The 144,179-nt window shown below is 42.9% G+C and overlaps 1 protein-coding gene and 1 non-coding gene across 3 annotated transcripts; one reads left to right on the forward strand and one right to left on the reverse strand.

Annotated features, from left to right (window-relative positions):
- Positions 1-3,682: 3,682 nt before the first annotated feature.
- On the reverse strand, positions 3,683-3,789 carry LOC122788474. The gene has a single exon (XR_006362679.1). It is a non-coding gene; the product is annotated as a U6 spliceosomal RNA (small nuclear RNA).
- A 518-nt stretch (positions 3,790-4,307) lies between these two features.
- POLE4 (DNA polymerase epsilon 4, accessory subunit) lies at positions 4,308-82,590 on the forward strand. 2 transcript variants are annotated; one of them, XM_044090693.1, is made up of 4 exons: positions 4,309-4,854; positions 27,842-27,926; positions 48,495-48,536; positions 82,426-82,590. In XM_044090693.1, exons 1-4 carry the CDS (start codon positions 4,636-4,638, stop codon positions 82,437-82,439), a joined length of 360 nt encoding a protein of 119 aa, XP_043946628.1. In that variant the 5' UTR covers positions 4,309-4,635; the 3' UTR covers positions 82,440-82,590. The 2 variants fall into 2 exon arrangements, with proteins under 2 accessions (XP_043946629.1, XP_043946628.1); XM_044090694.1 differs by lacking the exon at positions 48,495-48,536 and having other exon boundaries at positions 4,308-4,854.
- The last annotated feature ends 61,589 nt before the right edge of the window (positions 82,591-144,179 follow it).

The following is a 144,179-nucleotide window of genomic DNA, read 5'->3' on the forward strand; positions in this document are numbered from 1 at the left end:
GATATCCCCCGACTGCCTCCAGAGGAAGACAATTGGGCCTCCTTTCAGGAATGCTGCAAGGGTTTGTCAGAGAACAAATATCTGAAACCCTGGTTCTGTGGGCCACTTCTGCCACATGGACGGTGTCTTCCATTAAATTTCCCTCCTCTTCCCCTGGGGGAACTCCCTCCATGTGTGTCCTGAAAAGGCCCTTGGGACTTCTTGAACCACATTTTCCCACTGCTTCTCTGATTTCTAGAGAGTGGTTGTTGTGGAGTAGGAAAATGTACGCCCACAGCAGAAAGGGTCTTTCTATCTTTCTCACACCTGGATAATGTGTCTTTAACTTTAGGGAAATAAGAAATATCTGTCAAAAAGTGCACTGATGAATGAAGACTTGAATGGCTCCACAAAGTCACACATGTGCAGCCAGATGTGTCTCCTAATGGCAAAGCCAGAACCCACTGCTCTGGTTGTCCCTTTGGCTGCATGAGCAATGAGTCTCATGGACGAGTTTGATACAGACTGTAAGGTAGCCAACTGGGAAGCAACTCTTTCTTGGACCTCCACAGAGATGGCTCCTGACAGGGTATCTGATAACTCCTTGATTAGATTTCTTTGCAGTCTGGTAAAGTGTTTCAAAAAACTTCAAGAACCTTAGTGCAAAGGTCAATGATGCATAGATTTGCTTCCCAAATCTATCCATCAACCAAGACTCTCTGTTAGGTGGATGGATAGAGGAACCCTCTTCAGCTAGTTCCTTTTTAGTTGCAGCTGCTATGACCATGGCATCAACATCTAAACCATTAGACCATAATTGCTTATGTGGGGCAGTTAAAATTTTATCAGGTCTCCTGGGGATAGGCTCGACTGTGTCAGAGGCCTTCCATGCCTGCTGAGAGTTCAACTCAATGAGCTCATCAGCGGTCAGGGTCCCCCAAGAGGTAGATGGGTGAGTGCCAAAAGCCTGCAGGTACATGGACTCCTTGCAAGAAGGATTTTGGGACTTCCAATCACCTCTTTGCTTCAGAATCTCCAGGATGTCTCCAAAGAAGACATCATCTGGGAGTGACCTTGGGGAACTTTCCCCTTCATCGAAGTCAGTGTCATCTGCGATTGATTCCTCTGGGGAATCCAAGTGCTTCCTCTTGCACTTTTCCTTCATAGGGACCTCCTCAGTGGGATGATCTGGGGGGGTATCAGAAGAAGAGGGAATTCCTTTTTGGGAATCCTGCAGTTTCAACACCCACTGACCCAGTGGAGGCACAGGTTGAATATCTGGATGGGAGGAAGGCACGGATATCTGCTCTGAGGTGAAAGGCACTGACCGACAGGCTGCTGTAGTCAAGATTCTCTCCATAGCCTCAAAAGCTGGCCCACCCAAAGAGGGAAGGGAGCCCAGAACTGAGAAAGAGTGCCTCAGAACTGTGGTCACTCCTGTCTCTGAGGATGCACCTCCCGAGATGAACTGATCCGTGCCGAGGTCCTAAGGTGCAAAGAAGGCTATGACAAAACAGGGGTCAACTCTGGCACCTTGGAGCTGAAAGGAGAGATACGGCTATGAGAGATCTCCAGTTCTGACTGAACCGAAGAGCTCATAGTAAGAGACAGCTCTGTAGATAAGGATATCTTTGGTTCTGATATGGTTGTTGCCAGGCAGCTCAGAGCCGAGAGCTCTGAAGCATCAGTAGAAGTCAGTGGAGAAAGTGTAAGCATTGTATAGGAAGACTCAGATCCTAGACCCATAGCATTTGGGGCTGAAGTGGACCCTGTCAATCCTCTCGCTCAGAGAATCTTATTCACCAGTCTCTCCATGTCTTCCTCGGTCAGGCTTTTAGTGGAACACAAGGAGTGACAGATGGTAATTTGGGCCTTTCCAGGAACAGTGAAGCCAACCTTTCTAGAAAGGGATCAAAACAAGAGGAGTAGGATGTCCAAGGTAGAGTAATCATGGAAAAATCCTCAGGTTGTTTGCTAGGGGCTGATGCGGTAGGCACTGGGGGAGATTCCTGCACCAATATCTTCTGTGCCAACGAGACATCATTTTTCTGTACCATAATCTCTGGGGCCAAGGACTGTTTCGGACCCAATCGACTCAACTCCGTGGAGTCCTTTGGAACCGAGGACTGAGGTAAAACATCTGTCAGTTCCATGGAAACTGGAGAAACCAAAGACTTAGGCTTCTTGGAAGTCAGCACAGATGGGGATGTAGGCACCAATGAACACCTCTTTTTTGCATTTTCCAAATTTCTGGAGGAAGAAGATGCAGTGGAAGAAGACACATCAGTTTTGCTTTTAAATGACTGTGATGCAGATATAGCCTCACTGAAAAACAGATTGTAAAAGCCCTTTAAGGATTAACTTGTTCTTCCTATCAACTAAGGCCCTGTGATTGAATGAGTGACAGATGGAGCAGTCCTCCTGGAGATGGAGGGGCCCCAAACAGTATACATACAATAAATGTGCATTGGAAAAAGGGATTTTATGTCCACATTTCTGGCATCTCTTAAAGCCAGAAGGGGCTTTAGTTTTATCAGCCATATCTACAATTAAAACCTGGTACAAAGCAGGTATAGACACACACACACACACGGAAGAAGCCTCATACAACAGAAACAATGGGTCTATATTATATGTTCAAAGTCTGAAAACTTCGAATCTCATATGACTGACTCCGTATGAGCGAAGATTTCAAACATTGAACATGAAATATAAACAAAACTACCTGAATGTTCTATGCAGGGGGGGGGATCCCCTGTACCTCCCACCCCCCCCCGTTACTTAAATATACCAACTCTGAGATCGCACTACATTGACGTGAAGGGAAATATTCCCTATGGTGATCTCCGTTGAAACGTTCAATGTTTGAAAACTTCGCTCATATGATGTCGATCATATGAGATTCGAAGTTTTCATACTTCTAACTTATAATATAGACCTGAAACAACTAAGTCTTAAAACAATTTTTTTTAAATAGTAAAAAAGGCTCAAAGAAAACACTGTCAGCAATGGTAGTCTAGACTACATGAGTGTAAACAGATATCAAATACCGTGAAAGGAAAAACAAGGAAGAAGGAATATAAAATACACTGAAGTGTACAGAAATAGTAAGGGCATATAGACAATTAATTATTTTACAGAAAGAACTGTAATAAAAAGTAGAAGTAAAGTTCAAAATACAAAAACTGCCACTTAGCTCAAGAGCAATGGAGAACCATAACCGACACAAAAAGCTGCAAATGAGGTAACTGGGAGAGGAGCATTATGGGTAAGGGTTAAGCTTGACAGTTTTTGATGATCACAAGGGGTAGTAATAGCTAAATCGGTTCTGATGCTTGGAAATGAACTCATATGGTAAGGATAAAATGAAAATTGACATCAGATCAAAGGATACATTTTAAAACTGTGAGTTATGAGCAGCATACTACCTGAACTAACAGAAAACAAAGGTGGTCAGGGTTAAGGATGTAGTTTAAGCTAGCAAAAAATGGCATGGACATCATGTATAAATGGGTTATTGGAGTAGCAGTAATCCAGCATACTACATATTTATTTATTTATTTTGACATTTGCAAACCGGATATGTCCGAATGAGCATATGCCCTTTTTCAGCGGAGGCCCGGGAAGCAAAGCACCATACAGAACACATTATTAAAGAAGTAATAAGTTAACAATACAAAGTACAGATAACTGTACGAATGTGGAAAATATGGAACGCTTCACGAATTTGCGTGTCATCCTTGCGCAGGGGCCATGCTAATCTTCTCTGTATCGTTCCAATTTTAGTATATGTGCTGCCGAAGCAAGCACAAAATTTAATAGGAAAAGCCCTGTATATAAAACCAACATTTTTTGTAGTTATTTTACTTGCAGTGACCCCCCCCCCCCCATATCATTTTTTTTGTTAGTATTCCTTCTTACATAGTATACAACATATATAACAGAAATACAATGTTTAAATGAATTAAGGACTGCTGCTGTAAGAGGAAAATACAAATAAATCACCGCGGTGCAAACACGCAATGCATTATGGTTGTAGGCGTGCGAAAGGAAAATTAATTTTGGATTGTGCTATTATTCTTGACTTGTGCTTGCCTAAAGGATATACTGGTTTTAATATCTAGTAAAAGAAATGTGTAATCTGGAAACTAATAACGGTACAGTGACGCAAAAATGCATAACTGTAAACTAACTGGGAATATATATTATACATAGCTGCATCATGCACTGCGGATTGGCCAGTCTTCTAAAATATAGAGGGGAGGGGCACGTGAGTCTGTTTTTACACCAAGAATCAGGACTGAAAATCGAAATGAGGAAAAGTAATTTATCTGAAAGTGAAGCCCTTAAAGTTGTTATATGCCTTTCTCAATTTTCTTCTCATAGGTGCTAAGGAGCAGTAGACAGTATTAACCGTCAGTGTTTACTGTATTCATCAATGTACCCGTTTTTAAAATGTTTAAAACATTACGGTTTAAGAAGCTGGGAGAGCAGACACGATGCCCTCATTCATGAAGCAGTATAGTGGGCGGGAATTGCTGCCGCGTGTTGAAAACATGACAAGTTACGTAAGTGGCGGTTCTCGGCGCCTTTAGTTACTGTACAGTGAATTAGGCCCGTTTTGGCCGCTACCGTCCTGGCGGAGCTAGCGGGGTCATGGAACCAGAGCTGGAACGTAAAGCAGAAGTAGAAGAAACCCGTGATCCGGAACACGAAGACGGGACAGCTGATGAAATACCACAACCTGCCCTGTTATCGGCAGGTCATCAGCGAGCGGTTAAACTGCCCCTGACGCGGGTAAAAGCTCTTATGAAGGCCGACCCGGATGTCTCGTTGGCAAGCCAGGAGTCAGTATTTATCATCGCTAAAGCAACAGTAAGGATGTACCGTAACAGTGTAAATTACACACTTTTGTTATGCCATACGCACAGCCACTGTGCTTTCCCATCACGTTAGTATAATAACGCTAGGAAGATCCTTCATGAATACATAAATGTTAATTACTGCATTGATTGTCAGGCATGCTCAACAGGCATCAGTGCTTAGTTTACAAATGCCTAGGGGGCGGAGTCGAGCGTTGTGGTCAGAGCCCTAAAAGATGGTAACGTTTGACGGAAGTACAGAATTGGATGACAGAAACAAAGATAGTTTTACTGCACTATTCAACAAAACTGTCAGCTACCTCTCAATCTGTGGTTTTCTGGCAAATCCCTGAGGATTGAAGTCACGAAATAATGACAAGACACTTGAATTTCAGACTTCATATTCTTCAGAAAAGCGTGTTAATAACAAAAACCTATTATTCTAGCAACTTTCTAAGTTTGTAAGAGCAACACTTAAAATCTGAACGCTTTGGCCCATCGCCCCCAAATTATTTTAGGCTTTGTCCAGCTTTCTTTTGCTAAGTTGTTGAGAACTATGAAGTCTATCAGAAACTGTTAAGCTGAAGAGCTTGACTTGGTTGTCTTATAGTAAAGTATCCAGTCTGTTGCTGCCAGTGAATCAACCCATCTGTCTTTATGGGTGCAACTCCCTTGAGCCCTTCTGTGTCTGAAATGTTTCCCATCTCACATCTGTGCCTTGTAACCTGAAACTTTCCTTGTGACCTGTTAAGCTTTTCATAGTATTTCTTTCTTCTATATCTGTACATCACAGAAGGTGCATATTGTGCAGTTTAAGTGGCTTGGGGTGTTTTTCCCTTTCCTCCCTTTTAGGTGCCCTGTTGTTTGCATACTTTACAGTCCAAGGTTTTGTTTAGGTTTTGGGTAGATTTTTCACTGGAAATAGTTTGTATTTCTGACTAATGTGACGTTTCTGAATATTTGATGTACTAAACCATTGCTTTTAACAACCTGGCTTGCTGCTGAAAAGGGTTTGATGACCAGCATACCTACCTGGTCATCAAATGTCAATAGTTCACCATTGAAGTGTAGTGCTACATCTTTGGTGCTGTAATCTCTTTCGTTGTATAATTATTATATGCTCCATGAGATCCTTCATGCTGCTCATTCTAAATTTTATAACTTGCTCTCTTAGTGTCTCACTGCCTGGACTTGTGATAACACCATCCTACTGAAGTACCTATTAAACAGGGACAATCTGTGGTCTCTTTACTCCAATTGGTACTGCAGCCGTATGAACCTATATTGGATGGGAAATAGGAAATTCACTCCGGGGATCACCTCTGTGGCTCTGCTCGACAGGGGCAAAGGAAAATAATTTTCTTGGGTGGTGAAAGCCAGGGTACCTTTTTTGGCTAGGCTTGTGTAGGCCCTAGGACTGATAGCCTAGTACCTACCTATGAACCTAGTTATTGTTAGGCATAGCTATCAAGAAATTTCACCTTTCAGAATTTCATTCCTTCAGCATATGTTTGTAGAACATGAGCATTTTTACCTCTGAAGGCCCATTTGGGTAGAGCCTATTTAGAGTGGCTAGTTTTGGGATAAAATTTCTGCTTAGCAGTTCATCTGACAGTATAAAAATGAATAACAGTAATGTATAGGTATCATTTGTAAGGCTGAAGCTGTGGAGATTATAGTAAAGTATTCTATCTGTTGCTGCCAATGACTCAACAAGTAGATAGGGATTGGAATAAGCATCCCTCATTGGTCGTTTTGAATATTTTAAAAGTTTTCTCTCTCAATATTTTAGCTTCCGGTATCTAGGCCCTGCATTTGAGCAGGTTTCTGCTTGTACCAAGCTGAACTGAGGTGGGCTACCAGCCACAACTCTGAGCTGAGATACCAGATGACTAGAAGCTTCTGAGCTTCCAAAAAACATAAGTTGCCTGTTTTTTTTTTTTTTTTGCTTATTTATACTATTTACTGCATTTTATTTCCTGCTGCCGACTTTTATACTCTTACTTATAAACTGTGTAATAAACTACACTGTTGTATTGCAATTGTCTGCATTACTGTGCGTGTTATTTCTTTGTTCACAGTTTACAAAGCTTTTTGTGCTGTTTTCACTGTTTAAGTATTTACTGATATTTTTCACTGTTTTGAAGTATCTGTTCTGCTTGTTCTGGTTTTCCGCCAAGCAGTGTTTAAATAACTGATCTGTTAGCTGTTTAAAACATTCTTTAGAGCATCTTTGCTGATTTTCTGCTATTTAAACCAGTTTTTAGTGTCTCACTGCTATTTTTTTTTTTTTTTGCTGTGTTAAACATTCTGTATTGTTTCCCGCTGAAACTAGGGTAGATAGTAGCTGTAGAATAGTCCAGTTACAGACTTACTGCATCTGGGTTTGATGGTAGTGGTTGTTTGTTTTGAGCATGTTTTCCAGGCTATCTTGGATTGGAAGGGGCCATTCTGCACTTTAGTGAGAGGAATTGTGTTGATTGGACCCTGTCTGGTAAACGGAGGCCGGTTTAGGGCTTGGAATAAGCATCCTCATTGGTCCTTTTTACTCTTTTTAAAAGTTCTTTTTTCGTTCAAGTTTTTAGTTTCTGGTATTTAGGCCTTGCATTTGAGCAGGTTTCTTCTTGTTGCGCAGCACCACATACTACCGCGTATGTTGTGCACAAAACCCGGACAGTTAAATTTAACAGTTTTTCCCTTAGATACTGCTGTAACACACTAGTGTAGCCCTTATCCTTAGTGCTTTCCCGGTCAAAGAAATGCTGCTGCTAAGCTGTAACCTATTAACCACCTGCAAAAAAATAACTAAATAAAACCCCAGGCAGAAATATCCAACCACTGAGCTCCTCCATGAATGTCAACAGTCTTCAACCTAGCATTATGGACAGTTGGACTACCCTTGTTTCTCCTGCCAACCTTGTTGACTTGGGTCTCTTGAGGCAGTGTAGCAATTGCCTCATGTACACCGACAATCTTCTGCTAATAACTCACTCAGAGGTGTATCTACTCTAAGAATCTTGAATGCATGCTCTCTCGCACTCAAAACAGTAACACGGAAGAGGTTGTCACCTCACCCTCCACTACATATGCATATAGTACCATTACTCATACTCACAGTACGCATCAAACACAAAAATCTATATATTCGGAGGGTCTTTCAAAAAAATTATCTAAACACTAGAGATCGCCAAAACACAAGACTGCTACAACTAACACAGTCCCCACAGCACCCATGACACATAACACCAGTGTCTCCCCCAGAAAGCCCATAAGGTGAAACACTCAACAACAAAATTTTCTTGTCATTGGAGATTCAGTAGTGAGAAGCACAGATGTCCCACTCACCAGGTTGGGCAAGGAGAAAGTCATTGTCAGCTGTCTGTCCAGTGCCAGTATTCATCAGATCATGCATGCACTCAGGTCTCTCAGTAACAGGTACCATTATGACTTTGTCATAGTTCATGTTGGTGTGAACGACCTCAGATGTACCTCACTGGACTATAAGAAGAGAGGCATGGTTGAGTATGTGTCCCATGCAGGTATGTCCCTAGCCTTGAGCAGCATACTACCCTCACCTAGAATGATGCCGCAGCATAAACAACAAAATTATTGATTTCAATAATTGGCTTAGTGTTTGGTGCCATTCAGAGGGGAACCAGTTCCTGTCAGCCTGGAAATCCATGGTGGACAAACCTCGCTAATTTGCCAGAGATGGTTTGCACCTGGCACTTGTAGGCTTTTGGCTGCTGGCAAAGACTCTTGCCTCCCCATAGTGCCTTTTTAGGCAAGGTCTCAAACATTATTACTGACGTGAAATTAGCCAATCAGAATAAAATAAGGGCCATGCTGCTAAATAAACCAAAAACTGTACTTCCTGAAAGCACTTTCACTAGAAGATGTAGATGTTTGTGCAGTCACAGAAACCTGGTTCAAGTCTTCAGAGAGTACCCCAGCCTTACAAGGCTACAATGCCTTCTACACCTTTAGACTGGAAAATCAATGCGTGAAAACCAAATTAGGCGGTGCTTCTATCTATATTAGAGATAAAATCACCTCCCATCTAGTTAGATTGGACATCTCCATGGCGTTACTCCAAGTCCAGGTTACCGTGGGTAAGACCCCCATTCAAGTCATAGCCAGTTATAGAGCCCCCTCAGTGGGTCACAGTGCCCATGAAACCTACTTGACCAAACTGGAGACAATCCATATTTTACAAAACACTCTGGATATGGGGGATTTCAATTATCCCACCATTAACTGGGGAACCTACGCTAGCCCCAACTCGCTAGTGCAAAAGTTCCTAGACTTTTTGTTAGTTCAAATGTCCTGGAACAAATTGTTCATACCCTGACAAGAGGAACAAACATTCTACAGCTGGTCCTCATTAACATGTCAGACAGATGCACTGTCGCAGCTCTCAGAAACTCATTAGTTAAATCTGACCACAAAACGCTCACCTTCAAGCTGGCACTAGCACCATAACTCACAAAGGCTGAAATCGGACTAAAAAACTTCACCAAGGCAAACTATACCCTAGTAGGCAAAGATATAAATGCATTCCAAGCCCCACCCAAAGCTGGAAGTGGTAACTACACAGAAGCTTACACTAAAGCCCTGTACAGTCACTTGCATAAGTGTGTAAACTTGGCCATACCAGAAAGAATCAAAGCTAGAGTCCCAGGTAAAAACAAGCTGCCATGGTGGACATCCAGCGTCAACAAACTTTACAATAAATGCAAAATGTTGCTGTTCAAGAAAACAAAGGTAAAGCCCCAACAATGGACAAGTACCCTCCTCAGCCTCAACGGGCAAATAAGACAACTTGTTAAATCCTCTAAGGGTTCCTTTGAGAGAAACGTAGCAAGTACAGCCAAGGATAACCATAAGGCCTTTTACAGCTAAGTACGTAGCCTAAAAGGTAGGACCCCAGCGTGTGCAGAACTAATGACCAATGGAATCCTGCACACTGACCCCACAGAGATAACAAACCTGTTAGCAGATAGGTTTGGTGAAAATTTCACTCCCCTATCCCCTCCTAACTTATAAACCTTCCCCCTAACCCCCCCACCCTACATATCTGAAGAGCAGGTCCTCAGTCTTCTCCGAGGCAAAACCCACAGCCTCTATGGGACCAGACAACATCCCAGGCTGTCTTCTATACAGGTTAAAACATGAATTAACATCAGCATTAAGTACCTTTTTCAATCATAGCCTAATCACAGGCTTTGTTCCTACGGAATGGAGAACAGCAACAGTTATTCCCCTCCACAAAGGTGGGTTAGCAACAGACTCTGGGAATTACAGACCTATAAGCCCGCATCTTTCAGGCCATGGAACGTGTCATTATGGACCTCGTAAATAAAGACATAGGCAACCTCCAAACCCTGGATTCTAGCCAATTCGGCCTCATCAAGGGCGGATCCTGACTGTTAAAACTGGTGGACTTGAAAATGTGACCAGGGCAAATGTGTGCACACAGCATACCTCGACTTGGCAAAGGCTTAAAACACTCCCACATTCAGGCATTACTGATAAACGTATCAAACTGAATATAAATCCCTTCATTGTAAGATGGATTGCTAACTGGCTCACAAACCAGTCACACACCATCAAAGTGGGTTGACACCACATCAACCAGCAGACCTGTTACCAGTGGGATGCCACAGGGGTCAGTGCTGGGCCCCCTACGGTTTGGTATATACTTCTCAGAAGTTCATGTCAAAACTAAGGGGTTGTTGCTGACCAAGTTTGCAAATGACTGCAAACTAGGTGCAATCACTGAATCCCCAAGTGATGTCAGTGTACTCCAGGGGGGTCTCACACAGATCAGCGACTGGTATATTAGTGACGGTCTCGGACTGGATGCAAAAAATGCATCATCATTCCTTTTGGCACAAATAGTGTTCCGTCACACTATCAAATCAACAGCAATACCTTAAGTACCAAAGAAGTGGGAAAGGACCTGGGATCACAAGTTGACTGCAACCTTAATGTCGACCACCATGTGTCTACTGTAGTATGGAAGGCTTTCTGTGTAGCACACTTGATTGGTAAAGGCATCACCTTGAGAGCTAAAGAGGTTACAACCCCTGTATACTCGGCACTAATCCAGCCCATAATTGAGTATACGCCCTGTTCGGCATTTACCGTGCAAAGCACCTGCAGCAACTGGAGAGATCTCAAAGGTTTATAACAAAAAAGATCAAGGGGGGTCCACCATGTGCCTTACACAGGCAGACTAAAGGCCCTGCCACTATACTCTGTGTCAGACAGACTTCTTAGGGGAAACTTATGCGTGGCCTACACAACAATCCAAGACCCAAACCTAATGAACTTGCTGCATATCAGTAAATCAAACGGGACTAGGGCTACCTGTTACAGAAACTTAAATATGGCCTCCAACTTAGGACATGCTGGAGGGACAAATTCTCTCCCAGCAACTGCCATGTCTTTGGAACAGGCTACCAATTCATGTGAAAGAGAGCACCTCTTTGACAGTGTTCAAGAGAAACCTGGACGAGTGGATGGGGCACTATAAATTCTTACTGGGAATAGCACCCACAACCCTCCTGGACATAGGTAGTCATCACTAAATGCAGTCTTGGGTATTGACTAGCATTTTCATGGTATTACATTGGGATGAAACGTCTAGGCTTAAAATTACCTCTGGGTCGATGGTCTAGTAATCTCCTATGATCCTAGGAAATGGGGATAGAATAACATCTTAACGAAGTGTTTGCATACTTATCAGATATTGCATGTAATCAGACATTCAGAAACATGTCAAAATTAATATTTAATCATGAGAGCTCCAGTATCCTCTAAAAAGACAGACTCTACCACATCTACTGAAAGCCATCACAGGAGATCTTTATATGAAAGGTTTTAATTGCGCTGTTATTAATATATGGGGTGTATGGGTTCGAATGCCATTTTCTAGCTGCAAGAATTTAAGAAGTTTTTTTGCTATTTGGTGCTTATTCATTTTGGATGACTTGGCCTGAATAAGTGTCTCATGGAGGCTAAAGCTTATTCTATGTGTTTTTGTATACTTTAAAATGCTGCAAACATTCAGGTGTTACATGGTGTCAGTACTGATGAAATGTTTCTGTAGAAATTAAGAAATGTATTTATTTCAAGAGTTTGTCATGGAGTGTGATTCTCAGTGGAAAAATACCATGACTGCAAGTACTAGGGTTTTCTTTTTCACTGTAATGAAGCTTACCTGAAAACTGGAAGCTTTGGCTTTAGAAATGCATTTTATTCTTCACTGCGAGCAGATTAGCCAGGGAGCCTGACAAGCCGGAGTGCGTCATGTTTCTTTGTCACTGATGAAGAAGGCCCAAAGGTGTTTGTTACTTTTGTAGGAGAGAGGGAAGACAAAATAACTGAAGTTTGGGAAAGTTTGTAAATTATTGTGCTTTTATAAAGAACTTTTCATTTAGATGTTTGTTACTGTGGTAGAAAAAAATCATAGACTGAGTTTGGTGAGTTGTATGATGTAAAAGACAGAATAGTTTGTGGGCTAAAAATTATCAAAAGGGGGTTGGCTTTTAAGGGAAAAGGACCAAACCATATCAGATATTGATGATTGCTTGTAAGTGTTGAGACTTGAGACTTGCTTCCTTGGAGAAGCCTGGACTTGTTTTGGGGAGACTGTCCAAGTCTGTTTATGTGTGAATGTGGTGTTTTTTCATAGATTTTCATTACCTTTTGAACCATGGCATATGGTATCACTTATAGTGTGATGCATTATCACCGCTATTAAGTATAAATTGTGTTTTTTAATAAAAGCCGTGTTAGTTGCCTTTTTCCTACACTTATGTCACAGCTTTTTTTATTAGCCCTTGACAAACTTTATCCCTCAGTAATGTCAATTTAGGGATAGTTTGGAAATATGTCCATATACCCATAGATGCATCTCTGTTCATGAGTGGGAGTGAATCCATTAAAGTTAGTGCCTGGATGAATCCACAATCAATAAGGTGATGTCACTGAGTGACACAGTTCAAGTATGTGTGCAAATTCTTAATAAACAAACAACAGCAACAATCTGAAAAGCTTTAAACTTTCTATTAAGGAACACCTCCCACTGTTTATTCTGAATTTTATGCCAGACCAAAGTAAAGAGGACTGAAAGTGAATGAAAGTGTTTGCCACAGGTGAATTAATCTACAAAAGCAGGTATTGATTTGTCTGAATCTTAAGTGTGTGTAGTATTTGTTTTCTTGTGTATAGTGTAACATGTGCATGTATTTTTTAAGGGTAGGCTCAAAGTGCTATTCTGATGGTTATAAGATTTGGCATGTGGTGGAGGCTTACTGTGATACGGTCCAATCACCTGTTTTATAGAGGAAGTTTGTTTGAAAAACCTGTGGTATAGACCAAAGTTAATTAGTTGTTTTAATCAAGGATGTTGAAGTAAGATGTAGTACAAATCAAGTAAAAAGACACAAAAGAAAAAAAAAATATTTGAGAATGTATTGCAATTGGAGATAAGACAAAAGGGTATAAGGTACACAGAAAATATCCTGCAATTGTATGTCAGTTGTCATAAGTCATGATTTTAACACGAAAGATAGCATTGTACTGAGTTTAGTTAGTTATGTAGTCTGTGCTGCAAATGAATAGTTTTCAGAGGTGTGTACAGGGAAAGGCACATGTTTTGAAAATAATTTGTATGATTTTGATTATAATCATAATACCAAGTTGCATGTTACTTTTGAAGTGAAATGTTGGTGCTGTGATATTTGAAAATGTATTTGAATCTGTGTGACCTGAGTGGATGTTAGATTGTTGACAAGAAATTCTGAGAACTGATAAATGAAATGTAGAATTCATATCAAACTAGACACAGATGTAGAATATAGCATGTTTGAAGGTACATATAAAGCATTGAGGTTTTTAGGCATTAGAGAAACTTCTGTGCATATGGTTAACATGTTGAAGGTATCAAGTAAATGCATTTGGATCAAAAGCTGTTGAAGCAAATAAGAAAAATAAGTGCCAAACCCTGTTTAAGATCCTAACACTTAACTTGGTTATCTTTATATATTGGGCTATTTGGTTTGTGAGATGCAAAGAGTGATAAAATGAATTTGCAGTGTAAAAAGCAAATGGTGCATTTGGATGGCAATAGGCATGTAGTTCCAGAGACCTCTCAGTTTATGTGCAGAGCCATTGCAGTGGTAGCCTTTGTGACAGTGTTGATTTACTGTTGAAAAGCAAAGACACAGTTTATTGATCAGTTCATTTTTTAAATGTATTTGCCTTTGTTTACTAGGATAGGCTAACTGAGCCTCAAAAGGCCATTTTTGTTGGTGGCTCTGGTTGAAGAGATCCACATGTAGTAGTGAACTACAAAATATGTGCAAAAAATCAGTGGCTTTTATTGTTATTGATATCCGAATACAGTAGTACACTAACTGTAATATATTAAGGGGGTTGACTAAACACATAGGGATGTGTAACAGTAAGAAGAAATACTGACCAGTTGCACACATTTAACAAATACAAACTATTCATGCATGCATATTTACATCCACTTTTTTGATTGCATTGCCTACATGTGCAATTATTTCCTTGTGTTCTACCGGAATAACAGATATAAGTATGTTGGTGATAAGAGCAGGGTAATATGAAGAGAAAGAGATGTATTAAGAACACTTCTTACAGAATGAGAATCCTTGTCACTAGTTTGTGCGAAAGATAAGATAATTTTAGTATTGTTATTATTATTATGACAGTATATAACAGTTACTTTTCCACCCTGGAAGGTATGCTTCAGCACTGTGTGCTTATACATTTCCTTGTTTCTGTTATGTGACTATTTTTGTAGGCATGTTAGTACCGGCTTCAGATGTAGAGTTTGAAAGTTGTTGTTGTGTCTTTCGGCTTTTCCCGGTTAGGGGTCCCACAGCGGAACTCCGGTCCGCTAATGATTGGCAGTTGATTTTTACGTGCTGAGTTACCAGCCCTGACGCACAACCTTCAATGAAGGTACGCCCCTTCACGCATGCCTCCACACAGAAGACGCTCTAACTGAGAATTGAACGGGACAACGTCTTACTGTGAGGCGACAACGCTACCACAGCACCACCACCGCAGTTTATAGAGTTTGAAAGTTAAGGTATTTTAAGTTGTAGAGCCCTCATTGTCATGATGTGATTTGGCTTCTTGAAGTAAATGCTGTTGTTGGGATCTTAAAGGTCTAGAAGGGCTACATGTTTGGACCAATGTTTGCATTGCAAGTTATTTGTTAGGTATAATGCAATGTATTGTGATCAAGTTTGAGTTCAGTTAAATAAGTTTATTTTGAAGGTCTTGCCAGTTTATCTTGTGTAATGCCTGATGTGCTTACCCTCATCAGCAGAGTCTGAAAGAGTTACCCATTGCTTGAAGTGGTCTTGTTAGTACCAGATAATATTTTTTTCAGCACTAGCAGCTAATGGGTTATGACAAATAAAGTTAGATGTAGAAAGCTCTAAATTTTTTTACCGTTGCACTCTGTTATGAAGGTGCAGATTCTTTAAACTTAATTTGATATTTCATTGGCACTGGTATTACTCCAAAGAAATGTTGAACAAGCAGTTAAAGGCTTGAAAGTTGTTACTGAAGATATATTAGTATAAAGTCTGCCATGAGTGTGACAATACAGCTGTTGAGTGAAATACACCATTAAGAAGGTGCAAGTTTTTTAACCTTCCGTTTGATATTTTATCGGCACCAGTCCTGCTGCAAAGAGTTGTTGCAGATGGTTGAAGGCTTGAAAGTTGTAGTGTGTGGAGTGCTGTAATTACTCTCTGAAAGTGTGGGGAAAAAAGATATGCTTGTCAAGCTCTTCCCTAGTTCGAGACCCAGTCGTAACAAACTTTTGTTAAGCACCCCTAAATGCTGTTACAGATATTCCAAGGTCTGTTAAACTCAGGTGTTGCGCTAGGAACTAAAAATAGACAGTGCCGGCTGGCAAAGAACTATGGTAGAAGAATTATAGCAGAAGGTAAAATAGCTTTTAAAAACTGTTAGAACTTCACTCTGTCACATTTATAAAAAATGTGGTAGAACGAAATCTCTAATAGCTTTTAAAGCTGGTAGTGCTACAGAGGAATACTCGACTTCTGCCTGCTGACCACATCCTCCAATTATTCACGATGAATGCCCCTGATTTTACTTCATGTTTTTTCTCATGCCTCTTACATAAAATTTTTGATTTTTCTGTTTAATCCCCAAGGATTACAGCCTGTCAGTAATGCCAGACAGATTTAAAAATGTTTTTTATTCTGAAAATTCATATTGAAGCAAAACCTGTTGTTCTGTTAACCTTTTAAGTTATTAGAACAATGTATGTAAAAAACTGTGCTGATTTTGGATCAATCGTACTATCCATTGTATTTATTTGGATTTGTACAGAATACTTAATCAGAGACGTTGAGTGGCATGCTACTCTCTGTCTGACAGCACTCGCTAAGTGCTTTATCACCTTACAAAGCCAGTAAAACAATTAGTTTTGTTATACTTTCTGTCTGCCTGTGTGTCCCTCTTCCCCTTTCTTTCTATAGTTGGGAATACGTGGAGCAGATAGTCAGTGACAGTGGCGAATGGGTAACACATTTGTCTTTGGTGCTGAAATATCAGAATGCTGTGGGCTGTATTGTCACACCAGGTACATGGATTCATTTCAAAATTGCCACTGCAGTGCAGTATAAGGGGAGAGGGTGCTGCACTCCTGAGTGTGACGTCCTTAGATGAGGTGCGAGGTCATATCTGCTTGTGTTTAACAAAAAAGAGTAGGGGTTGCTTTATTTATACATCTTAATACTCTACACATTTCTACATTGTTTGCACACTCATATTCGCAATATTAGTACACCGTTTCACATTAGTATTTACACTTTTCATATTTATCAGAATCACATTGTCATCACATTAACAATTATTCTTAAATCTTTTTTTATCCTACCCTCTATCCTTTCTTCAACTTTTTTTTATTTCAGCTAATGCATCTTCTTTTTCTCTCTTTTTATTGTACAATAATCATTATAGCTTCTTTTCCACAATACCCATATTGCAACAAACAATATTTTGCCCTGTTTGTCAGTTTCACATTTCCTTCCTTTCTCATCCTTTCCATATAATACTGTATCCATGTTTATATTTCTGAACCCTTTTCATTTATACTTTTGTAAAACTTTTTACAAAACATTTCATTGTTTTTACATTTTATAAAGCAAAGTTTCATTGTTTCTTCCTCATTAAATTCATCAAATGTGCTTTGCTCTATTATTTTGTTTCATATTATCTTTTACTGTTAATTTGTTTAGCAAAATTCTCCACAGAAAATCTCCCACCTCCTAAGACCTGCCATACCGTTTCCTTCCTATTTTGTACTGCATCTTCCTGTAATTCTGGGTAATATTATTCCATGAGCATATTGTACAATTGCTTTCTATCTCAATCAGGTTTGGTAAATTTAACTTCCATAACTTAGCATTATTTTCATTATTCCTACCCTTCTGTCTTCTCTTCCTTGTTACTACCTTTTGTCCCACCTTCATTTTTGTCATACTTTTTCATATTTCATGGATAATATTTTCCTAATATTTGTTTTTGTCTGTTTCCTTTATACTCCTTGTTACTCAAAACAACTGCATCGATGCAAAGTATACTACAGTTTTTTTTATTCAAACCACCTTCTTTTTTTTATTGTAGATCATCGTTCTTTTAGTTTGGTTCAGTTTCGATTCCCAAATAAAATTGAAAAGTACCTCTTAAGAGTTCTTTCTCCTCCTTAGCTGGAAGCACATACACCCACCTTAAACTTTGCTAGTTTGTAATTAAGTAACTTGTATACCCTTATTCTTATAAGTTAAAACTCTTCCACCAAATCTAACTTTCTAAATTCTTCCATTACTTCTTTCCATTGTCCTTGTATGCGTTCATAGTCTCCAAATTTAACTCCCAATACACTTCTTTCTTTTCAGGTAAAATATTATATTAAGGTCAATTTGTTTAACTGCGGTACAGCTTTTTAAATAACTTTCCAGTCCTTGCCACAGTTTCACTAGTCCGGAAGTAGCCTGCCTATAACAAACCCGTAAATATTATGTTACTTTCTCTGTCTCCAATCTTGTTTCTGCCATGCTGCATGTATGCATTATTGTATTCATCACAAGTACAAAACGCACGTTTAAAGCATGTCATTATTTAATAACTCCTTTATTAACTATTATTTTTCTTCTCATCCATCCATTTGCCATAACATTCTCCCAGGATTTTTCACTTCTTTTCTTCCAATTCCACATGCCTGAACATCTTCTACGTTGCCTCATGGCTCACTCTGTCAAATTCTTTTGATACTTTACATTACTGTTTTACCGCTTGTTTTCTTTCAAAGTCATATCTACCACCTCTTTTGCCATTGCTAACATTTCTTTCATATCTCTGCTTCATGTACCAAAATTCCATCCCCTTTAATTTTGTCCAATATTTTCTGCATTATGTTCATAAAAAGTTGTAATCTGCATTTCAGGTGTTATTAGCCTCCCACTTTTTATATGCCTTATTTCTTTTTTCCTTATAATCACCTGCAGTGTATCACCTGCAGTTTTTATACCTTTCTCCAACCACTCGTTCAATATTTTAATGAACACACTCCTTTTTTAACTTCCGTCCATTCCTTTGTAATGTGCATAGCTCCCTTACAGTTTCCTAAAATTCTTCCAGAATTGTTTTTTTACAATTTCAGATCTCGGTTCTGCCTCCTATTTATTTTTCATATATTCAACTTACAAATCATTCAACCTCCTTCATAATTTCTTCCTGTTTATATTTTATATTGTCTTGTTTGTCAGGTGTTGTATTTATCTTATTTTCTTTCAACTTCATTGCCAAAAACATTGACGTTTCCTAATTTTTTTCTTTTAAAAAGAATTATTGTCTACGCATCATTGCCTTTATTTTTCTATTTATCTTTTTCATACTTTCTCATAATTTCATCATACTCAATCTTAGCTCTCTACATTCTGTTCCTAACTTCTAAAAAAGCTTTTCTTTGTACACTACCCACCAGTATATCCAATTTTCATAATGAACTGTTAGTCATGTATTCTATCTAGGATTTTCTAGATTCTTCCTTTTGCTAACCTTACAAACTAATGCTGTTATTTTTCCTTCCTTTATTTTCTCTGTCATCTCCTGTTATAACCCGTATTTCTGTGTGATCTGAAAATTCAGTCATTCCGCCCCCGCATCACTTATATCATATCGTTAGAACATATTACATGTTTTATTTCAGTTTTTAAAATTTCTTTTCTGTATGTTCAATCCCTATTCTCAGCCTCCCACATTTTATTAACTTGTTCTCTAAATCTTTCATTCCTTCTGGTTAGAGGTAGTCTCCCACCAGAATTATTGACATATTCACCATTGTATACTTATTTTCTTAAACATTTCCTTTCAGACATTTGTGGATGCAGGTATCGCTCTGATACATCTTTCCTTTCTTATTGTATCACATATTACAACCCTTCTAGATACTAATTAATTTTTTGCCAACATGGCTCACTAGATGTAGTCTTCAACATTTAGAGGTAATCTTTTAAAACTTTTTTATTTATCATTTTTTGTATAAAAAGGGTGATCACATGCATCAAGATGTATATGAACACTGTATATTTTACGCCTTTAAATATGGCCATTGATAGTCCTCCTCCTGTACTGTTTTCTTCATTTTCTCTTTCATCTCTTAACAAAGGACAGTCAAGCCAGAAGTGTCCAATCATTATATTTTCTCTGTACTGGTTTACAGTTCCTGCTTGTATGCCTGCTTTCATTACAGTATTGCACCAAATGTGTTTTTCCCACACAAACACATAAAAAAGCTTTAGGTTGTCCCCAGTATCTAATGGTGCCCATTTCCTGTTTAACATTATTATGACTGTACATGCTGTATTTTTCGTTCACTTACATAAGAGTTACCCACATTTCTCACCCACCTGTCCAAACTTATCTTTCATTATGCGCTTTCTTATCATCGTGTATTTTATCACAAACAGGTAAAGTTCGGAACTTATTCTTCTACATCTGATGTTCTGAAGTGTACACTTAATTTTCTTTTTAATTACATACAGGATATTTCCATGGTGACATATTGTTTTTTACTCTGCTTCATTACTAAAATGTTCTGCTTACAAATGCCACTTTACGGAAGTCTTTGTTACCTTAGCAAATTAAACCTTGTGTCTCTAAAATAAAAATCTAGTGGCAAAATAATATTAACCATAATGTCATACCTGTTAATGGCTTCACTATTTTAATTTAAGATTTTTAGTACTGATTGTTTTCTCTGTTCATTCTGTACTTCAGTGTTCCTTTGCAGGCCTGCTCTTCTCCCTGCTCTTCTCCCTCCATGGTTTTGCCAGTCTGACTCTCAATTTCAGCAGAGCTCTTTGCAATTCTCCTTTCAGTATTTGCTTACTTTTTCTCACTTCACCCTGTTGTAGGTGTATGTCCTTAAAACAAACTTCATCACCAGCTGAATATGCATCCAAATTTATATCGGCAATTGTTTTTCTCTCCCAGCTTCTTAACCAACATTTTCAGAAATTTCTTGTTCCTACAGCTTTCTTTCTTCTGTGTTATTTCATTCAGCCTCATCTCCATCCTTTGATTCTTCCTCCTGGATTAAATCCATTACGACTTGTGTTTTAAGTCCTTTACTAATAACACTGGTTACAACTGCCTCTACTAGCTCTTTCCTTTCCCCCCTCTCCTACCTGATTTATTCAGACAGCCTTCCTAATGCTGTATCCACAACTGGATCTAGCCGCTCCTCCTCTTTTACCCATGGATGTCTCTGAGCTGGGGTCGATGTTGATCCTAAGGGCATTTTGGAGGGCAATGCCGGCAACTGCTTCTGCTTTTTGGGGGGGGATTATGACCTACCCTTATTTCCCTTGCATTCGGAGCATGTGTGAAGGCTTCCATCCTCATTGGACTACATACACCCCCCCCCAGGAGTGTTTCCAACAACCCCCCCCCCCCGAATGAGCATGGCTCAGATGCCCAAGCTCTTAATCAAAACCTGCTCTCCTGAGCCATAGTTAGAGTTCTATTTCTCTATGCCATGGTACTGGCCTTGCCTGTGCCATCTTTGTCAGGCTGCAAAATAAACAGACCTTTTGTAAATCCAGACAACTTCACCAGGTAAGTGTAAACATAAAACTAGAGCCACTGGAACCTAGGCAGTAGGGGTGCACAATAGAATTTAATTTGAAGTGACACAAATAGCACAGTTAAAAGCACGCGAGTTAAAACTTTTGCCCATTGCTCAGGGGTCATTGTTAAAACAAAGAGTGACTATTGTTTCAATAATAGTGTAAAATGACATGATTAAACAATTAAAGCAATTCATACACAGTTAGGCTTTTCTTTCAATATAGGTTTTAAAGGAGCAAAGCCATTAAAGCCTGGTGTGATATGGGCTTTCAGATGTATCCATCTTAATTCTGCCAACTCTGTTTTTAATAGTATGTCTTCTCAGCTCATATTTTCAATACATGTTTCTAACATAACAAATTTAAAATTGTGTTTTTTTACCTTTGTCAAATTTATGTTTTAAAAAGTGCATTTGTGGGTGTCTTTTGCTGTATTCAGATATGTGACTCCAAGCGTTACCTTCTCTTCCCCTAAAGCTCATTTGACTGAGACCAAACGGCTGACACTGCACTTCCCCTAAAACTCACTTCGCTGATAATTACTACTGGCAGTGTGTAGAACACTGTAAGGCTAGTAAAAGGAATATGTCCTTTTCCCATATAGTTGGGGGTGTGTGGGGGCTCAGCCCCCCCCCCCACCTAGTTTGGTTTTACTGAACAATATAAAAGCAAAATCAGAGAATATAAAAAATATGGGTTGCTGCATTTGCAGTCTCTTAAACCTGCGGCTGTTCCCCCTGTTTTGGCTGCTTTGCTGGATGCTTTCTTCAAGACTTCTCTGCCCCCTGCTCCCAAGAAGCCTGACATGTTTTATAGTGTGCTTGAGGATTGTTCTTTCTGTATAAATGTCCTGCTGCTGACCCCTCTGTAATGTCTGTGACCTCTGATAAGCCATCTCAGTTGCTTCCTTTCCCAAGTTATTGCCTTCTGACAAGGACAGCAGAACTATGGACAGGCTGGGTAAGAAGGTTGACACTTCTGCTACACTAGCTTTTAGAGATATTAATTATTAGACCCATATGTCTAGGCTTGTGTTGGATCTTCTTTCTCAGGCCTGTCGACGTATTTCTGATTTTCCAGACACTGATGGTAAAACATATGTTCCTTCCTTGCTGGGGACTTCTTCTTAAGTGTTTCGTCATTCTATTAAATGTCGTTATGATGCAGCAGATGCCTCTTCTAGGGCTGCTGTTTTTGGTTCAGTAATGAGGAGGTATTCTTGGTTTATGCTTCATTACTGATGATATTAAAGCTGAGTTGATGGATGCTCCTCTGGATTCTAAACTTTTGTTTGGGGAAGCTGCTGCTGGTTTGTTTGTCTCTTCAGGATAAGGGTAAGGCCTTACAGGAGCTTAAACATGTGTTTGTTTCTCCTATTCCTAAATTTCAGACAGATTACCCCGCTAAGTCTGCCTTTGTTATTAAGCAATCTCATCCTTCTACTAAAGGTAGGAAGAGTGGCAAACGGTCTCCTCCTTGTAAGTCTACTCAGTTTTTAGGGACTGAGAAGCCTTCCTTTGCAGACAAACTAGGTGCTGTGTGACTATCCATGTCTTCCCAGCCACATTCCTCTTTCTCTTCGCCTTTCTCTTCCTGTTTGGCTTCAGATCACTCAAAATTCTTGGGTTCTGTCTATCTTTTGTCAGGGGTACTTAATGGTGTGGAAATCCTTTCCCCTTTTTATGGTCATTCCTCAGCCTCCTCAGGAACACCTTTCCTTTTCCCCAGAGGTTCTTCAAAATTAATTCTTCTGCCAGACTCTGGGTACTATTCAAGAGGTGCCCCAGAAAAGAGGGCACTTGGAGAGCTATTTGAGACCTCTCTCATCTAAACACTTTTCTAAACGTGCCTTCATTTTGGATGTTGTCCCTTTAGGATCTGTTTCCTCTCTTACTCCCTCAGGCCTGTATGGTGTCTCTGGATCACCTGTATGGTGTCTCTGGATCTCAAGGATGGTTATCTCCATATTCCGATCCATCCTCATTTCAGGAAGCTTCTGCATTTCTTTGTTGCTTCCTGGCATTTTCAGTTCTCTGCTTTGCCCTTTGGCCTTTCTACTGCTCTATGGGTGTTCCTCAAATGCCTTGCTTCTGTGATTGCTTTTTGCAGGCTTCAAGGGATCCAGATATTTCCCTGCTTAGATGACCTGTTGATTGAGGCATCCTCTCCAGAGAGCCTTTTGCAAAATCTTCATTTTGCCATTTCCCTTTTTCAGATCTTGGGGTTCACTATAAATTTCAAAAGGTTTTCTCTCAGGATCGTGTTTTTCTGGGTTGCAGGATTCAGACAGTTCCAGTGCTTGCATCCCTGCCCCCTCCAATGGCCTTAATTCTCCTTTCTTTCACTGACTTCCATTACCATCAGGGAGTTTGAGAGCTCTGGGTTTCATGGCATCCACCATTCTGATGCTCCCTATGGCCAAATTTCACATGAGAAAGTTTCAGTAGTTTCTGAAGTCAGTGTTTTTCCAGCATGCACATCCTCTAGACTTTCTCGTTCCTTTTCTTTCTTGTCTCAGACTGGAACTTCACTGTTGGATTCAGCAATTGTATCTGAATCTAGGAATTCCTTTTCACCCCCCTCAGGAATTGTTCACAGACACTTCAGACGTGGAATGGGGGGGGCAACATTTGGATCCCCAAAGGTACAGGGAATGTAGTTGCCTCATCAGTAGGAGGGGTACATCACTGCCAAAGAGATGAGCGCTCTTCTGCTGGCTCTTCAGGCCTTTCATCCTCTCTTCTCGCCAGGGCCTCTCAAGGTTTTCACAGATAATATCACAGTGATGTGGTATGTCAACAAACAGGGAGGAATGAGATCTTAATTGCTGGTTGGCACTTCTGGTATAGGATCTTGCTGTTAAGTATCTTGCTGTTAAGTATCAAGTGACTCTTCAGGCAGTTTATATCCCTTCCGGTCAAAACATTGTGGTAGACACTCTGAACAGGTCCTTAACTCAGTCCCACGAAAGGATGCTTCATAGGGACGTGTTTCTGGACATTATTCACCAGTGGGATACTCCTCAGTCGGGTCTTTTTGCCTCACCTCTGAACAGACAGCTTCCTCTATTTTGTGCCAGAGTCCCAGTTCCTTTGGTATGGAAGGTGAACACCCTCTCATTTTCTTGGAAAGGGATGTTTCTTTATGCATTCCCTCCCCTTCCTCTCATTCCGAAAGCCCTGTTCAGAATACAACAGGATGCTCCCAGAATCTTGTTGGTAGCTCCCTTTTGGCCGCAATAGCACTAGTTCCCTCTGCTTCTGCATCTAGTCAAGGGCAGTCATCACAAGTTAACTCACACGGTGGATCTGATCACACAAGACAAGGGATCTGTCATCCCCACCTGCCCATACTTCAACTGACACTGTGGGTGATAGAATTTTGATTCCTCATAGACACCTGTTTTCAGAGGACGTGCTGCAAGTCCTGCAGGAGGCCAGGAAACCCACTACTAGGAAACCCTACTTATCCAAATGAAGAGGTTTTCTATTTGGTGTCTCTCTCGCAACCTGGACCCACTTACTATGGATGATCCTTTGGTTCTGTCTTATTTGTGTAAGTTGCTAAATGCTGATTTGACCTGTTCTTCTATTAAGGCCCACTTATCAGCTATCTCGGCTTGCTTGCCTTTTTCCTTCTCTAGCTTCTAGATTTGAGGTGAAACCATTTTTTAAAGGTGTCCTTATTAAATATTAGACCACCCAGGAAGCCTGTTCCTCCTGCTTAGGATATGAACTTTTTTGGAGAAGTTGACTTTGGCTCCTTTCAAGCCTGCTGCTGCAGGCTCCTTGCATCATTGATCCTGGAAGACTTCTTTTGTGTGCTCTTACGTCTGCCAGATGGGTGTCTGAGTTGCAGGCCCTTATGGCTTGTCCTCCTGATCTTTCATGAGGACAGCGTGTCCTTCCACACTAACCCTTCTTTTATGCCTAAGGTGGTTAGTGAGTTTTCACTTAACCAGTCTATTAATCTTCTTACGTCTGCAAAATGACAGTGAGAGGGTGCTGCATAATTTCGACACGCACAGGCAACTTAGAGTTTGTTTGTATAGGACTCGGGATATTAGAAAATCTTGTCGGTTATTTGTTTATTTTCATTCTAGATCTCTGGGACTTGTATCCAAGCAAACTATTTCTCCTTGGATTTCTAAGGCTATTTCGTTTTGTTACACTTTTCATGGCAAGAGCCTTCCGTCTTCAGTTAAAGCTCATTCTACTAGAGCTGTGGCTTCTTCTGGTGCTTTTTTCAAGGGCTTAGATACTAACTCTATTCTTGAAGCAGCTACCTGGACTTCTGTGCATACCTTTCCCAAGCACTACAAGGTAGATGGTATCTGTAGAGCTAGGGCTGGTTTGGCTAGTGCCATTCCTTGTGGCTTTCTAAAGGAATTTTCTGCTTCTTCCCCTCCCCAGTGTCCTCGTGACCTTTGGCACTCTCCCATATGGTAATGAGTATTGCATCGGTGAATGTAAGGCCATAATACAGTTGTGTCAAATCTTACCATAATGCTAGATGTCCTTGCCTTCACTGCTGCAGTATTTGCTTGCTCCCTCCATCCACCTAGTCCCTTGCCTTCCTGGGTGTACAGATTACCTCTTGGGTTCCTGGGACTGCTGTTCTTACTGGGGAAATCAGTTCTTTTTATGGTAGGTCTGAATGTCACCTTTATGCCTTATGCTATGCAAGGAGTGTTTGGATGATGTTCTGCATCCCTTTAAATAAGCAACAGGTAGTCCTTGGTAGAGTGGCTAGACATTTGGGCTTCCACGGCAGGGCATCCCCACATGGCAGTGAGTACTGCAGCAGTGAAGGCAAGGACATTTACAGTTATGGTAAGATTTTGCACAAGTGTACGTTCTGATGACGAGGCATTAACATTTCTCAGTCAGTTGTTTAGATCACCCAGGCTCATATTGCAGTCGTCTGAGCATGAGAATGCTAGTATTCTGTTGCAAATACTTGTCAAATCATATTCAAGTAAGATCCTGTCACTGGCGTGCATAGTTTTAGTTGGTGGTCTGATCTCATAGCAACCTAAAAGAGCGAGACTGACTTTACTGTGTCTGTCAGTGACTCCTACTTCTCTGAGGTGCAGTTATCCTAAGATATGGGGGGGATATAGCAGAGACAGTATTTCATGTGCTGTTGCTTTTGTTTGTATTCTGCACAGACTAAAGTACATGTTTTCTAGTACTAAACCTCAGTGAATGTAAACAAATGTTTTTGAGTTTTGTCACCTGAGCTTTGGCATTTTAAGAAGATTTTTGTGAAGCTGATGTTAACTGATATTTCATCCTAGTATTGAAGACCCAGTTGGTTTGTTGAGCAAACTAGGCGTGAATACGTTTTATTTCAGAAGAAGCATGTGCTTTATATGTGTAGATTATTATTCCAAGTTTCCCGAGATAATCAGCATGATAGACTTAACTAATGAAAGTGTGATCGGGAGACAGGAATTCTGATGTTTCCATGGTTAACAATCGTCCAAAATAGAAAATTCATAAATTCTTGAAGACAAAAGTTCCAGCATGCCATAGGAAGCCCATTTGATTGTGATTAATAGGAGTAGTGGAGAGAAATACCCTAACAGTGAAGGATTTCAAGAAAAAAGGAATAGCAAAACTGTGATTGCCATCTTACAGTTTTGGAATACAGGAATAGTTGCAGTGATTGTCTGTCAGCATCTCATTTGTTGGGCAGAAGGTTGAACAGAAGATTTACTTGGCAACATCAATAATGTCCAGAAATAAGTGCAGAGTAAAGAGGATGTTGGAGAGAAATCAAGAAAAGTCAGAAACTTTATGGTGATAGAAAGCGGAAGATCTACACCCTGAAGTTGAACTAATAAAACGGCCAAACCAAGATCCTTTATCTTACATGAAAAAGATGCTTGAGAGTTGCAGATATTTTCATAAGGTAGATGCACTGAAATTCAAGAAAAAAGAAAGGCCTGAATGGTCTGGACCAGCACTGTCGCAAGAAGGAGATAGTCAGAACACTGTGATAGTCAAGTTGCAGATAGAGGCTTTTCGTGTTGTATTTCCAGGAACAGTGATTGAGGTAACCTGCCTGTATAATACACATTAATAAAAAAGAAAAATAAAGCAAAGTGGGAGAGGCCGAGAGATAAAGTATATAATGACATGGAAGAGGCAGTCATGTGAACATAATAGGGTAAAGATAAATGCTGAGGAGGAGACAGCAGAGAATGAGAAAAGGAGACCTAGTGAGGTGGACAGATGAAACTAGTGAGGGGCAGACAAGACAGGACAGCAGGAGGTAAGGAAGTGGCTGAGAAGGGCTGTGTTAGCATGAGGAGAAAGAGAAATGACTTCTGTAAGGAAGGATAGACTTTTGTCTTTGTCCTTAAATCACCACTAAATCCACATTGCTACTATTTTTTCTGAAGAATTGTTGTGTTAGTAACTAAACATTTAGTTTTGTTTGTGAGCCTTTTAATTTAATATCGTGCAGTGTGCTTGCCACATTAAGTAGATGATTTACAGTATTCCAGAGCAGCCATTTTTGTTTGACTGTTTCATGCTGGAGCTGCGTACACCCAAATTATTTGGCTGGAATGCTAATATTTTATTAAATGAATATTTCATTCTGGAGTAGTATTTCATATCCATATGGTTGACAAATTGCTACACATTTATTGCTTAGTTTGTCTTAAATGCTTTAGTCTTCTGTTTTTATCACCATGGTTCTTCTGAAGCTCGGCAATTTTTTGATACAATCTTCCATTAGTTCCTTACATTTTTTTACCTTTTTCCTCCTTTGTAGGAGCTGTTTGTTGAAACAATAGCAAAGGATGCCTTTGTGTATGCCCAGCAAAACAAAAGGAAAACTCTTCAGAGGAAGGATTTGGGTAAGAGTTGCATTCCATTGCAAGTTGTAGTGCACTGTGGTGATGAATATTGTGATGTGAATATGCATTTAAAGTTGTGTTGTGTGTATTTGCAATGTTTTTGAAGAATGTACCATAGGCCCAGAAAAATTCTACTTCGCTGCAGTAACCAAGCTTCTGATTTGCCACTTTAAATGTTTTTAGATTCCCTTGCACACCTAGATACCTGTGTATGGTTTGCTAGACCATTTGCTTCAACCCCATTCTTGATTACTCACAAATCATTTCTTAGTAATACATTATCCCTACTCTTGGTTTGCCTGCATCATCTTTGCTCATTGTCTGTATGTAGTCATTGCCCATTATCTGTGGTGGTTTCTTTTCTTTTTCAAACGCCTTTGTTAAATGATCACTGAAGACATAGGCAGACGTACAGTAATATAAAAGAAAACAGACTGTATTAATATGTTACAAGTTACATATAATATACATCACATATGTTCTTTTTTTAACTATCAGTCCAACTTTACATAAATTACTACATTTCTGCCTTCCCTTAAACCTCACTCCTCCTCCTGAGCATTGTTCTGTATGTATTGTTCCCATAATTTTCTGTCTGTTATTTTCAAAAGATCCCACTTCCAGTTCTTTTATCTCTTTTACAATATTCAGTACTACAAATACAGTTGGTTTAGACTTAGATTTCCGTTTTCAAGTTTCCGTTTTCAAGTAATTGTTTTTTTTTTGGCGGCTACCAGAATTAAACTTAAGGCCTTACTGTGTCTACGAAATGCAGCTCCTGTGTCCTAGCTGAAAATAATCATTTCCTTTGTTACACCCATTTGCTTACCCAATATTTCTGACAAAGAGCGCTCTTTAGGAATTTTTTTTTTAAATCTGCCAGCTCATTCCACTCCCAAAACATATGCTCCCAGTTACTGCTTTCTTCTGCATCATATTTCCAACACTTGCCTGATGAAAACTTCTTTGGAGTCTGTTTAGGGTATAAACATACCAATGCAAATAACTTCCAAGGAGAAAATACTAAACCTTTTAGACTTTATTGCATACTTGGGAGCCATACATGTGTCCTCTCACCATTTCCATATAAATTCCTTATCCAGTCTCTCATCCCAATATTTTCTAACCTCCTCTGATTGATTCTTACAGTTATTGTCCAATATTTTATATGCCTTATTAATATCCATTTTTTAACAGCAGATTCTTTTCTAGATTCAGTTAAAAACTCTACCAAAGCAAGTCCTTAATTTAGGATTCACCTATCCATTTCTCTGTCTGTAGTTCGATATCAGTCCCTGGTAGGGAAGGCTCTCTCTGTTTTGCAGTCCATATATTGTCTTCTTGGCCTCCTCCCATTCTACTACATTTCCTTCTCTAGTTATGTGTCCCCAATGCCTTGCTTCCTGTGTCTGTTTTCTCAAGTAAATTTCATCCCCTTGTTCCATGTTCTCTGTACCTCTACTTGCAGTCTTCCTTATTGGCAAAATCCCCTTTCAGCATTCTCATGTTGACTTAGTTCTTGGAGCACTTTCTACTATATGAATATAATATTCTGTATGGCTGTTGTTATCCTCCTTAAGGATCTGCATCCAATGTCTCACTCTCTCTCCTTATTTCTTGACCCCTCCCCTTCATCATCCCTTTCCACTTAGAATTGTAAATTTCTGCTTGTATTATGCATATAAGCTTTAATTGTGTACCTCTAAAATATCCCTTAATATCAGTGAATCCTACACTACCTTGCTCTGTTGGAAGGATCAACGTATACCACTTGACTTTTGCCCTCTTTCCTTCCTTGATAAATTTATTCAACTCTGTTAGTTATTGTCCGCAACTACTTCTCTGGTTGATATATAAAACTATAGTAGAAGCTGGAACATACAGAGTTAACTTGCAAAACTTCAAGAAAATAAGTTGAAATTAAATGTGCTTTACAATGTGCTATAAAAGTAGTTTCAGTGCAGCAAGCAGACACAATGTCTAGAGCTAGAAGTTTTTCTGTTGTCTTGAAACAGAACTAATTACTAGGTTTAAAATGTAAAAGTGTTTAATTGTTTTAAAACTTCCAGTTCTAGGCAAACATCTGAGAGATATGTATTTTAACACAGAAATGTTAAATTTTGTTAAGTTTCTTTTAGCCTGGGAATTGAAGGCAGGTGACAGAGTGATGTCATCTGAGCCAGCCCAGCAGTAATGTTGATTATTAATTTAAGAACTCTCTCAAAGAAAGACATTGCATTTTGTATCTTGTATTGGATCTAGAAACATCCACTCGTCATCAGCACTACATTTGCCTTGCTCTGTAAATAAGTTATTTAGGGCATAGTTTCGTTTAGAGATAGGAATATAGTAAACATTAGTTTACATGTTTTCTGTATTTATTTGAGACTGTCATGCAGTGTTGTTTTAAAATATTTCCTGTGATTCTGAACTCTGTAGTTACTGTGGTGTTTGAGTATTGTCTTGTTCTTTTATTATTAAATATATTTAAATATTTTAATTGTGGCTGGTTTGTTTAGAGATATTTAAGCTCTTAGCGTACTTGCATATGTATTTGGTGACACTGTACAGGCCACTCCTAAATAGTCTTGAAAGTCTTGGTCACACTTAGCATTTGGATAATAGTAACATTACACAGTAGGACTGGACACCCTTTGGTAAGGGTCTTATAGTAGCTGATAAGTAAGAGTGACTGGTGGCAGCTGGTACAACCTTATACTCTGGGCAGAAGGGGGCATAGCTCATAATCCTGTGCCAGGCTTTCCCAGGTGTGTGTGTTTGTATATCTGTCATATCTGCTTGTGTGTGTGTGTGTGTGTGTGTCATCTACTTGGGCAGGGACATGAAGCACTGGTTGGACAGAGAGGGTGCTGGAGGACTTAGCTTGGCCCCTCGGCTGAGATCTTAACCCTGTAGCTGTGCCAGTGGGGAGTCTTTTATTTGGGGCTCGGGAGAAACCAGCCCCAGACTGACTGCGATCTCTGTGTGCTCTTAAGGGAAATTGTACTTTACTGTGTGTGTACTTGTCATCCTTCCGATATGTATGTCCCTCACTGGTGCTAGTGGTGAGGATTGAGGCTCCTTGATTACTGGGCCTGTGTAGGGGTGTCACACTGCCATCGTAATCCTCCTCTATTGCCAGTAGCCCCTTACTACCACAACTTTACCATTATTATATTTTTCCCCTCTTCTGTCACTATTGGAGGCCCTCTAGCAATTAGTATAAGTGCTCCCTTTTTCATTTGTCCATGATATTTTGCTGAATATCTGTTCTGAAATTCTTTCTTTAGCAAGTCCATATGCTCATTTCTTTTCATGTGTCTCCTGCAACATTGCTATTTGCATTCTGCATTTCTTAATATGGTTCAGTATTATCTTTTTGTCTTTACCTGTAAAGCCATTTAATTTCCAAAATAATATGGATAGCATAGCCATTATGGTAAGAAGTTATTGTTTCAGCTTCCCACCTACTATATGTAACAGCTTTTTTTGAATGTGTATTTTCAACTTTTGGTTGCATCCACACACTGTTTGGCAAGTTGATCTTTTATACAGTTGTTTCTTATCTCCATTTGACCCTATGTCACATTTTTCAAGACTTTTTTTTTAATGAGAACCCTCAAAAATTAAATACATTTTCAGAACACCTTGTAACATATTAACTTATATCATACAAAACTATATACATCTTCAAAAAAAATGGAAGTTTAACCCTCTTGACGGGAACAATTGCCTGAGATCGACAGCTGCACCCACAGACATTACCTGTCCTAAAGTTAAGGTTATCCTTGCTAAGATGGATGTTACAGGCTGTGCTCTCACTTACACTGATTGCTGTCTGTTCTTTTCTTGTATCTAGTCCCCTCTCAGATGTGAAAAATAGCTGGTATACTTTCAGAAAATATTAACTTTAAGCCTTAAAGTGCACTGGCTATCTTTAAATAAAACTAAATTATATACTGTTCTATTAAATTCACTGATGCATTAAGGCTGTAAGGGAAGCTGCTGTCTCTTAACTCACTTCCAGTCATTTCAGACTTTATTTTTACTGAACTGCTTGCCCTTGTGCTTTTAAATTTTGCATTTATTTAAGCAAACAATGCTCAGAACTCTCAGGATTAATTGATTGAACCTGCAGACAGCTTATTTCCATGGAAATGTAAGAACAGAACGTACAACCACCTTCAGCTGCTGACTTCTTAACCCACTGAACATTTGATAAAAGGGAAAAAGCAAGCTAACATAATTTTATTTACAAGCAACTTAGCTTTATTTTTCAAGCCTGTTTACTTACAGAAAGTACTAGTTTTTAGATTAAGCCAAGGGCAGTAATCCAGACATTCACTTTTGCAAAAGTAAGAGAACACATCTCAACTCTGTAAATAATATAATCAATTCACTTTTACACCCCATCGCATATCCCAACAGTCCAAGATTACAGCTTATTAACTTAAACCTGCTTTCGTCTAGTGTTTCTTCTCCTTCTACATTGTCATACCTTTAACTCTTAAAAGTAAAAAAAGTTCTTGATTGCTTTCATATCTTTATCAAGTACAAGAACTATTAAAAAGACTAACCCTCAACCCCACATTTAAGATATCTGAGTAAATGCTTCATAAATTTGTTTTACTGTGTAATACAAATACACAGTTTCTATCATATTTTTTTGCAAATACTGTTAAGAAGAAAAAGTTTTTTCATAGTTAGTTTTTTCCTTTTAGTGTCCTAAACATTAATGCTATAAATTTGGTTATATGCTTTACAGTCCACCCAAAAGTTTAACAAAGTTAACAAAAGTCCAGTCTTTCTCGGTCACCATTTCTTTTAAAGCCATATTTCACAAATGTGATTGATGCTTTATAATCTCAACATTTATTCACTAATTTCAGAGTTGCTAGTCTTTTTCCTGCTCATCTCCATCTCCCAGCACTAAGTTCTGGTTCAAGTCCAATTTATTCCCGATTCTTCTAGTTAACTGTTGTGCTTTTTTCTGTGTCTCAAGAGTTTTCAATTGGAACATTGATAAAGACTTCACTGGTAAGTCAGTCTCTGAGGTTTATTGTTTGAAGAATGAGAAGCGGAGTCCCCTTCTGTTTTGCGGTTTACTTGTTGTTGGATAAACTTTTATATGTCCTCCTTAACCTGTTCTGCATCAAAAAATGTTTCTCATCCTCTAGGAAAAAAATATTCTGAAGTCAGCTGGATACAGCAGCTTGAATCTCACACCTGCCTCTGGGATACATTTGCTTCTCTTCTGCCTGGTATACAATGAGTAATCCATTTTCCAGAAACATTTTACTGTCCCAAGTTTTTAATTCTCTGCTGTTCTGACATAGTTTTGTCATGATCCGCTCTTTCTGCTTGTATGATTGCATCTTTACTAATGCAAGTCTTGGATTCTTTCTCATTGCCAGGTTTGCAGCATGCACGTAATGTGCCCTTTCAATTAACAAATCATGCTGTGGAATACCAGTCCAGGTGCTTATCTGTGCGTTGATACAATTATTAAAGTCTGCTTCTTCCGGCTTCTCTGGTACAGCAGAAAATCTCAGGTTTTCTCTACTTGCTCTGTCTTCTAACTACCATTTTTTGAAACTTCTCTTTTGAGAAGTCTCATACTCAGCCAGACTTTTTTTATTTCATCCTCTGATATTTGCAGTTTTATTCATCTGAATAGCTAGTTGAAACGTCTATTCTTTTCCAGCCTTTTGTTTTTTGAATTGATGTACTCCTTCAGTGTTTCATTTATTTTAATCTGATATGAGTGCATTTGACTTTTTTCCTCTAAATTGCTAGAAGCTATCTATTGTACCAAAGCCAGAGCTTGAACTGCTTTTTGCCAAACAGTTGCAGGAGTCTTCCCAGTCAGAGTTTTGTCTTCACCTTTTTCTAGTTTATTTTCTTTCAGGTTCTCTAAATTTCTTCTTTGGTGGCATCCAGGCAGTGTACTTACTAGCCAGTAACTGAATTTTACTCAGGTTGGCAGAATTACTAGCCCTTATTTCTCACTGGTGCAGCGGTTAGCGTTGTCGCTTCACAGCAAGAGGTTCTCCCGTTCGATTCTCAGCTGGAGCGCCTTATGTGTGGACTCTGCATGTCCTCTCCATGGTCGAGTGACACATAAAGACATGCAGGTAGGTGCGTGCTTGAATGGGTGTACCTTCTTTGAAGGTTGGGCTGGCAACTCGGCAATGTAAAAATTCACTGCCAATCATTAGCGGACCGGAGTTCTGCTGTGGCGACCCCTAACCAAGAAAAGCCGAAAGACATTACTTTTTTTTTAGACACTGGGAGAACTGTAATTTAAGCTGTTGATTGGTGTGCAGCCATCTTGGAAGTTCCATCTGTGATGATTTCTTGTTTACTTTGTGGTATTTTTTGGTTTTGGGTTGCTGGGGGAGGGGCTTTGGGTGATTTTTTTTTTTCACTTTGCTGTAGTAATTGAATCCTGCCTTCTGAGCATATTCAAATTTTAGAGAAAGTGAGACTAAGCTCTTGCCAGTTTATTGAGTTTTAGGGGATAATAATTTATAACCTTGTCAGTCATTTTTTAATTCTACTGTCAAGCTTTCTGGTAATAGTTTCCTTCTGCTGGTTTTGAATTTCAGAGTTTGATCAGACCAAATAAAAGTATGGACAGTTTCAGAAAAAACGTGCTTTTTGTTGGGGGGGGGGGCAAGTCTTTGATGCGCACTGATGACCACAGAATGGGCCTTGTTGTTGTTAAACAGTAACTTTGCTGTCAAACCAATGCCACACGTTATTGAAGTTGGAATAAAGAGCATAAACTATCAATACAAATGAAAGTTGTTTTATAGTTTTAACACATTATGCTGCAGGGAGTTGAACCACATACGTTTAGGGCTGTGGTATTAATTAAAAGTCAGAAGGTGATTGGTGCATTGTTTGAATCTTAAAAGTTCAGTCAAAATTACTTTTGAGACTGGATTTCCAAGATGACTGTACACTGTAATTTCAGCTCTTTCAGTATGAAAAACAGAAACAGAGCAATAAGGGCCAATAACTGTGCCAATTTTAGTAAAAATCAGTTACTGAATGGGAGTCCTAAGTGAAGAACCTGCTCTCGCAGTGTTTTCAGTTGAATCTAGAACAGAAGTAGGGCATATAAAATATTCCACAGTAGCTATATGAATCGGTCAGAGGAGATTAGAAAAGTTTGGAAGATATACTGGGTAAACAATTCACAAGGAAACAATGGGAGGACATAGGTATGGCTCCCAAGTATGCAGCATTGTCTAGAAGATTTAAAATGTTTGCTTGGAAGTGTTTGCTTAGGTATTTTTATTCCCCAAGAAGACTCCTTGGATAGACTGTAAATGTTGGAGGTGTGATAGGGAAGCAAGGTGTAACTGGGAATGTATGATTTTCATGTTTCACTATTGCAATCCTGACTTATGGGATTTCCAGCCATGGAAGCCTTGGCTGGCCCGATTACCAGAGACTTTTTTCTGTCCTCCAGGAGCAGTGGATGCCCCATCCGACATCACTACATTTGGGTGTAAAGGGAGTTGGTTGGCACCATGACCTCAGTTCTTTCTTGCCGTTGGAGCTCAAAGCGGAGTAACAATCAGTGCATCAGTTGGTCCACAGAAAATTAATAATTGTCTCCGCTGTGGCAAACAGATACCACACCGGGATCTTCACTCCTTCTGTGTGACTTGTTTGGAGCTGGAACATGACATCTCTAACTGTCGATTTTTGTGCTCGCTTTAATAACAGAACCAGTAAATGTACGGTCAAGATTCTAGATAGGTATATTGATGAGTCATCAGGCTATCTGCATACTGTGGTGTCGGCCGGTCAAGCTGAACGAGATCTCCCTAGGTGGAGAAAGGAAAAGCGCTTCAGGTTTAGGATCTCAGATGACGTTCGCTCAGTCTGCCAGTGCTCCTAGGCTTGTTATCACCAAAGAAGGTGAGGCACTTTTGCAGCCCCCTTCCATGGCCGAAGTGGTGGCACAGTCCTCTGTCGAGACCTATTCATAGTCCGATATACCTCCCTGTCTGTCGGCTTTCTTTCAAGCCAATGGACTCAGTTCATCGCTCGTGTCTGGGTCTGCTATGCGGGTTTCAGCTACCGACAAAAAGTTCTTCGCGTTGTCAAGACATTTCTTTGGCTTTTTGCTCACCGGAGTTTCTGTCCAGGGGCAGAGGTCGGCCTTGGACCAAGACCAAAGGCTCCTGTCCTGTCTCTGCCTAGGCCTAACAGCTTCCACTCCCAGGCCTACCAACAAGACCTTGTGAGGCTGGTTGAAGATTTAATCTCCCTGGTTAGATCCAGATGCCTTCCTTCTCCTGAGTCTTCACCGGGTAAAAGAAAATGAGACACGACTCCAGAAGAATTTTCTAATGCTCTAATTCTTTGGACTTAGATGATGACTGTGACGAGGAGTAATACACCTTTGAAGAGGCTATTTCAGTTGCCTCCAGTGGGGAATTCTGATTGAGAGGACAACCTTGCATCAGCTTCCCGAAGGATATTTCTATTGGGGAAACCTTACATACACTGAGGGAACACTTAGATTGCAGGTAGTCTTGAGCTTCCCACTTTAAGAAAAGGAGTAAGCAATTTCTCATTCTTCCTGAGCACATCTTCCTTGCCATTGTCCCTGTATTTAGAGGTGGTAGATGAGGTCTTCCAGGATTCCGCCTTGAAACCAGGTTCTCTGCACCCTACTCTTAAAAAATCTGACAGAATTTGCAGGGTTTTAGATACTCATAAACATCTCTTTAAATATCCTGTAGCAGTCCCTGAAGTTGTGACTCCAGGCCCCAAGGGCGCAAAAACTAGCTCCTCCAAAAATCCCTTGCCTACTGACAAGGAAAGTGGGGACCTTGACAGATATGGTAAGAAATTCTACACATCTACTGCCCTCGTCATGAGGGCCTTGAACGGTCTGTTTCATGTGGTTTTCTACCAAGAAACTATTCTTGAGCAGATAAAACAGAAATTGATGGAAATTGAAAACAAGGCCATTCTAAGGAGTTATTAGATCTTTGCAATTCCTATTCTCGGGTAGCTAAACACACTTTGAACTGTAGCAATGATGTCATGGAAGCCTTCAGTAGGTCAGCAGCCATGGGTTTCGTTATCAGAAGACATGCTTGACTGAGGGAGCAGTCCCTCCCAAACCACGTCAAGTCTAGTCTCCTTGACATCCCATTAGACAAAGATTTTTTTATTTTGTCCCAAGGCTGAAGCTGCTGTTAAGAAAATGGAGGATAAGACCAAGTCTGTGTAGATCGTCAAGGACTTTATTCAAGTTCAACCTCCTCGTTTCAGCAGAAATTACTTTATCAAGTGTTAGTCCTTTCCAGCTCAGTCTAAGTCTAGACAAAGAAAACACTGTAGGAAAAGGAGCCTAAGACAGCATCCACAACCCAAACAATGGCAAACTCCAGTTGACAAGGGAGCTTTCATCCACAGGCCCCTAGCAGGGAGCAACCGCTGACTCAGGCGTAGTACTCCCTGCCCTCTCTCCTTACCGTCCAAGGCTAGTGGGGGAGGCTATCACTGTTTCACAGGAACTAGACTCTCATTACCAGGGAGCAGTGGATGCTAAACATCATTTCAAAAGATTACAAACTCAAGTTTAAACAACACTTGTTTTACTTAGACCTGCCAGATAGTTGTCCAAACCAGAAATCCAAGGCATTAACCTAGATAGAGATTGTGTGCTCAAGACTCCGTGGAGCCTATACCAGAACTCTTACCAGGAAGAGGTTTTTATTTCAGACTCTTCCTTGTACCCAGAAAGGAAGATACCTGGTGGCCAATTCTGGACGGGTCAAAGCTCAACCAATTCTTACAGGTTCCAAAATTCAAAATGCTAACTCTTCAAAAACTTCTGTCCATGGTTTCATCCATTGTCTTCATGGTTACCCTAGACCTAGAAGATATCTACCTACATATTTCCATAAAAGAATCGCAAAGAAGCTTCTTGCACTTCAGAGCAGGTAACAGACACTGTCAGTTCTGTGCTTTGCCCTTTGGCTTGTCTACTGCTCCCAGGGTCTTCATAAATTGCCTAGCACCAGTGATAGCCTTCTGCAGGACAAAGAGAAATCTGGATTTACCCCTACTTGGATGATTGCCTCATTCAGGCAACAAACCTGTAAAAACTCAGAACAGACTTGCTTTTCACCCAAAATCTTCTAACCTCAGCGGGGTTCAACATCAGTGGACAAAAATGTCATACAGACCCCACAAACAAGATTGTGTTCCTAGGGGCCCTTCTGGACAGCAGTTCCTAGGGGCCCTTCTGGACTCTGCTGTCCAGAAAGCCTTTTTACTCCTGGACAAAGTCGCCTTCCTGACACTGTATTTCAAGACAATCTTGGTCAGGGATTTCCTCATAGGCAGGGAGTATCTCACGGCCTTAGGTTACATGGCCTTTTGCATCCTTATAACTTCTCTGGACAAGTTTCACATGAGAAAATTTCAGTGGTACCTCACGAATGTGTGGTGCCAACATGCACAGCCTCTCACCTTCAAAATAAAACTGCTTCCTTGCCACAGGAAGGAGTTTGCCTGGTGGGCCCAGGCATGTTCCCTCAGTCTAGGTCTCCCCTTCAGGTTCACTCCTCAGGAACAAACTCTGACAACAGATGTGCCAGAAATAGCATGTAGAACCCACTTTGAACAGCTTCCAGACCCTAGGCAGATGGGCCTCCAAGTTCAGATACAAACACACAAATCTAAAGTTGTGATTATCCATTCATTTTTCTAAATCACATTTGAATACAGTTAGAGAAGCATTTTGCTTTATGTGGAGTGGAAGACTGTCCAATAGAAGTGATAATTCTGTGTGATACAATCCCGGCACACCAATACGTACTATTTATCTATTTATTTTGCAAAAGAGATTGATCTCCCCTGAGTGTGTGTTTATGACACCACTGGACTTACGAATCTGTAATAGTTCTAACACAACAAGGTGCGTTGAAGCTGTGTACGCAGAGCAGAGGCTATCTCTCAGTAGCCTGCATGATACTAAGAAGAGGGACAAGACTTTGAGATGGTCTGCATATTTGTTATGGTTTAGGTCCTTCGAGCAAACATTGTGCTCATTTCATTTGTAACAGCTGTTTGGACAGATGCATGCTGAAAGGGGTATTCTGAATGACTGGCCTAATAAGTGCCAAGTACAATGGAACAGTTGTATTCCTGGATCTGGACACAGTCCTTTTAGATATAAGCAGCGCATTGAAAAAGGATTTTACAACAGAAATTTCTGTGCATACGTATTTGAGGATGTAGATATGTCTCAGTTTATGGAGGGATAATTGAAGTCTCCTAGGAAACTTTTAACTGATATAGTTATAACCACACAGAAGTAAGTTTTGAAAGTATGTCCCTGTTGTTTCTGCCATTTACAGAAAGGTGCCTTGCCACACAATGTATGGTTTTCAGATGTTGAACTAAATGCATTTTTGGGGGTCCACATGTCTACCTTCCCACATGGCTTACATGCCGCTTCTCAAAAATTGAGAAGTAAGGGAAGGGAATATCATATATTAGTTAGGAGAATTTTTTTTTTGCTGACAAATATAAACTTGAAAGAGGGGACAGAGCCCTCTCCTAGGAAGTCAGACATACAGTGATGAGCTTGGGACTGCTGAATGTCTTCCCATTTCTCCTGTTGTATGCAACATGCATATCTGCTGGTACTCCCCCCCCCCCCCCAAGCTTCTGCTAGAGGGCATCCTAGTGATGACAAAAAACAGCACTGTCAGCTTGAGGCCTGGCAGCTAACACTCAGTCACCTGCTAGATCTACCCTAGAGCTTGCTTCTGCAGTTAGTTGTACAGAATAATATTTAAAAAAATTATACTGATGTTTATCAGACTTCACAAGACTTCATTACAGACATGCAGGATTGAACCATGAGGCCTGCTGTGTCAAGGGAGGATACATTATATAGAAGTTATCAGTTTGTGTATAAGACTTCTTAAAATGTCTCATATGTATATTTAAAGAGCAATGAGCATTTTTTGTTTATGTTGAATACTTTTTTATCCTGAATTTTTTTTTCTGGTCACTGCATATTGCATTTTTGCACATCTTGATAAATCATGCTGATTGGTTTGAATCCATGAAGCAGTACAGTTGTTTTCCACAGATTTTGTTATTTCTGCAGTAAGTTTAGCATTAATTGACTACTGAAATTACTGCTGTGTTTCTGATTGAGAACAAGAATTACCATTAGTTAAAGTGGACAATCATGAGGCCTGAGATAACCACAGTGAATGCCTTTATGTATGAAACTTTTGAACATGTTTGTGGATGCCAGCTAGTATAGGTGTATGGCTTTTTAACAGACTGGTATTCATATGTTTTTTTATTATTTTTTTTTTTATATTTGTCTTTATTTTGGTAGTTGCCTGGTACCCCTTTTGAAAAAAAAATAGGAGGAGAAGTTTGAGGGCTTTAGGAACCACCTAACAGTGTATAGTGTAATAGGAGCTTTTGGATGTATATAATAATTTTGGTACCTAAAATGGTATTTGTTGGTGCAGTTGAGCTGGCAGGAGTTGTGAGGAGGAGGGGAGAGCATTGCTGTTAAATAAAGGTGCTGCTTTTTTTCTGTAGGTATAAGTCAGAAGGCTTATTTGATGTTAGATACATTTGGTATTAGAAACATAAAAATTGAAAAATTTGGGTCAGATTCTAGACTGTTTTGGATGCAGATCCTGCCTTTGTTTTTGGCAGCTGTACAACAGCTTTTCTTTTAAATTACTGTAAGGAAATTGAATATGTTTTTGAACAAACAAATTAGAGTAAGGGTGTGTTTAAACAGAATATTTGTTGAGTATGGAAAAAGTGGTATATATTGCTGTTACCGTGCAGTGATGCCAGATGTGTTGGGTCCTCTCTGCCCTTCCCAGAGAAAAATCTGTATCCATTGCTTATTGTGTTAAAGACTAAACATGAAATTAGATGTGATAATATAGTATTGAGTAAGGTAGGTAGAAGTGGGATGGTATTTTGGTTGTGGGAGCACATTTTGCTTCAGGTTTAATTATTTTTCACAGTTATTGTGACTTTAATTCGAGCATTCTATTTCCAGTGACTTGTCTTGCCATGGAAGTGTAGCCTTTTCTGCCCAAAACATCAGTGTTGCAGCCTCTTCTAGGTCTTCTGTTGCACAAGGTAGTTAATAAAAATCATTGTCTGTTTTTTCGGCTATCAGTACTTCCCTCTTGAGAGCTCTGCCTTCTTTTAGAATGCTCCCTGTCTGCCTCAGTGTGAGTGGATATCATTCTCACTTTTGTTTCTGTGTGTTGCTCCCCTTGTGTTGCTCCCCCACTGTAAAGGGCACGTCAGAACAAAAGTTATCAGTTTTACTTTTTTCTTGGTTTAAAATATTTTTGTTTTTAGAGACCACCTGCACTTGTATTTTTTGATGTACAACAACAGAAATAGGCTCAGACCTCTGTACTCTCCTCTTTAACTCATTTTTTGTTCTGAAGGTTCAAGTGCCTTTCTTTTTCTATTTTTTTCATCTCTGCTTTTGTGTTAACACAAGATGTTAAGTTGTCAGTCTCGCCTTCATTCTTGCTGGATGGGTTCGGAGCCGATCCTCGGCTCCGACTCGGCACTTACTTTAGCTTGAGAACTCCTTTTACCAGCTCGAGGCAACCCTATATCCCATGATGCAAGGCAGAACTACCTCATATCTCGTTTGCCGCTTAGCGAAAGAGGTCTCCTTTGCCAGCTGAGGTAAGTAATTTTTTTGTCAAAAGAGAAAAAAGCTTAGTTAGGGATTTATTTCCCCCTTGTTTCCACTTTCATACTGTGTAGTGTGTTTATAGCCCACCCTATTCCCTTATAGTTCAAAACTTTTAAATTTCTTTGGTAATTGTATAAAAGTTTAGTTAGGCCTAGACCCCATTGGTTAATCCCTACCTGTGTGTCTGTGTGTTAGGGGATTAATTGTGTGTGTTTGTTGGGGTTTGTGTGTGACTTCTTCCTTAGAATTATATCAAAGGAAGGCAAGGTCTCAGGCTTCAAGAAGTGTGACTCGTGCTGTCAGAAAATGTCTCTGACAGACGGTCACACTTCTTGTGTTTACTGCCTGGGGCCTTTGCACCTGCAGGACTCCTGTGCTTTGTGTCACTCTTTTAGCCAGAGAGTCCTGCAGGAACGGAGGAATAAGCTGATCCTCCGTGGCTTACTTAAGCCAGAAGGTTCTCCCTCTAAAACAGGATCTGGTAAACCTTCTAAGCCACCGAAGGTTCAGGCTACAGTATCCAAGCCTCCTCCGGTGGCTCCGGCTCCGTCGGAGCCGAGATCGGCTCCGGCTGGAACCGATCTATCTGCTTCCAAAGTAGTGGGTTCGGCACCGATTGGTTCCGACACCCGGTCTACTGTGGCCTTGTCTGCTCCGGCTGGAGCCGACACCTTATCCTGCATCGGAGCCGAAAAACCTTCGGCTCCATCTGGAATTCAGGGGACTTCGGCTCCGATGACTTCGTCCCGAAAGAGATCTCGGTCCCCTTCGTTGCAGAGTATCCACTCGGCTCCGGGGTCTCCTCTTTTGTCGGAGCGGAGCCGTCGGAGCCGATCTTCGAAATCTTCCAGGCTGTCTGACCACGACTTAGAGAGGGTGGTAAGCAGGCTGTTGAAGTCGCAGGCACTGGCCCAAATGCTCCATAGCCCGTCTCAGCAGACTTCGGCTATTGTTTCACCCCTTGAATTTCCTCCTCCGACTCCACACCAGAGTTCGGAGCCGGAGCTTCTCGGGACAGCGACTGTTTCGGCGCCGGAGCCGATACATCCTTCGGCTCCGTCGTCCTCGGCTCCGATCTCCTCCTTGAGACCTTCCTTGGAGGGATCCGGTCGTCGGGTTTCCCTTGTCGGCTCCGAGGGGGCTAGTGGCATCGAACCCTTGTCCGACCCCGCTCTCCCTCTCGGGGCTTCGGCTTTGGTAAGCTCGGCACCGACATTGGCCTCGGAGCCTTCCCTCTCAGTGGAGCCGGGAATTCCTGTATCCTCGGATCGGGGATATTCCGGCCTCCCGGGGAGGGGAGCCTTTGAGGTGATGAGGAGTGTCCTGGCTACTGAGCCAGGTCAACGGTCCATCCTTCTAGCTCCTCCCTCTTCGGTGCCTGTAGACACCTCTTGCCAGCCTCTTGCTCTCAGGCCCAGGGATCCATCGCCCAGGTTTCCCCATTGGGAATTTCCTCCTCTTCGAAGTTTCTCCTGATCCGGCAGGTGAACCCCCTCGGAAGAGGACGTGTAAGAGGAAACACACAGACTCCCCCGAGTCTACTACATCTGATACCGACTTAGATGAGTCGGAGGGTTCCCCACGATCCCCTCTGAGGATGTCTCCTTTTCAGACATCCTTGAGCTCCTCAAACAGAGGGGGAATTGGCCATCCATTGATCCCTCCGAGGATGAGTCGGTATACCTGGAGGCTTTTGGATCCCGACCCTCCACCTCCTGGGTGTCTCCGCCTTTCGACCCACTTATGCAGGTAGTGGCTCGGAAGGCGTGGGCGGCTCCAGATTCTGTGGAACCTGTCCCCAGGAGACCATCCAAGTTTATCACGGCCCCCACGGACAAACAGTTTCTTTCCAAGGGCGTCTCTGTGGATGCTATGGTGGTGGCGGCGGCCACTAAGAAGGAACTGGCGGATCCTTCAGTACCTGTCCATCCTCCTAACAAGGATTCTAGGACCATGGACAGGTATGGAAAGCGGATGTTTTCTTCAGCGACCTTTGCTATGCGTTCGCTGAACTACCTTTGTCACTTCACCAGGCTTCAAAGAGATATTCTCAAGGAACTGGGTGAAGTGGTCCAGGATCCTTCTGCTGCTGGGGCTCAAGAAAAGATTGCCTCACAGCTAGCAACCCTGAATTCCCTATCCAACTCCTCCATGCGGCTCATATCCCATGCGGCCAATGGAGCGAGCAGGGCCGCAGGCACAGGAGTTGCTCTTAGACGCCAAGCCTGGATGCGGCTTTGTAATTTTGCGGACCCCTTTAAGGCGTCCTTCACTAACACCCCCTTTGATGGTTCGGCTTTGTTCGGACCTCAGGTGAAGGATACCTTGACCAGGTGTGAGCAGGACGGTAAAACTCTTTCTGCCGTTGGAGTCCATTTTCCACCCTTCTAGACCATATCCCAAGGGTCAGAAGGGAGGAAGATGTGGTTCCGCAAAGCCCAAGGAGCTACACCGGACACACGTGGTCAGTTTACCCCCAGAGGCAGAGGGGGTAACAATAATAGACGCCGCCCTAGAGGCAGGGGGTTCCTCAGAACCAGGGCAACAGGGAGTCTCTTCCTGAGAAGCCCTTTCAGCATCCCTGAGGTGTTGCCCGACTGTCCACCCTTGGGAGGCAGTCGGGGGAAGGATTTCGCTGTACCCAGTAGCCTGGCATTCCCTCACACAAGATATGTGGGTACAGTCGATCATATCCGAGGGTTACAAAATCCCCTTCGAAAGGTATCCCGTACCTCAACAATCCCTTCCAGACATCTCACCCGGTCAAAGGGATTTGGCAGAACAGGAGGTTTCAAAGCTCCTAGGAAAAAGAGCCGTCCAGATTGTGCCGGCAGACCAAGTAGGATCCGGCGTCTACTCGAGATTCTTTTTGGTCCCCAAAAGGATGGGAGATTGGAGACCAATATTAGACCTGAGCAGTCTAAACAGATTTGTCAAGAAGGCAAGATTCCGGATGGTCACGCTTCAGTCCATTCTGCCCTTTCTGGGCAAGGACAACTGGATGTGCTCTATAGACCTTCAGGACGCGTACTATCACATAAAGATTCACAGGCGCTCCAGAAGGTTTCTCCGCTTTCGGCTAGGGACCAGTCATTACCAATTCAGAGCCCTGCCCTTTGGCCTCACTTCAGCCCCAGAGTGTTTACCAAATGCATGGCAGTGGTCACAGCTCATCTGAGACGTCTAGGATTCCAGGTGTTTCCTTATTTGGACGACTGGCTCCTCTCCGCCACCACCAGGTGTCAGCATCTTCAGACCAGAGACTACACTCTGCAGCTTTGCAGGAGTTTGGGAATTTCAGTAAATTTCGAAAAATCTTCTCTGCTGCCTTGCCAATCTATCACCTTTATAGGCGCAGAATTAAACACCGTCAAAATGTTAGCCAGACTAACAGATCAAAGAATTCTGGACATCCAAAAATTCGTTCGGATTCTATTGCAGAGCAGCAAGGTCAAAGCCAGATTTATACTGAAGGTTCTAGGTCTTATGGCTGCGGCCATTGTTCTTCTACCACTGGCTCGCTTCCACATGCGTCTTCTGCAGTGGATGCTATTCACTCAGTGGTCGTACCACAGTCTCCCGATGAGGCACGAAATCTTAGTCACACAGTCGTGCAGAACTCATCTGTATTGGTGGATATCTTCCCCTCTTCTTCATCAGGGCCGACCCTTTGTTCCCCCTCCTCCAGTTGCCACAGTCACTACGGATGCCTCTCTGATTGGGTGGGGGGGGCATTATCAGGGCAGGATGGTCCACGGGACGTGGCAACCCATAGAATACCATCTGCACATAAATGTCCTGGAGATGAGAGCGGTGCTTTTAACGTTGCAGGCCCTCAACGACTTTCTTCCCACAGGGACTATTGCAGTACAAACGGACAACATGTCCGTGGTCTGGTACATCAACAAGCAGGGCGGGACCAGGTCCTATCCGTTATGTCGAGAAGCTCTCAGACTTTGGCAATGGGCAATCTCCTCTCATCGGTTTCTGATAGCAACGCACATCCCCGGCAGGTCCAACCTCTTGGCGGACAGGCTGAGCAGATCCATTCTGATGCCTCACGAGTGGTCTCTCAATCAATCTGTAGTGGATCAGATTTTTCTGAAGTGGGGCACTCCTTGTTGCGATCTTTTTGCTACACCTCAAAACAACAAGTGCCCCGATTTTTTCACCCTCTTTCCCCTTCCAGGCCAACCCCTGAGAGACTCTCTAACCCAGGATTGGCCCCGGGGACTTCTGTACGCTTTTCCTCCTTTTCCCTTGATTCCACAAATCATTCAGAAAGCCACCATTTTGAGGGCCAAGTTGATTCTCATTGCCCCTTATTGGCCTCGACAAATTTGGTTTCCGTCTCTGCATCGTCACCTTCTGGTGCAGCCCTGGCATCTGGACCCAGTTCCGGATCTCTTGATCCACCAGTCGGGTCAGCAGCACTGGGCCATTCATTCTCTCAACCTCACTGCTTGGTTGCTCCACTTCCTTCCCTAGCCAGGCTACCGATGATCTCTGACTCAGTCAGAGACATCTTAGTGTCTTCTTTAAAGTCGTCCACTAGGACTGTTTATGCTAGCAAGTGGCGACGTTTTTCTATTTGGGCAAATTCCAGGAATATTGATCCCTTTACTGCTCCTGTACATTCTGTTTTAGATTTCCTGGCGGAGGTTTTTCATTCAGGATCCTCGTCATCTACAGTTAAAGTACAAATGGCTGCTATTTCCAAGTATCATGTTGGCTTGCATGACAATAACATTATGTCTCATAGATTATGCAAGGCCTTTCTGAGAGGAGTTTTTCTCCTAAAGCCGCCTATAAAGCATCCTCCTCCGCAATGGGATCTAAACTTAATGTTGGCATCCTTGATGCTACCTCCCTTCGAACCGTCTGCTTCATGTTCTTTGAAGTTATTGACCTGGAAAACTATATTCTTACTGGCTGTCACTTCAGCAAGAAGGGTTTCCGAGAGTCAAGCTCTCTGCATTCGTTCCCCTTACTTGGATTTTCATAAGGACAGGGTATCATTAAGAACGAACCCGTCCTTTCTCCCCAAAGTTGTGTCTCAAACCAATATTAACCAATCTATAGATCTACCAGTCTTTTTCCCAAACTATTCCGACAGAGCTGAACAGAAGCTTCATTTTTTGGATGTCCATCGTCAGCTCAGGTACTATTTGCATAGAACTAAACAATTCAGGAAATCGGACCAATTATTTTGTCTCCTATGCAGAAAACAGGATAGGTCTTCCAGTTTCTAAAGTGACCTTATCCAGATGGTTGACGTCCACCATTTCCTATGTGTACTCTCTCAGAGGCAAGCAGCTACCTTCTAAACCAAAAGCACACTCAACCAGGAGTCTATCCACTTCTGCAGCCTTTTAGGATAGACTACCCATTGATACCATTTGTGCAGCAGCTACTTGGGCCACGCCTCATACCTTTGTCTCTCATTACAAGTTGGACTTGGCCTCCAGAGATAGGGCCAGTTTTGGTTCCACAGTTCTCAAGAGTCTGTTCCATTGAGCCACCCGGGATACAGGTGCTAGGGATGCGGTCCCATCCAGCAAGAATGAAGGCGAGATTGACAACTTAACATTTAGAAGTTATGTACCTACCATAACGTTCCATGTTAGTTGTCTTCTCGCCTTCTTTCTTCCCTCCCTCCTTCCCCCTGGCCTGGACAGATCTTGAAGAGTTCCTATCAGGTTGTTTTCCTCCTGAGCCTTCATATGAGGACTCTTATTATGAACTTGTTTTCCTAATTATGTTAGGTTAGTCCTTAGCAGGGTAGGTTAGCTACCAAACGAGATCTGAGGTAGTTCCGCCTTGCATCATGGGATATAGGGTTGCCTCGAGCTGGTAAAAGGAGTTCTCAAGCTAAAGCAAGTGCCGAGTCGGAGCCGAGGATCGGCTCCAAACCCATCCAGCAAGAAAGAAGGCGAGAGAAGACAACTAACATGGAACGTTATGGTAGGTACATAACTTCTAATTTCTTTGTATCCTTGCCTCATGAAGTGACTTTTACTTCAGTGTTTTCTGTCGGTTCATCCTCCTGTTTTATTGGCCAGTTTTGAGGGCAATGCCAATACCGGTAGAAAAAAATGTTGAGCCACAAAGGATACTTTTTTTTTTTTTTTGCTGTTGCTGCTTGCAGATGATCAGCTCCTGTCTCTTCATTGGGCTTATTCATTCCCCAAGGTGAGAGATGGCTGCTAGAGGTCATCATTTAGACAGCCATTGGCAGTGTTTGGCTTTTCACTTGCTGGCTGTATCCTACTGCACATAGTTGGTCAAGCGATGGCAAAGGTCATGCAGTGGCTTGACAAATGGAGGCAATTCCCTAGAATCCCCCCTCCCCTAGAAGCATGAGCAGTGGCTTTTTCCTGGTCTCCACCAGGGCATTCACACTAACTCTGTTTACCCCACCAATTGTGAGCAACCTGCCCTCCTTGAGAGGTGAGCAGTTCACTCCCCTTCCAGTTCTGGGGCCACTAATCAAGCAACAGTCATTGGTTCAGAGTATGGGCTGCATTCCTCTGAGTCAAGATGCCAGGCATGCAACAAGGGATACACTCTTTGCTTGTAGTGTTATCACTACTTGGAATGCATGTGACTTTAGCTGATATTCAAGACCTCTTGTAATGCCTGTATATTAGGGACCTTCTGAAATGGCAGTATATCTGTATTCTTCATTTAAAGTAGTCCTTTTCATTGAATATATCAGGCACATTTTGTTGAATATCTGCTTTAGATTGCTTATTTCTGCTTTATGAAGTGATGCACAAAAGATTCAAACTTTGAACTATTTTTTGTTTTAACAGATCTTGCAATAGAAGCCATGGATGAGTTTGCTTTTCTGGAAGGTTAGTAGCCTGTGTTTTGAAAATTGTTGTAGGAGAATACTAAAGTGTCTTTTATGACAACTGAGAGATGGTCACTGAACATTTAACTGGAGTTTGACTTTTCATTGAAGATTTTGTAAGCACTACGTGATTATTCAAAGCATATAACCTCATTGAAGTTTGTTGACCTTGGAGTTGCTTGAGAGTGTGATGGCTGGGTGAAGTTAATGCAGTTCTTTTGGTTAGAGCAAACCAAATGATTGATAGATGGTCAGTGATTAAACCAATCATATCCAATTTTTATGTAATCAATTCTTTAATTCTGTATGTCATTTGTTAACAGATATGTGGGCATATAAAACTGTTCATTTCCATTTATAGGAAGGTAGTTGTTACTTGAATTAAGCATCATAGTCAGTGTTTTTTTTTTTTTTTGGCTTTGGCATCCTTTTCTCCTTTACACTGTAGTGTAAACATACATTAGTTCAGAGAAATTTGCTAGCTTATAGGTTTGTAGCAAAGTACTAGGTTAGCTGACTTCATGGGACATTTTATGTCTAGCCATTTTCCCTTTTGGTGCTTGAGTTAACATGTCCTAATTGGTATTAGATTGGCCTTGCCCATCCCATGGTCAGTTAATTATATATTACCCCAAATGAGAATAGCTGGGATCATACCTTAGATAATTTTAGGTGACCCATGAGTGGGATAAAGCATTTAGGAGCTGCCTCTGTCTATTAGTACTACAAGGGGTGTCCTGGGATAAATTTTCTGTTTCCCTTACATAGATCTAAGTTGTGTTTGAATTTGGACAGGGATGAACTTTGTTTAATGTGGATGGTAGTCTGTTCCAGAGCAGTGGTAACTCTGTGAGATATACCTGTCCGTAAAATGTGTGCTGTTGATGTTGCAGAAGAGGTTTAGATTCCCAGACCAGGCCTTGCATCACAGAACAGAGTTCTTCTGTTGGCCATTTAACTATTTCCTATAAATTGTTTTAAGCCTATTGTAAACATATTTACCTTCTGCTTTGTGGTGCTACATATGTAGTGCACTATTATGTATTGTTTTGTCTATGCAGATTAGATCATAGGAAAGCATTATTTCAAAGCTCAGAAGATTCATTGTTGATGTGTTAGCTATATTCAGCAGTATTAACTGACTGATTACAGGTCATCCACGTGTTCTTTAGTACCAAATAGGTAATCTCTGCATTTAATTTTAAATGGATAGGCCTGCTGTACCCACAGATCCCCTTTTTTGAATGTTGATTTCAGAAGTCTAAAGAAATTATAGGGTCAGGCAGTATATGTATGAGACCTGTGTGATTCAAATCTTGTCCTCAGCCATATAGCTTAGTGCCTTGGATACTAGCCTGTATTAGTAGTCTTAATTGATGGTTTCCTATTCCCTTCTTCTCTTGTGCCCTTTAAAATGGTCTCCCATTTTATTCCCGTCTTGTGCATTTTCAGCAGCTGCCCATTATTGACCCTTTAAAATGGTCTCCCATTTTATTCCCGTCTTGTGCACCTTCAGCAGCTGCCCATTATTGTACACCAGTACATTGATTTCTGTTATCCCCAACAGTGGTGGTCAAAGCTGGCCAGTTGTAGCTTAGTGGTTTAGCATATAATTGTGCTGTAGGCGGTACCAGACATGTAATTTTATTTCTGGACTGTGCCAAGTAAACCCTGCAAAGGTTTTATGCACATTAACTGAATATTCTAGAGCTTGCAGGCTGATCTGCCCTTTTCTCTAGGTTGAATTTTGTTTTTGGAGGACTTGCAGAAATGCAGTCTCAGAATTAATAAGTGTGGGCAGATGTGCTACTTTTGATTAACCACTCTGGGTACATTGATTGCAGCTATTATTGTGTGCAGTCTCTTGACCACTTACAGACGGTGCAAGCTGGCACTTACTTTCACTTATCATGAAGTTATTTGCTTTTTGATGTTAATAAGAGGGGACATGGATTCTTCCAACTGACATTTCATTATGGGAGTTACGAGTGAGATTTGATGGCCTAATGAATTTAATTTTTGTGCTCACCAGTCTTAACTCCTCTGTCAGTCATAATTGTTCCTGAATTGGGGCTTTTCTTACAGATCCAGTGGTTATTCTGAGGACATATTTGGTTTTGTGTGTCCAGTGGTAATCATATGTAGCACTTGTCAGGAAACCTGCTTTGAACCCACATAAAGTCTCTATCTAAAGATGTTGAGGAGACTGTGGAATGTTTTTTTTTAGATTCATCTGTTTGGGAGCCCATATATGTATTTACTGCCAAGTCTGGAGGAAGGGAGGGAAATCCTACAAAATAAATGTTTCATGCCTTTACTTTGAAGTACAGCAAGAATATCCTTTCTAAATAATGTTCTTTAACATAAAGGACTATAAAGCAACAAGTGGAGTATTAGTTCCAGAAGAAAAAGGCAGCACCAACATTGGTTTAACTCAAATTAATGGGATAGACCCATTCCAAGAGCATCAACCTGTGAAAACCTGGCCCATCATAGTTTATTCCTCTACCCCAACCAAAGCACCCAAGAAGAAGGGTTCTGCCTCTTTATACCTCAGTGATTCAGTTCAGGATCTCCAAGACTTTTTGCATAACTCAGCTAGCTTCTGCAAGGCACTTTGATAGAATTTGTTACCAGCAGTTCCATGCACCATTTCAAGTACCTCAAAAGAACTAGACCTCTCTGCCACATACCCTAATAAAATAGCTACTGGATAACAAGTTGTTGAACAGGTGCTATTGCAAGAGCAAGGAAAAAAAATGTTCTGTAGTATAATAGCATTAGAGATATTGTAATTCTTAAAGATACTTAAGGCCGACTTTGCTGTATAAAATCAGGTTTATTTTGCTGTAGAAATTGCCAGGACTTCCGTCAACCCCAGCAACAGCAAAATAAATCTACCTGTCAATGTTGCCCCAGACCAAACCCACATGGAAGCCTCAAGTGGACTTGTTAAACTCCACAAATCTTGGATCCCACTCTGACCCTTTGATTGAGAAACTATCTTCTTAATTCCTGCTGTTTAAGTATAGCCCTATATACAGTTACTGATGGCCAGTTCTTCTATCTAATGTATTAATTTACCATTTCTAATATTTTTGGGCCGAGTTGCTGTCTTGTCCATAATTCTCTGTATTTTACCCACATTTGTGGAATAATCCACACTTCCATACTCAATTTTACATCATCCCCCCTTTCTGTTTTTTTTTTGACTTGTAATGATTGGATGTAAGACCTTGATGATCCATTGGCATTCCTGTTATCTGGCCCAGCATTTTAAGCCACTGAGTACTGAAAGGGTTGGAGAGAGAGTACCCATTGGCTTGCCATCAGTTTAAGTCATTGTCATAGGCCATGATCGCTTATCAGTTTGAAATGTCTGTCTAATAAATAGTTTAAGAAGTAGAAGGCCCGCTCTGCTGTTAAACCCTTTGTCTGTGTTGCTGCTTATTTTTTATTTTTCTGCTCGTCCGTCACACAGGGTGCGCCATGCCTTGAATAACCTGGGGCAGCAGTGCCCTGGACTTCCTGTGATGTGTCTGTGTAAAAGGTAAATTCCCTACATCACACAGGGTGCGCCATGTCTTGAATAACCTGGGGCAGCAGTGCCCTGGACTTCCTGTGATGTGTCTGTGTAAAAGGTAAATTCCCTACATCACACAGGGTGCGTCATGCCTTGAATAACCTGAGGCAGCAGTGCCCTGGACTTGCCTGTGATGTGTCTTTGTAAAAGGTAAATTTCCTAGTAATGTCAGAAGTTGTTAATACTGGTTCAGAACAAATATCCTTTTTTTGCTCATTAAATGCACTGTCTACCTCAGGGGATCACTGCACCTTAATGAGAGCTTTTTACTTTTGTGAGATCTGTCAAAGGACAGGCAATAGTTGTAAAATTTAAATATTAATTTTCTGTAGTAGTCGGGTAGTCCAAGAAAAGCCTTCACCTGTATTTCACTGGAGGGTATGAGACAGTTATTTTCTGGCCTCTAGTTTTCAGTATGCTGTCTTACCACTGTACTTCCTGTAAGTTAGCCCAGGTAGCCCAAGACGGTTTCCACCATGCCTAATTTGCTTTTTCTTTGCATTCACATCCAGTAGTGACTATCTTGTACATTCTAACTCTAACACAGGCTGTACTTTGGTGAGTGAGTCTGCTGGTCCTCTGGATGGATGACCATATTAACCAGGTATACAGCAACATATTAGGAGTACGGCTTTAATATTTTTATCCATTATTCTGTGAAAGGTGGCTGTGCCTCCATATAAACCAGATGATAGCACCATGTACTTGAAAGACCTTCTGGGGTTACGGGTCTATATTAAATCAGCGAACGCTTAAAAAAAAAAAGCGAACACTGATTTATCAACCCCATGCAAGTGAAAGCTTACAATCCCGAACACTTAAAACAGCGTTTTTATTCCCAGGGGGAAAAAAATCATTGTTCCAAAAAAGAAAAAAAAACTTTTAAAACATTGCATAAAGTGGGGGGGCTTCATCCCTACATCCCCCGACGTGGGGGGCTGTGCCCCCCACACCCCCTCTACTTACATATATCAACTCCAAGATTGCACTACAGTGATGAAGACAGCAAAATAACAAAGGCGGCCAAGTGATTTCTTTCACAGGGCTACACAGGGTACTTACTACTTTAGTGAAAGGAGAAATTGATATCTGACAAATCCCCATTTCTTATGTCTTCTGTTAATGCATCTGACCTTTCCTAAATTCACTGTTAACTCTTACTGTTTCTGTGATGGTGCTGCATTTCAAGGTCTTAGTCTAACTTTTATTCCAGGGTTGTCACTATATTATGCTCTACCAGTTTACTTCTCCCGGATACGTATGAAAATGGATATTTTTTTTCTTGGTAAAAAAGTCTATTTCCTGCATCAGTACTTTTGGCAAGGATCTGGTGAGAGAAGAAGCAAAGGATTATTGTATCCCAAAGAGTAAAGCTGTGCTGAGACCAGCGTTAGTAGTAGCCAGGCAGTAGCCATTCATGTGACTCCCCTCTTTTCATCATTCATGACAAGCTGATTCTTTATTTTTCAGTAAGTACTGCTTGATTTCTTTCTAACTTCAGAATATCTGCCTAAGTATTTCATCCTTAAATTTTCAGGGTCTATGTATTAGTTTCCCCTCAAGTGTTTGGCAGTGCTCTGTACAGACTCGGACACCTTGAGTGACACTTTTCCTGTAAAAGGAATATATCAGGAAACCGCTCCAGTACTTAGTAGTAATAATGACATCCCTTCTGGCATGTCTAAAGGTCAGTTCCCTGTGCTTTCTCCTATTAACCTGGTGAACTTAGGCATTCTGTGGCAGTGTAGCAGCTGCCTCATGTACACAGACAACCCTCTCCTCTTACCTCACAACACTCATACTTGTGAGAGATGCACTTGTATATCCAAATTGGAAGCCATGCACTCTCAAGCCAAGACCGGAATAGCTGGTCAAGAGGAGAAGGTCAACACCTGCATCACACCACATGCAACACACAGCCCTCCAGAACACCCACCATCACAGCTCTCACACAAAAACGCAAACCACACACCCACCTTCATGGAGGCTCTCAATAGAAATCTACCCAAACAGCAGAGACCTCCAAGGCAGAAATGCACTTCACCACCACAACACAGCACAAACCGCAAGACACATAGCTCACCTACACAGTGTGCCCAAACCGCAAGACACATAGCTCACCTACACAGTGTGCCCCTCAACCTAAGCCCCCAAGACAAAATAACTTGCCCAATACACTAATCATAAGTGACTATATAGTGAGGCACACTGATGTCCCACTCACTAGGTTGAATAAGGAGAAGGTAACAGTCAGCTGTCTATCAGATGCCAGAATCTGACACACAACACACGCACTCAGGTCACTCCACAAGTACAAGTATGACTCACTGTCCATGTGGGTGTGAATGACCTGAGATGCACCTCCCTGGACTACGTGAAAAGAGAAATTGAGGAACTCTTGGATTATGTGGCCCAGGCGGGTTTGACCCTAGCCCTGAGCAGCATCCTACCGTCACCCAGAATAATACTGCAGTACAAGCAGAAAATGATTGACTTCAACAATTGGTTGTTTTTGGTGTCATTCTAAGGGGATCCAGTATCTGTCTGCTTGGGATGGCATGACTGACGGACCTCAGTGCTTTGCCAGACATGGCCTGCATCTGTCAACCCTGGGTTTCCGGATACTGGCTAAGGCTCTTGCCACCCCTATAGTGCCTATTTTAGGTGATGTTCCAAAGACCAGATTACCGCCATAACGGCTATAAATAAATGCAATTTGTGGGTCATGCTGCTCAACGCTAGAAGTCTAAATCTCAAGATGCACTTGCTCGAAACACTCCTCAAAATGGAGAACATCGACATTTGTGCTGTAACAGAGACCAGGCTATAACTCATTCCACACCTTTCGGCCCCAAAACATGGACTGAAACTCCAAAGGTGGTGGTGTCTCCATATTTATAAAGGATGTGCACACCATAAAGGATGTGCACACCTCCAGACTAGTAGCCCAGCATAACGCATCTGAGATACTACAGGTACAACTAACACTGGGTAAGACAACGATTCAGGTTGTAGCCTGCTAGGTCCCCAACCATGTCCCAAGACTCTCACTCCATGTTCGTAAGCACTCTGGAAACTATTAGGTCCATCCCAACACACTCATACTAGGTGACTTCAACTACCCCTCCATTAAATGGGAAAACTACTCGTGCACCAATACACTGGCCCAACGCTTCCTGAAATTCATAAATTCCAATGCCCTGGACCAGCTCATTCTTACCCCCACTAGAGGAAGCAACATCTTTGACCTGGCTATTACTAACATAGGCAACCGTTGCTCTACACCAATAGTCAATTCCTCCCTGTTAGATCCGACCATGGAAATCCACATCTCACCCACACCCCCCCCCCCAAAGGTAACCACCATGAAAAACTTCTCCAAAGCTGATTTTCGGCTCCTGAAAACAGAGGTGGCTAACTTCACGGCACCCATGTCAATGGAAAATAGATGCATGACTGCCGAATCATACACCAATGCACTGTACGAACACATACATAAATGCATGGAACTTGCCATACCCAACAGAACCAAGACGCTCTCCTCTAAAAAACGGAAGCCAGTCTGGTGGTTCCCTGCCATTAATAAACTCTACAACAGAAGGAAGAAACTGTTGCAGAAAAAGGTGAAGTCCCAAGACTGGAAAAACTCCCTTATTAGCCTCAACAAAAAGTTGAGATCCCTCATCAAAACCTCTAAAGCCAGCTATGAAGGCAGAATTGAGGCGGACACTAAAAGCAACCACAAAGCCTTCTGTAGTTATATCAGAAATCTCCACGGCAATACCCAGGTTTGCTCTGAGTTACTGCACAATGGTACCTCCTGTACTGAGCCAGTAGATATTGCCAACATACTGGCCAACAGATTCAATGCCAACTTTACCCCCCCCCCCCCAAAAGGACCAATCACAATACCGGAGGAATGCCAGGCACCGAGCATTGCTGCAGCACAGATTAAAGCTGCATTGTCCAAGGCCAAGAATACAGCTTCCATGGGACCCAACAATATCCCTGGATATCTTCTACATGAACTACAAAATGAACTGGCACCACATCTGTGTGCTCCATTCAGTCACAGCCTCACCTCAGGCTTTGTCCCTACCGAATGGCACACTGCTAGAGTCACCCCACTCCATAAAGGGGAAGCGACTACAGACCCTGGGAATTATCGTCCCATTAGCCTGACAAATCTGATATATAAGGCTATGGGAGCGCATCATCATTGACCTAATTAAAAAGGATATAGGGAATCTCTAAACTCTGGATCCCACGCAATTTGGTTTGAAAGATAGGTCATGCCTTCTCAACCTGGTTGACTTTTTTGAGTCAGTCACCAGAGCTGTGGATGAGGACAAGGTAGTTCATACAGCCTATTTCAATCTGGCCTAGGCCTTTGATACTATTCCCCTCTTAGGAATTATTGATAAACTTGCCAAACTAGGCATCAACCCCAATATTACTTGGTGGGTTGCAAATTGGCTCAAAGATGGAACTCTCAGTGTGGAAGTAGTGGCCTCCAAGTCAGACTGCCGATCAGTCACGAGTGGAGTCCCACAGGGATCGGTCCTGGGTCCTCTCCTGTTTGACATCTACTTCTCAGAAGTCTAGACCAACACGGAGGGACTCTAGCTGACCAAGTTCACAGATAACTGTAAGCTGGGAACCATTATTAACTCCCCAAGTAATGTAAACATCCTACAGAAAGCCTCACTGAGACCAATGACTGGTGTCGAAACCATTGCCTTAAGCTTAGTGCCAAAAATGTGTCTTCATCCCCTTTGGGAAAAACTAATTGCCACATTGGTGGGAGCCCACTGAACACTGAAGGTGTTATAGGAGATCTGGGGAGACAGGTTAACAGCAACCTCTCCTTCAACCACCACATTGCCACTGTGGTCAGAAAGTCCTATGTGTCACAGCTCATTACCAAAGGTTTTGCATCCAAGAAGAAAGAGGTCATCATTTCTCTCTACTCTTCCCTCATTAGGCCAATCCTTGAGTATAATTTCTCATTTGGCATGTACCTCACTAGACACGTGCAACAGCTGGAAAGGCAACAAAAGTACGTCACAAAGAGGATCCTAGGCCTTAAACACATGTCGTACATGGACAGACTCAAAAAACTCCAGCTATTCTCTGTCTCATTGTCTACTAAGAGGCAATCGCTGCTTGACTTACAAAGCCATGTCTGACCCAGCTCTGTTAGAAATGCTGCATCAAAAGAAATCCCAATCCCGCCGCACCACACGTTCCAGAGACCTCAACCTCATTACCACAATCGGCAGAACATGCTGGAGGGACAGGTTCATAACCCAGAGACTGCCCATGCTCTGGAATAAACTTCCCATACATGTCAAGCAGAGCACCTCACTGGCCCTCTTCAAGAGAAATCTTGATGAGTGGGTGGGAAATAGAAAGATCGGAAGTAGCTGACTTCATTTGATCTTCAACCTGTGGGTTTAGGATCCGAATCAGATCCGGCATGGCTGCATTTTCCAGTTACTGATCCGAGCTCCCAACTCCTCCCCTTACCCATAATGCCCCGTGTCTCCTTCCTCCCTTCAGAGCTCATTTGCTGCTAGCGAAGCAACAAGCATGGTCCGAGCTCTTACCGTAGTTTGGAGTTTTTTGTGAGTAAAATCTGGTAGCTTTTTGATTTTTTCCTTCTCTAATTTCCTCCTTTACTCTTTTGCATGGTCGTTGGTACATATAAAAAAAAGTTTACTTTTCGGCCACTACTTTCAGTCTATCCTATCATGAGTGTGTGTGTTGGGCCGGTTTCTTTTAGGGATATCTGAAGCCCCTAAATCAGGTTTCTGTAAATGCACAGAGTGTGGCCATAAGCTTTCTTCAACAGATGGCCACACTCTGTGTGTAGTGTGTCTGGGAGCAGTGCACCTTCAGACCTCTTGTCCCATCTGTGCTGGGTTCAACCCCAGAGGACTGAAGTACAGGAGGGACAAACTGATTCTGAAGAGCTACTTCCCTACTCGGGGACAGTAGTTCCTCCTTTTCTTACCATGAGAACAGCAGCAGCAGCTGCATCTTCCTCCTCCTTCCCGGCCTCTGGGACTCAAACTCCCGCCAAGAGGTCTGGGGGGGAGAAAAGGACAAGCCGCATAAGCGGTCCCCTGACCGCTTGGTTCAGTCCAGTCTGCCACCAAAAGTAAGGCCTCCAACTAGGCCTGGGTCTCCTCAGCTAAGATCTCCTAGATTTTCCACTGCGCCAGATGAAGCCCTGGTCCGGTCCTCAGTTAGGTCCTCTCCTCACCGGCTTTCTAGACCTGTTTCGGTGGCTTCTTCATGATCTACCCGGAGCTTGAGTGAAGCGGAGATGGACAAAATGATGCCAATGTTTATCAGCCACCCAAATCCAGATGGGGGTCTTGTTGGCACCCTCTCCCTCTGGAGGGGGTAGCTCGCAACCTTTCTCTACACCTATAACTCCTTCTCAGATCTTACCTTCGGTTTCAGAGTCCTTGGATCCGAGGATCCTTGGGGGTACCTCAGTGCCGGCTATTGCCTTGAGCGTGTCTGATCTGATGGGTTCGGGTTCAAGCTCTTGGAGCCGTAGTCTCTGGGTCTATTCCGAGGGGGTGCTGTCGGCTCCGAGCGTTTCAGAGCGCAGTAACCCTCTCGGCATCTCTGCTCCTAGCGCCTTGGCTCTAACTCCTCTGTTGGGTCAGAGGGGGGCGTCCCCCACTGGTATGTCCCAGGAGGTTCATTTCCCTTCGATCTTTGATGTGGTGGAGAAGGTTCTCTCGGTTTCGAGACCCTTGACCATCTCGTCCTCAGACTCCATCCAGACCCCCTCGGCTTTGGTTGCAATCCTGACTGTCTTGCCCTTTTAGGGACAGCCCATGTCCGGCCTGCCTCAGGAGGCTCCCCCACAGGAACAACAGGAAGTTTGCAAATCCTCTCCAGAGAGTCCCACTGAGGAGGTGCCTCGCAAAGGACATGTAAGAGGAGGCACTTGGACCCTCCGCTAGAGTCTCTCACCGAAGACACTGACTTGGAGAAAGGGGAAGGTTTCCCAAGGTCACCCCCCCCACGGATATCTCCTTTTGGAGACATCATGGAACTCCTCTGCCAGAAGGTAGGGGGTGGTCTGCCCCAAAACTGACCTCGGACGAGTTAGTGTTCCTAGAGGTGTTCGGCACGGGCCCCCCCTACCACTTGGGTGTCCCCTCCTGCGGATCCTTTAGTGGATCTTATAACATCTAGGACATGGAAGGAACTGGACACCATGGAGCCTATCCCCAAGCACATGGAAAAGGTCTTGAGTACCCCCATCAGACAGGACGTGCTGGAATAAGGGGTCCCCAGTGGAGGCTATGGGTGTAGCAGCCCCCACCAAGAAGGAACTCGCACAGGAGAACTTCACGGTTCACCCTTTTGATCGTGAATCAAGGGTGTTAGACCATTTTGATAAGCAGATGTATGCTTCAGTGACCTTCTCGGTAAGGGTGCTGAACTACATGGTACACGTCATTCGATTACAGTGAGACTTGGTCAAAGAGGTCGCGGAGTCGACCCCGGAGTCCATGTCGGCGGAGGACAAAAAGAAGTTCCCAGCGCGAATGGTTACTTTTAAAGCAGTTTCGAATACTTCCATGTGCATACTCTCCCAAGCTACAGAGGGACTCGCAAGGACTGCTGGGATGGGCATTGCCATCAGGCGACATGCCTGGCTCAGGCTTTTTCAATTCTCAGAACCCTTTAAGGCATCATTTACAAATGCCCCTTAGGATGGTTCTTCCCTTTTTGGGAGATCTGTTAGAGACTCTGGTCCAGAGTGAGAAGGATGGGAAGACATTGTCTGCCATCGGAATCCGCTTCTCCTCCCCTCAACTATCCTTTTCCAGGAATCGGTGACGGATGACGAAGATGTGGTTCCGGAAGTCTCAGGCATTTTCCCAGCACACTCAGGACTCTCCTTCCCCCAGAGGCAGAGAGGGTTATGACAGATGTCGCCCTAGAGCCAGAGGGGGTCCTAGAAACTTCAGGTCTCGAGAACCCTTCTCTGAAAAACCCAGGCCGCAGCCCTGAAGGGTTGCCAGACTGCTAGTCACTGGAGGCAGTCGGGGGTCGCCTGTCGCTTCACCCAGTAGCATGGGAGCCCGTTACAAGAGATCGCTGGGTGTTGCGAATTAAGTCCGGAGGATATTTCATCCCATTCAAAGAACCACCACGACCAATGAAACACCTTCCCAGATGTCTCACCCACGCAAAGGGAGGAAGCAGCACTAGAAATAAAAAAAGCTGCTAATCAAATGGGTCCTCCAACCTGCCCCCCCAGACCAATCCGGATCAGGTATTTACTTCAGGTTCTTTTTATTGTCGAAGAAAACGGGGGATCTCTGACCTATCCTGGATCTGTTCACCTTGAACCTGTCAGTAACCAAAACAAAATTGCGGATGGTCACTCTTCTATCCATCCTACCCTGTCTGCAGGCGAACGATTGTTTGTACTTGTTAGACCTCCAGGATGCGTACTACTACATCAAGCTGGACAAGTGCTCTTGGAGATTCCTCCGCTTCCGGCTAGGAGCCAATCATTATCAGTTCAGTGCCCTTCCCTTTGGTCTCACCTCAGCCCCCAGGGTGTTAACCAAGGTGGTTGCGGTAGTAGTGGCTCACCTGAGGCTTCAGGGTATTCAGGTCTTACCTTACCTGGACAATTGGCTCTTTTCTGCCCCTTCCAAGCATCTACTTTGTCAGGCCAGGGATTGTTTTTTTTACCTAGCAAAAAAACTGGGCATTACCATAAACCAAAACAAATCTTCACTGGCCCCAGTTCAGGTTCTAGATTTCATCGGGGCTCGGTTGAACACCGTTCAAATGAAAGTTTTCCTCACACCAGACAGGATACGCAGTTTGAAGATGCACATCCGGTATGTCCTTCAATTTCAAGTTCCGAAGGCAAAAGCAGTCCTAGGAGCATTGGGGTCTATGGCAGCCACGATCAACCTGTTACCTTTAGCACACCTTCATATGCGAATTCTCCAGTGCACCCTTGCGGTTCGGTGGCCCCTGTTAGATTTTCCTTTTTATCTCATCCCATTCGAATTTCTGAGTGCAGGGACTCTCTTCGGTGGTGGATTCAGTCCCAAGACCTGCTGAAGGGACGTCCTTTTCTCCAGGCCTTTCTCAAAGCCACGGTGACCACGGATGCCTCCTAGCTCAGGTGGGGGGAACATTGCTCAGGATGGACAGTCAGAGGCACGTGGTCCCTATCAGAGACCAATTTGCATATCAACGTCCTGGAGATGAGGGCGGGTCTTCTTGAGTTGCAGGCCCTTCATGCTCATCTTCCTGTAGGAATGATCCCATTTCAGACGGACAATATGTCAGTTGTCTGGTATATCAACAAAGAAGGGGGAACCAGATCTTATCCCCTCTGTCGCGAAGCCATGAGAGTGTGGGAATGGGTGATCTCCCAACGGCCGTTTTCTGGTGTCAATGCACATTCCGGGATGGTCCAACATTATAGTGGACAGGCTCAGCAGATCTGTCCTGATGCCTTACGAATGGTCTCTGAATCCTTCAGTAGCAGAACAGATTTTTCAAAAGTGGGGCATCCTTGCTGCAATCTCTTCGCATCTCCTTCCAATGTGAAATGCAGCGAGTTCTTTGCTCTGAACCCCCCCCCAGAGTGAAGCCTCCAGAGACGCACTAATTCATGCTTGGCCTCCTGGACATTTTTATACTTATCCTGCATTACCCCTCATGTTGAAGTTTCTTCAGAAAGCTCACAGGCTAAGGAGCACTGTGATCCTCATCTCCCCATTCTAGCCTCACCAAGTCTGGTTTCCCTCCCTATGGTCTCATCAACTAGTTCCACCATGGATGTTGGATCCAGTTTTGGATCTTATTTCTTATCCCTCTGGAATTCCTCATCCAGATCTGGATGGTCTGAAGCTCACTACTTGGCTGCTCCAGTTCCCATGATTGTTAGGACTCCTGGTTTATCTTGGAAGGAAGGAAGGGTTAGTGCGCAAGGAAACTCTAGTTTTATGAAGTGTCATATATGGAGGCTATATGGAGGAGACTAAAGTCACACCTCGTGCAATCATGGCTGTGTCCCTGTATCACATCAAATCTTTTCTGCTCTCCTCCTAACTTGGCACACCTCATCTCCTCTGCTTATCTCAGCTATTCTGTACTCCCTATCAGGAACTACTATCCTACAAACTATTTCTCACACTATGACATATCTCCCGAATAGCATTATTTTCCATATTCCATTCCTTCATTTTTATGCTTTGTACTACCAATAGGGAATTCAAAGTTTTGCTATCTATATACCAAGCTTGCTCAAATCAAACTAAGGTAATTAAAATCTCCTAGGCTGTATATATGCCACTGTATAGAAATTTTCTGTCATTCGTGGATTGTGTTGTCATATAAAGGCATGGAGCTCTGATTGTATATATGCCTCTGTACAGAATGTTTCTTGTCATTTGTTGTATTTGTACCATTATGTAATGGAGCTTTTCTCCCTGTGCCTCCGCTTTAAATGGACCTTGTTCCAGTCAGACTTTCCCTGTAAACAAATGTAAAATAAAAATAAAATAAAAATAAAATCTTCTCTGGTTAAGGATGTTTTGGTGGCATCTCACAAGTCTTCCACCAGAAAGGTGTATTGTAGCAAATGGAAACGTTTCTGTATTTGGGCCTCACAGCATGCCTTGGATCCTTTCACAGCTCCAGTGGCTGCAGTACTAGACTTTCTGGCGGGAATTTTTCGTCAAGGGGCCAGTTTCTCCACAGTGAAAGTTCAATTGGCTGCCATTTCTAATTTTCATGTGGGGGAAACATATCTTCTTTAGCGTCTTCAAAGCTTTGCAAATCCTTTCTCAAAAGTACTTTTCTACTTAGATCTCCAGTTAAGGATCCCACTCCCCCCCTGGGACCTTAACTTTGTGCTCCAGGTGTTAGTCTCCCCACCTTTTGAACTGCAGCCTCGGTAGATTTTTAGTATGTATCGTGGAAGACTGTTTTTTGTTGGCCATTACTTCTGCCAAGAGAGTGTCAGAACTTCAAGCTTTTTCCATCAAGCCTCCATATATGATATTTCATAAAGCTAGAGTTTCCTTGCGCACTAACCCTTCCTTCCTTCCAAAGTAGCGCCAGAGGCAAATATTAACCAGCCTATTGTGTCAAGGAACAGGGCATCTTTTGGCTCCACAGTGTTCTGGAATAACCTTCCATGAGGGCTTCCCAGGTGTTTGTTAGCTGATGACTCTGTCCCACAGGTTGAAGATCAAATGAAGTCAACTATTTCAGATAAAGAAGTTATGTACTCACCATAACGTTCCACCTGAGTAGTTGTACTTGATTTATCTTCAGCCTCCCCCCTTCCCCCGACCTTGTCAGTTTGTATTGCCAGTCTACGAGTATGAATATCCCAGAATTGCTCATGGTCTATCTGGGAGTTTAGGGTTTTTTTGGCCTGGCAGTAAGGATGGGGTCTTGTTGGGTCAGGTATGTGTTAGCAGCAAACTCTACCTGAAGGGAAGAAGAAGACGGGGGGCATTATGGGTAAGGGGAGGATCTGGGAGCTCGGATCAGTAGCTGGAGAATGCTTCCGTGTCGGATCCAATTCAGATCTAAAACCCACAAGTTGAAGATAAATGAATTACAACTACTCAGATGGAACGTTATGGTGAGTACATAACTTCTTTTCACCCTGGGGATCACTCCAATGGCTCTACTTGATAGAGACACTTGGAACTAACGTCGGGTGGCATGATGCCAGGGCACTTTTATGGGCTAGGCTTGTAAAGGCTCCATGGCCATTAGCTTAGTACATACCTATGAATGTACCAATAACTGGACCTCATACAGAAGAGACCAGAGAGCCTCTATCTGAACATCATAATCTTGCAGGCTAACCAAAGAACATTCTCCTTCTTTCCCTGGTTTCAGTGCATTAACATTTTAGATTTGCTTGCTATTTTTCTTTTTACCAGCTGTCTAATTTTGTAGTTTGCTACATTTAATTCTTTTACTTGCCTTAGGTGGCCCTTACAACTTAGCCAGTTTGTGGAGGGCATCTCCTGGGTTAAATTTTCTAGGTTGGGTGTTCTTATAAACACGTTGAATTTTCTGGGCTCTCTGTATGTGGTCTCTTTACTATGGGCAGCCAGATTTAGTCTGCCCTTGGCAAGGGTGCTCATGGTGCTGGAATCTAGCAGGGCTTGAAGCTTTCTCCCTTCCAAGCAATACATTACATTTCACTAGCTTGATAGTGATATAACGCTGATTCAGTTATTCTAACTGCATCATATTCCATAGAGTCAGTTTCATTTGTAGCATGTATGTTGTTTTTCATATTTCTTCTGCTAGCATTCTCTTCTCTATTGGTGGAACAGAATTTTGCTATGTGACCCCCCCCCCCCCAAGTACTTTAAACAAATTAATCCGATACTTCGTACTTTTTTCACAGAAGATGGCACATTTGTTTTGCAAGCTAAGACTTAGTCAGACAGTGCAGTTTTAAACCCTGTGTAATTAACCAGTACACATTCTGCTCAAGTTACTAACATCATTGTTTTTGGGACCACTTTCTCATAGTACTAGTCTAGTCAATGCTGTTTTAAATATGACTTTTGCTAGGATTGCTGATGTTTTCACTGTACTGTTATGATCTGGTTTTAACCACAACATAAGCATGTAATATCTAATATTAGTGGTGCTGCGGTAGCGTTGTTGCCTCACAGTTAGACGTTGCCCATTCGATTCTCAGATGGAGCGTCTTCTATGTGGCGACATGCGTGAATGGGCGTTTCTTCGTTGAAGGTTGTGCGTTAGGCCCGGCAAGCCAGCACGTAAAAATTAACTGCCAATCATTAGCAGACCGGAGTTCCGCTGTGGCGACCCCTAACCGGGAAAAGCCGAAAGACACAACAACAACATTAAGACCTTTAGCCATGTGTGTGATAAATGCAGTGCGAATAAGGTATTTCTGTACTCTAATAACTCTACTCAGTTGTTAATGTTCAACATATCTTATTTCTTTTCTCCTTTGGTTTAATAGCTACGACTGACTGCTCGTCTCTGTAACATACTTTTTCTTCTAACCATTAGTCTGTCATAATCTGTTTAATCAGTCCCTTCCATATCCATGTGTTTTAATGCCTTCTCCTGTCCTTTCTTTTATGTAGCCACTGGTAGGCCATTATTCTGGCTAATACATTCAGTTCTCTCTCTCTTATTTTTGGAAACAAGACGCAGTCTACCCATATTTAAAGCATACTCCACATTTCTCTGCATTTTAACCACATTTTCGTACTGAGTATTTCTGGTTTAAAAGCCCACATTTGCACTTTTCCCCCCTTTCCTGTAACTAGTCTAGTCCGGATACAGATTTGCTGTATCCAGGACTGTATGTAAGCTTCTGAGCCCACCAAGCGTTTCTGTGTTGGAGGGAAGCCTTCTAGCTTATCTACCACAAGAGGAGTGGTTTCTGGCCCAGAATTTGTAGTTTATTGGCCGTTTGGGCAGTTTTTCCATCTCTTTCAACTTTCTGGTTTAAAAGCCCACATTTGCACTTGTTTCCCGTCTTTCCTGTAACTAGTCTAGTCCAGATACAGATTTGCTGTATCCAGGACTGTTTGTAAGCTTCTGAGCCTGCTCTTCAATTTTTCCCTTAGATCTGCTAGCTCTCTCCTCTCCTGCACTTTTACTAGCTTATTAATATAGCACTTTACCAGACTTCTTGTAGTAATTATTGTAGCACACAAGTGCTACCAGCACTAAATGTTCTACAAGGAAACAGCTGTAGCACTTATTATTAATGCCCACCCCTCCAGGCATGTCTAAAGGTCAGTTCAATGTGCTTTCTCCTGTTAACCTGGTGAACTTGGGCATCCTGAGGCAAAGTAGCAACTGGCTCATATACACTGACAACCCTCTCCTCTTACATCCCAACACTCAGACTTATGAGAGATGCATTTATATATCCAAACTGGAAGCCACGCACTCCCCAGCCAAGACCGGTCAAGCTGGTCAAGAGGAGTTCAACACTTGCACCACACCTCATGGAACATATAGCCCACCAGAACACACGTCAGTACTGCCTTCACATAAAAACACAAACCGCACACCCACCTTTCGCTGAGGCTATCAATAAAAATCTACCTAAATAGCAGAGACCTCCATGGCAGAAACGCACTCAACCACCACACCACAACACAACACAACACAACACTAATCACGAGACACATAACTCACCTAAATAGTGTGCCACTCAACCAAAGCCCCTAAGGCAAAACAGCATGCCCAGCACACTAGTCATAGGTGACTCGATAGTGAGGTACACTGATGTCCCACTCACTAGGTTGAATAAGGAGAAAGTAACAGTCAGCTGCCCGTCAGGCGCTAGGATCTGCCGCATAATGCACACAATCAGGTCCCTCAACAATAGGGTCAAATATGACTCTGTCATTGTACATGTGGATGTAAATGACCTGAGACATACCTCCCTGGACTACATAAAAAGAGACATGGAGGAGCTCATGGATTATGTAGCCCAGGCGGGTATGTCCCTAGCCCTGAGCAGCATCCTACCATCACCCAGAATGATACCACAGTACAAGCAGAAAATGATCGATTTCAACAATTGGCTAAGTTTCTGGTGTCATTCTGAGGGAATCCAGTATCTGTCTGCCTGGGGTGGCATGATTGATAGAGCTCGATGCTTTGCCAGAGATGGCCTGCATCTGTCACCCCTGGGCTTCTGGAGACTGGCCAAGGGTCTTGCCACCCCTGTAGTGCCTTTTTTAGACAGTGTTCCAAAGACCAAATTACCACTGCAACAGCTGCAAACAAATGCAATCTGAGGGTCATGCTGCTCAACACTAGAAATCTAAATCTCAAAATGCACTCGCTCAAAGCATTCCTTAAACTGGAGAACATCGACATTTGTGCCCTAACAGAGACCTGGTTGAAGGCAGCAGAAAGCACCCCCTGCACTACCAGGCTGTAACTCATTCCACACCTTTCAGCCCCAGAACTTGGACCAAAGCTCCAAAGGTGGTGGTGTTTCCATATTCATAAAGGATGCGCACACCTCCAGACTGGTAGCCCAACATAACGCATCTGAGATACTTCAGGTGCAGCTAACATTGGGTAAGATAGCGATTCAGGTCATAGGCTGCTATAGGTCCCCAGCCATGTCCCATGACTCACACTCCATGTTCCTAAGCACCCTGGAGAATATTAAGGTCCAGCCTAACACTCTCATACTGGGCGACTTCAACTACTCGTTCTTACCCCCACTAGAGGTAGCAACATCCTTGACCTGGTCATTACTAACATGGGCGACCGTTGCTCTACGTCAATAGTCAATTCCCCCCTGGTTAGATTCGACCACAAACTAATCACCTTGGAAATCCACCCCCCTCCCACCCCCCCCCATGCAAAACCTTTGAAATCCACATCCCTCCCACCCCCCACGCAAAGGTAACCACCATGAAAAATTTCTCCAAAGCTAACTTTGGGCTCCGAAAAACAGAGGTGCTAACTTCATGGCACCCCTGCAAATGGAGATCAGTAGAATGACCGCTGAATCATACACCAATGTACTATACGAACACGTACACAAATTCATGGATCTCACCATACCCAATAGAACCAAGGAACTCTCCTCCAGAAAAAGGAAGTCAATCTGGTGGTCCCCTGCCATAAACAAACTCTACAACAGAAGGAGGAAACTGATGCAGAATAAGGTGAAGTCCCAAGACTGGAAAACCTCCCTTATCAGCCTCAACAAAAAGTTGAGATCCCTTATCAAATCCTCTAAAGATAGCTATGAAAACAGAATTGCAGCAGATAGTAAAGACAACCACAAGGCCTTCTAGAGTTATGTAAAGAATCTCCACAGCAATACCCAGATTTGCTCTGAGAATACTGCACAGTGGTACCTCCTATACCGAGCCAACAGATATTGCCAATATACTGGCTGACAGATTCAGTGCCAACTTTACCCCTCTCCCTCCTCCAAGGGACCAGTCACAATACCAGTAGATTGCCAGGCACCCCGTATTACTGCTGCACAGGTTAAAACAGCACTGTCCAAGGCCAAGAATACAGCTTCTATGGGACCTGACAATATCCCTGGCTGTATTCTACATGAACTACAGAGTGAACTGGCACCTCTCCTGTGTGCCCTGTTCAATCACAGCCCCACCTCAGGCTTTGTCCCTACCGAATGGCGCACTGCTACAGTCATCCCTCTCCACAAAGGAGGAGTGAGTACATATGCAAATCTATGGAACGCATCATCATGGACCTGATTAAACAAGGATATAGGGAATCTCCAAACTCTGGATTCCACACAGTTTGGTTTGTATAGGGTAGATCATGCCTGCTCAACTTGGTCAACTTCTTTATGTCGGTCACCAGAGCTGTGGATGAAGGCAAGGTGGTTCATACAGCCTACCTTGATCTGGCCAAGGCCTTTGACACCATTCCCCACTCAGGACTCTGGTGGGTTGCAAACTGCTGGCTCACAGGTAGAACCCACAGTGTGAAAATAGCTGACTCCAGGTAGAACCCACAGTGTGAAAATAGCTGACTCCAAGTCAGACTGCTGACCAGTCGTGAGTGGAGGCCCACAGGGTTCGGTCCTGGGTCCTCTCCTGTTTTGGTATCTACTTCTCTGAAGTTCAGGCCAACACGAAGGGACTCTGGCTGACTAAGTTTGCTTACGAATGCAAGTTGGGAGCTATTATTAACTCTTCAAGTGATGTTTACATGCTACAGAAAGGCCTCACCGAGACCAATGACTAGTGTCAGAACTATGGCCTTAAGCTTAATGCCAAAAAAGTGTCATCAACCCCTTTGGAAAAAACTTGGTTCCCATGAATTACCACATCGATGGTAGTCCACTGACCACAGAAGGCGTTATAAGAGATCTGGGAACACAGGTTGACAGCAACCTCTCTTTTGACCACCACATTGCCACTGTGGTCAGAAAGTCCTTCTATGTGGCACATCTTATTACTAAGGGTTTTGCATCCAGGAAGAAAGCGGTCATTGTCTCCCTCTACTCTTCTCTCATTAGGCCAGTCCTTGAGTACAATGTCCCATTTGACATGTATCTTACTAAACACCTGTAATAACTGGAGAGGTTGCAAAAATACCTCACAAAGAGGATCTTAGGCCTTAAACATTTGTCCTGTATGGACAGACTAAAAAAACTTCAACTATTCTCTGTCTCGGATCGCCTACTTAGAGGCGATCTCTGCTTGACTTACAAAGCCATGTCTGACCCAGCTCTGTTAGAAATGCTAGATCTAAAGAAATCCCAATCCCTCCCCACCACACGCTGCAGAAACCTCAACCTCATTACTACAATCAACAGAACATGCTGGAGGGACAGGTTCATAACCCAGAGACTGCCTATGCTATGGAATATACTTCCCATACATGTCAAGCAGAGCACGTCACTGGCCCTCTTCAAGAGAAATCTTGATGAGTGGATGGGAAGTAGAAAATTCACCCCAGGGATCACTCCAGTGGCTTTACTCGACAGAGGCACTGGGAACTAAGGTTGGGTGGCACAGTGCCAGGATAATCCTAGGGGTTGGCTTGTAAAGGCTCCAGGGCCATTAGCCTAGTACACACCTATGAACCTATTTATAATATTATGTACATATTTTAGTTATACAATTGTTGTTTTTTTTCACTTTCTAAATATGATACTACAGACCTTGCAACCTCTGATGTAAGGTGCCTTCCTAGTGAGTATGGGTATTCAGGAGGCATTTCATTCACAAGGCCCACAGACTGTTGCTTAAATGCTGTGCTGGGATTTTCACCTCTTTAATCATCTGCTCCCAAGCAAGCTGTTGTTTAGATGCCTGGCATAAGTGCTTGCTCACCTTGAACTAAAGGACCACTCCATATCTGCTTGTATCCAAATGATTGCTTAGTATTAGCAGATTATCCTCATAACGTGAACGTTTGCTGATCTGCAGGCACTTGGATGCTTTTGGTCTCTGTATCACTGTCAACGCAGAAGTTAAAAATGTTCCTTTCACATAGATTTTTGGGCTCCATCTCGAATACAGCAATAGTTTACCAGTGAAAAGCCCCTGAATGCAGAGACATTTTTCAAAGCTGTAGGTTTCATGAATGCGTAGTTATAATGCTGACCAGTGCAAGCCTGTACATGATAGAAGCATAATGATATACTTCTTGAACCTATGGCATCAGTGCTGTCTTCCCATGGAATATGCTGTTCTCCTCCTGACATGACCAGGGAAGTTCTGTGCTGGTATGTATTGATTTCAAGAGTATCAAGATCTGTTGTTTGATGATGTTTTTTATAGTCAAAATTGCTCCTTTACAAACACTATCCTTCAGCATAAAAACAATGGCCATCTCTCCTCTGCTACTTTCCTAGACCTATCTAAAGCATTTGACATGGTCCCACACAAACAACTTATCTCTGTCCTCAATAACCTATCCTTCTCACAATCAGTCACTAACTGGTTTCAGAGTTACCTGTCTGACCGCCAACAATCCATTGTATGGCAGAATGACATATCTCCCCAACTGCCTGTCTCCATAGGGGTTCCCCAAGGATCCATCCTTGACCCCTACTCTTCTCTGTTTTCACAAATAATCTACCTCTGCCACCACACATGGCACACTCCTACAATACGCAGATGACTGTACCATCATCTGCTCAGCCTAGTCCCTACCCAAACTGTAAAAAGTCACACAGGAAGCCTTTTCCTCTGTTGAAACTTGGTTATCCGATGCCCAATTAATACTCAACCCAAACAAAACTAAACTACTCATCTTCCAACTCACCAAACATACTCAAAACAACTCTCACTTTAACATCACAGCAAAAGACAACACCACTATATATCCAACTGAACACACCAAATTGCTAGGAGTGGAAATAGACAATAAACTAAAATTTGACATTCACATATCCATGACCATAAAAAAGTCCACAAAAAACTAGGAGCGTTATACAGAAATAAGCATCTTCTCACCAAAGCAGCAAAGATTTCAATAGCAAATTCCCACCTTATCTCCACCCTACTTTATGCCTCTCCAATATATACTAACCTAAGGCAATGCGATCTAAACAAGCTAGAGACCTGCTACAACAAAATTGCCAAATTCGCCACAGGGGCATCCTACCGTAGTCGCCACTGTCTCTCACTTGCTGAACTGGGCTGGCTTGAACTCCCTCACCTCCTTCAATGGTATCAACTCTCACTCGCCCACAAACTAGTAAACCATCCACTAAATGTCCCATCCCTCCAGAATCTACTCCAACCCTATCACACCACCAGACCACTAAAATCCAGCAACAAAAATCACTTGCAGATCACTAAAGCCAATAACTCTGCTGGTGAAGCACTATTCTCTTGCACCATAGCCAAATTATGGAGCTCCCTCCCACCCACAATTACCTCCGTACCGTCATTCACCCACTTCAAAACTTTACTAAAAGCGCACCTAAAAACATGCTGGCTATGCCCTTGCAACTCCTAATATCACCCACCTCATCCAACCACTACCTTTCTTTCCACTCCACTAACTACCTTGATTATAGCAAACTCAGATGCTCATAAGCCTAGTACTTATACAGCAGGAACTTCTTATTTTAACATTTGTTAATGTCTGTTATGTACTTCACAGATAAAGATTCTAGTTGTCTACTGATGTACTATGTTCTTCATCTGTAAATATGTTTTAAGTAATTGCTATGTAAATTGTTAATCGCTAAGTAATCCAATGTAACTACTGTCTGTTTATTTTAACTGTGGAGCTTTTCTCCCCGGACCTCCGCTGAAAGTGGACCTACGTCCAGTCGGACACTCCCGGTCAACAAATATAAATAAATAAATAAATTGCAGTACTGATTCTTGGGTCTTCCTGCCATGTAGAAGCTTGTAAATGGTCTGATGGAAGTATTTATGTCATCCCTAGCTTACAGATGTCCGAAGACTGAAGTTTGGATGTCAGGTTATAAGAGGAGCATCCATCTGTTTTATCTTCAGTTCTTTGTAACCGTGCAGTCTGGTGTACTACTGTGTTGTTATCAGATGATCACAGTCCATAGTTCGACTTGTTTTCTCCCGAGTTATTCCTTCCTGCTTTCAGATAATCAGGTCTGTTTGTTCTTTCTCATTCAAAATGAACATTTACCACAGACTGCTTTGAGAAGTTTTCATAATTTAGGTAATTTGGCCTCCATTTCAGTTTAACATCTAGAAGAATCTGACAGCTTTCTGTTTAGTAGTGTTCAAAACAGTTACAGAAGCGAGGAATTCTTATAGTATTGATGGACTGCACTGTTCTTAATATGATAAATCAGCATATATTAGGGTACTGATTTCTGTTTTTCCTGCTGGTGAGCAATATTGTCTTGAGATGTAGCATTTCTCCAGGCCATTTACAGTCCAAGGCAAGGTAATTTATTTATTTGTTTATTTGCAGTTTGTTTGCCAGGATGGTCCAGTTGGACCACAAGGAGCCCGTTTTCAATGGAGCACCAGAAAACTACAAATACATAGTACACATTACACATTTACATTACAGATTATCTCATAGGAATACAAAGTAAATATAATGAGAAACTGTTAACAATGATAGAATGCATCAGTATAGTTTGTAAAACAGCAATAAAAAACACTTTTTTTACAGAAAATTAAAAGGTAACTGTTAAGCAGTTGGTCAAATAGTTCAATAGAGCTTTGGAATTATAGGAGGCAGTGATGGTGTATTTAGTTCTAGGAGAGTAGGAAGTGGTATTAGCAGGATTAGGTAAGATGGGAACAGGAGCACTTCCATTGTGAAGTTAGGTGCGAGTGCAGCAAGGTTTTAAATGAGGAGGGACTGCTGGTGATGCAGATAGGAGATGGTAGAGAATTCCAGAGGCATGCAAGAGAGAAGGACATTAGGTGATTCCCAGCTGGACGTGTGGGTTTGTGCAATTTAATTAGTTTTTGGGAATTAGATCTTAGAACTCGTTCTGGTTCATACATTTCAAAGGTAGTGGCTAGGGAGGGACAAAGAGAGGGGTTGTAAATGTGTTTGTGTGCTTGGATGAGTTTGGGTATAAGTGAGGAGGTTAGGTAGCTCAAACCAATTTAGTTGGTGAAGAGAATTACAGTGGTGAGAAATGGCTCTGTGACCTGCTGCAAATTTTGTTATCTTGTTATAGCAAGAGGAGAGTTTTGTTTTGAGGAAGGATTGCAGGTTGGTGAGGATAGATGCACCTTATAGGAGGGATGGGATGAGATAAGTATTGGCTAGTATGAGCCTAGTGGAAGGAGAGATATAACGATTATGGCGGTATAGCATGCCAAGTTTTTTGTGGGTTTTTTTGATATTTACTTGCAAATGTTTGTTGAATTTTAGTTTGTTATCTATGAGTACTCCTAGTAGTTTAGTGTCAGAGACTTTCTAGGGGAGTATTATTTTTGCTGGTGATTATAAATGAGTGTTTAGGGAGGAGGTTTTGGAGGCAGTGAGTAACATAAGTTTAGTTTTGGTTACATTAAGAGCCAGATGGTTGTCTAGCATCCACTGCTCAGTAGAGGAGAAGGTGGTTTGGGTAAGCTTATTTAGAGTGGGGATAGAAGGGGAGGAGCAGATAATGGTAGAATCATCGGCATATTGGATGAGGCTGGAGTTTGGAATGGCTTGGTAGAAGTCATTAATGAATATGTTGAATAGTAGGGGGCCTAAAATGGAACCTTGGGGGACACCTGTGGGAGTATTAAGGAAGGGTGAAGTGGCTTTATTCCATTTGGCTGTTTTTTTGTCTGGTTGTGAGGTAGCTGGAGAGCCATGTGGTACAGGAAGGGGATAGGTTTAGTTTGGAGAGTTCATTAAGAAACAAGTTGTGGGAAATAGTGTCAAATGCCTTGGAGAGGTCGAGGAGAAGGGTGAACATGAAATGGCTGGAATCACAGGCTTTGTTAATTGATTCAAGAAGGAGTGGAGAGCACTGGAGGTGCTATGACCGGGTCTGAATCCATGCTGTGTTGGGGTAATAAACTGGTTGTTTATGAGATAGGGTAAGAGTTATTGGTGGATACATTATTCAAAAAGCTTAGAAATAGGGGATTAAGATTAGCATAGGGTGGAAGTTTGGAATGTCATTACTATTACCTCCTTTAAGTAGAGGAATAAGAAAGGCTTTCTTCTAGAGCTGGGGGACCTGGCTTTCTGAGATAGACCGATTAATTAGTATGCTGATACAGAGAGCAATGGCTTCTGCTGCTAATTTTAGGAAGTAGGAGGGAATTTCATCAGGGGCATTGGAACCAGGTTTTAATTTTAGGAGAAGTTTTTTTTATGGTGAATATAGGGATGGAATTGATAGAGAAAGGTGGAGTTTGGGGCAAGGGATGCTAGGGGAGGAAGGGATGGGAGCACACCGAGGAGGGGTTGTAGAGGTGTTGAAGGATGATGTTAGCTTGCTGATGGACTCTGTGAAGAAAGAGTTAAATTGGGTGGCTAAGTCCATGTCAGAGGCATCTGGGTTGGGGCAAGGGTTTTCTTTTTTTCCTGGGTTGAGGAAAGATGAGATTCCTTTCCAAAATAGTTTGGGATTGGTGGTGTGGTTGGTTTGGAGAGTGGAGAAATAGGCTTTGCGGTGTGAGATAATACTTTTTTTTTACTTTATTTCGTAGTGTTTTATATTCATTTAGGGTGATAGTGGTTTTATTTTTATGGTAACGTGTCCAGGTTTTGTCATGGAGTCGCATGATAGCGAAGGTGTTTTTGGTTAACCAGGGTACAGGGTTACTTTTTTTTATACGTTTTGTTTTTAGAGGGGCAAAGGAGTTGAGACGGTTTGTGAAAGTAGAGTTAAAGTAGGAGAGAGCATTATATAGGGGATGAGTCTTTAATGGGTTCCAGTTTCTGCTTTTTAAGCAATTTTTTTTTTTGCATTTCTCTTGCTGACCTTTATGTAAAATGTTAATACTGATTGCGGAGCTTTTCTCCTTGGGTCTCCACTGAAAACGAGCTACTGCTCATCTGGACTAACCTGGTTAACAAATGTAATATAAATAAATAAAATGAATTTAGTGCATTTGAGAAGGTTTCAGAATTTAAGTTCTTTAGGCAGTGAGTAGAAATATAGGTGCGAGTTAGTTGTATGGAAGAGGGGAGACGGTGGGCAAATGTGGGGAAGTGGTCAGCTAGTGGGTTTGGGCGAATACCACTATCAGAGAAATTAGTGAGGATGGGATACTAGAATCCAGTCTGTTATACTTCCAGTAATGGAGTTATTGGAAGGTCTGGTAGTGGCATTGATTAGTTGTGTAAAGTTATATAAGTTAATATTGAGTGAATTAGTAATACTCTGGGAGTTACTGTAAGCAGGGAAGTCACCAACCTGAAGAAGTCAAAACTAGCCAGATGGTAATTTCTTATTTCACTGGTATATGACATTTTCTAGAGTTGATGTGATCTACATGATTGTTTTGCTTCAGATGTTTCCCAGTGAAGCATAGATAGTCAAGGTCTGCCTTCCCTATCAGCTAGAACCAAGGACTTCTGTCATCATTTCCTGCAGTGTGTTTGAATCTTTATCTGCTTTTGAAGGTGTAAAGTGAAAAAGCAAATCTCATTCTAATTGCTCGTCTTTGCCAAGACAGCACTGGTTTATCCTCTCCTCTCAGCTGATTTTTGCCTAGCCAAGTCCTTTCCTCTTCACAGCAGTCTTCAAAAATAGCAAGAAGACAAAAGAGTGCTGCAAACCCAGATTGTCACATTATGGTTATGTGGGAGATTGCCGGGTGATCCTAATAGTCATCTCTTTTTTTGCAGCAGTGGTACCTTTTGTAGAAGGAAACTTAAGATGCATACCACTGTAAAGTAGGATTTATCTGAGCGGATGGGATTTCCTTGTTAGTGTAGAGATCATGACATAGATCCTTCTACCAGTTTAGGTACTCATTAGTAGAGCATTACCTATCTGAGCGGATGGGATTTCCTTGTTAGTGTAGAGATCATGACATAGATCCTTCTACCAGTTCATGTACTTGTTAGTAGAACATTACCTATCTGAGCAGATGGGATTTCCTTGTTAGTGTAGAGATCATGACATAGATCTTTCTACCAGTTCATGTACTCGTTAGTAGAACATTACCTATCAGAGCGGATGGGATTTCCTTGTTAGTGTAGAGCTCATGACATAGCTCCTTCTACCAGTTCAGGTACTCGTTAGTAGAACATTACCTATCTGAGCAGGTGGGATTTCCTTGTTAGTGTAGAGATCATGACATAGATCTTTCTACCAGTTTAGTTGCTCGTTAGTAGACCATTACCTATCTGAGCAGATGAGATTTCTTTGTTAGTGTCGAGCTCATGATATAGATCCTTCTACCAGTTCAGGTACTCGTTAGTAGAACATTACCTGTCTGAGCGGATGGGATTTCCTTGTTAGTGTAGAGATCATGAGATAGATCCTTCTACCAGTTTAGGTACTCATTAGTAGAACATTATTGTTATAATACTTGTCTGGCTTACATTCCATTAAAAGTACATTTGTCTTTCATTTTTACCTGTTTGCGTTTGTCCCCTATTCATTGTTTGATAACCAGCATGGTGGGGGTGATGCATAGGAGTGGGACCTGTTTTGTCCAAACCCCTGGCCAAAGGCAGAAGTAAAATCATACACGGTATATAGAGTACAGCATTGTGAATATCAGCACAATCAGAAACCAAAAAGGCAGAAGAGAGCAGCCCGGTCAAGTGCAGATGACAAAAATAGCAGGGATCAAAGCAGCGCAGTGCAGTTATGCTCCGAGCATGATAAGCTATAAATACACAAGGTAGTGTGAAGGAGTGTATCATTAATTATAGGAAAGCAACAGACAGTGCTTGAAATGCTTTTGAGTTTATTGCACTACGTAACATGCTGTGAGTGATTCTATATTTGAGGAAGTGATTCTATATTTGAGGAAGTGATTATCTCACAAGTGTAAGTATGCAGAATAACATAAGAAACTACTGTAGTGTAGTGGTTGGAACATGGTAGAATGATAGTAATGTAACCCAGACCACGTTTCTTTAAACCTTCGCACTCAAGATCTAGTGGCAGAAGTCAGAAATGACTTTTATTTTTAGTATTTTGATTCTTTGGCTCTTCTTGTAGAAATCTGTAGCCTCAGAGACTTGACAGGCTCTCACTTTATTATTTTTCTGTAGTCAGCCGTCGTCCATAAGTAAGCAAGTAGTTAATCAGTCAGATGGAGCCCAATGTGACTGGTGGCATGCAGGTGTTCCTTTATGCCATAGATGTTGCTGTATAACACTTGGGTGAATTTGAAAATTTTCAGTTCAGTAACATTACTGATCTTGATAGGTTGTTGACGCCATATTTTGTGATGATGACTAGAACGGAAATTGCATGGTCACTAATGCAGACCTTATTCTGTTGCCTTGATGGCATTCTGAGTACATAACAGGGGTCCTGTGTTGTAAGAAAACAGCTTATGAAGGTGCTCATTTTCTCTTAAGGCTTCTAAAGCACTCTTGACATTTTGTTAAGGTAATTGAGTGTCTGTGCCTTTGAACCAACCTCAGCAGATCTCATATAACTTTCCTGGAAAGCTGTGTTCTTAGCAGTTGCCTCAGAAAGAGCTACTTCTGCATTTCAGGCAATGATGTGTAAGGTGACCTGAAACAGAATCTTCTCCAAGGACCAGAGCGTCTTTCAGCATCTCTGAAGTTGCTTTAAAGTAATCTAGTGAGCTTTCAGTCATCTTACACAAATGTGGAAAAAAAAAGTATTTTTCCACACCATGTCTGTTCAGAAACTGGTCTTATAATGACAAAATAAAATCTCAAAGTTTTGATCGGATTTATTTTGTCAGTTGTTAAGGAAAATCATGGTCATCCACTCACTATATAGATTCTTGCTTAATGGTTAGTAAACTGTATTATGTTCTATGACAGTTGTAATAAGACTTTAATTGGATGGTTAGAACCTATTCTGCTAGAGCACAAGCTAATACTACTGCCTTTCTGAGGAATATTTGTTTTTGTGAGACTGTTACCTGGAGTTCTTTGCAAGTATTTGTAAAGTACTACAGATTGAATGCCCATTCTAGGATCAGATGGGGTGGTTTAAATTTGGTGATGTTACAGGGTATGCTATAGACTATTTGCCCATTCCAAACAGCTGAGTTTATACTGCTTAGTATTCTCCCAGCCATTTTGTTATTCCTGTAACAATTATTCTAGTAATGTACCTAGTGCAGTGGTGTGTGCCATTAACCAGATAGGATTGTTGCTTCAGGACAGCCTTCCAGGCTCCTGTACATTGGTAATGATTGTTGATGGAATCTCAGGCTCCTGTACATTGGTAATGCTTGTTGATGGAGTCTCAGGCTCCTGTACATTGGTAATGCTTGTTGATGGAGTCTCAGGCTCCTGTACATTGGTAATGCTTGCTGATGGAGTCTGGAAGCCTTTGTATAATTAATGTCGTACCCCAAGTTATTCTTTGGCGGGCATTTTTCATATTGTATCATTTTCCAGAGAGGGCATCTGTTGTGCCTTTCTTTTTAGTATTTACATTTTTGGTGTGCATTGTACCTTATTGACTTTAGATTCCATTTTCTCTGGTGTGAAAGGCTTTCTGAGATAATTTAGTCTTCATGGCTTGTGTGATGCCCCACCACTGGACCAGTAATCAGGGATCCTCAATCCTCACCACTGGCAACAGTGGGGGACATGCACTGGGAGGATGACCGGTACACGCACAGTATTACCAGATGCAACTCTCTGCATCAAGTGCAATTTCCCTTAAGAGCACACAGAGACCACGGTCAGTTCGGGGCTGGTTTCTCCCTCTTCTGCAGATCCCCAATAAAACTCCCCACTGGCACAACTGTAGAGTTGAGATCTCAGCTGAGTGGCCAAGCCAAGACCTCCATCACTCTCTGTCCAACCAATGCTTCTTGTCCCTGCCCAAGTAGCTGACACACACACACACTCATGGAGATTTGTTTTAAACACACACACACACACACACACACACACACACACACACACACACACACACACACACACACACACACACACACACACACACACACACATACACATATACACACACACACACACACCTGGGAAAGGCTGGCACAGGTTTACTAGCTATGCCCCCTTCTGCCTATACTATAAGGCAGTTATCACTGCCACTAGCCAACTCTTTATCAGCTACTTTAAGGCCCTTAAAGGGTGTCCAATCTTACTGTGTAATGTTACTATTAATACAAATGGTAGTATGACCAAGATCAAGGCTATTAGGAGTGGCCTACACCGTGTCACCAAATAAATATGCATGTCTAGACAGACCAGACACAATGAAAGGTTTAAATATACTTAATAATAAAAGAGCAAGACAATACTAAATGTACATTTACAGTGACATCAGAGTTCAAAATCACAGGAAATATTTAAAACAACATTGCAGGACAGTCTGAAATAAAAAAAAAACATCATTAAGCTTTGCTATATTCCTGACTATATCTAAAAGAATTATACTATACCCTAGTACACTTACTTAGAGCAGCAAGGCAGATGTGGTGAATAGATCCTCTAGCTGATGTTGTCAGGTCAAAGACAGAATACAGAATGCTCAGTCTCACTCAGAGAGTTCTTAAATTAATATCTCAAATATTACTGCTGGGATAGCTTGCAGAATGACACCATTTCTTGTCATCTGACTCTATCCCAGGTAAAAACTCCACTGCTGAAAGCTAGCAGTATTTAGCATCTACATACGCAAGGGCTTTCCCTCAGATCTTTGCAGTTCCTGGAAGTTAACACTTCCAAGACAATACAGAAAACTTCTCAGCACAGACAATTGTGTTTCTTGCTGCACCGAAACTGAAAGATAACATCATCTTTATGACCTGGCCATAAGGTAATTTTAAATTCAGCTATTTTTCTGAAGTTAACCTCATATGTTCCAGTTTCCATTGTTAAAATATATACATTTAAGCAGTTACAATAGTGTATGTACATTTCTGTTCTTTTCCAGCAGGGTACACTGTGGATACATCTTTAAGCTCAGTACTTTACAAACTTTGTTCAGCGCACACTTCTGTACAAACAAGTGTGATATACACATAACATACAGTTCTAATACAGTTGTAACACAAGCATTTTACACAAATCTTTTTGATATTCACTAATGACATATAATTAGCATGTAATTATTTAGAAAATTCCAGATAGCTGTGCTGACAGTATCTCTCTTTTGTTACACTGCTATATAAATAATGTTAATATTCAGAAATGATATGTAATTATTTACAGAATTCCAGCTAGCTGTGCTGGCAGTACCTCCTTTGTCATAACTTGCACCAAAGATAATATTTATTGGTACTGCAACTCTGGCTGGTTATCTTTTTGATAAAAAAAAACTGATTATGGGCATGTGGGGCACATTACTTAGGCTTCTCTTAAGGCCTGTAGCTCAATTCTGCAGGCCTGTTTGGATATCTTTCTGCTGAAAAGGTCAGGGCAGAGGACAAGGTTAGCTCGCAGTAGTTTCCCAATTATTTGGAATTCCTGCAAAATTATTACACAAATGTCAGTGTCAGCAGTTCAACATGTAGCGCAAACTCCTTTTGTGCTGGAGATAACATGCTTCTATGGTAACTATTCAGATGAAGCATTTCTTTTTTGAGTACTTTTCTGTTAATGGGGCAACACTCAAAATGTGCTTAATATCAATAATTTCAATGTCGCCATTAGGTCCATTATCCAGGTCTGTAGCACTCACCTTAACTGCAACATAATTTTTACCATTCTGTTCAAAAAGCTTCACTTTATAAATGGATTGATTACAAATCGGGGCATAGAACAATTATTTGAACTACTGCTGTTCCCGTTCTTTGAGGTTCACCGCCATCTATTGCGGTCAGTTGTAATGACATTTTACGTGCCGCCTTGTAGTCTAGCTGCTTTACCAGTAAGATCTCAACATGTTTGCTCTGATCATTTCGTCACATCTAAAATTTCCACTTCTGCGCTGAACAGTTGTAAGGGGTTGTCAGTTAGAAGCTGGAAGTAAAGCTTGCATTTAGGGGTCTGTCCACGGATTTGCTCTCTGTCTAATCCCGTTCATTACCATAAATTACTTTTCTGTTAACAGGGCAACACTGCCCCGATTTTTTATCAATCTATTTATAAAGTGAAGCTTGTTAAACAGACCGGCAAAATAACTGTCATTGAGGCACTCAATTTTGAGGATACAGACCATAATCAGATGGAAGTGCAAGCCAGAGACGGTGGAGGCTTGACATCATTTTGTAAATTAGTTCTTGAAATTATTGATGTAAAGCACATTTTCAGTGTTGCCCCATTAACGGTCATTTACATTTGTTGTTTATCTTAACAAGTGTGTGTAAAATGTGTAGTTTACAGCTTTTCTTTTTAAATATTATTCATTTAATTATTTCACACACGTCTGTCAATATTATTATGAAAATACATGGTTTCACAGTACATTCGCAGCTCACCAATCACATTTTAAGTGTTGCGAACGAGGCAAAAAAATGCTGTTGCCCTCTTAATGGAAAAATACTCTTTTCTGTTCTATATGAAGTAAGGATAATACCCTGCAATAATCAGGATGGTAACCATTTTTAATGGTGCCATTTAATTCTTATTGGCCTCTTGAGCAGTCAGTTGTTATGGCACCTTCAAGAACGGTTAGCTGCATTAATAAGAGACAGTAGTCCTTTTATGGCTGGGAAAGTTGCAGTGTTATAAATGGAAAGTAGCTTTTTAACTGTTTAGACTTTGCACTCTTCAAGCATTCTGCCTTATCTCTGATCTTATTTTTTAGTTTAACTTAATAAAACAGGTGAATCCAGTGGGCACGAGTCTCTTTTTCAGGGGTGACAAGGGAACACTGTCTGGTTAAGTGACTATCTCAGAGCTGAGCAGTAGCCAAAAGAGAGGCAAACCACAGACTTAAAGGATTAAGCTCATTACCAACTCATAGTCTTGGCCCTTTGTGCTAATTGTCAGGCCACTGTTTTTGAAATCCCTATTGTAAAAAGATATTTTATAATAGACTCTTCAGGTAACATATGTGCTTACTGATGGAGACAGCAGGGATAGCTAAACCAACCTGTCTTGTGCCAATATTTGATACTTTATATGCATAGCCATGGGGCATGTTTCATGCAGCAGGGGCTCTTTCTTCATAAATATTTGCATTTATTTAGTTGCTATAACAGGCTAACTGTGCTTCTGATATTATCCTTACACTCTCTTCCTTCTTTTGCAGGTACCCTGGATTGAAACTGGTTTAAGTACCAAAACTAGATTGTACAGAGTCAAAAATATTGAGAGAGATATGTGAATTTGAAAAGGTCATATTCTAGAAATGTTTTGTACAGTAAAAATGTATAAATTTTATGTATACGTTGTAATAAAATATTTTGTATAACAATTAATGCATACTGGTTTTTTTTTGGCTTTGGGTGTCCCTATCTGTGTCATTTTATTTGTAAATTGAGTCTTCTGGATGCTGTGCGGTTTGTGCCAGTTAAAGGAATAATAACCTCAGAGATGCAGTATTTTAAAATGTGCCCTTGAAAAATAAACTGTAGAAAAGGGGGCATAGAACTGAAGCCTTTAAACGTAGAGCTTCATTCAGGGGTTGGGGATTGGTATAATGGTTAAGGTGTTTACCTCACAGACAAGAAGTGCAAAGTCTGATCCTCATCAAGGGAAATTAGCAAGGTGTAAAGCAGTCCACAACAGCAGCTAGCCTAGTACTTACAAACCTATTAAACTGATTACTACTACAGCAAGACGATTTTCCTTTAGAAATAGGAACACATTACCTGGTAAGATGAGGTCCGTCATCCGTAGTACCATCAGGACTCTGCGCATGCATTAGAACTGCAGCCAGACACACTGCCTATATCTTCTGATGCATCACAGTGACAAGTCTGTTGTAGGAGTCGTAGGAATTGCAAAGCAAGCGAGTGTTTGAACCGTTTACTCCTTACCAGTACCCACTCTAGCATGCCCACTTTCTTTAGGAGGGCAAGATGCCCATCAGTCCCAAAGTGAATTTACTGATAAATAAAACAAGCCAAAAGTCCAACCGTCCAAGGTAAAAAAAAAAAAAAATGTTTAATGAAACAACACACTATTTCATGTAGCAAAGCTTTCGAACCTTCACAGTTCTTTCTCAATGCATAATTGAGTCAATTAAAATAGTTACCTTTATAGCAATTGCCAGCCTATCATATTCTTTCCATAGGTCACATGTTCTTAATTAACTTTCATTTAACTATTTAAGTATGCTCATAAATACACTTAAAATCTAACTAGATTAAAAACTTTAAAACCTATTTAAAATATATCTAAGAATATGGATGTGATATAACATTGGGCGGCATGATGCCAGGGCACTTCTGTGGGCTAGGCTTTAAAGACTCCAGGGCCATTAGCCTAGTACACACCTATGAACCTAAAACTACATAAACATAAATATTCTCTTACAAATTAATGACAGTAAATAATAAATAATTAATAAATAATTAAGTAGCCCAGACACAATACATTATATAAAACTCTGATTTTTCTTTAAAACTGGTTTTATACTGTGCACATTATTTAAGCCAGGTGCAGTATCAGCTCTAAGGAAGCTTATCCATTCGTACTCTGCTAACTCAGTCAAATTGATTATATCACCTCCTCTCTTTGGCTTGACTGTTTTCTGTAGTACCCTACATGTACAAATATGGTAATCACCAAGACTTAAATTATGTTTACTTAGTGCATTTGAGTCAATATGCCTATGTATTTCAGAGAGGTGGGAACCTATCCTTTCCTTCATTGAGAAAGAACTGTAATAGTGTGTTTCATTAAACTTTTTTTACTTTGGTTGGTTGGACTTTTGGCTTATTTTGTTTATTTCTCAGTGGATTTTGCCTGCTGTTTAGAGTCCATTCAGCTGCTTGCATGATTTTTTGTTTGTGAATTTATCGATATACATGCAGTCATCTTGGTACCATTTGTACAATTTAATCTACAGGGGCATATGTTCCATTGATGGGAGGAGAACTTTATGTTGAATCTGTCTCCCTATCATGTTCTGTTTAACTACTAGTGTAAATTTAGGTCCCTAGTTCTGGTATTTGAGGAGCTATTGGACTCGTTGAGATACAGGATCTCTAATATCTAATGGCATGCAAGGGAAGACCAAGATCTGCGCTCAAAAGTCTGTGTGATGCTGAAGAAAAGGACAGTATTTCCAGCTGTCTTGCTAGCTAATGGACGTTAGGCCCATGGTCTTGGTTAGGGACCTCTGAGATCTTTCTAGCTGTTTGTCTAGGGAGGTACATCTCAAAGGAGGTGTTGTGCTCTGCTCAATGAAGGGTAACAATTCCATTTAGATCTGGATGACATTCTCTTTGCAGCTACCTATACTAAGTATAATGGTTTTCTAACTACTAATGCCACATGTTGATCGAAAGTAAGAGAGTCATCAACCCTTTGCTAAAGTTCTTAACTGTTTTCATTTTGAAGTAGGGTATTTTCTGTGCTATAGTCTGAGGGTAGAGGTTATTTGTTTAGTTATTTGTCTGTTGCTTTTTATGACCAAGAAAATCCAACTGGATTAAAAAAAAAAAAATTCAGTGTAGGCCTCGGGGAGAAAAGCTCCTCAAAAAACCTATATAAAGTTAACATGAAAACTTGTATACGAAAGCTCAACATGCTTATTCTTAACAATGAAAACTAACTAGCAAAACATTATGTAGAGAGTTTTGCAAAACATCAGAGACAACAAATCAGAAAGTTACTGTAATTTTTTCTGTGCAAATCAAATTATTTCTGCACATTAGACTTAAATTCTGTGTAAAATTATAAAAGAAAGGGTAATACAAATATCAGGGTTAATGAATCAATAGTTTAGTGTAATTATGTCTATAAAATAGTTGTAACTTGTGTAAAAATGATAGAAGAAAGGGTGGAAGCAGTTGGAAGAGCATCTGAGTAACAAAAAAAAGGGGAAAATACGAATGAGTGATAGATTAGATGTAAGAGGGGAAATACATACCAGTGAGTACTAGTTTTGAATGATGAGTGAGCTGTGTTTAGGTGTAGAGGTTTTTCAAGGGATGTATTTAGCATGGACAGTTGAAGCAGTGGCAAATTTTGTAGTGTGTTTTTGTTTTAATTTTAATTTAATTTTAGTACCGTCTAAATGTAACAGTATTACACTTTGCATTTAATTTGAGCTAATTCTTAATATAGCATGTATTTGAGTGTTAAGTTCTTGCTGATGGAGTTGGACATCAGAAGGAGACATGACAATAGCTCCCAGTTTGCAGTCTTTCACAGACTTAGTCTGCCAGTGGTCCTGGTTTTTAGTCTGGAGATATAAGAGTAAATGCCAAAAAGGGAGGAGTCGCAGTACTGAGACTTAGTGGATATCAGTCCTTAATTTCATACTTTCTGATGAGACTTCTGCCACTCTTGTATGGGCTCAGTCTTAGTACACCCTCAGAAGCCATTGCCTGCACAGCGGCTTCGGACCCATCCAAGGTAGAGATATCCGCAGGTTCCATAGTTGAAGCATCTCGCAGCATACTGGACTCCAGATGGGTCTCAGTAAAGGCCTGCGAATCAGGGGCTGCAAAAGCACCTCACTGAGTACCGGCGAACTGGCATATGAGAAACGTCGTTGGCAGTTTTGGACCTCGGTGGCCTGTCTCTGTCTTTATCTTTGCATTTTTTCGGAACCCGGTAGTTGGATGGCTAACCGACATTTCCGGATAATTAAACCGAGAACCGAAATATTTAGAGGTGAAAATATACCGACGACGGATAGTGCGCTGATTAAATAAAGCACAAAACTGACAGCAAGGTATGTCGTGGTCAGGGCCTAGGCAAGGAATACAGTACGAATGAAAATCTTTATGAGGTATTTGCTTTCCACAAGTAATGCAATTATTAACTTTTACTGACATCGGTAAGGAGCAAGTAAAAAAGTTTCCCCAACGGGGTACTTAGCTTTAGTTGAAAACTTCTGTTCTGAAACTCGAAAACGAAAATTTCAGGAGTCGGCCGACAGGCACTTGCGAATTGCTTCTGCTTCTGGCAACGCACAGCAAGAAAGATTGATGTAATGGCATCAGCTGCATGTTTCATACCCCTGACGACCTGACGTCATGGAAGAAGGGACAGCAACCGACACAGGACCCAAGACTTTGTTAATCAGTCCGACTGAGACCTCCCTGCAAGCAGATAACCCAAATGTAATGACTGCAACAGTGAATACACTCAAACATCTACATTTATGGTAAGTGTACACAACTGTACTTTCCCTTCCCATTTCATTTTATCATACATTTGTTTCTCCAGTTTCCATAGTCATAAAAGAAAGAAACAAGATACTAAAATAATAAAAACTATTGTGACTTATGTGACTTGGGACTGTTATTCTTAACATTTTAATATTTTGTGTCTTTATATCAAATCCCAAAATACTCTTATATTTTAAGTGCAGCAGGAGATCCAGGGATGAATAAGGACAACAGTGGTGGTCTGATAACATTTATTTGAATAAATTAGAGAAAAAATCCTTTGGCTTGAGAAGAACCTGCATATAGAAAGGAGTTTGCTTCCATTACCCACCTAGGGGCAAATCACCAGAGTATAAATTAGTTAAAAATGGTGCAGGAGGAGTTTAAGTTGAAGAGAGGCTATTGAATGAACAGTGCATTCACTGTAACGTTTTTTTAATATGCTTCATGTCTGTCACATGGTTAAGCCTTTCATATCTTGATCAGTGGTTTCAGCAATTGATAGAATGCTATCATTTAGAGAGTGAACCTATTTGTAAGAATACATGTCTACACTGGCTATTTAGTCTGCATCTGTGTTAAACATTGTTAAACAGCTCACTTCTCAAAATTCACTCCAGGAAAAAGAAAGGCAACTACTTGATTTAAAAGAAAACATATTTGTCTTTTCCCAGAGTATTGGCAAACTTGGAATGAACTGTAGTAATATGCAGGTTGTGTGGTAGGAGGTGTGAAGCTTCCCACATGGAGGGCATATATGGTTTGCTTCTCACAAAATTCACTCAGTTCAGACACATCTGTTGTTTGATCACAGTTCTGTGTACTTAAGGTGCAATGTTTACTGTTGTTTGCGACACTTATCTTTTCAGGGTAACCAGTTAAGTTAAGAAGTTGCTTCATTATAAAGAATTTTAAATTATCCAAGTTGGAGACTCAGAGCTGAAAATTCAGGTACCCTCCTTTTTTTTAACTTGCTTTTGATGTGCACAAAACCAGACTGAACAATATAAAGAGAGAAATGGTTGATGGGAATAAAAGCACACTAAGCAGCAACTTGGATGAGACAAAAAGGGGGCAACTTAAATGAAACTGTGATCATTAATGCCCACTGACTAGTCAGAAACTGCCTGAATCATGTATTTTTAATTTATTTTTATATACTGATGTTAAGTTGTCTATCTCGCCTTCATTCTTGCTGGATGGGTTCGGAGCCGATCCTCGGCTCCGACTCGGCCAATACTAAAGCTCGAGAGCTGATTCCACCGGCTCGAGGCTCCCCTATATCCCACAATGCTAGGCGGTAACTACTTAGATCTCGTTTGCCGCTTAGCTGACGAGGTGCTTTTCTACCGGCTCAGGCAGGTTAGTGAGAGTTTTTACCGTAATAGGTATTTCTTAACCCCTTATTGTTTCATACCATAACCTTTTTAGTTTAATTAATATTTAGATAGATCGACCCCTGTTTTTCGGGTCTATATTCCCTTCCTTTTCTTCCCTTAACTTTTAGGCCTTCGGCCCCTTCCCTTCTCCCAGTCCTTTAGTGGACTAAATTAGTAGTTTTTTTGTTAAGGGCTTGTATGTGTGTTTGTGGCTTTGTTAGCCTTAATAATTTTCTTCGGTTGAGGGTGTGTCTGTAGTGTGTTTGTGTTTTGTCAGGCACTCCTTTCACTATGTCAAAAGACGCTAAGGTCTCAGGCTTCAAGAAGTGTGACTCGTGCTGCCAGAAAATGCCTCTGACAGACGGTCACACTTCTTGTGTGTATTGCCTGGGACCTTTGCACCTGCAGGACTCTTGTGCTGTCTGTCATGGTTTCAGCCCTAGAGTCCTGCAGGAACGCAAAAATAAATTAATTTTGCGTGGCTTATTAAAGCCTGAAGGCCCCCCTACCCAGTCTGTGTTGGGGAAGCCTTCTAAGACTTCCAGACAGTCGGCTCCAGCTTCAGAGCCGTCCTCTGGAAGCATCAAAACTGCTTCGACATCGGCTCCGGCTGGAGCCGATGTTTCTAAGCCTCATACCATTACCTCGACTCCGGCCGGAGCCGAGGCTGATAAGACTCACTCGGCTCCGATACCTTTATCGGAGCAACCTTTAAGAAAAAGGTCTAGGTATCCCTCCATCTGCTCTGTTCATTCGGCGCCAGGATCTCCTCTTCTTTCGGAGCGGAGCCATAAATCGCATTCCTCACGGTCTTCCAGGCTATCTGACCATGATTTGCAAAGGGTAGTGAGTAGACTTCTCAAGTCTGAGGCACTGGCCCAAATGCTTCATAGCCTGGCTCATCAGTCGGTGGCTATTTCTGTCCCTCAATGTGTTCCTCCTTCGACTCCTTTGAGCTCGGAGCCGGGGCTCATCGGAGCCATGACTGTCGGTGCGTCAGATCCGATAACTTCCCTTTCGGCTCCATCGTCTGCTCCGATCTCCTCTTTGGAGGGATCTCGGCGCTGGGCTTCCCTCGTCTGCTCTGAGGGGGTGAGTGGCATCGGACCCTTGTCCGACCCCACTCTCCCTCTCGGTGCTTCGGCGCTGGTGAGTTCGGCTCTGACATCAGCTTCGGAGCCATCCCTGTCAGTGCCGGGGGAGGTCCTGGTCTCTTCGGAGCGGGGGCCTCCGGCCTTGCCCGATAGAGGTGCCTTCGAGGTCATACGGAGCATGCTAGAACCAGAGTCTGCCCCACAGTCTGCTCCGTCAGCCCCTCCATCATCAGTGCCTGCGGTGATTTCTACCCACATCCTTGCTTCAGACCGCAGAGTGCCAACTCAAGTTTCCCCATTGGGAATTTCCTCCTCTTCCGAGGCCTCTCCTGACCCGCTAGGAGAACCCCCTAGGAAGAGGCAGTGCAAGAGGAAGCACATTGACTCCCCTGAGTCTATCACCTCTGACACTGACTTAGAAGAATCTGAAGGTTCCCCTCGATCCCCCTCTGAGGATGTCTCCTTTGCTGACATCCTTGAAATCCTGAAACAGAGGGGGAACTGGCCAGCCCTTAACCCTTCAGAGGATGAGTCAGTGTACCTTGAGGCGTTCGGCTCTCGCCCTTCTACCTCCTGGGTGTCCCCTCCCTTTGACCCCCTTATGGAAGTGGTGGCAAGGAAGGCCTGGACGGCTCCTGATTCAGTGGAACTCACCCCGAGGAGGCCATCTAAGTTTATTACTGCCCCTAGAGATAAAGATTTTTTATCTAAAGGTGTCCCCGCCTATGCCATAGTGGTGGCTGCAGCCACTAAGAAGGAGTTAGCCGATCCTTCGGTACCTGTCCATCCTCCTAATAAGGAATCTAGGACCATGGACAGGTACGGCAAGCGGATGTTCTCATCAGCGACCTTCTCAATGCGGTCGCTGAACTATTTATGTCACTTCACTCGTCTCCAGAGGGATTTACTCAAGGATATGAGTGAAGAGGTAAAGGATCCAACAGCTGAGGGGTTCCAGGACAGAATAAACTCCCAGTTGGCAACCCTAAACTCCATCGTTAACTCCTCCATGCGGCTTATCTCATATGCCGCGGATGGGGCGAGTAGAGCCGCAGGCACAGGCGTTGCCTTACGTCACGCCTGGATGCGGCTGTGCAACTTTGCGGACCCTTTCAAGGCGTCCTTCACCAATTCCCCCTTTGATGGATCATCCTTGTTTGGCCCTCAGATGAAGGATACATTGACTAGGTGCGAGGTGGAAGGTAAGACTCTCTCTGCCGTGGGAGTCCGTTTTTCTACCCCTTCTAGGCCTTATCCCAAAGGTCAGAGGGGAGGAAAAATGTGGTTCCGCAAACAAACCCAGGGAGTCTCATCTGACGCACAAGGTCGATTCCCCTCTAGAGGCAGAGGGGGGAATAACAATAGACGCCGCCCTAGAGGCAGGGTAGCAGAGAAGTTTTCTCTGATAAACCTTTCAGCATCCCTGAGGAGCTGCCCAGCTGTCCACCTTCAGAGGCAGTCTGGGGAAGATTATCCCTGTACCCAAAAGCCTGGCTTTCCCTTACACAAGACAAATGGGTACAGTCGATCATATCCGAGGGTTACAAAATTCCCTTTATTCACATTCCATCCCAACCCAGAGGATCCCTTCCAGACGTTCCACCCATTCTAAGGGAACAAGCAGCACTAGAAATTTCAAAGCTGCTATCAAAAAGAGCTATCCAATCAGTCCCAGCAGACCAACAAGGATCCGGAATCTACTCCAAATTCTTTTTGGTACAAAAAAAAACAGGGGACTGTAGACCCATACTGGATCTCAGCAACTTAAACAAGTATGTCAGAAAAACAAAATTCCGGATGGTCACGCTACAGTCCATTCTACCCTTCTTGGGTCAGGACAATTGCATGTGCTCGATAGATCTTCAGGACGCGTATTACCATATCAAGATGAACAAACGCTCCAGGAGATTTCTCCGCTTCAGGCTGGGAGCCAGTCACTACCAGTTCAGAGCCCTGCCCTTTGGTCTCACTACAGCCCCCCGAGTGTTTACCAAATGCATGGCAGTGGTCGTGGCTCACTTGAGATGTCAAGGATTCCAGGTGTTTCCATATTTAGACGACTGGCTCCTTACTGCCACCACCAGACATCAACTTCTTCTATCCAGAGACTTCACTATCCAAACTTGCCAAGCTCTAGGCATTTCAATAAATTTCGAAAAATCTGCCGTGTCGCCTTGGCAATCTATTATCTTTATAGGCGCCACATTAGACACACTCAATCTTTCAGCCAGACTCACAGAGCAGAGAGTGTCAGACATCCGCAAACAAGTTTACCTTCTCTTACAATGCAGCAAAGTCAAAGCCAGACTAGTTTTGAAGGTATTAGGACTCATGGCAGCAGCTATCCCCCTTCTCCCCTTAGCTTGCTTCCACATGAGGATCCTCCAATGGATGCTGTTTACTCAATGGTCCTTCCACCAGCTCCCGATGTCCCACATCATATTGATAACTCAATCATGCAAGAATCAACTATCTTGGTGGATCACATCACCTCAGGTTCTCCAGGGAAGACCCTTCACTCACCCCTCCCCCCCCCAGTCGCCACGTTGACAACAGACGCCTCCCTGATCGGGTGGGGGGGGCATTATCAGGGCAGGACAGTCCAGGGCACGTGGCAACCTTTCGAGTGCCACTTGCACATAAATGTCTTAGAGATGAGAGCAGTGCTTTTAGCGTTGCCAGCCCTTCACGACTCTCTTCCCACAGGGACTATTGCAATTCAGACGGACAACATGTCCGTAGTGTGGTACATCAACAAACAAGGCGGAACCAGATCATACCCCTTATGTCGAGAGGCACTCAGACTTTGGCAATGGGCGATCTCTTCTCAGCGTTTTCTGGTAGCAACGCACATTCCCGGGAAGTCCAACGTGATTGCAGACAAGTTGAGCAGGGCAATTCTCATGCCCCACGAGTGGTCTCTGAAGAAATCAGTACTGGAAGAAGTGTTCCAACGATGGGGCCAGCCTTGCTGCGATCTCTTTGCTACTCCCCAAAACAGCAAGTGTCACGACTTCTTCACTCTTTTCCCGTTACCAGGCCATCCCACCAGAGACGCTCTAGTCCACGAGTGGCCCCAGGGACTTCTGTATGCTTTTCCCCCTTTTCCACTGATAACAACTAATCCAGAGAGCCATTGCCTTGAGAGTGACAATGATCCTCATTGCCCCTTACTGGCCTCGACAGATATGGTTTCCGTTCCTTCATCGTTACCTTTTGGAGCAGCCTTGGCATCTGGACCCAGTGCCAGATCTGTTGACCCACCAATCGGGCCAGCTGCACCAGTCTCTTCATTCTCTCAACCTCACAGCGTGGTTTCTCCGATTCCGACCTTAGCCAGGCTTCCCTCAATATCTCGCTCGGTCCGAGATATCTTGATAGCCTCTCATATATCTTCTACCCGGAAGATTTATAATAGCAAATGGAAACGCTTCTCCTTTTGGGCAACATCAAAAAATGTAGATCCCTTCACTGCACCTATACAGTCTATTTTAGACTTCCTAGCAGAACTCTTTCACTTAGGATCTTCTTCATCTACCATTAGAGTTCAGTTGGCTGCTATATCTAATTATCATGTAGGTGTCTCGGAGTCTAGCATCATGGCTCACAAGCTCTGCAAAGCCTTTTTAAGGGGCGTTTTTCTTCTCAAACCTCCAATCAAAGATCCTCCGCCTCAATGGGACTTGAACTTGGTTCTGACATCCTTAATCCTTCCCCCTTTTGAACCAGCGGCTTCATGTTCTCTGAAGTTGCTTCCATGGAAGACACTTTTTGTAGTAGCCATAACTTCAGCGAGAAGGGTATCTGAACTCCATGCTCTGTGCAGTCGACCTCCTTACTTGGTGTTTTTCAAAGACAGGGTGTCCCTCCGTACTAACCCATCCTTTTTACCTAAGGTTTCCTCTCAAACAAACCTAAATCAAACTATTGATCTCCCCGTCTTTTTCCCTAACTATTCCAACAGGTCCGAACAAAAGTTACATTTTCTGGATGTTCACCGCCAACTTAGATATTATTTAGACAGGACTAAACAGTTCAGGAAATCTGATCAGCTTTTCCTGTCTTATGCGGAAGGCAAATTGGGCCTTCCAGTTACTAAAGTGTCCCTTTCGAGATGGCTTACCTCTATAATTACCTTCATCTACGAAATCAGACATCAAAAACTGCCTTCAAGACCTAGAACTCATTCAACTAGGGCATTAGCTACATCCGTAGCTTTTCAGGACAGGCTGCCAATAGATTCCATTTGTGCAGCAGCCACTTGGGCTTCTCCTTATACCTTCATTTCACATTACAAATTGGACATGGTCTCCAGAAACCGTGCCAACTTTGGTTCCACTGTTCTCAAGAGTCTGTTCCGATAGGCCACCCGGGATAAGGTGCTAGGGACGCGGTCCCATACAGCAAGAATGAAGGCGAGATAGACAACTTAACATTAAGAAGTTATGTACCTACCATAACGTTCCATGTTAGTTGTCTTCTTCTCGCCTTCTTTCTTGCGTCCCACCCTCCTTCCCCCAAGCCTGGACAGACCGATAGGAATTCATTTGTGATCTTCCTCTGGAAGTTATCATTCCCACACGTTCTACCACCTCTATTTCCCCTTTTGTTAGATCTAGGATACCTTACACTCAGGTTTATATAGAGGTGGGTTACCCTTCTCCATACTAGGGAGACTAGAATTGCTTGGTCTAGCTATCAAACGAGATCTGAGTAGTTACCGCCTAGCATTGTGGGATATAGGGGAGCCTCGAGCCGGTGGAATCAGCTCTCGAGCTTTAGTATTGGCCGAGTCGGAGCCGAGGATCAGCTCTGAACCCATCCAGCAAGAAAGAAGGCGAGAAGAAGACAACTAACATGGAACGTTATGGTAGGTACATAACTTCTTATTTCCCGTCACGCTTGTCAACCACCAACCATTTTTTTTCTTCACCTGGAGAAGTCATCATCCAGGCAGCCAGTCATAAAAGGAGTTCATAGGTTTATGGGTGATTGCTAGGGTAATGACCCCAAGGGGCCTTTTGAAGAGAATCAAACCCTGTGTCATTTGCCTATGGGGTAAACACCCTTACCGTTATGACAACCCCATCCCATAGAGTTTGGTCTCCATGCCTCATTGATGCTCTTGTGTCCCCTTTACTGTAATTTCAAAGGCATCTTCTTCCCTATGGCCTAAATGTCTTAATTTATCTCTGCCCACCTAACTGGAATCACCTGTTTTTATGAGTGGACTCTAACTATAGACTGTGGAATTACCTGACACCCCTACCAGCAGTGAGGCAGAGTATTTGTATTTCAACCCTAACTTCCTGATCATTCATAGTTATTCCAGTGTGCAGCCTGTAGTGCTAGTATCTGGAGCATGCCCAGTCCTGTTCACTGTCACTCAGGATACAGCATTTGTACTGCATGTCAAGTATGTGTTCACGATGACCCCACAGGTGCCTACATTTTGCTTCTCTCTACACCTACCCTTCACTAGATACTCATGAACAGAGTAGGCTTAGTAACCTTCCCTCAGGATAGATAAGCTGATGTTAGCTTCACTCCTGTCTGTCTCTCTTTGCTAGCTCCTCCATCACTCGGATCTCTACTTGATCTTGGCTCATCTCAGTCACTGTAAAGGTTTCGTGCATCTTCAGCATGGTGCCAACTTGAGCTTGCAACTTTTATTTATTGTATTATTTTTATTTACCCTTTTGTTCACCAGGTTAGTTCCACTAGGCCAGCAACCTCTTTTCAGGAAAGACCTGAGGTGGTTGGTATTCGTAATAACTAGGAGGAATCTGACCACAGAGCCTAGGAAATTACCCTATTATTTTCCATATGTGTCTGGGATCTTTTACAGCCACTTGACCTACCACCATCTCACGCGGATTAGATCTCACTTTAACATAACTAGCCAGGTTGAGAGAATTAAGTACTCCTGACAAGCAACTGTAGGGATATCATTCATTCAGGCTACCACTAGTGGGCTGTGACTAATGACATAAGCAAAGTTAATTTACACTAGGCCACTGGGGAACATTTGACATGTTGAAACAAATACAGACCCTAGTTAAAATAAGTAAGAAATCAAGAAACACTATAACCAGCTGGTGAAACAACACAAAGAATATATGAGCCAAATGAGCAAAGCAGTTTGTATGCTAAAATGAGCATTTATACAATGAGGAAAGGAAGCCACATCTTATTAAATGAAGCAGAAAAAAAAAAAAAAACACACAGACCATGCATTTGCATTTTAATTTCAGCAGAAAATGGTGGATCATCAGAGTAAATGATTCAGACACCGTCTTCTTTTGAATACCAGTATAAATTCATCATATTGTCTGTACTTTTACTAGAAAACTCAAAAAATGATTGCAAAAGGTAACCTGTTCGGTATTGCAACTAGGGTTGCAGAAAATAAAAAAGTAAAAGTCACCGCTTTTCTTCATCTTGCTGGAGGTGATATCTTTGAGATATTTAATGCAGTTACTCTTAACTGAGAGCATCAGCATGGTTTGTTTGTTAAGGACAAATTTAAGCAATTTGTGATCCCAAGTAGAATTTGCCATATATTTATTATGTATTTTTAACCAGAAATCAAGGACTACAAGAGTGTTTATATCTGCATAACTGAACTGAGACAGAACTAAAGATTGTGGTGTTGTAGACTTGTGTGATTTGCTGCTGAGAGATGGAATTATTCTGTAGAATAAAAAAAATTGCAGAGTGAGAAGTAATCTGTTGCCAAGCTATGAATGTGTTCAGAGCAGCAGAATTAATTGATATTCAGATGATGAGTTTGTTACTGCTTTAGATGTTTATAAAGTTAAAATGAACCAAAAGTTTGCTAAAAATAAGCAGAATAAATTTGTCTTGGTACATTTTACTGTGAAATATTTTTCAGTCGATGTATCCGGTCTCTTTGCACTTAGCACTTTGCTTGGTTGAAATGACACAGTTAAAAACTAAAAGCATTCAGATGGATAGTTTGTATGCTGTTGAAGGCGTGAGTACCTGTTTAATAACAAGCATGTCTAATAGAGAATGTAGAAACTGCTTAATTATTTTTTAAATGTGCAAGGTGAAGAAAAAAGGTTAGCGACAATTTATACAAGTAAATTACATGTAAAACTGGTGACTACCTAATTGCCAATTCAAATAGTTCAGAGTCTTTTTTTTTTTTTTTTCCCTGAATGCAAAAGATTTATGTGCACTGCATAGCCTTTATTTGGCTTACCTATTCCAATTTGAAACATTACATCTGATGTTGGAAATCTTCATTCATTCCTTACTGATAGGACTTTGGTTCCATCCTCCGAACCGACACAGCCAGTACCAAGCTCGCGCCAGCCAAAAACTCTCAGCTAAGATCTACCCACAGTGCCCCTCTCATAGTCTCTCCAGATCTTGTTTGCCACGTTCGTCAAACATGCCCAAGCCTTCTCTCCAGCTAAGTGTAGCTTTTTTGTGTTTTTTTTTCTAGTTCTTCGTGTTTATTAGCCAGTTCTTTTCTAGTCTAAGGTTATTTCTCGTCTCTACTTTCTTTTTTCTGACTAAACCCTACCCATTACCTTGGTAGTTCTTTCGTACCATCGTTGGTACTACTCCCTATTTCCTACCTTAGTAGGCCCTTCTCTACCCTTTTGGTACTTTTTAGTACCATTGTTGGTACTCTTTCCTAGCTTTCTGTACAAAAAAAGAAAAACACAGTTTTTTTCACTATCCCTTTATCTTCTAGTTTGGTAGTTTAGTTTTATTGTGTGGTAGTATTAGTGTGTTATAATGTCGGATAAGGCCAAGCTTGGGTTCAAGCAGTGTGATAAGTGTGGGCGTAAGATGCCCAACTTTGACCGTCATGCTCTGTCTTTTTATTGTTTGGGCGTTGACCACATCGTTTCTTGTGACATTTGTTCTAGCTTCAGCAACCATACATTGGCTGAATGCAAGAACAAACGTATTCTAAAGGGTATGTTGAAATCACCATTTGCGGAGGCTCTTTCTGGGACGGAGGTCTCACCACCTCCTAAGCATAAGGATGTTAAAAAGCATAAGGAGAAATGGAGACTTTCAGTTTCGACATCCCCATCCTCCTCTCTGAACCGAGTTGACACCAGGCTTCTCCCGCACCTTCGACGCAGACAGCTTTGGCACCAGGGAACCTGTCTTCTCCCTTGGTGTCACCCTTAATTCTGAGTCAGACTCCAACCAGTGTACCAGCTTCGGCACTCATCCCCCTTGGTGCTGACCTTGTTTTTGACACGGGCTCTGACCACTGTACCTGCATTGGCACCATCCCTGGCCATGTGCCGATGTGTTACACGGCTCCACTGATACTGACTCCGTCGTTCTGAAGGTCGAGTACCTTCCCAGAACCAGGTATTCTCCCTCTTTTGACCCCTTTTTGGGGCAACATTTTAGTCCATTTCTTAAGAGACCAAAATCTCCATCGGCAGCTTTCTTCAGATCCACCAGGAGTCTTTTGGAACAAGATGTAGTGAGGGTTGTGGAACAGCTTTTGGCAGCTAGTGGATTGCCCACCCCGACTAAGTCTTCCCTCCCTCTTGGAACATAAGCTCTCACGGCGTATTCACCTGTATATCCTCCTCCGACCTCCTCCCGGGTCTCAGAGACTTCAGTACCGATGGCCATTCTGTCTCTGCTCCGACAGCGGAGGCTTCCCTGTCGGCCCTGATTACTCTTGGTGCAACGGCTTCTTTGGAACTGACACACTCTCGGAGCAGTGATTGGGCTGTCGGCACAGTGGCACCTAGTTCGGCGCCAATTTTTTTCTGTGGTGCCATCTACGGCAATGGCTCTCCCAGCAGCTGCCAGTCCTCTCGGAACTCTTCACCTATAGGCAAGCTTCTCGGGACGAGGTGTGACCCCAGTTCTGAGGTTGTCCTTCTTGGTTCTGGGCTCCCATCCCTACTCAGGCAGGCCTGCTTTCCAGGTGATGGAGAAGGTCCTAGCTTCAACAGGCTCACAGTTGGCACCATTGGCATCGACACCAGAGCTTCCCTCTATCATGCAGTTGTCCCAACCCCCTACTTTGAGATCTCGAGCATGGGAGCCGCAAGACCTTCCCTCGAAAGGAACCCTTTCTCCGGAGTCCTCCTCAGAAGATCCTACTGGGGAGCCACCCTAGAAAAAACTTTGCAAGAAGAAGTATCTTGGTTCCCCTGAGGAATCCATCACCGAAGACACCGATTGTGATGAGGGAGAAGGGTTTCCATGGTTTCCCCCGAAAGATGTCTCATTTGGAGACATTCTCAAGATCCTCAAGCAGAAGGGAGACTGGAAGCCCTCCAACCCTTCTTTGGAGGAATCTGTGTTCTTGCAGGCTTTCTGTGCTTGACCATCTACTTTCTGGGTGACCCCACCTGCGGATGAGCTCATTAGACTTATGCAGCATGCTTGGAAGGCCCTGGACAACATAGAACCGGTCCCCCGGAGGCCAGATAAAATTTTGTCCACTCCTGAAGACCAACCCAACTGCTCCAAAAAGCTGGTAGTTGATTCCATGGTCGTGGCGGTGGCCACCAAGAGGGAAGTGGCAGAAGATAGTTCCACTGTTCATCCCCCAAACAGGGAGTCTTGGACTATGGACAGACTGGGGAAGTGGGCCTACTCCTCAGTGACCTTTGCCATTCGGTCGCTGAATTACTTGGCACACTTTACTCGCTGCCAAAGAGACCTTATCTCGAAATGTCTGCCTCTTTGGCGGGGGTACTGCTTGAGGAGGTGTGTGATAGTGTTGCCTCTCAGCTAGCTACCCTGGAATCTATCTCGAACTCCTCGGTGCACTTGATCTCTCACACTACCAATGTGGCAGCTCGAGCAGCCGCATCGGGCATCGTCATGAGATGCCATGCTTGGATGCGTTTATTTGACTTTGCGGACCCCTTTAAATCTTCCTTTGTCAATGCGCCTGTTGATGAATCTTCCCTTTTTGGTCCCAAAGTAAGGGACACACTAGAATATAGTGAGAAGGACGGAAAGACCTTGTCTGCTGTAGGCATACGTTTTTCCACTCCACCCCCCACAGAGATCCTACTCCAGGAATCAGAGGGGAGGAAAATTGTGTTTCAAGAAGTCCCAAGGATCTTTTTGTGACACTCGTGATGATCAATCCCCCTGGGGCAAAGTGGGCAACTCATTCGGAAGACTCCCCTTTCTGGGCAGAGGGGGTTCGCACAACCAGGGCGCTAGCGATTCCTTCTCTGGCCGACCCTTCCAGCGCTGCTGAACAGTGGCTGATTGCTTTCCTCTGGAAGCAGTCGGGGGTCGATTTTCTCTGCACCTGCAGGCCTGGCAACTTATAACAACGGATGCTTGGGTGCAGGGAATAATATCCAGAGGCTGTCATATTCCATTCGACCATACTCCCAGACCCGTAAAATGAATCCCTGATGGTTCCACCCAGTCAGAGGGATGCTGCAGCCTTAGAAATCGAAAAGCTGCTAAGAAAAAGAGTCATCCATCCAGTCCCACCAGACCAAAGAGGATCCGGGTTTTACTCAAGGTTCTTTTTAGTGCCAAAAAAGACAGGGGACTGGAGACCAATCCTGAATCTCAGCTTACTAAACAAATTCATCAAACCTCAAAAATTCCGGATGGTCATGGTACAGTCAATTCTCCCCTTTCTGGGGAAGGACACCTGGATGTGCTCTGTATACCTCCAGGATGCGTATTGCCACATAAAGATGGACAAACGCTCCCGGAGATTTCTCCACTTCCGGCTGGGAGTCGCTCACTATCAGTTCAGGGTACTGCCCTTTGGTCTCTTGACAGCCCCCAGAGTGTTCACCAAATGTATGGCAGTCGTAGTAGCTCATCTCCAACTACAAGGATTCCAGGTGTTTCTATATCTAGATGATTGGCACCTTACCACCACGACCAGGAATCTTCTCATTCTCAGTCTCTCTTACACTCAAGGCCTTGCTCTTCGCCTAGGTATCACGATCAACATGGACAAATCACATGTCTCCAACAAGAGCACTGAAATTCATAGGAGCGATCTTCGACACAGCAACCTGTCAAGCTTCCCTTCCTCCTCACCAGGCTTTCAAAAATCAGAAGCCAGATTCAAGTCCTCCTTCCACAGACACTTGTATCAGTACGACTTGTACTACAACTGTTGGTCTCTGTGGCAGCAACCATTACCTTAGCTCCTCTGGTGAGTTGCACATGAGACTATTACAGTGGCTCCTTTCATCACAATGGTAGATCTTAACCCACCCACTCAACCACATGATACGGCTTAAAAACCTTTGCAAGAAAGAAATGCTATGGTGGATGAAGGCAGAAACAAATCTTTGGTGTCGTCCGTTTTGTCTTCCCCAGCTCAGGACCGCGGTGACCACGAACACTTCCCTGTTAGGGTAGCGGGGGGCATTTTCAGGGCAAGACGGTCCAAGGCACCTGGTCCCCATGGAGACCAATTTGCACATAAATATCCTGGAATTGAGGGCAGTTCTCTTAGCATTGCAAGCGTTCCACACATCCCTTCCTCCCGGGACCATTGCAATTCAGTCAGACAACATGTTAGTCATCTGGTACATCAACAAACAAGGCGGAACCAGGTCGTACCCCCCTGTGTCAGGAAGCCATTAGAATTTGGCATTGGGCAATGGCTTCCAACTGCTTTCAAATAGCAACGCACGTTCCTGGGAGTTCCAATCTTATTGCAGACAATTTGAGCAGGAACATTTTGATGCCTCACGAGTGGTCCCTCAATCTGAGAATAGTGCCTCAAATCTTCCACCGCTGGGGCAGGCCTTGCTGTGACCTGTTTGCTTCACCCCTAAACAACAAATGCAGAAGCTACTTTGCCCTGATCCCCCCTCAGGGGGAGTCACCAAGGGATGCTCTGATGCACAATTGGCCCCCTGGTCTACTGTACGCCTTTCCCCCGTTTCTCCTCCTCCCAAAATTTCTACAGAAAGCTCAGAGGTTGAGAAGAAAGGTGATTTGCCCTTTATTGGCCCCGTCAAGTCTGGTCCCCATTCCTATGGCCTCACCTGATTTACAGCAAGTGGATCCTAGATCAATCCCAAGGACTGCTGTCTCATCCTCCAATTCTGATTCACCCCAATCTCCGCAGCCTCAAGCTCACAGCTTGGTTTCTCCACTTCCAATGATTGCCAGGCTACCTAATATTTCATCCCCTGTCTTCTGGCTTCGCACAAACCTTCCATCAGAAAAGTTTATTCCAGTAAGTGGACTAGGTTTTCTAGATGGGCCAAAGAACATACCGAAGACCCCTTTTCCATGCCTGTTCAGAAGATCCTACAATACCTCTCCACCCTGTTGCATGCAGGAGCTTCAGCATTGACAATTACAGTGCATTTAGCAGTAATTGCAAGCTTCCACAATGGAATTGACATTTCATCTGATGTCCTTCAAGGATGCATCTGCAGTCATAACAAATGGGTTGTCCTGTCGTCAGGCAGCCCTTCGGTCGGCCGGATTCCAAAGTCTGGGTCCGGCTTCGGCTGATGTCGCACTTCACCCGACGTCATCTCTGCTGGTCTTCGGGTATAAAGGCATCACCCGACGCCATTTTCCTCAGTCTTTCTTGCCGCGTGGCGCCCGAAGCAGAAGCTGTTCGCAAGTGCCGGTCGGTCAGATCCAGAGATTACTACTACCGAATACTACTTCGAAGACTTCTAAAAAGCTAAGTACCCGTTGGGGACTCTTTCTTGCCTCAGCCGATGTCAGAAAAAGTAAATAACTGTTTAACTTGTGGGAAACAAATACCTCATAAAGATTTCCACTCTTACTGCCTACCTTGTTTAGGCCCAGACCACGACGTAGCAGCCTGTTTAGCCTGTGCTTCCTTCAACCGACGAACGCTTAGGCGTCGGTCGGAGTTTGCTGAACAGTTTTTCGGCTCAGATTTTACGTACATTATGCCGTCGGATCCTCCGACTACCCAAATTGTTAAAAAACGCAAAGAAAAAGACCGACACTCGTGGTCCGCGGTTTCGGACGAAACCACGGTTAAGCTAGCCGCGAGTGTCTCGGTTTCGGCCGAAACCGAGAAAACTGGTCAATCTTCAGCCGAATCCATGACTACTACTGAGGCTCCTGCTACCTTAGTTGAATCGGCCTCTGAAGTTTTGCCTACTACTGTGGTTCCTAGTGAATTATCAGACACCATCCCTTTGGATGTCTCTACCCCAGCACGTGGTGCTGCTAGGCCTCCTGCAGCCATGTCTATAAAGGCCTTTGCCAGGGCTAAAGCAGCCAAAACTGTTAAATCAGTGCCTGTTAAGACCCCCTCACATAGGCCCACTTCTAGTTCACAAATGCTTACTCTGGCAGAGGATTTAATCTCCTTAATTAGGGGATCCCAATCTCACCCAGACAGGGCCTCTCAGCCTACAGAAAAGAGACCTAGAGCAGAGCCCCCCGAGCCAGTGTCCTCTGATGATTCTTCGGATGACTCAGACATTACAGATCAGCCAGAGGCTCCTTTTTCTACTTATGAAGATTCCGATGCTGAAGAATCCATTCCATCTGCCTCTCCACCAGAGGAATTTTCCTTTGGGGAACCCTTACATGCCATGAGAGAACAATTCCAATGGCAGGGACAAGATTTCTCAGATTCAAGAAAAAGGCTTAGGACCTTTCTGCACTTACCACAACATAGGCCCTTAGCTATAACTCCAGTTCTGCCTGTTGTGGATGATGCATTTAATGATGTTTGCACTGCTCCTGATACTTTACCTCCAGCCCCTGCCAAACCAGATAGATTTTACAGGGTGCCAGACACTCATCATCACCTATACAAGGCCCCACTTGCAGATCCTGAGACTATATCCCAGGGGCCTAAGGCAGTAGCTTCGACCTCAGCAAAAAACCCTCTCGCTCCTGAAAGGGAATCCAGGTCCTTAGAGATGGGGAAAAAGTTTACACCTCTGCTACTCTCTCAGCTAGAGCTTTAAACTGTCAGTTTCACATGATCCAATACCAAGAGTTTATGCTTGATCAGTTAACTAAGAAGCTGTCCTCTGATGACTCCTTAGATAAGAAATATGTTTTAGAAATGGTGAATAACATTCAGCAGGTTAGTAACCATTCTTTAAAATGTGGCTATGATGCACTGGAGGCTTCATTTAGATCAGCCATGACTGGCACAGTGATAAGAAGGCATGCATGGTTGAAGGAACAGGTTTTGCGGATCATGTTAAAGCAAAGCTGTTAGATGCTCCTATGGATAAGGCCAGTCTATTTGGTACACCTGCTCAGCAAGTAATGAAGAAAATGGAATAGAAGGCAAAATCTGTACAAACAGTTAAGGATTTCTTACAGGTTCAGCCCCCAAGGTTTAGCAGGAACTGGCCTGCCAAAAATTGGTCCTTTCCAGACTCCTCAAAATCTCAAAGAGGCAGGAATAGACGCTCTAGCGGCAGAAATCAATCCAGAGGAGGTGCCTATAGAGGACGCCAGTGGCAAGGCAATAACCAGAGAGGCACAGACACAACCACTGCCACTGCAACAGGACAATCACAGTGACTTGACTCTGACACCGCCTACCAGGGAGCAAATAGCAGCACCTTTAGGCGGAAAGTTAGCCTTATTTCCCAAAAATTGGCACTATATCACAAAAGACAAGTGGATTTTGCAAACCATAGACCAAGGCTACAGGTTCCACTTCCACACCTTACCAGTAAAAGAGGAATGCCAAACCTACCTCCAAATCAAAAAACAGAAGCTCTAAAACAGATAGCTCAATTAACAAAGATGAGAGCTGTGGAAAGAGTACCAATAACACAACAGGGCAAAGGATTCTACTCCAGACTCTTCCTAGTACCAAGAAAAGAGAAAAGTTGGAGACCTATTCTCGACCTGTCCGTCTTAAACACATACATCATTGTACCAAAATTCAAAATGCTGACCCTACAGCAACTTCTTCCCATGCTGGGCAAGGAGTGTTGGCTGGTAACTCTAGATCTCAAGGAGGCATACCTGCACGTCCCCATATGACCAAATTGCAGAAGATACCTCAGATTTCTTGCAGGATCAGAGCATTATCAATTCTCAGCATTGCCCTTTGGCTTATCTACTGCGCCCAGAGTATTCACAAAATGCCTGGCATCAGTAATCGCTCATTGCAGGCTACAGGGAATCCAAATTTATCCATACCTGGACGACTGCCTGTTACAAGCGGACAACAAAAGCAAGCTGACAACAGATTTACAAAGAGTCATTTGCTTACTACAAGCCCTGGGATACACAGTCAATTTAAATTAAAGTCAAGACTGATACCATCCCAGACAAGAACATTCTTGGGTGCGGAATTGGACACAGTAAAACAAATGGCATTCCTAACTGCAGAAAAACAAGCACAACTCCCTCTTTACTTCTTGGCATTAACAAAGCAGCACAAACTAACAGCAAGAAAAGTACTGCAGGCCTTGGGCTTCATGGCATCATGCATAATCCTGGTCCCCATGCCAGACTGCATATGAGAAAACTACAGTGGTACCTAAAGAATTTATGGTCTCAACACAGGCACAGCTTAGAAACCGAAATCCCACTAATCCCATGCCTGAAACAAGAGTTCCTATGGTGGGCTCAAGCATGCCAGTCAAACCCAGGCTTGCCCTTCCACAACTTTCAAGCAAACCAAACCATCACAACGGACGCCTCAGACCTAGGCTGGGGGCCGCACACGTTGGACAAGTGCATACAAGGATTGTGGACTCCAGACCAGCTGCACCTGCACATAAACCAAAAAGAAATGCTGGCAGTAAAACTAGCAATCCAGAAATTCAAACCATTCCTCAAAGAAGGCCATTTAATGATAAGGACAGACAACACCACAGTCATGTGGTACATCAACAAACAGGGAGGCACTCATTCATGCCCCCTATGCAGAATGACTCTGGACCTTTGGAATATGGCTCTGAGCTACAACATCCAGTTACAGGCAATATTTGTGCCGGGAAAAGAAAACACCCTAGCAGACATGTTAAGCAGAACCACCTCGGATGCTCACGAATGGATGCTACACCCGGACATCTTCAAGGCCATCACAAAGAAATGGGGAATGTCATAAATAGACCTATTCGCATCCCCACTCAATCACCAGCTCCAAAAATTCTGCACAAGGACATGCCACCCACTAGCATGGAAGGTGGACTCTCTATCCTTCAGTTGGAAAGGCCTGACAGCATATGCATTTCCACCTCTTCCTTTGATGCACAAGGTACTACTGAAAATCAAAGAGGAACGTCCAAGGATAATTCTGATAGCTCCGAATTGGCCAAGACAACACTGGTATCCTTTGCTGAGGAGCATGTCTCAGGGGAGAATGTGGCCAATACCCCTGATGCCTTTGATGTTAACTCAGAACAACTACAACATCATGCACCCAAACCTAAAACCTTGCAACTGACTGCCTGGAACATCACATAACAGCTACTAACCCAGACTTATCCCAAAGGGTTAAAGACATTATCCTTGAAGCCCGCAGACCTTCAACAAGAAGGAACTATGCAGGAAAATGGAAAAGGTTTGTCATTTGGAGTACTGAAAGAGGAAAAGATGTCTCGAACATAGATATTGCTAACATCCTGGAGTACTTGGCAGAGCTTCTACATACGGGCCTGTCCTATTCCTCCATCAAGATACATGCATCAGCTATTTCCGCAGAATACAGCTTCGATCCACCTGTCTTTTCGCATCCTCTACTCAGGCAATTCCTCAGAGGGATCAAGAATGTAAAACCTCCTAGGAAACCACCATTACCAGCATGGGACTTGAACTTTGTGCTAGAAAAATTGACACTCCCTCCATTTGAACCAGCAGCAACAGCAGATCTTCAACACCTATCATGGAAAACTGCTTTCCTACTGGCAATTACTTCAGCAAGGAGGGTTTCGAACTACAGGCCTTAATGGCAGTACAACCCTTCCTAATCTTCCATCAAGATAGAGTGTCCATGAGAACTAATCCTACATTTATGCCTAAGGTGGTATCCAGAGTGTCTTTAAACCAGGCAATCCACCTACCTACCTTCTTTCCCAATCCACAGAACAGGGGAAAGGCTGCTGCATACCTTGGATGTACATAGACAGTTACGCTACTACCTGGACAGAACCAAAAGTAACAGAAAAACTGACCAGCTTTTAGTAGCCTATGCAACAGGAAGGGAAGGAAAAGCAATTTCCAAACAGACAATCTCCAAATGGATAGGAAATTGCATAAGATTCTGTTACTCCTACCATGGAAAACCAGTTCCACAGAACATAAGACCTCATTCTACAAGGGCTACAGCCACAACCACAGCTTTCTTACGAGTGGCAACCAAGGACATTATTGAGGCGGCTACTTGGACCTCCGTGCATACATTTGCCAAGCATTATAATTTACCTCTATACTCTAGATCCCGAGCAGGGTTTGCCACTGCTGTATTGCAAGGGATCCTAACTACACCATAATTCTTCTTCCTCCTCCCTAGTTTGGCTATGGTATTCTACCCATTTGTTATGACTGCAGATGCATCCTTGAAGGACATAGTACAGTTTTGTACCTACCATAAATGTAGATGTCCGAACAGGATAGCATCTGCAGTCAGGATTACCCACCCTCCTTCCCCTCTGTGGTACTCCTAGGGTATTTACCCTCCTAATAGCTAGCTGGGGGGAGTCTCTTATGGTGTATTTGTTTGTATATATGTACATACATGCTTATTTTTTGTGTTTGCCTTCTACTATTTTGGAAACATTGGCATTTATCCAAAATTTAGCTTTCCTAGAGGGAAACTGGCATCTGGGGCAAGAAACACTGAGGAAAATGGCGTCGGCTGATGCCTTTATACCCGAAGACCAGCAGAGATGACGTCGGGTGAAGTGCGACATCAGCCGAAGCCGGACCCAGACTTTGGAATCCGGCCGACCGAAGGGCTGCCTGACGACAGGACAACCCATTTGTTATGACTGCAGATGCTATCCTGTTCGGACATCTACATTTATGGTAGGTACAAAACTGTACTTTGTCACACCAACTGTGCAAAACCTTTATGAAAAGGAGTATTACATATTAAACCTGTCAAGCCTCCTATAGAGCCATGGGACTTGACTTTGGTGCTTCAGTTATTAACAAGCCCTCCCTTCGAGCCTTCTAATTCCTGTAATATCAAATTTTTGTCTTGGAAAAACTCTACTTCTAGTAGCCTTTATCTCAGCGAGAAAAGTATCTGAGTTGCAGGTCCTTGAGTGTCAAGAGACCATACTGAATTTTTCATAGGGAAAGAGTTTCTTTACGTATGACCTTTCCTTTTTGCCCAAGGTCATTTCTGTTTTTTCCATTAACCAATCTACATACTGACCCCTCCTTTTTGCCCAAGGTTATTTCTGTTTTTTCCATTAACCAATCTGTTGACCTACTGGTTTTCTTTTCCCACCATTCAAATACAGGGGAATACCTTCTGCATACCCTCGATATTCATAGGCAACTTCATTTCTACTTGGACAGAACTAAATCTTTCAGAAAATCGGATCAGTTGTTTGTGGCCTTTGCAGGTCTCGGAATGGGTAAGCCTGTTTCCAAAATGATTTTATCTTCTTGGCTCAGAAATGCCATTACTTTCATATGCTATCAACATATCAACACAGAGTGTGTACTTGCCTTCCAAAATAAAGGCTCACTCTGCTCGATCGATAGCTACCTCAGTGGCCTTTCATTCCAGAGCCACTATGGATGATATCTGCGAGCAGCCCCTTGGGCAAGACCTCATATCTTTATCACTCTTTACATCTTTTGGTTCTATGTGATCAGGGATGTCCTTCTTTAGGGCCACCCAGGACTCAAGTAGCTGGGGACTTGGTCCTGTCAGTAAGGAATGAATGAAGATTTGCAACATCAGATGAAGAAGTTATGTCTTACCATAACATTCCATCTGTGTTGGTAGATCTTATAGGTTCATAGGTTCATACTAGGCTATCTGCCCAAGGGCATTTATAAGCCTAGCCCATAGTTATGTGGCTTTCGCCACCCCTTTAGTATGAATAAAAACTATGCCTATCATTTTGCTGTGCCTCTGTCAAGCAGTGACACTGAAGTAATCCCTGGGGTATATCTGCAATCTCCCATCCATTGGTCAAGATTCCTCTTGAACAAGGCCAGAGAGGTGCTCTGCCTCACATGTACCGGGATTTTGTTCCACAGCATAGGGAGTCTCTGGGTGATGAATCTGTCCCTCCAGCACGTTCTATTTATAACCGTGTCAAGGTTTAAGTCTCCCACCCTTGTGGTTCTGAGGGATCTAGATTTTTGAGGTGAAGCATATTCATCAAATCTGGGTTTGACATGGCCTTATATGTCAGGCACAGGTCACCTCTGAGCAAGCGGTATGAGACTGAATAGAGCTGGAGTTCTTTCAGTCGGGCAGCATAAGACATATTTTTGAGACCCTTTATCCTTTTGGTGAGGAACTTTTGGGGCCTTTCAAGCTGCAGCAGGTGTCTGGTCAGATACATTCGAGCGGGGCATTGTACTCAATCATAGGTCTAATGAGTGATGAGTACAGGGGGACGATGACCTCCCTTGATCTAGATGTGAATCCCTTCATGATCAGGTGGGTGATATAGAAGGTTTTCCTAACTACTTTAGCAACATGAGTGTCAAGCGAAGGCTACTGTCAACCTGGGTCCCCAGATCTCTGACTTTTTCTGTGCTCAGTGGATTGCCACCTATATGGTAGCTAGGGGTAACCTTGTTTTTCCCGAAGGGTATGACTATGCATTTTTTGGCATTTAACTTCAGGCCATGGCTCTGGCACCAGTTATCCGTTTCTGTGAGGCCCTTCTGGAGGATATCTGTGTCAGATGTGTTTTCGACTATGGCGCCCAGTTTGCAGTCATCTGCAAACTTGGTCAGCCATAACCCTCCTGTGTTTGCTTGTACTTCAGAAAAGTAGATGCCGAACAAGAGTGGACCCAGGACTGAGCCCTGTGGGACACCACTTGTGACAGGCTTTGAGTCTGACATGGCTCCAGCAATTCTGACCCTGTGGGTTCTGTCACTTAGCCAGTTTGCAACCCATCTTGTGATGTATGGGTTTACATTCAAGCTGATGAGTTTTTCGATGATACCTGAGTGGGGTATTGTGTCAAGGCCTTTGCCAGGTCGAGGTAGGCTGTATGGACTGCCTTTCCCTCATCAATGGCCTTGGTGACTGTCTCGAAAAAGTCAACCAAGTTTAACAGGCAGGATCTGCCTTTGACAAAGCCAAACTGGGTTGGATCCAAAGTCTGCAAGTTCCCTATGTCTTTATTTATGAGTTCCATTATGATCCTCTCCATGGCTTTGCAGATAAGGCTTGTCAAGCTAATGGGCGGTAATTTCAGGGTCTGTGGAGGCACCGCCCTTATGAAGTGGGACCACAGTCGCTGTCGCCACTCCTTGGAGTGCGTATCCTGAGGTGAGGCTAAGATTAAACAGCTGTCCTAACTGTGGGTTTAATTCCTCGTTGAGTTCATGAAGCACACAGCCGGGGACACCATCCGGTCCCATGGATGCTGTGTTTTTGCCTTAGTGAGGGCAGTTCTCACCTGGGCGTTGGAGATGTTTGGGGGCTCCAATCCTCTGGAATAGATATCTCTCCTTTTGGGGAGGGGAGAAGTTTGCACTGAACCTGTCAGCCAGTATGTTGGCAATGTGTGTAGGTTCAGTAATTTTCACATCATTTTGAACTAATTCTGAGCATATCTGGGAGTTTCCTCCTAGGTTTCTAACATAGCTAAAGAAGGCCTTATGATTCTCTTTAGAGTCCTTGGCGATTTTATCTCAAAATTTGCCTTGGATGATTTTATGAGAGCTCTTAGTTTTTACTTATAATGATCAAAGGTGTCTTACCTTTCAAGGATTTTGCTCTATCTTGTAGTAGCTTCCTCCTTTTGTTGTAGAGCTTGTTTATGGCTGGGGTCCACCAGACTGGACGCTTGCCTTTGGTACAGAGAGTCTTAGTTTTGTTTGGGATTGCCTGATCCATGCAGTCCTGTAGGTGCTGGTAGAAGGCATTTGTAAGTGATTCAGCGGTTTGAGTAATGTTTACCACTGGCTCAGGGGCCTTAAAGGAGACCACACTAGTTTTTAGAAGTGTGAAATCGGCTTTTGAGAATCATTCATTCATTCATTACTTCCCACCCTCCTTTCCCCTGCCTGGACTCCTGATGGACTTTAGGATCTCCTTATTAATTAAGATATCTGCTCAGACAGAGCCTCCTATTATTATTATTATTTTTATACTGTAAGTGCGGTCAAAGTCGATCTTAAGAGACTATGAAAGGGGCATTGTGGGTAGGTCTTAGCTGAGAGTTTTTGGCTGGCGCGAGCTTGGTACTGGCTGTATCGGTTCCAAGGATGGAACCGAAGTCCTATCAGTAATGAATGAATGAAGATCTACCAACACAGATGGAACGTTATGGTAAGACGCAACTTATTTTTTATAAGTTGTGTGATTGATATTTGTTCATTACTAAACAGATCTTGAAAGTACTAAGAAAGATAAAAAAACATTTTTTTCAGTGGGGTAAGCCACATCATCTTATATATGCACCCTCCATGGTCACACAACAGTGTAAAAAAATGAAAATGCCCAGTATAGTACATCTTAGTCCTGTACAATGCAGGGGATTGACTTCCAGCAGACTTGGTTAAAGTGTGGAAAAAAATTGCTTGTTGAATGTGCACTTGGAGTTTAGGCTAACCTATTTCTTCACTAAAGAGACATACAGCTGTGCTGTCATTAAAAACAGTCAGTGGACTGAAAAAGTAATGTTAAATGGAAAATTGCTCACATTAAGCTTGCTATCAGGGTGGAATGTGGCATCCTGAGAGTGCATGTAGAAATTTGGGTCTAAATAGCAATATATGAGTCCAGTGTTAAATCACTGACTTATTTGGACATAAACTAACACCTCTACATCTGATGTCAATTTTTATTCATTTCTCAACAGTTGGTTTCAGATCTGACTCAGCTGCTTTTTACAGCTTGTGGCTACTGGAAACTCTCAAGCTCCTCCCTTACCCATAATGCTCTGGTCCCCTACCATACCCCAGGTCTTGTTTGACGTCTTTACGTACGGACATGATCACCGTGAGCTCTCAAGTGTTAGTTAAGTGCCTTAATTACTTATATTTTTCTATCCTTGTCTTCTGCAAATTACATATTGTATATCATCTCTTATTCTACACTATTTTAGTGCATTTCTGACCACCATTGTTGGTATTTTCCTTTTTCTCTTCTCTCAGTTATGATCATTGTTAACTTCTTCTCCCTTTTCTTTCTTTTTTTAGTTCCCAAAAAAGTTTCTTCTTTAATCTTATTAGATATTTAGGTAAGATGGCTTAAAGAAAAGTAAGCAGTGTGGGCACAAGATTCCACTGTCTGATCTACATGATTTGTGTGTGTGTATTGCTTGGGCCCTGGTCACTTAAAAGTAGGCTGTGAGATCTGCAAAGCTTTTAACCTCTGTACTTTGGTAGACCACAAGAACAAACTCATTCTGAAAAGTCTTCTACCTACGACCTTCTCGGAATCACTGTCTGGAGCACAACCTGCCAAGCCTGACAAAAAGGAGCCCAGGAGAAGGCCGTCAGACCCTTCTGGATCCTCCACTCCAGCCTCTGATCTGACCATGGAGCTTGCTCACAAAGTTTCACAATGGTCGGATTCGAAGACAAAATCTTCGGATCCATCGGAGTCAGATGTCCGATCTGATTCATTGGCTCTAATATCTTCAGCTCCAAAGCCTTTACCTTGGACTAAGTATGCGTCCTCTGTGGACCCGGTTCCTTACCGACTGCCATCCCCATTTTTAGAGAGACACAGACATTCCAGTCCCCCTTATGTGGCCTTATCCTGTCATTCTTCCAGGAGCCTGACAGAAGCTGGCATGGATAGGTTAATGAGAAAGTTTCTCTTGGCCTGAAGAAGCAGTTTTTTGATTGTGAAAGTTTTACTTGCAATAAAGTTGGGTTGGGAGGGTGGCCTAATGGGTAAGGTGTTTGCCTTACAAACACAAGGTGCAGGGTTTGAGTCTCACAAGGGATAATTGGCTATGCTTACAATGGCCCGCAAGGGCAGTTAGCTTAGTACTAATCTATGAATCTATGAATCTAAAGATTACGGTACAGCTGACAATGGTTCCAGTGCTTTGTTTTTTTTCTATATTTTCTGTTATTATTGCTTCTGGACTTGTATCTGGAATTCTTGTTATGAAGTTTCTGTTGGCAGAGATTCAGATGGAAGTACTCTTGGTTCCTACTCCTTCGGGTCAAGAGACCTTTACTAGTGCTACACCCCCCCCCCATCTTGGCTCCTTCTCTGATCTGACTCGGGGGTTTTGGAGCCCTTGGATCCGAGTCTTCCAGGATCATCTATTTGTGATCCAAAGATTTCGTATCTTTGGCTCTGATACATTCTTTGAGTGCACTGGCTCTAAGTGTGTCAGAGATGGATGACTCTTGGAGCCGTAGCGTTGTTGTTGGGTCCATGGTGTTAGAGTCTACTGCAAAGTTGTTGGAGCCATTGCTGCCCCTCACAGCTTTGGCATTGGACAGTTCAAAACCAACTTCTGCCTCTAGTGGACTGCCATCGGGTCAGAGGGAGATGATGGTCTGGAAGCATGTCTTCTTTGCTCCATCGGTCTCCTTCTCCCCAGAAGGCTCTGCCTTTGAGGTGGTGGAGAGAGTGTTCTGTGCTTCTGGAGTATGGATGGTGCCACCCTCCTCCCCACAGATCTGTCCTCTGGATCCATTATGTCTTTGGGCCTTGAGACTCATCACTCTACTGTACAGGGACAGCCCACCCAAAGTTTCCAGGCTACCCAGCGGGGTCTACTTATTTCTAACGATACTTCTCTGGAACATCCCACTGAAGAAGTGCTTGGGAAGAGAAAGTGCAAGGGGCGGCACTTAGACTGTCCTCAAGAGTTGGTCACTGAAGACACCGATTTTGATGAGGTGGAAGAGTCCCCAAGATCACCACCTGATGAGGTCTCCATTGGAGACATCCTAGAAATCCTCAAGGAAAGGGGTGGTTGGTCTACTGATAACCCTTTCCAAGAGGAATCGGTATGCCTGGAAGCTTTTGGGTCTGGCTCATCTTACCTCCTGGGAGACTCCACCTACAAATGAGCTCATTGACGTGATCTCCAGGCAGGTGTGGAAGGAACCTGACTCTGTTGAGCAGATTCCCAAGAAAGCTGACAGTATCCTGGGACCACTGAAAGGTAGAGAGTTTTTGGAGCAAGGGAGTGCCAGTAGATGTTATGGTCATAGTGGTGGCCACAAAGAACTTGCAGAACAGAGTTCATTTGTCCATCCCCCGAACAGGGAATCCAGAGAGTTGGACATATTTGGGAAGCATGTATATGCTTCAGCGACCTTTGACCTCAGGTCACTGAGTTATTTGGAACACTTCACTAGATTACAGAGGGATTTGATTAAAGAACTGTCCAAATCCTTCTCTAGGACCAGTACTTCTGAGGCACAGAGCTCTGTTGCCTTAAAGTTGGCAACCCTACAGTCAATAACAAATTCCTCCATGAGGCTCCTTTCACATGCAGCTGAAGATATTTCAAGGGTGGCAGGTTCAGGCATTTCCATTAGGAGACATGCCTGGATGTGCCTGTGTGATTTTGCAGAGCCCTTCAAGTCCTTCATCAATGCACCCTTTTGCTGGAAGTTCTTTCTTTAGTCCTAAGGTAAAGGACACACCATGGGTGAGTAAGACAGTAAGACCCTGTCTGTGGTGGGCGTACTTTTTTAAACCTCTCTAAGAATCATTGATGTGATTGAAAAATTTGGTCCAAAAAGTCCCAGGGTCCTTTCCACGAACCATGTAAAGGTCATTCCCCAATGGGTAGAGAGGGGGGGGGACTCTAAATGAAGTCACCACATGACAGAGGAGACCTGCAGAATCAGGGTCTAGAGACACCTTCTCTAACAGACGCCATCAGCGCTCATGAAAGGATGCCCAATTGTCCACCTCTAGAGGCAGTCAGGGGTCATCTGTCTCTGCACCAAAGAGTCTAGCTATACATTACAAGAGATGCATAGGTGTAGAGGATTATAATTCCCTTTTCCTTATCCCCTTCTTCAACATTAAACAAAATTCCTTATGGACTACCCAGTCAGAGAAAAGCAGCAGCTTGAGAAATAAACAGGCTGCTAAAAAAAAATTCATCCAAGAGGTCCCCCCAGATTGGATAGAGTCCAGAACATACTTGATATTCTTTTTAGTGCCAAAGAAAAAGGGGACTCTAGACCGATTTTAGGTCTCAGCAGTCTGAACAAATCAGTTCAGTATACAAAGTTCTGGATGGTCACTGTTCATTCCATTTTGCCTTTCCTGCATAAGGACGACTGGATGCGCTCATCAGATCTTCAGGATGCATACTATTACGTAAAAATGAACGATCCAGGAGTTGCCTAAACTTCTGGCTGGGAGCCAGTCATTACCAGTTCAGAGCACTACCCTTTGGCCTCACCACAGCCCACAGAGTCTTCATCAAGTGCATCACAGCTCACTTGAGACTGCAGGTATTACAGGTGTTTTCTTACTTGGATGACTGGCTCATAACCACCATTCCAACCAGGCATCTTTTGATAAAAGCAAGAGACTATGTACTGCAAATTTGCTGTCATCTAGGAACTACCATAAACCACAACAAATCTCAGCTAGAACCATCTCAGATATTAGAGTTCATAGGAGCCTTGTTCAACACAGTATCAGTGACAGCCTCCCTCCCCCTGCCAAGGGTACAAACTATTCAATTTCAAGTCAAAAAGACAATTCAGAATTCTTCTCTATCAGCTCAGTTGATTTTACAAGCCTTGGGGTCAATGTCTGCAGTGACAGTTCTAGTTCCATTAGCAAGGTACCATGTGAGAGTTCTTCAGTGGACCTTAGCAACTCAGTGGTCCATTCTGCATCAACCTATGTCCACCCAGATCAGAATAACTCAGGCATGCAAAAAGTACCTCTTGTGGTGGATTCACTCAGATCAGGTTTAACAAGGCTGTCCCTTCATTCTTTCTCAGGCCTAGGCCATAATGACAATGGATGCTTCCCAAACTTGGGGGGCGTGACATCTCTTGGGAAAGAAAGTCCAAGGCACCTAGTACCCCGAAGAGGCCAACACCTATATCAATGTCCTAGAAATGAGAGCAGTACTCCTAGCATTTCAAGTTCTTTCAAGATTCTCTCCATTCTGGGACTGTTGCGATTCAAATGGACTATGTCATTGGTATGGTACATCAACAAACAAGGAGTGACCAGATCTTTATCCTTGTGTCAAGAATCTTGGAGAGTGTGGCAATGGGCAATCTCATCCAATCAATTTCTGATAGCAGCACACTTTCCAGGGAAATCCAGTGTGATAGAGGACAAGTTGAACAGGTCCACTTTGTTACCTCACAAGTGGTCTCTCAACATGAGAGCTGCAGAAAAGATATTCTGCCAGTGGGGCCAACACTGCTGTGACCTCTTTGCATCTCTCATCAACAAGAAGTGCAGCAGGTTCTTTGTCCTGATCTCCACACCGGGGGATTCACTGAGAGACGTTCTCCTCCATGATTGACCTCACGGTCTCCCCTATACATATCCCCAACCCCCTTAATCCCCAAATTTCTACAGAAAGCATCTTGATTAAAGAACAAAGTCATCCTCATTGCCCTTATTGGCCTTATCAGATTTGGTTCTCTTTCTTTGGCCTCATCTAGTTCACCCTTCATGGATTCTGGGTTCAGATATAGACCTCTTATCTCACTCATCAGACATGATTCACCCGGACATCCCAGACCTAAAGCTGACTGCATGGTTTCTTCACTTCTGTTGATAGCCAAGCAACCTAGGCTCACCTCCTCTGTCCATTATACACTTTTGTCTTCCAATAAAGCTTCCACTAGGAAGATGTAGAGAAATAAATGGGAAAGATTTGTTTTTGGTGTGCAGCAAACATACATTGACCCTTTTTCAGCACCAATACATAAAGGTCTTGGGTTCCTGGCTACAGTAGCCTTTATAAAGGTTACCCTTCTTCTGAGAACACCTTTTAAAAATCCAACTCCACCATGGGATTTAAATTTAGTATTACAAGCTTTGAGTCAGTCTCCCTTTGAACCATCAGCAAAATGTGAACTAAAGTTATTGGCCTGGAAAACTATCTTTTTGATAGCTATAACCTCTGCTCAAAGACTTTCTGAACTTCAAGCCTTGTCTTCTGAGCCACCTTATTTAATATTCCATAGAGACATGGTAGCCCTACAAACCAACCGCTCCTTTCTTCCTAAGGTGGTGTCAGAATTCAGCATCAATCAGTCCATTAATCTTCCAGTTTTCTTTCCAAATTTCATGAACAAAGGAAAATATGTGCTACATTTGTTGGATGTTCTGAGACAGTTATGCTTCTGTTTGCATAGAGCATAACATTTTGGAAAAATGGAGAAGTTGTTTCTTTTGTGGAGTCGAAATTGGGTAAAACAGTTGCTAAGTAACTTTAGCCAAATGGTTAACTGATTGCACATCCTTTGTTTATAACAAATTGGGGTCGTCTTTACCAAAATCTTTGACAGCCCATTACCCAGGTCCATGGTAACATTAGTATTTTTATCCAGGTCTTCCATGGACGAAACCTGTGTGGCTGCAACTTGGACTAGTCCTCATACCTTTATTACTCATTACAAATTGGATCTGGTCCCAAGGGGAAGAACAGCTTTTGGCTCAACAGTGCTCAGGAATATCCTTCCCTAGAGTCCTCCTAGGGATTCAGATAGCTGGGGACTCTTTCCCAATTGTTGAGGAATGAATAAAAATTGACATCAGGTAAAGAAGTTATGTACCCACCACCCATCTGTTTTGTCCATTTTCTTTCTTCCGAAACTCCCCTCCCTCCAATCCCTTACCATTCAGATTATTACTTCTGGAAGAATGAGAAAGTAATAAGGGACCCAATGTTGCTTCCTTTGAGCTCCAGGTATTGGTTCCTCATACTAATGTTCTAATATTCCTATGAAGCTATAAGGCCTGCAAACATCTGAGGTATGGTAAGGGACTAGAGCATTATGGATAAGGGAGGAGCTTGAGAGTTTCCAGTAGTCATGAGCTGTAAAAAGCAGCTGAGTCAGATGTGAAACCAATTGTTGAGAAAGAGTGAAAATGGACAACACAGATGGAATGTTATTTGTGAATACATAACTTCTTTTTATGTTTATAAAAACAAAACCTGTAATCTTTTTTTTTTTTAATTGCATTAGTACAACTGTGGAACATGGTTATATAAATTCCATTTGCTGTTATCAAATATGTGATGAATGGGATTATAAAATTATTTATTATTGACATTTGATTACTGGGAAAGTCCAACTGGGTTGGTGCCCATTTTCATTGGTGACCAAAGGAGAAACGCTCCCCAAGTATTGGAAAAATATTTGAAGAACATTAATTTTACAGTCCTCAAAAATAATACAAAAATATATACAGTTTAAAAGATATATCGAATTAGATATAATGTGTAAACATTAGCCAAGAATGGATACGTGTATGACAATTTAATATTTAGAAAAACTGTTGCCAGTTTGTAGAGAAATTAAAGTTAAGTTAGTATAATACAAATAGAAATTGCAATATGAAGTGAAAGAAAAAAAAACAGGCCCTAGGATCCAATAAAGTCTGTGTATGCTCCATGTAGAGTCTACATGGAATGTACCCATGTAGATGGCCATGATTCTCCATCGGCAGTGCAGCATGCATATTAATTGTGGTGTGCACCTAAGGGAGGTCAGAACAACATGGATATTGAATCCATGTAAGACCAACAGCACACCTACATATTTTTTGGCCCATTAACCTTGACCGAAAGTTCTACAAGACATTTTATTTCACTAAGTTGGATTTATTTTAAATTTTTTTACACTTATGTGCTTGTTTGCGTGATGCGCCGTGTTAGCTATGCTTAGCTCTGTACAGTCGTACATCAGACATGTGCTAGACATCTAAAAATAGAAACCGGATGCATTCATTTTTTTATTTTTATGTGCTTGTTTGCAAGATTCACTGCATTATTTAGCTGTGCTTAGTACTGCGCACATGCATTAATCTCTTAGACATCTAAAAGTAGAAACTGGATGCATTCATTTGCTGTAGTTCTGTGATGTTTAACAACATGCAAACCCACACAGGGAAGTTGTGCTATGCTTAGACCACCTTCAAAGTATATCTGAAGATATATGCATTCTATTCACTATCCCAGTGACTGTATAGGTTGAGTCATGACCTACAGTGTAGAAGGTCCCAGGTTCAAGTCTTGGGCAGTAATGTCTTTTACATACACTGCTGTGAAACTGTGTCTGGTGACTGAAACATTGGTTAACTTTAAATTCAACAATTTTTCAATTTAGAAAAGGTGCATGATGCTAAGCATCGCTTAAATATGTTCAGCGGTCTTTTCCTGTTTGTGCATTGCTAAGCTACACTTAAACATGGGTTGTGTGAGTTTGTGTGATGCTAAGCGATGCAACGCATTTTTAAAATTTAAATTATGTAGTGCAGTGCTGGTAATGCAGCCTATTTAAAGGGCAATGGGCAGGAATTTCACATTATTCCTTGGAGCCTGACCTTGACTCTGAATATGGCTGCTGTCATGGAGGATGGTGTGTGCTTTAGGGCACAACAATGGGGTGTGCAGGAGTTTAGTGTTTTCATTGGACTCTTAGTAGAGAGCCATGGACCCCAGCTGCTGCAGGGCATCTATCAGAGATCAGAATGCAGGTATGAGGCCTGGGATAGTTTGGCCAGGGACCTGACCAGCGCAACTGGTATCCCCTAAACTGGCGAGCAGTGTCGTCACTATTATAATGAACTCTATCGAAGGAAGAGGGGAACCTTGAATACCTGGATCCAAGAGGCATGAGATGGGAACATCCCTCAGATATAGTATGTTTTCCTAGTAATTTATAAACAAGCTGAATCTGTGCAAAACTGGTATGCATAATGGTTTCCTTCTCTTACCACAGTTGCAGAGCAGAGGGCTTGCAATGTCCAGTCCCATGCAAGACATTTGGCCAGGATGAGCAAAACACATGGTACCTAAAAAATAAAGTAGTAACTTAAAGCATAACTTAGTAAAATAAAGATGTATGAAATATCTGGGACATCATGGACTTTCATTAATGTGTCAGAGCATGTCTGAATTGGTAAAGTATGTTAAAGCAAGCATATGTTATTTGGCAGAGGTTTTACACCAAATACCCTTCCTGACGTAACCCTCCCCATTTATCTGGGCTTGGGACTGGCACGAAAGCACTGGACTAAGACAGAATATGTGTGTGTGAATGAGAGGGAGGATAGAGGAATGGTGAGGTTACAGGGAGTAGAGTTGGCAAAGGTGGATGAGTTTAAGTACTTGGGATCAGCAGTTCAGACTAATGGTGAGTGTGGAAGAAAGGTGAAGAAGAGAGTACAGGCAGGGTGGAATGGGTGGAGAAGAGTGTCAGGAGTGATTTGTGACAGACTGGTACCAGTAAGAGTGAAAGGGAAGGTCTACAAGAGGGTAGTAGACCAGCTATGTTGTATGGGTTGGAGAAGGTGGCATTGACAAAAAGGCAGGAGTCAGAGCTGGAAGTGGCAGAGTTAAAGATGTTAAGATTTGCACTGGGTGTGACAAGGATGGACAGGATTAGGAATCGGTATATTAGAGGGTCAGCTCTGGTTGGACAGTTTGGAGACAAAGTCAGAGAGGCGAGATTGCGTTGGTTTGGACATGTGCTGAGGAGGGATGCTGGGTATATAGGGAAAAGGATGGAGCTGCCAGGTAAGAGGAAGGCCTAAGATAAGGTTTATGGATGTGGTGAGAGAAGACATGCAGGTGGTTTGTGTGTCACAGCAATATGCAAAGGACAGAAAGAAATCGAAACAGATGATCCGTTGTGGCAACCCCTAACAAGAACAGCCGAAAGAGAAGTTAAAGCAAGCAAGCATGCAGTACTGTGTAGCATGGCTTCCAACCAGTAGTTAATGTTGTGGTATACCCAGATTAAAGGTCAGTGTTGTGGTCTGCTTGTATGAAATATGCTGTAGATTGCATTCAATAAATGAATAGGGTAAACATGTAAGTTAACAGAAGTCGAAGACAGCTATCCATGTGTGTAAATGCAAGATATGAAACAAAATGAATCAATAAAGTGTAAAAGGAGACGGTGCTTTGATAATTTTTTTTTATTTTTTTTTTACAAATAAAATGTTCAGTATTCCTGTAGTCATTTCTTGTGGGTTCTAATTCCACACCAACCAGTTGATAAATTGTGCAGTATTCAATACTGATGTCCTTCAAGGATGCATCTGCAGTCCTAACAAATGGGTTGTCCTGTCGTCAGGCAGCCCTTCGGTCGGCCGGATTCCAAAGTCTGGGTCTGGCCTCGGCTGGTGTCGCACTTCACCCGACGTCATCTCTGCTGGTCTTCGGGTATAAAGGCATCAGCCGACGCTATTTTCCTCAGTCTTTCTTGCCGCGTGGCGCCCGAAGCAGAAGCTGTTCGCAAGTGCCGGTCGGTCAGATCCAGAGATTACTACTACCGAATACTACTTGAAGACTTCTAAAAAGCTAAGTACCCCGTTGGGGACTCTTTCTTGCCTCAGCCGATGTCAGAAAAAGTGAATAACTGTTTAACTTGTGGGAAACAAATACCTCATAAAGATTTCCACTCTTACTGCTTATCTTGTTTAGGCCCAGACCACGACATAGCAGCCTGTTTAGCCTGTGCTTCTTTCAACCGATGAACGCTTAGGCGTCGGTCGGAGTTTGCTGAACAGTTTTTCGGCTCAGATTTTGCGTACATTATGCCGTCGGATCCTCCGACTTCTCAAATTGTTAAGAAACGCAAAGAAAAAGACCGACACTCGCGGTCCGCGGTTTCGGCCGAAACCACGGTTAAGCAAAACGCGAGTGTCTCGGTTTCGGCCGAAACCAAGCAAACGGGTCAATCTTCAGCCGAATCCATGACTACTACCGAGGCTCCTGCTACCCTAGTTGAATCGGCCTCTGAAGTTTTGCCTATTAATGTGGTTCCTCTAGAATTATCGGACACCATCCCTTTGGATGTCTCTACCCCAGCACGTGGTGCTGCTAGGCCTCCTGCAACCATGTCTATTAAGGCCTTTGCCAGGGCTAAAGCAGACAAATCTGCTAAATCTGTGCCTGTTAAGCCCCCCTCACACAGGCCCAGTTCCAGTACTCAAATGCTTACTCTGGCAGAGGATCTCATCTCTTTAATAAGGGGATCCCAATCTCACCCAGACAGGGCCTCTCAGCCTCCAGAAAAGAGACCTAGAGCAGAGCCCCCTGAGCCAGTGTCCTCAGATGATTCTTCTGATGATTCAGACAATACAGACCATCCAGAGGCTCCTTTTTCTACTTATGAAGATTCCGATGCTGAAGAATCTATTCCTTCTGCCTCTCCACCAGAGGAATTTTCCTTTGGGGAAACCTTACATGCCATGAGAGAGCAATTCCAATGGCAGGGACAAGATTTCTCTGATTCAAGAAAAAGGCTTAGGACCTTTCTACATTTACCGCAACATAGGCCCTTAGCTATACCTCCAGTTCTTCCTGTTGTGGATGATGCATTTAATGATGTTTGCACTGCTCCTGATACTTTACCTCCAGCCCCTGCCAAGCCCGATAGGTTTTACAGGGTACTGGACACTCATCACCACCTATACAAGGCTCCCCTTGCAGATCCTGAGACTATCTCCCAGGGGCCTAAGGCAGTAGCTTCGACCTCAGCAAAAAACCCTCTCCCTTCTGAAAGGGAATCCAGGTCCTCAGAGAGATGGGGGAAAAAAGTTTACACCTCTGCTACTCTCTCAGCTAGAGCTTTGAACTGTCAGTTTCATATGATCCAATACCAAGAGTTTATGCTTGATCAGTTAACTAAGAAACTGTCCTCTGATGATTCCTTAGATAAGAAATATGTTTTAGAAATGGTGAATAACATTCAGCAGGTTAGTAACCATTCTTTAAAATGTGGCTATGATGCACTGGAGGCTTCATTTAGATCAGCCATGACTGGCACAGTTATAAGAAGGCATGCATGGTTGAAAGAACAGGTCTTGCCGGATCATGTTAAAGCAAAGCTATTAGATGCTCCTATGGATAAGGTCAGTCTATTTGGTTCTCCTGCCCAGCAAGTAATGAAGAAAATGGAAGAGAAGGCAAAATCTGTACAAACAGTTAGAGTTCTTACAGGTTCAGCCCCCAAGGTTTAGCAGGAACTGGCCTTCCAAAAATTGGTCCTTTCCAGACTCCTCTAAATCTCAGAGAGGCAGGAATAGACATTCCAGAGGCAGAAATCAATCCAGAGGAGGTGCCTACAGAGGACGCCAGTGGCAAGGCAATAACCAACGAGGCACAGACACAACCGCTGCCACTGCAACAGGACAATCACAGTGACTTGGCTCTGACACCGCCTACCAGGGAACAAATAGCAGCACCCTTAGGCGGAAAGTTAGCCTTATTTTCAAAAAATTGGCACTATATCACAAGAGACAAGTGGATTTTGCAAACTATAGACCAAGGCTACAGGTTTCATTTCCACACCTTACCAGAAAAAAGAGGAATGCCAAACCTACCTCCAAACCAAAAAACAGAAGCTCTAAAACAGATAGCTCAATTAACAAAGATGAGAGCTGTGGAAAGGGTACCACCTACAGAACAGGGCAGAGGATTCTACTCCAGACTCTTCCTAGTACCAAGAAAAGAGAAAAGTTGGAGACCTATTCTCAACCTGTCCGCCTTAAACACATTCATCATTGTTCCAAAATTCAAAATGCTGACCCTACAGCAACTTCTTCCCATGCTGGGCAAGGAGTGTTGGCTGGTAACTCTAGATCTCAAGGAGGCATACCTGCACGTCCCCATACGACCAAATTGCAGAAGATACCTCAGATTTCTTGCAGGATCAGAGCATTATCAATTCTCAGCATTGCCCTTTGGCTTATCTACTGCGCCCAGAGTATTCACAAAATGCCTGGCATCAGTAATCGCTCATTGCAGGCTACAGGGAATCCAAATTTACCCATACCTGGACGACTGCTTGATACAAGCGGACAACAAAAGCAAGCTGACAAAAGACTTACAAAGAGTCATTTGCTTACTACAAGCCCTGGGATACACAGTCAATTTAAAAAAGTCAAGACTGATACCATCCCAAACAAGAACATTCTTGGGTGCGGAATTGGACACAGTAAAACAGATGGCATTCCTAACTGCAGAAAAACAAGAACAACTCCCTCTTTACTTCTTGGCATTAACAAAGCAGAACAAACTAACAGCAAGGAAAGTACTGCAGGCCTTGGGCTTCATGGCATCATGCATAATCATGGTCCCCCATGCCAGACTGCATATGAGAAAGCTACAGTGGTACCTAAAGAATTTATGGTCTCAACACAGGCACAGCTTAGAAACCGAAATACCACTAATCCCATGCCTGAAACAAGAGTTCCTATGGTGGGCTCAAGCATGCCAGTCAAACCCAGGCTTGCCCTTCCACAACTTTCAAGCAAGCCAAACCATCACAACGGACGCCTCAGACCTAGGTTGGGGGGCACACATGCTGGACAAATGCATACAAGGATTATGGACTCCAGACCAGCTGCACCTGCACATAAATCAAAAGAAATGCTGGCAGTAAAACTAGCAATCCAGAATTTCAGACCATTCCTCAAAGAAGGCCATTTAATGATAAGGACAGACAACACCACAGTCATGTGGTACATCAACAAACAGGGAGGCACTCATTCATACCCCTATGCAGAATGACTCTGGACCTTTGGAATATGGCTCTGAGCTACAACATCCAGTTACAGGCAATATTTGTACCGGAAAGAAAACATCCTAGCAGACATGTTAAGCAGAACTACCTCGGATGCTCACGAATGGATGCTACACCCGGACATCTTCAAGGCCATCACAAAGAAATGGGGAATGCCACAAATAGACCTATTCGCATCCCCACTCAATCACCAGCTCAAGAAATTCTGCACAAGGACATACCACCCACTTGCATGGAAGGTGGACTCTCTATCCTTCAGTTGGAAAGGCCTGACAGCATATGCATTTCCACCTCTTCCTTTGATGCACAAGGTACTACTGAAAATCAAAGAGGAATGTCCAAGGATAATTCTGATAGCTCCAAATTGGCCAAGACAACACTGGTATCCATTGCTGAGGAGCATGTCTCGGGGGAGAACGTAGACACTACCCCTGATGCCTTTGATGTTAACTCAGAACGACTACAACATCATGCATCCAGACCTAAAAACTCTGCAACTGACTGCCTGGAACATTACATAACAGCAACTAACCCAGATTTATCCCAAAGGGTTAAAGACATTATCCTTGAGGCCCGCAGACCTTCAACAAGAAGGAACTATGCAGGAAAATGGAAAAGGTTTGTCATTTGGAGTACTGAAAGAGGGAAAAGATGTGTCAAAGATAGATATTGCTAACATCCTGGAGTACTTGGCAGAGCTTCTCCATACAGGCCTGTCCTATTCCTCCATCAAGATACATGCATCAGCTATTTCTGCAGAATACAGCTTGATCCCCTGTCTTCTCACATCCTCTACTCAGGCAGTTCCTCAGAGGAATCAAGAATGTAAAACCTCCTAGGAAACCACCATTACCAGCATGGGACTTGAACTTTGTGCTAGAAAAATTGACACTCCCTCCATTTGAACCAGCAGCAACAGCAAATCTTCAACACCTATCCTGGAAAACTGCTTTCCTACTGGCAATTACTTCAGCAAGAAGGGTTTCGGAACTACAGGCCTTAATGGCAGTACAACCCTTCCTAATCTTCCATCAAGATAGAGTGTCCATGAGAACTAATCCTACATTTATGCCTAAGGTGGTATCCAGAGTGTCTCTAAACCAGGCAATCCACCTACCTACCTTCTTTCCCAATCCACAGAATGGGGGGAAAGACTGCTGCATACCTTGGATGTACATAGACAGTTGCACTACTACCTGGACAGAACCAAGGGCAATAGAAAAACTGACCAGCTTTTAGTAGCTTATGCAACAGGAAGGGAAGGAAAAGCAATTTCCAAACAGACAATCTCCAAGTGGATAGGAAATTGCATAAGATTCTGTTACTCCTACCATGGAAAGCAAATTCCACAGAACATAAGACCTCACTCTACAAGGGCTACAGCCACTACCACAGCTTTCTTACGAGGAGTGGCTACCAAGGACATTATTGAGGCGGCTACTTGGACCTCCGTGCATACATTTGCCAAGCATTACAACTTACCTCTATACTCTAGATCCCGAGCAGGGTTTGCCACTGCTGTATTGCAAGGGATCCTAACTACACCATAATTCTTCTTCCTCCTCCCCTAGTTTGGCTATGGTATTCTACCCATTTGTTAGGACTGCAGATGCATCCTTGAAGGACATAGTACAGTTTTGTACCTACCATAAATGTAGATGTCCGAACAGGATAGCATCTGCAGTCAGGATTACCCACCCTCCTTCCCCTCTGTGGTACTCCTAGGGTATTTACCCTCCTAATAGCTAGCTAGGGGGGGATCTCTTATGGTGTATTTGTTTGTATATATGTACATGCATGCTTATTTTTTGTGTTTGCCTACCATTTTTTTTGGAAACATTGGCATTTACCCAAAATTTAGTTTTCCAAGAGGGCAACTGGCATCTGGGGCAAGAAACACTGAGGAAAATGGCGTCGGCTGATGCCTTTATACCCGAAGACCAGCAGGGATGACGTCGGGTGAAGTGCGACACCAGCCGAGGCCAGACCCAGACTTTGGAATCCGGCCGACCGAAGGGCTGCCTGATGACAGGACAACCCATTTGTTAGGACTGCAGATGCTATCCTGTTCGGACATCTACATTTATGGTAGGTACAAAACTGTACTTTTTAGCATTTCATCAATAAATGTTGTGGAATACCAGATTAACAGTCAATGTTGTGGTCTGCTCATTGTCTGAAATATGCTGTAGATTGGAGTCAGTAAATGAAGTGTAAATGTGTAAGTTAACAGAAGTCCTGGACAGCTATCCATGTGTGTAAATGCGAGATTTGAAACAACATGAATCAAAGTGTAAAAGGAGACGGTGCTCTGATTAATTTTGTTACAAATAAAATGTTCAGTATTACTGTAGTTACTGCTTGTGGGTTTTAATCCCACACCAGCCAACTGAGAAATTGTGCATTAATAAATAGTGTTTTAGCATGTCATAAACGCAACATAGCCATGCTTGCATGTGAAGTGCACACTCATAGGCCTGTGCCATGACTGTCCAGCTGTCAAGTGTAATCAGTGTACACGAACATACCTCTCAGCTGATACGATTTTTGCAGAATGTACTGATTATTGCCCCATATGTCTGGTCTGTTTGGTATATGATCTTGTTTTACTGGCCAGCCTCTGCCACATTGCTGAAGATCAATGTCAGAAAAAAATCTCAGTCCTCTGATTTGCAGATGTATGATGTCACTTGAAATTTAATGGCAAATCTGTTATCAGAACACCTTGCTACTATTGTAAGAGCATACTATGTACGTATATTCCCTGTTGTTGTGTCTTTGTACCACCATTGTATTTGGCTTGGTCCCGTGCTAAGAAGTCAAGAGGTATGTGTGTGGAACATCATACCTGAAGTAGTTAACTTCATTTGATCATCGACCTGTTTGTTTTGGATCTGACATGGATCCAAGCCGGCAGCTTTCCAAGCTAAAAGCCGAGCTCCAAGCTCCTCCCCCTTTACCCATATTACACTGCATCCTCCTTCCACCACCCCCATTTGCCATGGCTTCACCAAGACGTGATCTCTGAACTCCAGGCAGGTAGAGTAGGGTTTCCTTGCTTGAACTGTTGAAAAGTTAGTCTAGTGTGTGTGTAGTGTTTGCCTATTCCCTCTTTTCCTCCCCCCAGGTTTTCTGTGCAGAAAGTACAAAAAAAGTAGACTTTGTGTTTTTTGTTAGTGTAGGCCTCCCTTTCCCGCCTTTGCTGTGTGTGTGTGTGTGTGTGTGTGTGTGTGTGTGTGTATTGTCGGTAAGGCTTTAGTTAGCCTTATTTTTTGTTGTGGAGGTTGAGATGTCGGACCCTCAAAAGCCGACTTTCTCCAAATGCACAGAGTGTGGCCATAAGTTGTCCCCGGCTATTGGCCACACTCTGTGCGTTGTGTGTTTGGGGTTCCCCACCTTTCTTCAGGCTGCAAAATATGTGCAGCCTTTAATCCATGGGTCCTGTGGGACCGCAGGACCAAATTAATTTTGGCTGGGCTACTCCTGGCAGAAACTGTTCCTTCTTCGTCTCCCTCCTCTATGGCCACGGCTGTGGCCATATCAGCTTCAGGGCCTCCTCCCCGTCCATGACTCACACTCTGTTTCTAAACAGGGTGACAAAGAGGCCAGGAAGGAAAAACATAGGGAGAGAGACAGACAAAAAGAGAGAGGGGTCGTAAGAGGCCTGCGGATCCGTCTGATCTTTCGGGTCCTGGTAAAGTTGCTACCCAGTCAAGACATCTAAGCCGTCTTCCCCTCGGCTCCAATCACCTAGATTTTCTCCAGAGCCAGAGGAGGAGGTTCGACCTGTTTTGAGGCCATCCATGCATCAGCCCTCTCGGACGGCATCAGTGGCATCCTCCAGATCTACAAGTAGCCCCTCGGAGACTGACATGGACCAGATGATGAGAAGGTTCATACAGACTCAGTTGCAGATGGGAGTGTTGCTGGCTCCCCCTCCTGCCGGAGTTGGGAGTTTGGCTCCGATGTTTGCCCTGATAGCTCCTTCTCCGATCCATCCCCGGGTTTTGAAGTCCCTGGATCTGAGGAGCCCTGGAGTCAGGGGGTCGGCGCCAGTGGTTCCCCCAACCTCGACGCCGGCCTTGCCTTTGAGTATGTCGGATCCTATGTCAGATCTGAGCTCTCGGAGCCGTGATTTGGGTGTCGGATCTGGGGGGGGATGAGTGTGCCATCGGCTCTGTTATGGTCGGGACATACCATTCCTCTGGGCCCGTTTGTTCCGGGTTCGGCTTCGATCCCTTCGTCGGATCAAAGGGGCATGGTTACTCAGCCTTCTAGTTTTAGAGAAGCCGTTCCCCTTCGGCCTTCATTGTAGAGAAGGGTTCTCTCAGGAGGATCGAGACCCATCACTCTTTCCTCGGAGTCTGTCCCTGCTCCTTCACTGCTGAGTGTGTCTTCTGTCATTCTGTCCTCTCAGGGATAGCCTGTGTATGATACGCCCCAGGTGGTTCCCCTTGAGGAATATGAAACTGTTTGTAAACCCTCCCTGGAGAGCTCCCTCGAGGAGATTCCTCCCAAATGCAAGTGCAAGTGGAGGCACATGGACTCCCCAGAGTCCCTCACAGAGGATACCGACTTGGAGGAAGGGGAAGGCTCCCCCAGATCACCTCCCAAAGATGTCTCATTTGGAGACGTAATGGAAATCCTCCGTCAGAGGGGAGGTTGGTCCGCCCAAAAGCCTTTCTCGGACGAGTCGGTATTCCTGGAGGCGTTCAACGCAAGCCCATCTATCTCTTGGGTGTCCCCCGGCTGATCCTCTGGTGGACCTCATTACCACCAGAGCTTGAAAGGAGCCGGACACTTTAGAACCTATACCTAAAAGGCCAGACAATATTTTGAGCTCTCCTATGGATAAGCCTGCATGGAGTAAGGGTTCCCCAGTTGATGCCATGGTGGTGGCGGTGGCCACTGAAGAGGAACTGGCGCAGGAGAGTTCCTCGGTCCATCCTCCAGACAAGGAGTCTAGGGCAATGGATTGACTCAGAAAGCAGACGTATGCTTCAGCTACCTTTGCCATAAGGGCACTGAACTACATGACCCACGTGATCAGACTTCAGCGCGACCTCGTGAAAGAGTATGCTGAGTCTCCCCGGAGTCCATTTCAGCCAAGGATAAACACTCATTCTCGGCACATATGGCCACTCTTAAGTCGGTGACTAACACGTCCATGCACCTACTCTCTCATGCCACCGAGGGAGCCGCTAGGGTGGCCAGCTCTGGCATTGCCATGAGGCATCACACCTGGCTCCGGCTTTGCGATTTTTCAGAGCCTTTCAAGGCATCCTTCGCAAATGCCCCTTTTGATGGTTCGACCCTGTTTGGGAAGACCGTCCAAGATACGCTAGTCCAGAGTGAAAAGGATGGAAAGATGTTGTCGGCTGTCAGGATCTGCTTCTCTAACCCTCAAAGGTCCTTTTCCAGGAATCAGCGAGGGCAAAACAAAATTGTGGTTCTGGAAGTCTCAGCATTCCTGGGACACTCTGGACACCTTTTCCCCTAGAGGCAGAGGGGGACAAGGTGGATGCTGGCCCAGAGGCAGAGGGGAACAAAAGAATTTTGGGTCATGGGAACCATTCTCGGATCGACCTGCGCAGCAGCCCTGAGACGTTGCCTGACTGCTCCACTCTGGAGGCAGTCAGGGGCATTTTTTGAAGCACCTAGCTCAATGGGAGTCCATAACGTCAGATCGCTGGATGCTTTGGATAATATCCGGAGGTTATTCCATTCCCTTTCTGACCAGTCCCTTACCTCCAAAGCACCTCCCAGACGTTACACCCGCTCAAAGGGAGGTGGCAGCTTTGGAAATAGAAAAGCTGCTAAACAAAAGAGCAATCCAGCCGGTCTCCCCAGATCAGTCCAGATGATGCATCTATTCCAGGTTCTTTTTGGTGCCAAAAAAGACGGGGGACTTGAGGCCGATTCTCGACCTATCCACATTGAACCGATAAGTTGCCAAGGAGAAGTCCCGGATTGTTACCTTACAATCCATCCTCCCGTTCTTGCAGGAGGAAGACTGCATGTGCTCTGTAGACCGCAAGGATGCTTACTACCACATTATGATGGACAGGCAATCCAGGAGGTTTCTCCACTTTTGGCATGGAGCCAATCACTACCAGTTAAGGGTCCTACCCTTTGATCTCACCACAGCCCCCAGAGTTTTTACCAAGGTTATGGCAGTTGTAGCGGCCCACCTGAGACTTCAGGGCATTCAGGTCTTTCCGTACCTGGACGATTGGCTCTTCACCGTCCCCTCCAGGCATCAACTTGTTCAAGCCAGAAATTCTTTCCTTCAGCAGTCAAAGTTACTGGGTGTCACGATAAACATTGCAAAGTCCTGTCTTCAGCCTGTTCAGATTCTGGACTTCATAGGGGCAAGAATAAATTTTCTCCAGGCCAAGGTATTTTTGACTCCAGACAGACTTTGAAACCTGGCCCTCCATGTGTTGGCACTTCTTCAGACATCTTCACCCCCAGCAGAACTAGTTCTGAGGGCCTTAGGGTCCATGGCAGTGGCTATAAATCTGGTTCCTTGTGCATGTCTACACATGAGTGTTACAGTGGATGTTACAAGTTCAGTGGTCTCTGTTATACCAGCCCTTAAGTTATCTGATTCCTCTAAGCAAGGTGTGCAAGACTTCCCTCATCTGGTGGCTTCAATCCTGTGACCTTCGGGAAGGATGCCCCTTTACTGCGACCACGCCCCAAGCCACGGTGACCACGGATGCCTCCCATCTAGGGGGGCACTGCTCGGGCAGGACTGTCCAAGGCACGTGGTCCCCGAATGAGACCGTTCTGCACATCAGTGTCCTAGAGATGAGGGTGGTCCTTCTGGCGTTGCAGGCCCTTCATGCTTTTCTTCCTCTGGGAATGATTGCAATTCAGTCAGACAACGTGTTAGTGGTCTGGTATATCAACAAACAGGGGGGAACCAGGTCCTACCCGTTTTGTCAAGAGGCCATGAGAGTGTGGGAATGGGCGATCTCAACCAACCATTTTCTGATAGCAACGCACATTCCGGGTTGGTCCAACAGTTTGGTGGACAAACTGAGCAGGACTATCCTTTTACCCTACGAGTGGTCTATGAACCCTTGTGTAGCGGAACAGATCTTACTCAAATGGGGTCAGCCTTGCTGCGATCTCTTCGCATCGCCATCCAACGCGAAGTGCAGCGAATTTTTCACTCTATTCCCCCTTGGGGGGAAGCCCCCAGAGATGCTCTTGTCCATGCTTGGCCACCTGGTCTTCTTTATGCGTATCCCCCACTACTTCTAATGACAAAATTCTTGCAAAAAGCTCATCAGTTGGGGAGCAGGATTATCCTCATAGCCCCATTCTGGCCTCGTCAAGTTTGGTTCCCTTGCCTACGGTCTCATCTAGTAGCTCCGCCCTGTTTATTAGATCCCATTCCAGATCTCATTTGTCATCCCTCAAGAATTCCTCCTCCAAATCAGGACAGCCTCAAACTTACTGCTTGGTTGCTCCAGTTCCACTAATTGCCAGGGCTCCCAGACTCTCTTCTCCTGTTCAGTCCATTCCGGTGGCGGCGCACAAGTCCTCCACCTGAAAGGTGTACCGTAGTAAATGGAAGCATTTTTCCATCTGGGCTTCTCAGAGAGATTTGGATCCATTTACCACCCCAATTCCAGCGGTATTAGAATTTCTGTCTCAGATTTTCCAGCAGGGGGCCAGCTGTTCCACTGTTAAGGTCCAGCTGGCGGCTATATCCCATTTTCATGTAGGAGAAAATTCAGGTTCACTAGCTGCTTCTAGGATTTGTAAGACCTTTATCAAAGGCACTTTTTTGCTGAGACCTCCGATTAAGCATCCTTCCCCTCCGTGGGATTTGACCTTGGTTCTTCAGGCCTTAGTTGCACCTCCGTTCGAACCCGCAGCGTCAGTTGATTTAAAATTCTTGTCATGGAAGACAGCTTTCCTGGTGCCTATCACCTCGGCCAGGAGAGTGTACGAACTTCAAGCCTTGTGTATAAAACCCCCACACTTAGTTTTTCATAAGGATAGGGTTTCTCCAAGGACAAATCCTTCTTTCCTCCCTAAAGTCCCTTCAGAGTCAAATATCAATCAGTCTATTAATCTCCCAGTATTTTTCCCTAATTTTCAAAACAAAGGGGAATAAAACTTAATTTGCTGGATGTCCACAGACAGTTACGCTTTTATTTACAGGACTAAGCCCTTTCGTAAGTCTGATCAGTTATTTGCTTCCTTTGCCAAGCCCTTTTTGGGGAAACCAGTTTCGAAGGTGACTGTTGCTAGATGGATTTCACTTTGTATTCTGCAAGTGTAAAGGACCATGGATTACCAGAACCAGAGTTCATGCTCATTCTACTTGTTCTGTGGCTAGTTCTGCAGATTTCTGGTCCACAGTTTCTCTGGATGACATTTGTTCAGCGGCTACCTGGGCTTCCTTTCTGACTTTTATTACTCATTATAAGTTGGACATGGTATCTAGAGGAAGGGCTTCTTTTGGTTCTGCAGTGCTCCGGAACATCCTTCCATAAGGGCCTCCCGAGGTCTTTGGTAGCTGGTGATTCTGTCCCACAGGTTGATGATCAAATGAAGTTAACTACTTCAGATAAAGAAGTTATGTACTCACCATAATTTTCAATCTGAGTAGTTAGACTTCATTTGTCATCAACCTTCCCTCCCTCCTTCCCCCTGACCTTAGTGGTTTGCGATAGTCCTTGGACTCAGACTTACTGGGTATTGTAAGCTTAGTCTGTGTGATCAGGTCAGTTTATTTCTCTTGGGTTGATGTGTGTCATGCTGTGGGTGGCAAACTCGATCTGAGGGTTGGAAGGAGGTTGCAGTGTAGTATGGGTAAGGGGGAGAAGCTTGGAGCTCGGATTTTAGCTTAGCTTGGATCCATGTCGGATCCGAAACCCACAGGTTGATGACAAATGAAGTCTAACTACTCAGATGGAACATTATGGTGAGTACATAACCTCTTTATATACAATATAAGCAACTTTGAATGATTGATGGATGCAATATGATTTTTAGTATAGTGTGTGTGTAAAGAAGAGGTAGTATTTCCAATAATAAATGGCATTACAGTCAGTGGTCTCACAAGTGAAAGCTAACATATCTAGAAGTATGTAGTGGTATGTTTAGTTATATTATCTGTGAAGTTACTAATGTTCTTTTTTCTCTCACTCCACCCCTTCTTTTCTTTTATTTATTTAATCAATATATTTATTATCATTTGATATTATCATATCATTTGTTATTACCTCTTATGTTGGCCTTATGTATAATTTAATATTGTTTTGCTATTAAAAAAAATCATTTACATTATTTATTGTGTTCCTCATTATATTATTTTCAATTTGTTTCCATTACTTATTGTTGTTTTCTCTATGTTATTAATTACATTTGTTTGGGTTATGTTTATTTTTCCTTTCTGTTCATATTTTATTTACCACAGCACAAGATAGGCCAGTTCCCGATGATCCACCTACCTTGGCTCCCCTGACTGAGGCACCAGGGCCCAGCACATCTGGGCTGCAGTCTGGTGGTACCCCCTCTGCTGCTCCTTCATTACCTGCTCCATCAGGTAGTTCCACCCCACAGGATGGGGGTGTGCCCCCCTCTGGGAGTGGAGGAGGAGGGGATGCGTTTGTCACCTGAGATAAACTGACTGGCATGGTGCGTAGTATTGTGCACCAAACTATTGGTGCATGGAGAGCATGCTGTACATCCTGATGGGGCATTCTGTCCCATGTGCCGGCATCGATCACTGCCTCCACAGAAGCAGTGAAGGTGCAGTGCCGACAGTCCCATGAGTGAAGACTTGAGTCACACTGCTACCGACGTCCATGAGACCTGGATCCCCCAACACCCTCCCCAACTAAGGTGTTCACCTCACTCTTGTCTCTCACACCCAACGCTGTCTGCTGTCTTGTCTGCCTGCAAATGCTTCCTCACCTTCCCAACTTACCTTCCCCACACATACCTATGCCCCTTCCCCAACATTCCACTCTCTCCTTAAAAAAAAAAAAAAAAAAAAAAGAGGGGGGGCACCTGTCCCCCCAAAATAAATTTGTCCCATACATAGCCCTCCATTTCACACACATGTCCACTGAGCACACTTAAGTAGGTCAAATCTTTTGACAATGCACTTATGTTATCATCACCCATCTCTCTGGGGGTGACAGTCCAAATTCAGCTAAAAATTTTTGCAAGTGCACAGTTGCTGTTGAAGAAATGGATAGCTGTGGTTCTTTCCTACACCCTTTCTGCACATTCCTACTTGTCTTTCACTATGTTTTTCCCCCTGCTTGCACCCCATTTCACCACTGTCCTATCTCCCTAATTATCTTTTCTTTAAATAATTATTGAGTGATGCTGTGCATAGCACAGCATCACTAACCGATGCTAAACGGCAGTGTACTACTACATATATCTGAAAGCATACTAATTATTTTCAGAAAGTACACCTATGCCCTATTTTGAACCCAGTACCATTTCACTTGAACAACAGTGCATCAACCCACCAAGCCACACAGCCAGTTAATTAGCACTGGTGTTTTAAGCGAAACATAGTAGTTGTTATTTTCTCAGGGCATCACGCAGCATTGCACAACAAATCTGCTAAAAGATTAATGGAAAAATAGGAATTTAACTGGGACTCTGGTAGAGGAATACATCACTATAAAGCCATACACGTACTAATAGATGTAAATGAGGTATGTAACAGTATATAAGTGTGCAATTATATCTACATGTAAAAATACACCTGATATATAACAGTGGCTGTGTGGCTCAGTCTGTTAAATGCTTTAAAAACATTAAGTTTTGGTCCTCGTGGTCCTGGGTTCAAATAAGCTGTGTCTAGTATTTAAAATATATGTATATATACATCACCATTGTAAATTGTGATATGTATGACTGTCTCATCACCTGTTTATCCACCCAAAACAGTACAGATGGAATGTCTGCTTCTAAATAATGGATGTCAAAGGCTTACAGATAGGACCACATTTCAGTTATTCCCATTACCACCCTATAAATTACATAGAATGTCAAGTTATGCATTAGCATGAATTCCTGGAGGATTTTGAAGGAAGTAATTCAAATGTTTCCCAGTAGTATCAGAACACAGTCCACAATGATTTGCTAGTAATATTATAGACAACCACAGCTGCACAAGTAATATACATATACGAAGGTCGTGCTAGAAGCAAGGGTTGCCAGCAGACATGTTCCAGATGACAACCATGACATAATACGACTTGGCAATTATCCAACTAGTTGACATAATGGTTGCTGTACCTCCTACCTTGTTCTAGGACACACCAAACATGTTGCCTTTTACTCTTTTAATGATACGTTTGGCTAACATACTTCCCTTACAGACATACCTTAATCTCCAGTGGGATAAGTTCCCTCAATTTGGCTCTAGCTGTTCATCAAGGCTGCCACAGGTCTGACAGTTACTCTTCTGTGTTGTCCTGCACAGTCTTCAGCCTCTCTGTCTATGCCTATTTGCTGCAGCAGCAGCTTCAGCCTGTGGCACACACATGTATGTAAAAAGCAGCTGCTACAAGCATTCTCTCTGTGCTGATGTATCTGTACCGCAGTGATTTCCAAGCGAACATATGAGAAAGGGATGGAATCTACACTGAGGTCTTATATCTTGTTGAGTAGTTGTGTGGGATTGGCCGACTATACTGATAATCAGCTGTGTAGGCTGCTTGTAGCATTTCTGAACTACAGATTGGTTCAGATGCAATCACCTGCTAATGAGAACCATCTTAAAAAGGCAAACTTCTAGCTAGGGGAACCAGAGTGTATGAGAGTTAGTTTGTATGGTTAACTCATTGACACATTACTTATATAGCAGTATCTTACAACAGAGGAGTATTCTACTCCATCAGGTATGTAAACATGTTGTTTCCAACATCATGCTTATGTTTGAATGGATTCACTTTATAATCTCAAAATACTGAAATATTGAATTTCAGTATGTCGAGACTATAAAGCTGAAACTGCAAAATACCGAAACCCCAAAATCGCGAAGTTAAACACACCATACACCAGCCTACCCACACTACAAAATACAAACACAAAGTAACAAACCTACACTACAAATAAGCAGGGGTTGAGCGCCCCTGCACCCCCCCACACCCCCTCTACTTATATATACTAACTCTGAGATTGCACCAAACAGAAAAAGACAGTAAACTCACAACTAGACATTCTATAGTCCCTCAAACGCACACATCACATACAAACACCACCACTTTCAACACTTTAACACTCATACTTTTACCTGCCTACCCTAACCCACATGTACAACTTCCAAACACACTTACATACACAAACATCTACCCAAACCCTTACAAAATTGTCACTTACCTTAAATTCCACCTAAATCCACACACTAAACCATACACCATCCGCACAATACATTCCACGTCACGTACCGTAAAACCATAATCACGAATTCGACATTTATGGATTTGCAGTTACGCACTTTCGCTGTTATGAACATTCAACTTTATAGTCTCGAAATAGTGAAATTCGATATTTCAGTCTTTTGAGATAAGTTAACCCATTTGAATATACTTAGGGAAAAAGGGGATTACGTCATTAAGTCTTTGTTAGAGCTGTACTGATGACATGGCATTAATCTCCAGCTGTGTTACACATACAGAGGATGTAGAGTACAACAACGGTATAATGCTTTGTGATAACTAGGTACACAGGTCTCCTAGCTACTTCCTTTGATGTTTGATCATACTTGAGTATCTGTCATGGCACAAACAGGAATAGGTCACTATTGCTACTATTCTAGTTGCGTCCACACCTTTTGTATGTTTGGCACACTGTTGAATATGAGATGTGTAATCAAGCGGTGAATACTGAAAGCCTTCCTTTATTGCTGTATCTTTACATACTGTGCTTCCATGTATGTGATCCTGCCATGTGTTCTCATTTATTTGTATTTCAGGAAATATCATGCATGCACTTCGCAGGGCACCATTTACTGAGGCAGAAAACAATCTTATCAGTGAGGCTTTGCTTCAACATTACCAGGTCCTGCTGTCCAGAGGGAGGGCAAGTAGGCCAGAGCATGCAGCCCTTTGGGATGAACTGGTGCATAACATCAATGCCATGGATCACCAGAATCGTACGTATGACCAGGTGCAACACCGTGCCATGGATATGATAAATTTAGCATGCAGATGTGCAGCTGACGTGGCTAAGGATCATCAGCTCACTGATGGTGGGCCTGCAGCAGAACAACCCCTCTCAGCCACAGAAAAATTCCTGGCAAACCTTGAAACACAGGTCAGCTCCCAGGCATCCATCAGCCAATATATTGTGGTTGTGGGTGCCACCCGTTCCTCTCAAGGGGAGTGTCCAGATATATTTAGTTAGATCAGCATTGGAATACTGTTGCATTCAGCGTGTCAAGGTGTATATAGTTTTACATGGGTGTTGGATGTTTTATGGGGGGAAGGAGGTTAGCTGCAGTTTTAAGCTCATGTAGAGATTAACATAGCAGCTACTGTAAATGTGAGATATTTGGACATATTACTCCTGTTGTACTGTAACATATGGTGCTGTTGCCATTACTACTTCCTCAAATTTTTTCAGGACCATCAGGAATTAGAAGAGGCCATGTTCCTGCTGCTGGTAAGCACAAAACTTGTTTTGTCAGAGATGTAGATATAGTTCAATGTATTCTCTAAAGTATCATCCCAGGCCTGCTGGCCTGATTGATGTACTGTCTGCATGATTGCCAAATGGACAAATATTTTCTGAATGTCCACAGTGTAGCATCATACCGCTGCCTTGTAGGTGTGACTACAATGATTGACTTGACAGTATTGTCAGGACATTACAGATTGCCATAACTGTAAACTATGCAGATTTTTGCAGAATGTCAACAGTGTACATAATTTATGTTTTGCTCATGAGATTTTGTTTAATGAATAATTATTTCCAAATAATTACAGACTGGGGTTAGAAAATAATGTCCTCGTGTACTGCTATGTGAGGTTGGGGGTTATACAAGTATGAAATAGTGACAGCAGTGTGTACAGCTTAACGTATATTGCACCATAATACTGCAGAGCATAGAAGTGCAGGTATTAATGTATTGCTTTTTCCTTTTTATCACAGGTGACCAGGGAGGTTGGTCTTTGTCACCTTCACAACCTAATGTCAGTGTCTCTCCAAACTCTGATGATAAAGGTGGCCAAATTGAGGCATAGCTTGGGATTGCAGAGGCTGAATCAGACACAGAAGTTGATATCCCTCATCCATCCTCATTATCACTGTACACAGCCAGTATGCCTGTGCATACCCAGTCCCCTGAGGTCAAAGATATTGGACAGTTGGAGGGTGGGGACATTGAACAGGGAAGTATGGCTACTGTGGTTTTAGTGACTGTCAACAATGGCCATAGACAAACAGTTGGCAAGGTTCCACATAGGTGGATTGATAGGGGTGCTCATAGGAGGCCTACTGTCCCTCCACCACCTGTCGCAGCTCTCTCATTGTGTGTCACTCAGCATATGTTTAGAGCCGTATTGGAGGCACAGGCATGTTCAGAAGGGGACTCCCAATGAATGCTCAGGGTTATGGATGCAGCACAGTCTGACATCTGTGACTGCCTCCACCATGTTGCTGATAGCCTGGAATGGTTGACTGACACAGTGGAAAGAGGTAGGTTTGAGACAGATCGTACACTATCAGTCTTAGAATGCGTATTAAAAAGCTTAAACCTTCACAAACAGGTGCTGGATTTATTTTTCAAACTGCAAGTAAGCGCTTTTGTTCCAAAAAGCATTTACAAGGAACTTCATCAGACAATTATAAAAAAAATGACTGCCTGGTTAAATACCTTTAACATCCCTTCCTGACTCATTTAAAAGCAAAGTGTCTTACTTATACATAAAAAGATGTGATTTAAAAACATATACATTAAGAAAAAGTGAAACGTAAATGTACATGAATAGTAAAACATGAACCCTGACATTAAAAACTATGAAGTATTTTAAAAAACAAATACAAAAGATGTGTATTCATAACATTTCCATACATATGAATTTTCTGACTTAATAATCCTTCAGAAAATGCATGCTGTCATAAAACACATTTTTCTACTTTCTATAGTTATCACAGCAATATTTTAAACATTTTCCTTGCTGTGACTTCTCTAACTTGAAGCCGCTATATAATGACAGACATCAGACTTTCAGACGTCATGCCCTTCAGACAAATGTGTACTAGTGCAAAAGACATTATTCTAGCAGCTTTAACTATATAACGAGACATATTTTATACTTTGCCCCTGAACGTATTCCTCCCGAACTTGAAATCACTAGATAATGAGAGAGACATTTAAGTTTCAGACTTCATATCCTTCATACTACTTTTATACATATGAAATTCTCACTAAAAATGAACTACTATAAATAATTCTATCTATTCAGGGCTTTCAGTTTTAAAATACTGGCTGTAGACATGCTGTCATTTAGTCCAGGCCAGTGTACTGAAGCCAAACGGATCTGCCAGCTCAAGGAGATATGACCATGCACCCCCTCATGTGATGGATTAACTATGTCTAAAACTATAAACTTAAAACTGTGATTTGGATATTGTGTGATATGTTTAGCTAATGCATTGGTTTCACAGTGGTCTCTAATATATATATATATATATATATATATATATATATATATATAAAATATAACATAATGACTATGTCTGTCAATGGTATTCCTGACTTAGCAGATGAGCAGGTACATATTGCCAATACTTCTGTAGATAACCATCAAGTAGTAAGTGTTAATACAATAATAAGAAGAATAATTATAAATTTTGTTTTATCACAACTTTTTTTAGTATGAAGGATATGAAGTCTGAAACTTACATTGTCTATGTCATTATCTAGTGATTTCAAGTTAGGGAGGAATAAGTTCAGGGACAAAGTGTAAAATATGTCTTGTTATATAGTTAAAGTTGCTAGAATAATGTGTTTTGTACTAGTACACATTTGTCTGAAGGGCATGAAGTCTGAAATTTTGATGTCTGTCATTATATAGCGGCTTCAAGTTAGAGAAGTCACATCAAGGAAAAAGTTTAAAATATTGCTGTGATAACTATAGAAAGTAAAAAAATGTGTTTTGTATATGTTTTTAAATCACATCTTTTTATGTGTAAGTAAGACACTTTGCTTTTAAATATGAGTCAGGAAGTGATGTCATGCTTTAAAAGTATTTAACCACGCAGTCATTTTTTTGTAATTGTCTAATGAAGTTCCTTGTAAATACTTTTTGGAACAAAAGTGCTTACTTGCAGTTTGAAAAATAAATCTAGCACCCGTTTGTGAAGGCTTGAGCTTTTTTGGAATTGAGTGTCAGCCTCATGGGCATAGGTCAGCAACTACATCTACTGAGAGTCAATGTGGTCATGCACAGTCACACTTCTGTAGTGGCAGTACATCCAGTGCTCCAGAGGGGAGTGTGCTGTCCACACCAAGATGTAGCAGACCATGGGTTCATGGCCCTTGGCATTCCCGTGGAGGGCATGTTCCAAGCAGACATCAGTCACCCTCAGGTAGTAGCACAGCATTTGACCTTGGGCATGGAGATGCCAGTGCAACTCCTGGCAGAGTCAGTTCTCATTTTTGGGGGTGGAGACAATGAACTGTCAGCTGTAAAGCTATCTAACATACAGACATGTGGAGCTAGCACTGAACTTGGCTGTGTTCATGCAGACACTCACACAACACTGTCACATTGAGGGCACCTACTGACCCACACGCAACATTTCCATGGTCCATCTTGCCTGCTTCCCTTCCTGACTCACACACATGCTTGCCAGCCTATTGGCTCAGCCTAGGCTTACTGCACCCCCACACAACACCCTGTACAAGTGATAACTGTGCCACATCTTTCATCTTTTTCATGGATGCAGGGAAATAAAGCTATGTGGCTGATGCAATGGGTGATTATCTACATTAGTATGAATTAATTTCATCCATTGTTGCTCTTGACATGCTACTTGTACTGGTCATTTACAGATGTACTTTGCCATTTACAATGTGTATAGCATAATAAATTGTGTATGTTTCGATGGATGCTATTGTAAGGGCTGTGGAGTCGCACAATGAAATGTGTCTCATGGAAATGTTTACGTTTCACTTTCAAGATTGTGTTGGATGCACCTGGGGGTACATATCTACAATCAACCCATCAATGTCAGAGCACAGGATTGAACATCAGCCCAGGAGAGAAATTTCATCAGAAAGGTAATACAGTATGTTTGTGGTTTCATAGATTCATAGGTATTTACTAGGCTATCAAACACAAGGGCTTCTTTAAGCCTAGTCATGCATCCCAAATCTCTGACAAGGTCTGATACCCTTGATAAGTGTAATCAGAGTTTTAGGAGATGAAACATTTAAAAGCAGGGGTCTGGAAGAAAAAACATTTACAGCTTCCCTATATCCATTAGAGACATAGGTCCCAGACCAGGGATGATTGTCCTGTTCCCCATCCAGGTGTGTAGCTTACACTTGATTTGCTTTAGGGTAAAACTCTGCTTCACATGGATGGGGAGCCTGATCCATATAGGGTGTAGTCTCTGGGATACATACCTGTCTCTCCAGCATGTGCTATTAATACCACAAGCAAGGTGTAAGTCTGTAGAATGGGTAATTCTGGTGCTAGTTGTTTTGCGGACATGCAGGAGGTCCACAGTCGGGTCTGACAATGCCATGTATGGCAAGCATACAGCTCACCTCCAAAGGCTGTAGGACACGATACAGTGATAGGGCGTTGAAGTGGTCTGCATAGGACATTTTACATACGCCCTGTATTGGTTTAGTGAGGAACCTCTGTGGATGTTCCAATTGTCAGATATGCCTGGTTAGGTACATACCAAATGTGGCACTGCACTCCGTGATAAGTCTTATAAATGCCAAATACAGTGGAACAGTGACTTCCTTGGACTTACATGCCATGCCTTTGTTTATAAGTTGTGCAACATAGAATGATTTCCCAAATATTGTAAACACATGACAGTCAAAGGCTAGATTACTATTTATGTGTTTCCCTAAGTCTGTGACTACTGGGTCAACTGTTAGAGGTGTGCTGTCAGTATGATAGTTTCCATGGGTGAATGACTTCCCAAAGCATAGTATTGTGCATTTCTTGGCATTTAGTGTTAGGCTGTGGCTCTACCAGTTGCATATCTGTGTTAGCCCCTCCTGGAGAATATTTGCATCAGTGTGAGATTCAATGACAACTCCTAATTTGCAGTCATAGGTTCATAGGTTGGTACTAGGCTATTGGCCCTAGGGCCTATACAAGCCTAGCCATAACAATTCCCTGGATATTTCTTCCCACACTATTTACTTCCCTGGACCCTTGTCTAGCAGGGTGACTGATGTGATCCCGGGGTGAATTTCCTATCTCCCATCCAATTGTCAAGGTTCCTTTTGAAGAGGGCCAAGGAGGCACTCTGCTTGAGATGTATGGGCAGTCTATTCCAGAGTATGGGGAGTCTCTGGGTCAGGAACCTATCCCTCCAGCATGTTTTGTTCATTATGATGACAAGGTTGAGATCTCTGGAGTGTGTGGCTCTGAGGGATTGGGATTTCTTTAAGTGGAGCATGTCCAACAGCTCAGGGTCTTACATGGCCTTGTATTTTAAGCAGAGATGATGATATGCCACAGAGTATAGCTGGAGTTTTTTTAGATAGTCAGCATATGGCATCTGCTTTAGGCCTGTGATTCTTTTAGTGAGGTATTTCTGCGGCCTTTCCAGCTGTTGCAGATGTCTTGTGAGGTACATACCAAACAGGGCATTGTGCTCTATAATGGGTCTAATGAGGGATGAGTACAGTGGGACAATGACCTCCTTTTTTCTGGATGAAACACCCTTAGTGATGAGGTGTGTCACATTGAAGGATTTCCTGACTGTTGTGGCGATGTGGTTATCGAAGGTGAGACCACTGTCCGCCTGTGTCCCTAAGTCTCTCATCACACTTTCAGAGTTTAGTGTACTGCCACCTATGTTGTAATTCATGGGTACATGTTTTTTCCCAAAGGGGATCTGCAAATCTAGTCAGCCAGAGACCAATGGCAGTGGCCTTGACTTCAGACAATTAAATGCCTAAAAAGTAGAGGTCCAAGGAATGATTTGTGAGGGGGTTCACTTGTGACTGGCCTGTGTGTAGAGGTGGACTCCCCCAATGCTAACTTCCTGGGCCCTGTCTGTGAGCCACTTGGCTATCCACTGTCTGACATACTAGTTTGTACATAACCTCTTGAATTTGTCAACCATACCTTATGGAGGTATAGTGTCACATGCCTTGTCAGGCCATGGTAGGCAGTGTGAAAAACGTTTCACTCATCCATTGCTTTGGTTACCTTCTCAACTAGGTCCACCAGGTTGGGTAGGCATGATCTGCCCTTGATGAAACCAAACTAGGTTTGGTCCAGTGTCTGGAAGTGTACTACATCTATGTTGGTCATTTTCATGATAATTCCTTTCATGGCTTTAAATATCAGACTAGTGAGACTTCTGGGTCTGTAGTCTGCAGAGTTTGTAGCTAGCTCACCTTTGTGCAAAGGGATGACTGCTGTTGTTCTCCATTAATGAGGCATGAAGCCTGTTTGGTGGCTACAGTTGAATAGTAATTCTAGAGGCCGTGAAAGGTCATGTTTCATGCTGTTTAGAAGGCATGCTGAAATATTGTCTGGGCCCATTGTTGCAGTGTACTTGGTCTTAGATGCAGCATTAAGGACCTGTTCCCTAGTGACAGTAGAGGTACTTAATATTTGATGGTATTTCCTGATAGAAGTCTAATAAAGTTGGGGGTCAGTTTATCAGCTAGGAGGTTTGCTCTATCTTCTGCCTCATTATAGGTGGTTCCATTTACAATGAGATGTGCACACAATTGTATCTTGGCTTTGAGGTTGTGGACATAGCTAAAGTATGCTTTGTGATGGTCCTTGGCCTGGGAGCCCGAGCTTACCTCAAATCTGGCTTTGGTAGACTTCACCTGTCATCTGATTTTTTTTTTTTATTTATTTACTTTGATGAACTGCGGTGGTGGTGCTGCTGTATCATTGTCGCCTCACAGTAAGACGTCCTGTTCGATTCTCAGCTAGAGCGTCTTCTGTGTGGAGACCTGCATGAATGGGCGTACCTTCGTTGAAGGTTTTGCGTCAGGGCCAGCAACTCGGCATGTAAAAATCTACTGCCAATCATTAGCGGACCGGAGTTCCGCTGTGGTGACCCTTAACCGGGAAAAGCCGAAAGACACAACTTTGATGAGAGTGCTTTTATCCTGCTGTGTGCTGAACTGTCTAAGTTTTGCCATGAGTTTCTTCCTTTTGTTATACAGCCTACTGATTCTGT

This window comes from Protopterus annectens, chromosome 13.part0, assembly GCF_019279795.1.
Source record: "Protopterus annectens isolate FY-2018-M chromosome 13.part0, PAN1.0, whole genome shotgun sequence".
Classification (NCBI taxonomy): domain Eukaryota; kingdom Metazoa; phylum Chordata; order Ceratodontiformes; family Protopteridae; genus Protopterus; species Protopterus annectens.

What these genes read in the sequence shown, in the direction of transcription:
- POLE4 (XM_044090693.1), top strand. Translation starts at nt 4,636, where the DNA reads ATGGAACCAGAGCTGGAACGTAAAGCAGAAGTAGAAGAAACCCGTGAT. An exon ending in TTATCATCGCTAAAGCAACA is followed by an intron (nt 4,855 to 27,841) that starts GTAAGGATGTAC and finishes CCTCCTTTGTAG; the next exon opens with GAGCTGTTTGTTGAAACAAT. An exon ending in TCTTCAGAGGAAGGATTTGG is followed by an intron (nt 27,927 to 48,494) that starts GTAAGAGTTGCA and finishes TTGTTTTAACAG; the next exon opens with ATCTTGCAATAGAAGCCATG.